At 37.4% G+C, this 144,179-nt stretch overlaps 1 protein-coding gene across 1 annotated transcript; it reads left to right on the top strand.

Annotated features, from left to right (window-relative positions):
* The first annotated feature begins 43,664 nt into the window (after positions 1-43,664).
* Positions 43,665-131,406, top strand: cntn3b (contactin 3b). Its single transcript, XM_053499234.1, has 23 exons — positions 43,665-43,949; positions 57,862-57,999; positions 62,298-62,433; positions 72,683-72,858; positions 87,127-87,222; positions 93,935-94,138; positions 94,574-94,676; positions 95,242-95,426; positions 96,973-97,109; positions 99,347-99,476; positions 100,359-100,509; positions 101,004-101,131; positions 103,439-103,614; positions 107,714-107,831; positions 110,748-110,906; positions 112,361-112,510; positions 118,899-118,969; positions 119,714-119,948; positions 120,542-120,651; positions 125,294-125,477; positions 125,652-125,764; positions 128,526-128,691; positions 129,185-131,406. Exons 2-23 carry the CDS (start codon positions 57,945-57,947, stop codon positions 129,277-129,279), a joined length of 3,078 nt encoding a protein of 1,025 aa, XP_053355209.1. The 5' UTR covers positions 43,665-43,949; positions 57,862-57,944; the 3' UTR covers positions 129,280-131,406.
* Positions 131,407-144,179: the final 12,773 nt, after the last annotated feature.

Below are 144,179 nucleotides of genomic sequence, written 5' to 3'. Positions count from 1 at the left end.
GGGATGCAAACGATTCCTCTTGGCCTGTCAGTTATATCTTATGGAGTACCCAGACATGACAAAGCGACAAAAAAACAGCTTTGTCATTCAACAGCTCACAGGTGCAGCCATGGAGTGGGTCGGCCGCTGTCTGGAGCGCAGGCGGAGATCTCACATACAACTACAGGAGGTTCATTGAGGCCCATCGCACTGTGATCAACCATCCCGATCAAGGCCGGTCTGGAGAACAACAGCTGCGGAGGTTGCGCCAAGGTAACAATACGGTCGCAGAATATGCCGTAAAGTTTCGAGTGTTGGCCGCTGAGAGTGGCTGGTGCGAGAAAAGCTTGAACAACTTGAACTCGTGTGCCGGGATGCCGGCATGACCCTCGATGAAAGTATCAACCTGGCTATTGAATTAGACCAGCATCTCTGTGGCCAGCGACATCGTTTACCAACAAGGATGATGACGAAACGGTGCCTGACTACAGCCACAGTGACAGCCTCAGGAAGCCTCCTCCAGACCACCGCGAAGGGGCCCTTCCAGAACCTATGGACGTGAGTACTTCCCACCTCTCAGCAACGGAGAGGAGACAGAGACAAGCATCAGGATTATGTCTGTACTATGGGGGGAACATGCACCGAGTAGACAGATTCTCTAAGGGATGTCGATTCATCCCATTTAGCTCTCTTCCGTCAGCCCTTCAGGTGGCAGAAACCAGTGTTTCACTCCTATGGCATCCCGGAAGATAGTATTTCCGATCGTAGTCCCCAATTTCTATGCCAGGGTCTGGAAGGCTTTCTTTTAGAAATTGGGGACCACTGTTAGCCTAACGTCGGGCTATCACCCCGAGTCGAATGGACAGGCAGAGCGGATGACTGAAAGAACTCAGGAGATTCTCAGAGCATACAGTAGCAGCCGACAACATGAATGGACAAACTGTTTAGTCTGGGCGGAATATGCACAGAACTCACTATACCACTCCGCTACCAGCCTAACGCCGTTTCAGTGTGTGCTTGGGCATTAGCCCCCACAATGTCCCTGGGATGCCGCTCCTACCGATGTACCCACGATGGATCAGTGGTTTAAGAGAGTGGAGAAAGTATGGGAGGACGCACACACAAAAATCTCCTAAAAAAAAATAATAATAAAATATGCAGATAGACGATGAAGGAAAAGTCCTTGGCGATCAGGTGTGGCTCTCAACACGGAACCTTCACCTTAACCTCCCCTGCAGAAAACTTTCCACCAGATACATTGGCCCCTTCCCTATTATCTCTCAAATAAACCCCCACTCACTTACGTATTAACCTTGTTTTTGCATGTCTCTCTTCTTAGGCCGGTGGTCCGGAGCCCATTAGACGAAGGAACAGCGGAACCTTCGCTTCCTGGGGCTATTGAATAGAGGGCGCCCCTGCGTTCAGAGTTAAAGAACTACTGGACTCCCGAAGGAGAGGAAGTTCCTGTCAATGTCAAGTGGATTGGGAAGGGTACGGTCCGGAGAAGCGGTGCTGGGTCCTGGCCCGAGATATCTTGAGTCAAATTCAAATTTTATTTGTCACATACACAGTACGATATGTAGTGAAATGCTTACACGACCGCCTGTGACCTTAATTATTTTTTTTTAAACAGAACAATTAAAAAAAGATATAAGAGAAAAATTTAAAAAGCAATAAATAAATAAATAAATAGTTTAACTATAAGAAGTTAGACCAAAACATAAAAATTTTCCAAAATATACAAGAAATATAAAAGTTTTCTGTATAAGACAAAATAAATTTAGATTTAAATGCAAATAAGAAGTAAAATGAATGAGAAATGTCCAGAAGTGTGCAAATGAGCATTGTGAGCAATATGTGTGCAAATGTTGCAATGTGTGTGCAAATGTGCAGTGTCCATGGTTGTCCAGTCTACAGTGTATTGGGGTGTGTGCACAGATGAGAAATGTCCATAAGTGACCATTTTTAAACAATGTTGCAAAAACATTAAAGAAACACGGAGATGATTACTCCTGTGTGATAACCTGGTTGAGAGACCGTATCGCCTGCGGGAAGAAGCTCCTCCTCAGTCTCTCTGTGTTTGCCTTCAGGGAGCGGAAGCGATTTCCTGATCGCAACAGAAAGAACAGTCCATTGCTGGGGTGGCTGAGGTCCTTCACGATCTTCCTAGCCTTGGTCCAGCACCGCTTGCTGTAGATAGAGTGCAGGTCAGGGAGCTCAGTGCGGATGGTGCGCTCAGCTGAGCGCACGACCCTCTGTAGAGCTCGTCTGTCCTGCATGGTGCTCTTCCCGGACCAGGTAAAGATGTTTCCCGTCAGGATGCTCTCTATGGTGCAGGAGTAAAACTTCCTGAGCACCTTGGATGGCAGTCTAAAGTCTCTCAAGCGCCTGAGGTGGTAGAGATGCTGCCGGGCCTGTGTCAAGGACCATGACAGGTCCTGCGTGATGTGAACACCGAGGTATTTAAAGCTGTCCACTCTCTCCACTGGGCTCTCATTGATGATGGGGGTCTGGTAGTTCCTCTCCGGCTTAGTGCTGAAGTCCACTATCAACTTCTTTGTTTTGCTGGCGTTCATGAGGAGATTGTTTCTCTGGCACCAGGTATCCAGATTTTCAATCTCCTCCAGGTAGGCTGTCTTGTCATCGTCAGAGATCAGGCCAACCACGACAGTGTCGTCAGCAAACTTATTGATGGTGGTGGAGCTGGTAGTGGCCACACAGTCATATGTGTACAAAGAGTACAGCAGGGGGCTCAGAACACAACCCTGGGGGGCTCCAGTGCTGAGAGTGAGGGAGGCTGAGACATGATCGCCCATCCTTACTGCCTGTGGTCTGCCAGTTAGGAAATTGGAGATTCACTGACACATAGATGAGCTAAGTTCCAGGTGCTCCAGCTTGGTGGTGAGGAAATTATGGTATTAAATGAAGAGCATTTTCACATAATTCCCGCTCCAAGTGTCCAGGTGAGTAAGTGATTTGTAAAGGAGATGGGGGATTGCATTGTCTGTGAAACGGTGGGGGCGGTATGCAAACTGTAGTGGGTCCAGTGTGTCGGGTAGTGAAGAAATGATGAAGTCTCAGTGAACACAGGTGCTAGCTGGTCTGCGCAGGCTCTGAGAATACGGCCTAAGATGCCGTCTGGTCCTGATGCTTTCCTGGTGTTCACTCTTTTGAAGGCTCTCCTCACGTCATGCTCGGAGATAATGAACGTGTTTCCGGTGCTGTCTGTGCCTTCCTGTCTGCAGCCGCTAGCGCTGCTAGCAATAGCATTGCCAGCATCTTTATCTGCAACCTCGAAGCGTGCATAGAAAGTGTCACGTTTGCATTTGTCATACCGGTTGTTGGTGCTTTATAATCCCTTATTGTCCTTAGTCCCTGCCGCAGGCTCCTAGAGTCACTATGTTGGAGCTGTGACTCTAGTTTCCTCCCGTAGCACTGCTCCGCCTCTTTCACCACCTTCGGGACATTATATGACGCATCCTTATACGGTTCCATGTCCCCCGGAACTTCCTGGCGGCATGGTCGGATTTACCAAACAAAGGGCAAGATTGTGCCTTGTAGCCATCCTTGACTGTTGTATAACAGTGGTCCAGTGTCCTTTTGCCCCTGGTGGGGCAGGTGATATGCTGATAAAAGTTCGGCGCTCAGCATTTCGATGTTGTCTTTGTTGTTGTGTAAGTGCCTCATGCAGCTCGCATAAGGCAGCATCCGTGTTTGCTTGCACCAGCTGCTGTTCACCATTAAACACACGCCGCCTCCCCTTGACTTCCCCGAATCCCGTGTCCTGTCCATGCGGTGAACCGAGAAGAATTCCACAGAGGACGGCTGGATTGCCTGGCGCCAATCCCCTCAGTCTGGCAGGTCCCTACTCCCGGAGAGAGAGTGCCCGCACCTGTGCGACCTCGGCCTCAGGAAATAAGATCTGGCTCTCAGGATTACTGAGTCACCACTTTGTCTCCCCTTAGTGCGTCTACGTGCTTTTGGCATATATAACCTCGGTCAGATGATGTAATTTGATTAGGTGCACCTGGAGGTTATAAATAAGCATGAACCGGAAACATCCTCAGGTCAATTTTGTCTAAAAGGACGTCCAGTCACGGCCGCAGTGCAGCATTGAAGCACAGCATCTCGTTCCCGCTTTTTTCAGGGAACAGGGTTACAGCAAAGTAAACCGAGACGTTTCCTTTCAAAAGCTACACTCGATGCTGGACCCCCTGGGTTGTGTAGTGTGCGCACAGTCCCCCAACGGTTCTCAGACATAATTCTGGGATGCTAGCATTGCATGGACATCCAACTATAAAATCTGACAAATGTGTCAGAGAGGACCAACCTGCCGCATCACACACCTGCTGCAAGGGGGCACCTCTTGCAGAGCATTTAATGAGGCAAGTCCCCTGGTCGAATGGGCCCTAATTACTAGAGGCGAAGTCTTCCATGCACCTCATAGGCTAGGGCAATAGCATCTCTCACCCAATCTGACAGCATTTGTCCAGTGGCGGCTGCCCTTCGGCTGCGGTCCCCACTATGTATAAAACCTGCTCTGATTTACGTCACTGGCTAGTGCGATGAATGTACTGTAAATCTGAAGGGCAAGAAGTGGAGATAGTGAGTGAAGGCTTTCCTGCTCCGGAGCTGTAAAAGCGGAGGACAAAGGCTTCGAAAACAACTGGGTGCATAGTCGAAAATGGAACCTTCGGAAGATGGTTGGGGTAAGGATGCAGAATAGCTTTGACCAGCCCAGGGGCAAAGACATGACAAGCCGAAATACCGGCTACGTACGTTCTGAGAATACTAGGGCATGAGCCCGAGATCAATTTTCTTGTAGGAACAGCACTGAAACAATTTGGCAGTGGACTGGGTCTACATCTTTTGCTGTGCACCAATTTTTAATACATTCAATTTGAGGGCATAAGTTCTTCTAGAGGACTGACTACTTCGGGGTGGGGTTTCCAAACCCTGTGTGTCACAGCTTGCCTGGACAGCAAGTCTGTTTCCATATTTATCTGCCCTGGAGTGTAAATCATCCTGAGGACCAAGAACTTGTCCTGTGCCCCAAAGCAGAATCTGGTGCGCTAGCTTTTCCCAGCAGCGCGAGCACCGTCTGCAAAGATGATTACTTACGAAACTACCATAGTGTTGTTCACCTGCACTAGGACTTGGTAGCCTCTAAAATGCTAGAGGAAGTGTTTCAGGGGCAGAAATAAAGTCATCATTTCGAGGCAGTTGATGTGCCACGCAAGAAGATGACCTTTTCAGGGGCCTCATGTATCAACGCGTTTTACGCTTTGCGTTTTACGCTCACGGTCGGATTTACAGTAAAATTAACGTGAGAAGTGTGCGTTCTTTTACGCCAACTTCATGTCTGGTGTACATGTATTTCTTGTGTGCGTTCTTGTGGCAAGGTGGCCTGGGACAACCCATGATTCATTCATCCTCACAAACAGCATGGTTGGGATGAGGCTCCAGGGTGGCAGGGTACGCGATGGATGGCTTGTTGGTGAGTGATGTATTTAAAGATATTATTCCAGCTAAGTTTTTTTTTTTATTTTGTTATTAAATCCAGAGGACAAACTTGCAAATAACACAGTTTTTCTCCGGTCTACCTCCGATAGGAGCACCTCCAATTCACATTCTGTGAAGTTTCTGTTCTTGCTTGTTTTTGCCATTGCTTTTTCGTTTGGTTTTGCCAAAGTGGAGTCATTAACATATTTTTATGGAGGAGGAGGCAGGGAGGGATTTTGTGCTCGTGCACTCAATTTCACGTTAATTCGGATGTACAAAGAGAATATGCGTGGGATTCCGCAGATTTTTTTATTGCGTACGCACATTTACAGCTTTGTCCGTACGCAATGTTTTGGTATGAATTCAACGCAAGTCTTTGTACATGAGGCCCCAGATCCCTTGGGCTGGATGGCAATCTAAGACCGCATCCCAGCCCATGAGGGAAGCGTCTGTCGTTAGCTGCTTGCGACGACAACACAGACCTAGAGTGGGACCCAGAGTCAAGGACGAGGGTCTGAACCACATAGAAAGAGTACAAAGCTCTCGGCGCGTAACACTTATTGCCTCTGGCAATTGGCCTTTGAATGAAATCCTCTGGCTTTTAGCCACAACTGAAGCAATTTCATGTGCACAAGGTCCAAGAGTATCACCGTGGAAACAGCTGCCATGAGACCCAACACTCTCTAAAAGTAGTAAAATTACTTTCTGGCCTAGCTTGATCTTCTTTAGGGTATTAAGAATAGATTTGACATGCACAGGAGACCGCTAAGCCCGCATTGCTGCCAAATCTCATATGACACCCATAATATGTCGTACTTGAGCAGGAAAGAAAACACTTTTTATGGCGTTAAATCTCAATCCTAAGAATTGAAGTGAGTGTAGCGTTTTAACATAATAATGACAATGAATGGCTGCCGGCATTCTTCATCATTAATATGTAGGGTTTACATAATAAAGACAACGAATGACGGTTGCATTGTCCACCAATAAATATAGACATTTTAATGTGGACACAATGCCAACGCATCCTTCATCATTAATAAGTAATGTTTAGCTCTGGGTCAGAGTTGTATCGAATCTTTAACGATTCGGGTTAATTTGATTAACTGAATCAAAATTTATAACGTACACTTTATCGACTACCCGTCCAGCGTTTAGCACAATTTAGTGTATCTTACCAGTTCTGGTTATCACATGGCCAATGGCTATAACACAAAATCTAGTATTTAGCAATTATGAGCAAGGTAACACAATCTGGGCAAATGTTTAGACTTTAAAATACATGACCAAGACAACAGTTCTTTATAAAGAAACGAGAATTTATTTGACCAATCTACGCTACATGAAACTACACTACTTGAACGCACGCATGCACGCACACACATACACACAAACAGTTTGGTAAGTGAAAATGAATGTTTAAGTTATTCTAGTACTGTTTACTAGATCAACGAAAGTCATAAGAGCAGAGTCTTGGGTTCAATTTTACGGTTTAGTTATAAAACGAGCACCAACTTCAGCAAGGTATGCAGCTTTGTTTGTTTACTTGCGTTATGTTTCATTCTCATCCGTTGGTTCGCCTCCAGCGAAGGGAATCACGGCGTTACTGATTGGTTGGTGCACTGTTGTAGACATGATGTCAGTCGGGAAAGCCCTTCGGTGAGGCGTTGGTTGCCTGGTTACCGATGGCTGCGCTCTGGAACTTCTCCTGAGGGTTTCTTCATTGCTGGGCTTTGGAGTTCTGACACGAAGTCCCGTTGAGAGTTCTTGTAGAGCGGATGACGCCAGCAGCGGCGGCCCAGCACCCGCAGGGGTGAAGCCCGAGCTGCTTGGAAGATGTTGTAGGTTGCAGTTGTGGTGATAACTTCTCTTCTTCTCTCTACACTGTGGACTTCCTGAGGGTTTTTGTCCCTTGGGGGTCAGTCCGTTCCACAGGTGATTCATCTAATCGGATGTGATTGCAGGGCTTAGCCATGCCTCACGTGGTTCCTCCTTCCGTGCATAAATTAGCCAGGTGTTTCAGCTGTCACCTGTGACCCATCCGGTTGGAGTTTTTAATACTTTATAAAAAGTAATTTTGCATGAGCTCTGTTCATGCTACCAATTACCCATGTTCACCAACATTCTTGAAATAAAGCCAGCTTGAGATTGACACCAAACATTACATATCTTACCCACTCATTCCTTCCTTCATCTAATAAAAAGGTTTGTAAAGGCTGATTACACCTTTAAAGTTATGCAGAATAATCAAACATATACACAGGAATAAAAGGATCTGAGTAAATATATGTAAATACGTTTTGCCCTACTGGCACACTTTAAAGATGTTTAAAATAGTGTCCATGCCATAAGCCTTTGTTCATGGAAAGGCATGTCTTCCGGAGGTCAAGAGAATGTCCAGGTGTGATGTCTTAAACCCCCCCCAGCTCGGGGTGAAGCTGTAAAACTGTATTCTTTGTTTACCGGATCGCCGATTTACACCTTCGGTTTCGGGGTCCACTTCAAAGCATCTGGCCTTGTGGAGTTTCTTAGTTTTACAGACGTCCCCCTTAAGATAGCAAACCAGATAAGGTTATCAGGATGGTGCCATGCATGCTGGTAGAGGGTGTTCAGGAATGTGATCCATTGACTGTTCTCTCTATGGGAGCCCTGTTATTCGCTACATGAGCTAGGATTACATCTCCATGTTGAAGCGCTAGCTGCTAAGGCTGAGCCAGAATCGGCCAGTCATCTGTGTTATTCAGTATACGGATGCCCTGGAATCATTTTATATATGTGCGGGGTGACATGGCTAGGCCAAATGGAAGGACCCGACACTGGTGGGCTTCACCCGAAAGCGAACCTCAGGAACTTCCTGTGTTGTGGCATTAAAAATATGCGTCCTTTAGGTCAATTGTCACAAACCAAAGCTCTGGTTAAATTTGAGAAACAATAATTTTGGCTGTCAACATTTTGATATTCAGCCCAGAAAATGTTAAATTGGACGCAACCCCCCGTATCCAAGAAATACTGACTATAATAGCCTGATTCTCTGTCTGGCAGGGGAACATGTGCTATGGCCCCCTTTTCCCAGCAAAGCATGTAACTCTGCAGTGCTTTGTGCCTAAAGAGACATACCTGGCAGTAGGTTTCTCACTGCCAGCTTCTCTAAAAGGTACCAATTTTGACTTTAGCTAGATTTTGGGGGGGGGGTATGGTGAGGCTGGGAGGCGTTAGATGTTCGGCATCCTGAAACATGGCAGGATAGAATCGAACACCCAACATTTCGCGGGAGACCGCTGCTCCCCGAAACACCAGTGGTGGCGGAGATTGAACCACGGCCTCCTGAGGGTGCCAGGGAAGAGTCTATATTCCTAATTTGAAAGTTTACATGCTCTTCCCCTGGGGGGGAGATGCCCCCATGGTCCTGGGCATGTAAGCCACAGGACTTCCCTTTTTTTTTAAGAAGAAGATGCTTCTCAGGTCTGACCTCCTTGGAGCGAACTGTGAGGGGCGGCGAGTCCCGCCCCAATCTACAAGGGGGTGCTCTGCTTAGCACACCTTTTGTGCTTCACGCCTGGCAAGAACCGTACCTGGTCAGGATTGGGTGGCCGACAGTCCCGACCCCTGAGCAGGGCGGGGGAGAAACCTCACAAAGGCCTGCTCGTAGAGCTTCACCTCCCAAAACCTAGTGGCAGCCTAGTGGCTTCCAAAAAAGGCCGGAAGGCAAGATCATAGCATCAAGGAGGAATCCTCGTCCTTGATGTCCATGAGGTTAGGCCATGGCTGTCTCTCTGTGGCGACCATAGCTGTCTCTCTGTGGCGACCATGGCATCCATAGAACAACTGTCTGCTTGGTGGCACGGAGAAATAAATCTGTGGTTCGGCGTAGCTTCACAAAGTACTGGTGCAATCCATGGAACTGTAATTGTTGTGATGTTTCACTGTATGAAATTGCACCTTCTGCTGCATTTACATCATCCTCTGATTTTCCTGGTCTGACAAAAAAACTCTATCAACTTTGCAGATGAACTCTCACCTTGCACAGCTTTTTTATGTTTCTCAGTGTCCATGTGGGCTTTCAGATTCCCAGCACCTTTATTGGAGACATATGTACCGGCTTTGCACACAGTGCACTTCGCCTCCCACTTGCCCCGACTGGGACGGTATGCGGGAAATTTTCTTTGCAGTTCATCGGTGAAGCTGCACCTACGCTTTGGCATTTTCCCTGCTATACTTCTCCCCTCTCTGCTCTGATCCCTGTCCGCACTGCTCCCTGTCTGTGTCCCTGTGTTTGTGCGTGCGGTGCAGACCTGCCCACAGGGCAGCCTCCCGGTAATTACGTCGCGCAAAAAAGTAGTACCCTGGTATTGTGTGCAAAACGCCAGTCAATTTACTTAGATGCGTAATGGTCTCTAGTATAAATTCTAGTATAGTAAATAAATGTGCCATATTCGCTCTATTACATGGCTGTGATCTATATAACGTATCATAGATTTTTTTTTTAACTGCTTATTTATGGGTAACTGGTCCATGGTTACTCCATGTGCCATCTGTGCTCTTTCAGCTATATATTTAGCATCAGTTGTTTGTCTCAGTTGATGTGACAGCAGCTTACTAGCCTTTTCACCATACTCAAATTCTTGCTGTTTATATCTCAGATATAATATTTCTTCTGCCTCTGTGATTAGGTTATCTAATTCAGACTATAATATTACTCTCTCATTGTATAGAGTAGTAGGTGGAGATCTAGAATGTTCTTGATCTATATCCTTTATCCTCTAAATAATTTGATTGGTCCGCTCCATTCTTTTTTTTTTCATACCCACAGTAGAAAAGGCCTCTTGGAAAGGCTGTCATTGTCATGTGGTTGGTTTTAAAGAAGTAATTTATCTAATTATATAGGAAATTAACAAGCGTCTTATCTGCCAGTAATCTGGAGTTAAATCTCCACATACCCTGAGGTGGCATACTAGGAATATTAGGAAAGCAGAGAGTCGTTAGTACAAGGCTATGGTCAGAAATAACTATACCTATATATTTACATGATCCATTGAATAGACCTGATGAACTGTAAACAAAAAAAAAAAGAAAAAAATTAAAGAAATACTGTCTCAATGTTGGATTTCCATGCATCAACCATACCGTAAATTTGCAGAAACTCATTGAAACATTTAGCTGATTTTCTAAGTGGTCCAGATGATGTTTTAGATATGTCTAATACTGGGTGAAGTTAAAATCTAAATTCACCTCCTAAAATAAGCTGTTGACTGTCCTGATCTGAAAGGCATGTAACAAAACCTTTAGAAAAAGTTACATTGTTTCTATTAGGTGCATATATGTATGGCAAGCAGTACCTGTTGGTTAAACACTTTCCCCTGGACAATAATAGCTGATAAAAAGGACCATTACAGTATATCATCTAGAGTTAGGGATAGGGCTATCCCAGCCTGATCTCTGTGTACTAATTTGAATATACCTTAATTTTTCCCACCTCTCCCAAACCTTGAATAAATAAAATGTATTAAGATAACTTATAAAGACCTTTAGGGATCATGAGTGTTTTCTATAAATAAACAATAGATGCTCTTTGTTTGGAGATGTGGGAGAAGACCTTACTTTACTTTATTGGGTGATAAAGGCCCCAGCAATTCCAACTTAAAATAGTGTTACCCCCTCTTTGTCATAAGTAATTAATTTTTGTATAAGTATAATATGCTCCCTGGTTATATACAGTAGAAGTGGAATTTATTTTTAAATAAAAAATCAACAGCAATAATACAACCATGACAACAACAACTTGAGCTTGCCTCTGAAAATGGCTACTAATATTCCCAGTTACCATATCACCTTTACTCACCCTAATTCACCTCAATGACTTACAGTAAACTCCAATCTAAACTGTTATAATAGAATATCAACATCGCGAAACTGTATTTTTATTATTTAGAAGAAAAATTCTTAATTATAAATAACAGAAAATAAATAGGAAAGAAAAAACATGTCACTCAAGTTTGACTGTCAGCCAACTTATCCCCAGCTGCGGGGTATCATAACCAATAAGCAGCAAACAAAATAAAGTCAGAGCATTATAGGTTTAAACAAAAACTGTCCATGTGTTAATTTACATTATGGCTTCAGAGTATCTTAAAGTCTTTGGATCTTCAAAGCCCTGCCTCACTCTATCTTTTGTGGTGATTCTCAACTCGACAGGATAGAGCAGACTGTAGCGCACACCCTCACAGCGTCTAAGCAGACCATGTACCTTATTGAAGGCTAAGCGCTGTTTCATGACCTTTTGGGTGTAGTCAAGCTGAAGATGAATTCTGTCTCCATCCAGTGTGACAATCTCGCTTTTCTGCATGGCTTTTTTGAGCAGTAATTCTCTCTACTGAAAGTAGTGAAACTTCACTATAATTGCTCCTGCTGGCTGATCGTCTCCTGGTTTTGTTCTCAGTGTTCTGTGAGCCTGATCTATTACAGGGGGCTTTTCTACTGTAACTGTAGCGAATCTTTAAGCATATGAATATGAAGTCAGGAATATGCTTTCCTTGCTCCCACATCTAATTTACGCAAAATCTGGCCTCTAAGTACTCGTTAAGTTTTACCAGCTCTTACCGTAGAGTACGCACGTCATCCGAATATCTGCTCTCTGCTTCTAACGTGAGCATCCAAGTTTCAAGTGGCGTTATTCTTGCGTGTGCCTTGTCCATCACAGTCCCTGACTCTTGTTCACATCACAGTCCCTTTCCTGAATTGTTCACATTGCAGCTTTATCTCAGCGGCCTGGGCCTTAGATTTTTTATCCATTTTTGAAAGGAACTCTGTTTTTCGAATTTGTATCTCATGAAAAATAAGCTCTTGATTATTTTCCATTCTCCTTTCTGCTCTCTGCCATCTTATCTGGTTTACTGTGTGTAATGAATATTTCTAGAAACTATCTTTAGAACAGTTTATACTCTTTTAGATGTACAAAATCATCTTTGGGCTGGTCGAGAATGCTTTTGTGTTTTAAAAAATATATAGTTCAGTATAGAGAAACGTCAGTTTACTGTCAGTATTTTAACTTGAGAAAATAAAAGTGAAGGGCAGACTGTCAAATACTTCAAATTTTCAAAAACGTTAGACAAACTTGCACTTCTTGCACACTATTCTTTGACATGTTTTCTTGTGGAAGATGACGTGTACAATTCATTACTTGAATGCAAACAAGCTCTATTGTTTCTGCACATGCAGGCAATTTTGTTTCAAGACATGTCACATAGCAGATTACTGGAAATCTAAATAATTTTGCATCTTTCTTTCACAAAGTTAATAATACTGGATGACCGTTGCTTCATAGACCATTAACAAACCAAGTAATTTTTTTGGAAACTTTCCCACAAATACATTCAATTGCATTCAAACAACTTAACATGGAAATTTTTTTTATTCATTAAATTTCCATGGTAAGTTGCTTGAGTGCAATTAAAAGATAACATAAGGACATGGACATACAGTACTTTTCCTAGCAAAGCAATTACTTTACATGAAATTTAATACACTTAATACGCTAAAAGAGGACTATCCCAAACAACAATTAAGCCCATGAAGTCATGTCTGACTTCCTATTCCTCATCTAGCATTTGTTAACATGCACAGAAATGGCTAACTAAAGATTATGTACCATACAATTTATTTGATGCTTATTTTTAGTTAAAATGTTTATGAGATAAACAAATTTATGCTTTGAATGTCTTCTACTTGAACAAGTTAGCAGCATTTATGCATTCCTTTAGGTTTCAGAAATTTTCAAGATTTTTTCATGTTTTCTTGTCTATAAGATCAGACACTAGTTTTCAAGCATAGAAAAAGATCCTTAAACATAAAACGGAAAAAATTTATGGAAGTTGCTAAATGGTGGATGCTTTGGAGTAGAATTAAATAAGAAGGACAAATACAAATCCCACAAAATGAAAACAAACCCAGGTGCTAAGAAATCCATTTTCTTCCCGATAATTTTAAATGAGTTAATGAAGTGAAAGAGAAAGAGCGGCAGTGAAGGAATAGCTAAAGAAAAAGACTATCATGACACCAATCAACCAAAAGCTTCTCTGCCTGAAACATTGCTTGATGCACAGTTGTGACAGGAGGTAAAACACCTGCTGGCAAAATGTACTGTTAAATTAATTATGAAGCAACAGGCATGCTGAATGTCCATGCTGAACATGGCTGTTGTGGTACAAACAGGCAGACACAACAAATATGCAACCTTTGTTTTTACAGTATGAAAACATTTGGGGCCATATTTATGAAAATTCTTGTACAAAATTTCCTCTAGTGATGGAATTCTAAGGAAATTCAAAGATTTCTCCTTAAAATCGAGGACTAGATCCTACTAAAGATGAAAGTTATTCATGCATCATCCTAACCATTAAAATTACTCCTATGGAGAAAATCTGTTAGAAGTAGGGAACAAACTTTAAGTAGCATGAGAGATCATTAAGCAGAGCAGAAAATGGAAGAAAGATGAAGACAAAGCTCTTACTTCCATATTTGTCACATGAATGGGACTGAGAACTTTACTCTTTGTCTCCTTTTCTCAGAAGAGGGAGGATCTGATAAATTGAAAAATAAAAAGAATAAATAAATTCTTTCAAATGATAAAAACAAAAAAGTGCAAGTGGTGTAAGCGCAGTTAAAAACAAGCTAAGAATACCATTTTGGGGAAAAGGTAAGCCTCTAATAATTCTGCCTCCGCATGTGGTGTACCTGTGTGTAAAGAGTGTGTGAGAGAGAGTGACAGAAAGCAGAAATTGTTTTTGTATGTTTATTAATGATGCCCACTCTGAAAACATTATCAGCCATGGGCCCAGCCATCCACAACCTACAATAATTTCTCAAAGATCATCCAAACCTGCCTGACGTGATGGTTTGTTCACCAGCTGACCCATACATCACTACCACTTTTTTCTTTTTTTGACAACCAATCACAGAAATATACAGTACTGTATGTCATACCTACTGTTGCAATGTTGTCAACTCCACCTATTCACTAAAATAAAAAGTATTTTCCTTCCTCACTGTTTGGTCCTAAATAACTCTTAAGCAAAGTATCCCGGCTAAAAGTTTTTAACCTGAGTGATGTGTTATCTAAGAGGATTCTTAGAAGCCTTTTGCGTATGACCTCTGATTTTTGGTCAAAATGGATGGCTTTGCAAGTGTTCTATAACTTGCTTTGTAGTTAATCTCAAATGTACTTTTTGGGATCAATAAAGTCAGTCCATCCATCCATCCACTACTAGCCAGGTTGGATTGGATGTCAAGGCAACCAGCAGGAACACCCAGAAGACTTATGCAACATGCATTGAAAATCACTGCCAGTGTGCAGCAATTAAGAACCAGCCTGAAAGGAATTCATAATTCATAATATCTCCTAATAACTTATAAGTCATACTTGTATGGTTTATACCACTTTGTTTATGAGTGAGAGCTTTGATAGAAACATTAGGGATTTAATCCCCCATAAAACCACCCACAGTGGTAGTGATGTAGTGTAGCCTGTAGCCCTGAAAGCATGATGGTTTTGACCGAACTGTTTCTTGAAGGAGGAAAGGGAAAAAGAGAAAAGCCTAAATACTGTATAAGTTTAAGATAATAGCATCACAGGAAAAAACAGTAACACTTCTATGTATTCAATTTGGGGTCCAGGGGTAGCTCAGTGGTTAACGCATTGGACTACGGTTCGGAAGATCCCAGGTTCAAACCCCACAACCACCAAGTTGCCACTGTTGGGCCCTTGAGCAAGGCCCTTAACCCTCAACTGCTTAGATGTGTAATGAGAAAAAAAATGTAAGTCGCTCTGGATAAGAGCGTCTGCCAAATGCCCAAATGTAATTTAATTTAATTTTATTTATAAAGCGCTTTTAACAATGGTCGTTATTTCAAAGCAGATTCACAAAATTAAAAGAAGTTTATAAAAATGTGTAGGAGAAAGGAAAAATGTGTATAGAGCATAGTGTATATGTGTAATGCATAGCATCTAATTGTCCCTGATGAGCAAGCCAAGAGCGACGGCAACAGTGTAGAGTTTTGTGATCTTAAGGAGCATGGCGGATTGTAACGTGTAAAAAGACTGGCGAGATACGTAGAAGCTGAACCATTTACTGCCTTGTACATAAGTAATGCTAGTTTGTAATCAATTCTAAACTTAACAGGTAGCAAATACAGTGATGATAGTATTGGAGTTAAATGATCAAATTTTTCTGATCTGGTAAGGACTGTGCGGCTGCACTAAGTGTAGCTTGTTTATTAAGGATGCAGGACAACCACCTAGCGATAGTCCAGTCTGGAGGTCATAATGCATGAACTTACTTTTCTGCATCAGATATGGATAAAATGTTTCTGAGCTTGGCAATATTTCTTAGGTAAAAAAAAAAGGCTGTTTTTGTAATATTGGAAAGATAATCTTCAAGGGACAAATTGCTGTCTAATATTACACCCATGTCTTCCACTCTCAAGCTGGTAGTAATAGTACATCCTTCTAAGTGCAAGTTGAAGTGTAAAAGCATTTAAGTACAGTTTTTTTGACCAATAAGTAATATTTCTGTCTTGTCTAAGTTTAGTAACAGAAAATTATTGATAATCCAATCTTATATATCTTGGACATACTCAGTCAATTTAAACAATTCAATATTTTATCTGGTTTTAATGAGATGTATAACTGAGTATAATTAGCATAGCAGTGAAAACTAATCCCATGTCTTCTAATGATGTTACCTAAGGAAAGCATGCATATGGAGAACAGCAGAGGTCCTAAAATTTACCCTTGTGGGACGCCATATTATACTGGCATTACACCGTACAGTTCTCTATCCACAGATCAGATCCACAAAATCGTGCAATTGCAGCGGTTCATTGCGATTAACTGAGAGTTTTGGTGCTGTGATTGTTTCCATTTTTCCGCATGAAAAATTAAAAATATTAATTTATTTGTTACATTTTTTTTGCCGGTCCTTGTGAAAGCCCACGGACCTTGTAAAACTTTGCAGAACATCGGTTAAAACCGTACCTCACCACAAGTCAAACCCCATAGGTGAGATAGAGGTATAAGGACCATATAATGCCAGTTGTATGCATGTTGTGCTGTGTGCAAATTGGCGCAAGAATTTAAGCAGGCCCAAAGAAAGGTAGTAGGAAGGTAAGCAAAATACATTAAAATAAACTGGAAAAAAAAAAGATGTGATCTTTCACAGCACTGACATTACATGTGAAACAGAACAATTTGAAACAGAACAATAACAAAAGGTCTGTGATGTGGCTCTAGTGAAACTCACTCTGAAACTTACTTTTGTGTGTGTTAAAACTCTCTCCCTTGCGCTTTTAAACTCATTTTTTTGTATTTGAACTCTTTCTCTTGCTTGCACTCAACACTACAAAGCTACGCTTGCCTGTTTTCAGAGTCTCTGGGTAGTAGCTGGAATCTACTAAAAGTATATTACAATAATAATGTCTGTCTTTGATCAGACAACAAGTTATTTTTTTGTGTATATGTTTGTGAGACAACCTGAAGTTTTGTTGAAGATGACAGTTGCCAGTCGAAAGATGACAGTTTTCCTTCTGGAATAATGTCCTATGGACAGATACAACCGCATAGAACATGAACTTCTATGATGATTCTAGAGGCTAATATGAGGCCATCTGTCCAGCAACTAAAGCTTGGTTAAAATTAAAAATCATGCAACAAGACAATGATTTGAATACACATACTAGTAAATCTAAATCAGAATGGCTGAAAAATAAAAGAGTCAAAATTTTGCAATGGCCTAGTCAAAGTCCAGACCTCCACCCAGAAGTGCTGTGGTGGGTCCATTAAGAATCCTGTGCTTATGAAAACTCAGAAAAACCCCAATAAACAGAAGAAATGGAATGGAGAATGTGCCAAACGTCCTCCACAATGATGTCACAATTATTAAAACAATTCATTCAAGTTATTGCAGCTAAGGTAGATCTACAACCAATTAAATAATGGGGTACTTTGTATTTACTTTTTTGGCTTCATTTTTGTCAGCTAAATAACAGCTTAGTGAAAAAAGTTGTCAATCTGTGTGTATATTTGCCTATTACAAAGACACACTATGACCAGATGATTTTTATTGTGTTTAAAATACTTAGAATTAAAATAGGGGGTAGTTTTAAACATGACTGTATTACATAACAGACCAGTTTGCTAAAAAAAAAAAAAAAACCTAATGTAGGCTTCTGGGTTTTGCATGAAAATAGAATAAGCAAGTATGACAAAGTAAATAACAAGAACTCTGGGCATATTATCCACAGACTCAGTAAAACTCTCTCTCTGCTTTACGGCTAAAACAGCACAAATCTGTATCTAACACTTCTGAATATTTTAATTGGCAAAGAGTTAAATTTTATTTTTCTTTAGTTAGGTTTCATTTTAACAGTATTTATTCATTTTTTTATTTTTAACTGGATAGTTGTTTTAATAATTATGTGTTTAAGTGCATGCTGGGTATAATCCTAAATAGCTCAGCATCCATTCCACAATCTCATCTACAGTATGTGATCTCATCTACAGTAAGGGTGCACACTGTCAGCAAAGCATTTAACAGCAATCTGTAAGCCATCCAGAAACAGAACGTCTCAGGTTACTTTGCTGTAACCCTGTTCCCTGAAAAGGCGGGAACGAGATGCTGCGTGAAAACGCTATGAGAACATCTTGTCATGTTGCCGGTTGTGAAGCATGTGTGTACCAAACACGCCAAATTTTTGGCTTTTATAACCTCGGTCAGGTGAAGTCATCTGATAGGACGCACCTGCAGGTTATAAATAGGAGTGAACCGGAAACATTCCTCAGATTGATTTGTCTGAAAGGACGTCCGGTCACGTAGGCAGTGCGGCATTGGGACGCAGCATCTCGTTTCCGCCTTTTCAGGGAACAGGGTTACAGCAAAGTAACCCGAGACGTTCCCTTTCAAAGGCTACACTCGATGCTGCGTGAAAACGCTATGGGAACGAGAGTGCCAACGCCGCCGCACTGCAAGTGTCTGGACTCCAAGGGTGTGTAGCGTGTGCGCACAAGGCTGAGAAGGTCTCAGAACTATGTCTGGGTAGCTGACTCGAGGACCCGTGGGCCCGGAGTAGCATGAACATCCAGACTAAAAATGTAATAAATGTGTGCGGAGAGGACAACCCTCCGTGTCACAAACTTGCTGCAGGGGAATACCTCTTGCTAGTGCAACAGATGAGGCGATCCCCCTGGTTAAATGAGCCCTGATTCCTAGAGGCGAAGTGAGCCCACGCGTCTCATAGGAGGGGGCAATAGCCCAGTGTAGTTGGGGAGACCCCCCGTTGCGGCCCCAGACCATGTAAAAGCTGTTTTGACTTACGCCACTAGCTGATGCGGTGGACGTAAATCTGAAGAGCACGTACTGGACACAGTAAGTGAAGTCTCTCCTGCTCCGAAGCTGTAAAGGCGGAGGACAGAAGGCTTCAAAACAATAGGATGCATGTTGGCAAATGTGTGCGGAGAGGACCAATCCTCTGTGTCACATACTTGCTGCAAGGGAATACCTCTTGCTAGTGCAATAGATGAGGCGATTCCCCTGGTTGAATGAGCCCTGATTCCTAGAGGCGAAGTGAGCCCACGCGCCTCATAGGAGAGGGCAATAGCATCTCTCACGCAGCTTGTGGCCCCGAAACATGTAAAAGCTGCTCTGACTTACGCCACTGGCTGATGCGGTGGACATAAATCTGAAGAGCACGTACTGGACACATTGAGCGAAGTCTCTCCTGCTCCGAAGCTGTAAAGGCGGAGAACAGAAGGCTTCAAAAACAATAGGGATCTCCGATCCTCTTAGAAAGGTAACACCATTTAGAAAAACCATTTTAAGGGTCAAACACCTGAGGCGCTGAATCTAGTGGTTTAACAAGGGGGCACAAGCCAGAGGACAAATTTTTCCTGCAGAAACTCCAGCACTGAAACAATTCAGCAGTGGATTGGGTCTACCTGCTTCGTCATGCACCAACTTTCAAATACATTCTGTTTGAGGGGAGGCAGCCCTAGCACTTAGAATAGTCTCAATTACACTGGCTGGAAGACCAGCTTGACTTAGTTGGTCCTGTTCAGGGACCGCCAAGGCAAGGCAAAGAGGTCCACCTCCGCTACATGAAATTTTCTCAGAATGTAATTCACTCTGAGGGACAGGAACCTGGTGCGCTAGCTATTTAGCGGCGCGAGCACAGTCCGCCCTGGCGATTAATATATAAGACTGCCATAGTGTTGTCAACCCGCACTAGGACATGGTAGTCTCAACTGCTGGAGAAAGTGCTTTAGGGCCTAAAATAGAGCCATGATTTTAAGGCAATTGATGTGCCGCGCAAAAAGATGGCCTCTCCAGCTCCCTTGGGCTGGACGGTCATCTAAGACCGCACCCCAGCCCATGAGGGAAGCGTCTGTCGTTAGCATCTGCGACAACAAGACGAACTTAGAGTGGGACCCAGAGTCAGAAACCGGGGTCTGAACCACATAGGAAGGGTACGAAGCACCTGGCACATAGCCCTTATTGGGGATTGGCCCTAGAGTAAAATCCCCTGGTTCTTAGCCACAACTGAAATGCTCTCATGTGCAGAAGGCCCAAAGGTGTCACCATGGATACAGCTGCCATGAGAGCTAAGATCTCTGAAAGTGATGGTCACTTTCTGGTCTAGCTTGATTTTCTTGACGGTGTTGAGAATGGATTGGACACGAGCAAAGACAGCTGTGCCCGCTTACGCTCAAATTCCATGCGACACCCAAAAATGTTGTCCTCTAAACAGGAAAGAGCATGCCTTCATGGCATTTGATCTCAATCCTAGGAAACAAAGATTAGCTAGAACGACATGCTGATGTCGAAGCGCTAGCTACTGAGACTGGGCCAGCCAGTCATGTAATTCAATACGGATGCTCTGGAGTCGTAAGAGCCAGAACTACATCCATGTATTTTGTGTATGTGCGGGTGAAAAAGCTAGACCAAATGGAAGGAGCCGATACTGGTAAGCTTCGCCCCCGAAAGCGAACCTCAGGAACTCCTGTGTTGTGGCAATATTTCTATCGATTCATTTTTAGATAGCGGTAAAGCCCGCAAAATCAAAAAAATTGGACGCAGCCCCCCGTTCCTCTTGCGCACTTTCCGGTTTCATGGAAGTGGAGACCACGCCATTGAAACGCGGAGGGTGATGTGAGAACTGAATCCTGTAGTTTCTCTGTACAGTGCTTAGTACCCAAGGAGATATACTTGGCAGTAGCTTCCACGCTGCCAGTTTCTCTGAAAGGGGCAAAGCTCAGCGGCTTGGTTAAACGGGGGGGATGTTAGATGTTCGGCATCCTGAAACACGGCAGGAAAAACCCGAAGAACTAACATTTTATTGGAGACTGGAGTTGCCCGAAACACCAGTGGTGGCGGAGCAAGAACACCAACCTCCTGGGGGTGCCAGGGAGAACACTTCATTCTTTAAAAGGAATTCTGCATGCCTCTCCGCATGGGGGGGCCACCCCCCACGGTCCTGGGCACATGAACCTCAGGGCTTCTTTGTGAAGACAATATGCCAGTCTGACCTCTTTTGAGGCGGATTGCGTGACGCACCCCAATCTTGCGAGGGGGTGCCCAGCTCAAAAACACTCTCCTTGTGTTTTTCACGCCTCACAACAGTCAGACCCGGTCGAGACTGGGTGGCGACCGAGTTAACGACATCGCCAAGTTGGGGCATCGAGGAGGAATACACGATCCTTCTCCTTAATGCCTCTGAGATTCAACCACAAGTGCCTTTCCGCGGAGACCATAGCAGCCATAAAACGGCCGATAGCATGAGCCGTCTGCTTTGTTGCACGAAGAGACAAGTCTGTGGCCCGGCGTAAGTCCAATACACCTACCTTGCAGAGCCCCGCCAGTACTCAAGTCTCTCAGCAGGACAGCCTGGTAGGCGTTTTCCTCCAGGGAAGATAAAAAGTCTACACAGCTTGAAAGGAAGTAATAGCTTTTCAGGAAGGATAATGTCTCAGAAGAGAGATAGCCTGGAAGCGTCTCTTCGATCTGGGTGTCATCATATAACTCCGCGTTTCTACCTCAACTATATTTAAATAAATTAAGTTGATGGCAGGAAAACACGGGATGAATACAGCTTACTCCATAAAAGGGTTAACTCATATGGAGATTGCTAAAAAAAAAGGGGAGAGAGCGTCGTTGAGGCTCTGCCCCCCGGCCACCCGACAGAACCTGCCGTCTATGTTTTTATTTATTTATTTTAATTAATTTATTTTTAAGTGCTTAGAGGCTATTACCATCTCTGCGGAAGCAAGAGAGGATGTTTATCCTTGGCCATTCACAAGAAGCGCAGTGCGCGCTTGCGAGCGGACAGAGGGATTTCCCGATCCGATGAGAATGCGAAGGAAAGGAGTTTTTAAATCCGTCTCTCACTGCTCTGCCAGATGCACGAGTTTAAGCTCCAGGAATGCGCAGCGGCTCGAGGCTTCTCAAGGAATGCGAGGCGTGCGCGTAGCACTTAATCAAAGCAGTATAGTGTAGAGATCGCCCTCCGATATGGATTATACACACGGAGGGACATCTCGTTTAAACTTTGCCCTTATCGGTGAGTTAAACACTTATTTTGCTGGTTAGATACAACACGCTCACAACTAGGTGAAGTCAAGAATCTGAGGAATGTTTCTGGTTCACTCCTATTTATAACCTGCAGGTGCGTCCTATCAGATGACGTCACCTGACCGAGGTTATAAAAGCCAAAAATTTGGCGTGTTTGATACACACATGCTTCACAACCGGCAACATGACAAGATGTTCCCATAGCGTTTTCATGCAGCATCTAGTGTAGCCTTTAAAAGGGAACACACATAAGCATCAAAGAAGTTTTTTTTTGCACATGAGACGGAATCCTCCCTTTCTCTCGCGCTCTCGCCTGATCAGGAAGTTTTAGTGTCCACTTCTCAAGCACGCTCCGGCGCTTCTTGTGAATGGGTAAAAAAAACTTCCTCTCTGGCTTTCGCGGAAAGGGAGATAGCCACCTCAGAGCGCTTCTCTAATGATGACCGAGCGTATGAGGAGTTACTGGAAGTAGTACTGTAACACGTGCAGTCGAATGATTACACCTAGACTAACCGCAGGAGCAAAAAAAAATAAATCCCCTAAGCGCTCAAAGTTAGCAACTGTCTTCTGCGCGTGTCGAATCTATCCTCAATACCCTAAAGGAAACCAGCCTAGGCCAGAAAGTGCTTCTCCTTTACTTTTTAGGTTTTAGGTTACGTTTTAGGTCTCATGGCAGCTGCATCCACAGTGATACCCTTGGGCCTTCTGCACATTAGATCGTTTCAGTTGTGGCTAAGCGCCAGGGGATTTCTTCCAAGGGCCAATCCCCAGAGGCAAATGAGGGTTTTGCGCCAGGGGCTTCATACCGTTTTCTTTGTGGTTCAGACTCACTCCCATTCCAGGTCCGTGTTGTCGTCACAAGCTGCTAACGACAGATGCTTCCCTCACGGGCTGGGGTGCAGTTTTAGACAGCCGTCCAGCCCCCAAGGGATTTGGGGAGGTCATCTTTTTGTGTGGCACATCGATTGCCTCGAAATGATGGCTCTATTTCTGGCCCCTTTAATACTCCCTTCAGCAGTTGAGAGGCTACCATGTCCTAGTGCGGGTGGCACTACGGTAGTATATATAAATAAATCGCCTGAGCAGACTGCACTTGTGCCGTTGGAAAAAGCTAGCGCACCAGGTTCTGCTTTGGGCACAGGACAAGTTCCTGTCCCTCAGGGTGATTTACATTTCGGGGCATATGAATATGGGAGCAGACTTGCTCTTCAGACAAGCTGTAATACATGTGGATTGAAAAGTCCACCCCAAAGTAGTCAGTCAAATCTGGACGAGATTCTATGTGGCAGAGGTAGACCTCTTTGCCTCGCACGAGAAGGCACAATGTCCCCTTTATTACTCTCTGACTCCTTCAGCTTCCCTAAGTCCGGATGCGATGGCTTACTCGTGGCCCAGATTACGTCTTTATGCATTACCTCCGATAGCTTTGCTCCCGGGAGTCCTGGCGAGGGTCCGTCAACAGGGTTTGTGCCTCTTATTGATAGCGTCCTGTGGCCGACCAGAGTGTGGTTCTCAGATCTAATATCTCTCCTCGACGGCTCACCGTGGGTAATTTCAGTGGGGAGCGATCTTCTGTCTCAGGCGCAGGGGACAATATTTCATCCCCAGCTCGAGCTCTGAAACCTTCACGTCTGACCCCTGAGGGGGACCAATTGAGAGATGCTGGTCTTTCAGCCAGCGGAATTGAAACTATTTTAAGTGCTAGGCATCCCTCCACTAGAAGAACTTATGCCCTCAAGTGGAGTGTATTTGAAAGTTAGTGCATGGCAAAACTTATAGACTTCAATTCAATTCAATTTTATTTGTATAGCGCTTTTAACGATTTACATAATCACAAAGCAGCTTTACACAATCAAAAGAATTAAGTTTGTATGAAATGTGAATGTGTATGAATCAAAATTATATGATTGTCCCTGATGAGCAAGCCTAGCACGACGGCGACAGTGGCAAGGAAAAAATCCCTGAGATGGTAATAGGAAGAAACCTTGAGAGTACCCAAACAGGGAACCCATCCTCATCTGGGTAAAAACAGATAGCAGGGATTGATGTGCATAATAATATGCGAGACTGGAAGTTCAGTATAAGAGGAGATGTGTAAGATTAAAGTCCAGTTTGTTCCTGGAGGCTTAGGTAGACTGTGAAAAATTCCAGTCCTGAACCATTGAGCGACTGAAGTCACAGGTCCTCAGAGAACAGCTGTCTGCATCAGTCGAGGACAGGACCACCTTCATGGAAAAGTGGAACCAACCCCAGTCACCACACGCATTCCAGACAGACCACACGGAAGCGGAACCAGAAGCAGGACTCCAGGATGAGTTAGAGAGGTCCAGTGGGCAGAGGGGGTCTGGATCACTGGCAGCTCAGGAGCGACATGTATAGCTCGACAGAGAGATAGGTAGAGGAAAAAGGAGAGAGGGAGAAAGAGAGAGAGAGGAGAGAGCAGAAAAGGAGAGAGCAAAGAGATGGAGAAATAACAGTTAGGTATGGTCACAGTCGAACAATGTAAAAAGTGAATGTATATTTAGTGCAGAGTGCAAGCAGAGACTCCGGCAGGACTAACTATGACAGCATAACTAAAAAGGGAGAGCTAGAAGGAAACACAAACATGAGGGCTTCCAGAGATGTAAGGCAACCAATCACCTCACCGTCAACAAACCTGAGTGATCAATGAGAGTGGGGAAGACAGCATCCAAACATACCAGTTCACCTAATACTCTACGTCCATGAGTCCCCCAGATCTGCTCCTTTACCTAAGGCTAATCTATTTATAAAAATGCTTGGCTAAATAAATAGGTTTTTAGCCTGGACTTAAACACTGAGACTGTGTCTGAGTCCCGAACACTATTTGGAAGACTATTCCATAACTTTGGGGCTTTGTAAGAAAAAGCTCTGCCCCCTGCTGTAGTTTTAATAATACGCGGTACTGACAAGCAGCCTGCATCCTTTGATCGAAGTAGGCGTGGCGGATTGTAAGACTAGCAGTTCACTCAGATACTGCGGCGCGAGACCATTTAATGCTTTATACGTCAAGAGTAGTATTTTAAAACCAATGCGAAATTTCACAGGAAGCCAATGCAATGTAGATAAGATAGGGGTGATGTGCTCATATCTTCTGGTTCGAGTGAGGACTCTCGCTGCTGCATTCTGGACTAATTGAAGCTTGTTTAAGCACCTAGTTGAACAACCAGACAGTAAGGCGTTACAATAATCCAACCTAGACGTGATAAAAGCATGAACTAGTTTTTCTGCATCGTTTAGTGACAATATATATTCTTATCTTGGCAATATTTCTGAGGTGAAAGAATGCTATCCTGGTAATATTATCTACATGTGCTTCAAATGAAAGGCTTGAATCTATAATCACACCGAGGTCTTTTACTGTTGCACTTGATGGAACAGAAAGGCCATTTAAAATCACAGTGATCAGAAAGCTTACTTCTAGCTGCTTGTGGTCCTATGACTAAAACTTCTGTCTTATCAGGATTAAGCAGAAGGAAATTAATTAACATCCAATCTCTTATGTCCTGCACACATTGCTCAACTTTAGTAAGCTGGTTTTTCTCATCTGGTTTTGCTGACCCAGTCCACTGCCGAATTGTTTCAGTGCTAGAGTTTCTGCAAAAAAAGTTGTCCTCTGGCTTATGCCCTAGTACTCTCAGAACATACGTAGCCACTATTTCGGCTTGTCATGTTCTGACTGATGGGGTTTCTGTGGGAAAGCACCCTTTAGTTTCCTATTTTATTTGTGGAGCTAAACGGTTGAGGCCGTCCAATAGAGCGACAGTCCCTTCTTGGGACTTTGGGGCGATTGTGCTTGAAGTTCTGATTGACACCCCTTTCGAACCACTAGAGTAGTTGCCTGTCAGGCTTATGACCCTTAAGATGTTTTTTTCTTATAGCCATTACTTCTTTAAAGAGAATTGGAGATCTGCAGGCTTTGTCAGTCTCTTCATCCTGCCTAGACTTTACCTCTGAGCTAGTCAATGCTATTCTGCATCCTCACCCGAACTATCTTCTGAAAGTTCCATTCCCTACCATGCACTTAGTTCTCGAAGCCTTCTGTCCTTACTGACTTCACTTACTGTGTCCAGTACGTGCTTTTTAGATTAACGTCCACCGCTCTAGCCAGTGGTGTAATTCAGAGCAGATTTTTTATACGCTATTGGGTCCGCAGCTGGGGGGCGGCCGCCACTAGACAAACGCTGTCACAACGATGCTATTGCCCTAGTCTACAAGATGCGTGGTCACACTTTGCCTTTAGGAATCAGGGCCCATTCGACCAGGGGGATTGCCTCATCAATTGCGCTGGCAAGATGTGTCCCTTTGCAGCAGTGTGTGATGCGGCAGGTTGGTCCTCTCCACACACATTTGTCAGATTCTATAGTTTGAATGTCCATGCTACTCCGGGCTTGTGGGTCCTCGAGTCAGCATCCCAAAGTTTTGTCTGAGACCTCTTTGGCTATTGTGCACATGCAACATAACCCTGGGAGTCCAGACACTTGCAGTGCGGCGGCGTTGGTATTCTTGTTCTCATAGCATTTTCACACAGCATCGAGTGTAGGTTTTGAAAGGAAACGTCTCGGGTTACTTTGCTGTAACTCTGTTCCCTGAAAAAGCGGGAACGAGATGCTGAGCCTCAATGCCGCACTGCTGGCATGACTGGACGTCCTTTTAGACCAAAAAAATTGACTCTTTGTTTCCAGTTCACTTCTATTTATAGATGACGTCACCTGACCGAGGTTATATAAGCCAAAATCTGGCGTGGTTGATACACACATGCTTCACAACTTGTTGAACAAAGAGATGTTCCCATAGCGTTTTCAGGGAACAGGGTGACAGCAAAGTAACCCGAGACATTTTCATGGCTTAGACAAACTATTTTTCCCCACTTAAGATAATAGTAACATTAAAACATTAAAATTAATGGGTATGAACAAAATGTGGGAAAAAATCATAGATAAGATTAAAAGTAAGAGAATTTTTTTTTAATATATTGTATCACTTCGAGTATAAGTGCCAGTGTAATTTCACCTAATCATTAAAAAAAAAAAAGTAGGCCAAACTTTGAGTTAAGTGTAGCGTTTTATTTTGGAAAACTCCATACAAATTGGGGTATAAAAGATTTAAATATATTTATTATCTCCAAGGACTTAAATGGATTAACAGGTTTGTTTTATTCACTAAACAAACATACAAAATTTGTCATGATAAGTTTTTGCTTTTATGGAATATTTCTCTTTGTCCCCCCCTCTAAGTTGTAGTCCATCTTTGACAAGGTCCACACCTGGTTTCATTGTTTACTTGCCTTTTTTCTAAATTTTAGTTCACCTCGACCAGTTGGTATGTTCTATCTGCTGCCATTCCAGTCATCTTAGACTGTTTTTAAATAACTTTTCTTTTACTTATGTTTTATTTGAGCGCTACAGCCATTTCTTAATTTGCCTGTGATACTGACTTTGCTTGTTGAACCTGTTCTCACCCTGCTTCTTGTTGGTACATCTGCAAACCTGCATGCCTGTTTGCCCCTGTGAAACTGCAGGCCTGCCAAGGTTGGACTCTGCCTCATCTCACCTGTATTATATGTTTATTGGTTATAGGAATTTTTTGGGAATTTGATTTCCTGGCCTCTAATGATTGTTTGCCTTTTTTCTGACTATTTTTGCCTTCTTCATTCTGTTTCTATCTGTCTATGCTCTTTGTAATCACCTTTTTATGTTCCTGCCATCTGTTATTCTTGTATTCAGCTCCAGTACCAGATCATCTGTGAACTGCTCCTACCCTCACTGTAAATTTATTCAGCCCTAGCACCTGATACTGAGAACTGCAACAGCCTTCCCACGGCCTTGCCAGTTTTCCCACCTTCATGTGCTTACACTTTCATCCTCATGCCTCTTACCCAGCACCTTTGGTCTACAAGAAGACAGAAGAAGCTGTCAAACTGAAAAAGAATCACACAACAGAAAAACAACCAGATAAAGAAGTAACTCAACCACTGGCTTTAAATTAATCGACTAAACAACCTAATACAAAAACTGTAAACAATTACAAAGTGACGGCGAAGCATGAAACCTAACAGAATTTGTGTCAACTTAAAACCACACCATTCTGTGAACCACAAATCCAAAAAGTTAAAGCAATGCAATGAACCCAGTAGGATACTCTGACAGAATCCCCTCTAAGGCACAGCTGTTGACAGTGCTCATCAGTGACCTATGGCAACCAACCAACTATCTTTGCTTGGTTTTTACAATGCAGAGGTTCTGATAATGGGCATTGGGCCACATGGAGCCATAGTCTGAGGGTTGAGAAATACCATTGCTGGGGAGCTACAATTGAGCTTAAAACATAGGCTGTGATGGAGGCTAGGACAAAGCTTAACAGGGGAGGTAGGACTGAACTTAGCATGAGAGCTAAAAAAGCAAGGAAGCTGAAACTGAGCTTCACATCAACACTGGAATGACACTTAAAAAGCCATTTTGTGGGCCTTTGGGGAAAGCTTGGCACCAGTATTGTAAAGTTTTCCTAAAGTTAGGTAGTAGGAGAGGCAAGTTGCTCGGTCTGTCCGCTGTGCTTCGGTAAGCTTTTCTGACGCCAGGAGAGACTCAAACACACACACACACGTTGTCTGTCAGAAAGGTCTCAGTTTATTAACAGCAAAAGATGGGGTTTATATATGTTTGATCAAACGCCTGTACCATAGACATATGTTACTACAAAGAAGATGAACCATTGTAAATGTCCTGGTGAGATCCTAAAGAATCAAAGGAGAGGAAGATAGAGAGGTGTCCGTCCAGAGACAGATCACAAGATGTTGGCTCGAGTTAGGGGGAGAGGGAGAAGGAGTCAGAGGGGTAGAGAGAGAGAGGGGGAGAGAGACATAAAGAGAGAATAGGAAGGTGAGCGTGGGAGCGTTCACACCTTAAAGAGCAGATGCAAGAGCAGACAGGAAGATAGCAGCAGGAAAGATTTAGCACGTTAATATCATATCTATGAGGAAGAAAGCAAGAGAGTAGAAATTACTCCTTTATATATGAAATAATTCTAACAAGTATGATATCCTCAAAACTAGATGGCAGTCCCACCATGATGTCTCTAAGGCTAGGTTGCATAGTAAGACCAAAATATACATACTAAAAACATACTGTAAATTATACCATGTACTTTTAGTTAAAATTTTAATATAAGGAAGTATACTTTGAGGTTTTTATGTGTAATAGTAGTAAGGTTTGAGTGTACACGTAGTTCACTATGCTGTGTAGAATGCTATTAGTGGACTTAAAGGTACTAGTTATGTACTTCTAACTGGCTTTTTAGATTATGAGAGTATACTCTAAGGTGAACTCATAGTAATTTTCTAGCTTAGTATACTTTAAATATATTTTCTACTTCAAATATATAAATTTCTTTAAGTAAATTTATCATACTTGTAGCTAACTGGTACAGTGTATTACTTTTGTTACTTTATACTGTATAGTTCAATTTAGGTATTTATGCAAAATGTACAGTTTCTTAAGTGTCCATTGGGAGCTGGCTCTAAACGTAAGTACTGAGACAAACACTAAATAAAAAGGTCACATCAAAACTGAAGGAAAATGTATGTGATCCCTGTAGGGTTTCTGGGTACAGGTCTAAATGACAAGGGTCATCACAAGTGCCTTGGGTCAACAGCACTGGCATAAGTTATCACCTCACATTTTCTCTGCAAAAGCTGTTTCCTTGGAGATCCAAAGACACTGGCAGAAGGAATGCAGTTAATTGGCAACTTTGGGTGTAATGAGGTTAGTCTGTCCTGAAAAGACCTCTCTCTTTTTAATTAGTATCAGTCGGCTAAACACGGCCTCTGAACAAGGTGCTCTGAAAGATGAATTCAGTCAACCATTCCACAATCTGACTGTGAGGACAAGCATTTTAATGTATATTAGTTTGTGTTGATTTCTGCCATCTGTGCATGCATTGTCCATATCAGTCAAGCCATGTAATCACTCACTCACTCACTCACTTACTCATCGTCTATACACACACAAAAACCGACTTACATGCTCATTTACACACTACAGTACGGGCAGTTTGGGAACACCAATCAGCCTAATCCTTGCACTTTGGGAGGAAACCAGAGTACATGGAACCTGGCGGTACAAATCAATATTTCTAACCACTAAGCCACCAGGTCGCCCCATGTGTTTAAATCATACACAGCAATAAATATTGCAAAGTAAATTTTTTTAAATTTCTGAAGCTTATTAGAAATCTTAGTTGTATGGTGATGTAAGATATGTATCTCTTGCATCTCTTTTTTACATTTTTTGTTGTTGTTGTTGTTGTTCAGTGTGGGCGACACGAATAAAGAAATATCACATAAGAGGGAGTGCTGATGTACCTAATATCAGCATGGCTGTGAGGCTTTCATAGGCATGAGGCCCCAGGTAGAGTGGCAAAGATATCTTAGCCATGCTGATATTAGATAGAATGTCACAACGTTGAGTATGATATGCATCAGTTCTACAAATAGCATTAACTATTAACAAATTATTATTTTTTGTTAATTTAACCAGTTGTTAATTTAACCATTTTTGCTCTGTTAGGTAATGTAATAAACAGTGCTGAAAGTAGTTTAAAATCTTTACTGGTACTATGTAGCCAAAATGTGAGAAGAATAAACCAAGAAAGTGGTACACAGTCTTGTAAATATCACAAGTTTCCCTTCATGTTTCCACTTATTCTACTTTAGAATACCATCAGCGATCTGTTCTGGGGTTTATTCTCAAATAACATAAAATGGAAAGCTAGTGCACTATTTAGGCTTTACACCACAGTATATAAAAGTAGCATATTTAAATGATTAACACATTTGTAACATTTCACAACACACTGGATCATAATTACACCCAGACACTTTAAGTATTACACACAAATCAAACTAGTTTTAAATAGCTGAAAGTGAGGTACAAAGTCATGCTCTAGCATTCTTATGGTCCGGATTTTGTCACATGTCAGCAGTGCACAATCTGTGCAACCCCGCCATGGTTTTGTGATTCATCACCTCCCACATTGCTCTCTTCCTCCACAGCTGAGTAGGATCAATCCCATAGTTTTGCACACCCTCTTATCATTTTTGTTTTCATATTTTTAACATTGATAAACACCAAGAAATCAGCAATAGTCAGCTGTTTGTGCATGAGTTGTGCATCCAGAGCAACTCCAGTCATGTTTTTCAACAGGAAGCTAGTCTGAGTATAATTGGCGGCATAATGTTGCATGCCTTTGTTCAAAAAATGACTATCTCAATACCACTTGAAGCCCTACAACAGAAGTTTGAAGTTTAAAGTACATGATGTTCTAAAATATATCTAACGTACAAAAGTATGTGACATAAATGTGGACGTTTAGTCCAGATTTATTAAAAAAAAAACTTTCAAAGGTGAAAAATATGGGTAAAAAATGTAACATCAATCTCTGCTGATTGCCCCATGGCGGCATCGCCTAGCAACCACATGTGAGGGTGACTGCAGACTGCCAGTTCAGGATTCTGCTCCGTAGCTGCCTGCAGATCTGCTTGTTCTGAACTGCACAGTGCATCTCACGGATCTGCCTCTTGGGGGGCCTCTTTGCTGTTACAAAGAATGCATTAGTATGAATTATTGAATCAATGCAACATGGCATGGTGCTGTTCATCCTGTGGCACTGCTAAGGGTTTTATTCGACTATGTTGCTTTGATAGCAGCCTTCAGCTTGTATTTATTGTTGAGTTGGGTGTTTATCATCTTCCTCTTGATAATACCCCATAGATTCTATGTGGGGTTCAGGGCAGGTAAGTTTCCTGCCTATTTAAGGATAGAAATATGGTCAGCAAACCAGTTAGTGGTCATTTCAGTATTTGAAAAACACAGTGGACCAACACCAACAAATGGCATGGTACCCCAAATCATCACAGACTGCAGAGAATTCACACTGGACTTGATTTTTGGATTTTGTTCCTCTCCAGGCTTCCTCCAGATTCTGGGACCTTTATTTTTAAATAAAATGAAAAATATTTTTTTCATTTGAAAAGAGGACTTTGCAATGCTGAACAATAGTCAAGTTCTTTTTCTCCTAGCCCAGATAAGACTAATGTTGCCTCTGGTTTTCGAGTGGCTTGATACTAGGAATACAACAGTTGGAACCCATTGCCCATTGATGCACTGACTCCAGCCTCACTACACTCTTTGTGAAACTCTCCCAAGTTGTTGCTTAAGCAACTTTTCCTACCACACTTTTTCCTTTCAGTTAAATTTCCATAAAGATACTTAAATGCAGTATCGTCTGTTGCTTACACTTCTTGTGGAGAGCGCTGTGAATCAGGTTCTGGACAACTGTCATGCTGGTAGTCTTCCCTGTACTGATCTAGGCCAAGAGCTATTTATACTAATTATATAGTATAATATTATAATTTTATAACTTATTACCTTATTTTCATGAGCTGTAAGACATTATGATTAAAATTTTAACAATGAAATATTTTACTTTACATGTAATGCATCTAGAATATTTGAGTTTCACATTTTAACTTAAACTCCCCACTGTACATGGCAGTAGGAGGAAATGTTTAATGTATTTTTTAAATGAAAGTTTTCCATCATTTAAACATTTTGGTAGAGTAGGAAAATATTTCTATTAACTGTAATTGGAGGTAGATATAGTTGACATTAATGAGTAAATAAAACTGGGTATCATTTTTATACAAGGGGTGTTCAAATCATACTGGGACTTATGATTGTGCAAAATAACAGAGCACAATTATTATGAAAAAACTACACAATAGTAAAAACTACTTTTATATCACTATATAATAGACTACTATGCTAATACACTTTTTCCCTTTTTTTTTTTTTTTTTTAACCAGTGCTTGGATAGCATCAGTACCATGCAGAATTTTCTTAGTACATCTGCTTCACATCTGAAACTCTGGCCTCCCAGGAACTCCTTTAATGGCCCAAAAAAAAAATGGAAAGGCGCAGTGGGCAGTATGAAGTCATACACTGTCCTGCACAAACACTTATTTGCTGATCAAAAAAGGCTGTTTTTCTTTCCACTTTTTCCACACTTTACACAAAATTCCACTTATTGAATGTTCTTGGAAAAGAGTGCAGTGTGCTCTAAGTCACCTCAGTTAGGATTATGTTTCACCACATATGATCTGCTTTAAAACATTTGCACCATTAAAAAAAAAAAATTAAACTGCAGATGAGGCACATCACCATACTGTGTTTAAATTCTTATGTAAATGTCAATCAGTTTTATGCCTTCATTCACAAAAAAAAAAAAAATCGATCACAAGTTTGACTTGAACACTCCTCATAGATCTGTATGATAATACTTAATAGTCCAAAAAGTATATACAGTGCATTCAGAAAGTATTCACAGTGGTTTACCTTTTCTACATTTTGTTATTTCACAGCCTTATCCCAAAATGGATTAAATCTATTTTTTTTTTCATCAGAATTTTACACACACCACCCCATAATGACAACATAAAAAAAAGTTTACTTAAGATTTTTGTAAATTTATTTAAAATAAAAAAAATTTAGAAAGTAAATGTATATAAGTATTCTCAGCTTTTGCCATGAAGCTCAAAATTGAGCATCCTGATCATCCTTGAGATGTTTCTTCAGCTTAATTGGAGTCCACCTGTGGTAAATTCAGTTGATTGGACAGGATTTACAAAGGCATAAACCTTTCTATATAAGGTCCCACAGTTGACAGTTCATGTCAGAGCACAAACCAAGCATGAAGTCAAAGAAATTGTCTGTAGACCTTCGAGACAGGATTGTCTTGAGGCACAAATCTGGGGAAGGCTAATTTCTGGATGCACTGTATGTGAATGGAAGATAAATAGAAGTACTTTATTAATCCAAAAGGGAAATTATAATAGTAACATTATACCAGCCTGGGAGCCTTTAGAGTAACACCTCATTACTTTTTTTTTAGTATTTTATTTAGCAGTACAAGGCCTGCACATTTGTTGCCTCATCAAAAGGAGCACTTCTTAAGCATTACCAACTAACGCATGGGCAAAAATATGTCTTCATACAGGACTGTGCTTGCACTTTTTAAGACTTATGGAGGCCTGCATACACATTTGTATAGATCCTACAGTTTGCCGGAAAAGTGTCTGATTCTAATACCAACTACTTTCACCACATTAACTATATAATGTCTCTAACAAATGTGTTGTTTTAAACTGTTTACAAATAAGTTTAATTTACTCCATTTTTATGGCATTGACCTTGTTTTATTTGCTTAAGTAAACCAGGTTAAGTTTCTTTTAAGTGCTTCTTTTAATAATTTGTATTTGTTATACATATTTATCTGAAGTAAAATAAAAAGTAAATACAGTTTACAGTTATAGTTAAAAAGTAAATTTAACATTCATTTTATTAACTGATTATATGCATACAGATAAATTCAATGTAAATATTTAGTAAATGTACCACAATTGTATGTTAAATAGTCTAGTTTTCAATTTCACCTACATTGCATTTCAGTTATATTTACTCGTTTTTTAGTCATTTTGAATTAGGGTTAACATTGTATTGACTTGTATTGTATCAGGATTTTGATTATATTTATTCAGTATTTTACGCAATTCATTAAGATTTATAACTTTAATATTTACTCAGTGTTTTAAGTGTAAAGGTGTTTTACCAAAAAAAGGAATAAATCACAATTTTACACTGGCACTGTTTGTGTTCGTAGTTTTTGTTAGTAGACTCAGTTTCCCAGAAGGCACCTCGGTCAGGTGATGCAGGTGCTCACTTGAACAAGGTAGCTCATTACTCCCGTTATAAATGGCTGGTTGTTCTGGGAAAATTGGGTCGAGCATTAATGTGAGTTCTGTTAAGTGGGGTTTGTTTTCTCTGATTATGTTCTGTTTCAGTTTGTTTAATTATAGTTGGCCTTTTGGTTTCTAGAGCCCTTTAAGTTTGCATTAGTATGTCTTTGTGTCTCTTAGCAGGATTAATCTCTAGGAGAATTAGTCTTGTGTGTTTATCCTCATGTGTGAGGAACCCTCTTTTGCATGTGAAGTTCTTAGTCTGTATAAATACTAATCAGTACACTTATAACCTGCTTAGATCTTTCTAGTCTTTGAGTCTGTCTAGTTTCTTTGTCTGTTTAGGTACTAACCTGTTTAGCCACTAACCTTTAGAGTTCTTAGTCTGTTTCATACCTAGTCTGCTGTGTACCTAGTCTGGTTATCCCTTGGGTCTCTGGCTACTAGCCTGTTTAGCAATTAGTCTGTTTAGCTACTAGCTAGCTTAGCAGCTAATGTGCATAACAGCTAGTAGGCCTAGCCAAGCCTGTCTTGTGTGTGTTTAGCCCCTTGCATGTATGGTCCCTAGTGTTTAGTCTGTTTAGTGTGTCTTGTCATGTCCGGTTTGTATCCCATGTCTGTATTGTATTAGATTGTGTAATCCCTAGTCTGTCTATGTTTAAGTGTTTTGAGTTTTGTTTTTAGCACGCTCTAGTGTAAAGCCCACTTTCTTTGTTCATGTTTGTTTGTTATTAAAAGACTCTTTGGTTACACATCATCCCCCTCTGGGCCTATGCCATGCCACACCTCATGCCCAACACCAACAGTTCGTGACATTTTAGAGTAAATATTATTTATTAAAACTCAACCAACAGATTATTGATACTAAACTGCATTCTTAAATGAGTACAAACAGAACTGAAATCTGGTTTATCCATTGTGCCAAATAGTACATGTAGAGTTAGAGGTGTTTGGAAATGACACAAAATTCACACCTACAGTACCCCAAACCTTTTTAAAATAATTTGTGGGGTTTTTTTTCAGCTGTTTATGATTTTTTTTTTTTTTTTGTATGCAAAAAAGCATGCACAAACTATTTTCACTTTTTATGCGATTCTTCTAGTTGCATTTCAAACATCTCATTTTGCTTTCAAAAAGTCTAGTATTTTAATGTTTGCCAGCTTTTGTGCATTTATGTGACCCAGAGCATTACAAACTATAAAAGGTTGAAACTCATTATCAGGGTGAGTGATTAGACACAATGCTGTGACATTTAATCAAATCTGCTCTTGTTTTTCAGTCAAGGGTATTTAATTAGCATTTGGGTGTGACTACTTCCAGTAACAGGAAATGACATTTATGGAATAACATTAATGGGTAAACAAAAGAAAGTTTGTGATAGAAAATAATTATATTGCTTACTTTGATGCAAAAACCTCTAAAAACTCCTACAATAATGCATTAAGAAGGTAAAAAATCTTATTACCATACTGGAAACAACTGTTTTCTTCAAACAAATGGTGTTTGGGTTTTATCTACAGTATTTTTTTTTTTCTCGTTTCAGTTGTGCCTGTTCAATTACTTCCAATGTATCCATATACCTGTACACCTATTCGTATATACTCATCACTTCAATAGGAACATGTGTACTCCTGCGCATTCATGAAATTGTCCAGTCAGCCAGGCCAATGTAGCACAATGTTCAGGTAATCTTTTCAACCAGCACTAGAATGTATAAAATGTGATACTGAAAACTTTGACCAAAACATGGGTGTTGGAAATTTTTTTAAATGTCTTAAACAGAATAATTGTAAGGGAGGAAAATCCAGTGAGTGGAGATCTAAAGAGGGACATCAAATAAGAATTGCCAGATTGGTATGCACTGATGGACAGCTTACACTGAATCAAATGACCCTTTTTTACAACTGTGGTAAGCAGAAAAGCATCTCAGAATGTAAACACAGGATGAGCTAACGTAATCATAAGTTTTATTCCGTTTAGTTACAGTAATATTAATGTTCTATTAATAATCAATAGGGATATTTAGCTTTAGGGACATCAATTCTAGGCAGTAAATGATTGCAAAAAGACTTATTTAAAATACTTAAGACATTACTAAAGTTATTTGTGTCTTTTGGAAAAAGGAGTATTTACACCATTACAGTCCTGATCACAGGTAATTATCATAATTTGACTACCAATAATTAACTTTGTCGGTTAAAAGAATGAGAAGACCTTTACTTGCTACATATACTGTACAGTACAACACATTAGTGATTACATCAGTTTTTTTTTTTCCACCTAAAAAAACAGGACATTAAAAATGCAAAACATACAGTATAAAGGAATTAAATGGTTCTTATGCATTCTATGAAAGTTTGATTAATGCATATTTGTTTTAGTCAAAATTTTAGATGAAAACTTTTAAATATACAGTATAAATGATATCCAGATCTCAACAGGAAGGAAAAGGAGTGAGGTGTCCTTGATACATTGTATTTTCTTAGCTTATTGAAAATGCAGATAAATAGAAATGCACCCCTTTACCCCACTTTGTTTTAAAGTTTTAAAACCACAGCAGGATAACCAGAAAACAAGAGGATTGAATTCTGTTTGATGCTATTTCTTCTTTCTACACTGCAATGCATGATTGGGCATTGTGTGAGGAAGCAGAGACATCCCCAGTGCCAGCTCCAGAAATATAATATAACTGCATACATGAGACCAATAAAAAGTGAATCTTTTTATGCTTGCAATGAACTTGTTTTTAGAAAAGGTGAACAGGTGACCAACAACATACAAAAATATGAAATAAATGTATTAAATTCATAAATTATTACTACACAAAACGTTATGCCCAGCATTGTGTACAGTAGGTTCCGCTTGTACCACCTGGGCTGCGCTGGCTCCTTGGGGCATGACTTCACAAGTGGGGGTGTACTGTGGTGCTGCACCTGGATGTTGACAGTGGATCCTTTTAGGTGTGTAGCTGAGTTGGTCTTCTGTGGAGCAGACTTGTTTGTACAGCGTATTCCTTGAGTGATTGGGATCTGGACACTTTTTGGCGAGTTCTACTGCATTGTTTTTCTTCTGTGGGATCAGGTGGGACAGGCTAGCCTTTGCTCTCCACTGGTATGAATGAGTTTTGGTGGTCCATGATCCTGTCACCAGTTAACTGGTATATAATTGATAATCACTGTTAATGTGTTATGGCTGTGTGGTGTTAATACTATGGTTGATTAGTGTATATAAAATAATATCTGACCTTTATTTGTACAGTATATAGGCATTTTAACTAGTCAGTAGTCTTTGGTTAAAAAAAAAAGCTTTTTCAAATGCTTGTTTCTTTCCCTGTTACTTTTTAACAGTACTTAAAGGATATGCTACAGTAAAGCTGACAACATACAAGTAGCAAGCAAACATTCACAACAAATTATATAGTCTCATTTCAGGTTGTTGAGTGAAAAGATTAAAATATTTTACATTGCCATAATTTTGACTCACCATTAATCATATTAACAGGTATGAACCAGGATTCAATTTGTACTTTTTAACTCTTATACTTATATTTAACATAATTTATACATAATGTACTGTTTGTCTGTGCTGGATGTAACTTTTTAAAAGTTGGAAGAGTTTCACACACAGGTCAAATTTCTTATATAATTAAGTTACAACAGCAGTGTCCCAGTTTTCCCAGTGCTACAGACCTATGTATGAGACAATCTCTAGACTAAAAGGCACCCTGAGGGGATAAGCATCTGTCCAGGATCTATTCTCTAAATACATTTATTTCAGTTAAATTATTGCAATTGCTGTTCAGTTTTTTATTGTTATGTTCTGTCCTAGTTTTTGACTATTATGGAAGCATATTATACCAGATATTGTGGGAGGTAGTAATCATTGTGCACATGAAATGTAACATGATAGCTTTAGGGAGCAGAATGGAGAGAGTGTTTATTCTACATTGCATCATAGTAGAAACCTGTAGAAATAATAAACAGTGGCCCATAAATTAGCTACAATAACGATACCCGAAAATGGAAGCAGCAGGCTACTTAATGCAAAAAAGAAATATTTATGCAGTGGTCACATTATAAGTGACCTTCCTTTTCCATTTCTGTTTAACTCACAGGCTGAGTCAGCTTTATGATGGCAAGTTATTGGATAGTTGCCATAAAAAAATTTTAATACTGTTTCTAATATTTTTGATAATCACAGGATTATTAAAGGAACACTTAAATTTTGAACTTTGTAGGTTTTTATATATATAAAAGTAAAAAAAAAATCATGTGATTATGTGATAGTTGTTATATTAGACAGTAGGTTGTGCTGTTTTGCAACTGGTGGATTTAAAACATACTGTACCAATGCCAACATAATTTTAACCAAGCAAAATCCCAGCAAAATCAAGAAATACAATAGATGCTTTATTATATTGAAATTAGTTTAATAAACAAACAAACAAATAACTAAAAATTAACAATTATTGTATGGATGATAGAGAAAATTAGGGAAGACCATATGTAGGATTGGTCTCATGATGATTTTTCATGAAGTTTCATAATAATAGTTTAGTAAATTATATGTGTATCTAATTTAATACAGAGAGCACTTCAGTCTTTCTTTCATCATCTGAGGTCAAATTAAGAATTAAAATAATCCATCTTTAGCAACATTTAAGGCTCACTGTTATCTTCTCATTCTCGTAAATCTCTGTTTCTTTCTCACACCAACATAATTGGGACAATAAATGCGGATTTATTTAGTCATTTCTGTTGACCAAGTTTCTAATTTAAAAATGTAAAACACTTTTTTTGTTTTGTTTTGGTTTTATGATTTTATTTGAGGTTGTATAAGTGTTCCAGAAAGAGGTGAGCCGCAGGGAGAACATTCATTCTCCACAAAAACAAACTAGAGGTGAGATTCATCCTTCAACTTTAAGGATTCGAATAATAATAATAATAATAATAATAATAATAACTAGAGAGTTCAATCTTTTAAAGAAAATGTGAGTAGTGCTTGCCGTGGCAAAACTCGGGCCTCTGGGCCTTTTATAATGACAGTCTACGGGATCAGTTGCTAAGGTGGTTGCTAGGGTGTGGCTTGACAGCTTCACAATGATCATGAGAGACTGATTGGTTGCCTGAGAAGGCAACTGTCAATACTTCCTGTTTCAAAGGGGAGTACCTTCACCGTTATACAGTACCGTATGTCAGTGGAGCAAATTTGGGCACCTCTTGCACACCAAGAGTCCAACTTACACCCTCTTGCGGGCTATGTTCCTTGTGAAGGCAATTTTCCCACCACCCTTGAAAAAGTCAAAGCAGCCCATTTCCGAATAAGCATCACAACTTGACACCTTTTTCATGGGTCTATGCTAAATGATACAGGACTAGTTACACATCAAAGTTTGTCTAAAAGAATTTTAAAAAAGAAGAACATGATACAAGTGATGCTTTTTTCTCAAGCACCAGTAATAATACATTAATTCATACATTAATTTAAAAAATGTCTGCCCAAACCCTTATAATAAAGTAAGAATTTAATTATCACATTAAAAACTCTTGTAGCAAGAGATAATATGAGCTTCAGCTTAACTTTGCAAGACAATAGAAAGCTAGGATGCAGGAAGGTAAATACTGAGTTAACAAACAGATACTACAAATTCCATCTTAGCCAACATTTGATTAACTTCATAAAAAGCTTAACTTGCATGTAAAACAGCCAGCCCATCCATCATGTTGTCATTCTTATGCATGATTGAACTCCACAAAAATCTATTTAAATCACACACGCACGCATGCACGCACACACAGCTTCCTATATACTAATACCTTGGCTAAAATCATATTCCAAGTTATGATTGATATAATGGTACTAATAAAACAAACATTGAAAAAGAAATAAACAAAAATTACTCATATAGATACTTAAGATACCTTTTTAAAGAAACTGTTTAATAAATGCAGTAGTCCCCAAATCAATTGTGACCTTGGTAGGATTGTTAGTGACATTTTGTGTGTATGACCACTAGTTCTTTTTATAAAATAAAGTATGTCCCTGCTCTGTTTTGACCATTAGTGCTTACTAATGCGCATATTTGTGTCACAGCTCATGACACATACATTTGTAACTGGTGTTGTGTATTTAATTAGATAAGTAATTTAAAACTTAAATAAGCTTATGTTACTTTACACAACAAAATTAAAAGCACATTTTAAATGAAATTTAAATAAGTATAACTAACTAGGTAGGTAGAATTTATAAAAGCTTTACTTTACGTTCTTCCTTGTGCAGCAGTAAAAATGCAATTAAATTGCACAAAATATATAAAACATGGGTACAACAAACACACACACACACACACACACACACACACACACACACACACACACACACACACACACACACCAGTAATGCAATAGTATTAGAATGTTGAAAGCTAGAGGGTTGAAATCAATGAGCATGAACGGACTTTCACAAGAGTGAACATGTACAGAGCCATTAGTGATAATAAAGAGAGATCACTGTATACTTGTTTTTTTTTTTTCTTTCTAAAAAACACATTTCCTCCCCTATGGATCAAACAATAGTGCAATAGAGGTAAATAGGTTTTCTTAGTCAGAAACGACTGCAGTCCAAAAATTAAACCTAAAACAGTGGAAAGGTGAAAACTGCATTTAAAGATTTATTCCCATTCCACTAAATCACCTAACTCTCTAAAATTGTGTACTAATCAACTATGGAGAAAAGAAAATCTAAAGAAGGTGATACAGTTGACACAGAATTGAAAAATTAAAAAAGGAATAAGGTTCTTATTTAAATTTAAAAATCATACATATTTTCATCTAAAGCTATCTTCATGCTATTGTCCATGGGACGATTATTGAATATTTACTTAGTTATTTCTGTTGACCTTGTCAACAAAAATCAGACTATAAAAAAATGTGAACCTGTCATCACTGGATAAGCATTTTTCTTTGTTTTGATTTCTTCATTCGGCAGTAACATTCTAGACAGAGGAAAGCCACAAAACACAGGGAGAAAGTTCAAGCTCCACACACACATGCACACACAGACCAGAGGTGAGCTTTGATCCGCTAATGCTGTAGGCCAGAAAAACCAGACACCATGGTACGTCTAGCCTAAATATTAAATAGAATAAATTGGTAAAATATAGTTGTTTTCTTAAAGATAAAAAGTTTTTTTTGCAAACAAACAAATAAACAAACAAACTGGTCAAGCCCAGTTTTTTCCCCGTATGTATCTGTTTTTACAGTATGTTTAAATTACATATATGCTGCCTCCATGTTTTGCTTTTTTTTCTGTAAAATCGATGCAACTTTTCCCACTTTGTTCTTCAGTAATTATTTGGTCAGAGGCTAAAAATAGAACACGGGTGACTGAGGAAACAAAAATGAATTCAGGAGAAGTACAGCCAAGGGTTGCCGCACGATCCTGAGCTCGGATTACTGTGCCTGTCTGGGTTTTCTCTGGGTTCTCCAATTACCTCTTACATTCCCAAAACACTTTAAACTGATCCTAGGTGAGAGAGTGTGTGGATGCATGGACATGCTGCTCTGAAATGCTCTGGCATTCCATTAACTGTATGTTTTCACCACACCGCTCTCTTTCCATCCCGACCCTGACCGGGACAAAGCGGTTACTGAGGATAAATAGATGAATAACTCACACAGTGAGTCAAATACAGAAATTATCTCAAAGGCAAGACCAGTTTTCTTGTTTTTTATATATAATAAAGGCATTTGGCAAAAGATGAATGTGAGATGATATAGCAGAATTTTTGATCTTCATCTTCCATCTGTTTGGTGGGGTTCAGCTGCTTGTTCAGGAGGTGAAATTTTCATTTGAGTTAAGGTCTGGTGATTGAAAGCTTCCACTTTTTTCCCCATGATGAGATGCTTTGTCACACTGATTAGCGACTAAATATCTTCATTGTATAGGCTTGCAAAAAAGGAAGAATTCCAGAACTTTCTGAGAAGAGTGCATGTATTAAGTGCAGCTTTCAGAGTTTTCTCTGTTGTTGTTCTTTTTTTTCTTAGGACATTGCAACTTAAAAGCCTCTACTGTACTGAATTTCTCGGATCCAGTAATGATCTGCTTGGGGATATGTTTTAGGTTAAGAATGATTCTCTGACCCGTGAGTCCAAAATGTGACTGAGGGAACAAAAATAGCACAAGCGAAAGAAACATTTAAAAGAGCATTAACCTGTCAACACCCATTACAATACGGCAAGACGATATTAAGCAATATATATTTTCCGTACTGCTTCCCGACAGTGTAATTCTCATGACACGCCCATTACCGGAGGTGCAGCTTTACCTAATGCAGCACTGGGAAAGAAACTCAGTTATAAAAGAAAGGCAGTCCTGCTCAGTTGCTTGGTTGCAGTTTGATAATGGTGTCGTATTGTTTTGTCTCATTTTATTATACATTTTTTAGTGCAAACGATAGCTTATTTTCTTTGTGCAGATTAGAATATTTTGGCACACTTTTTTTTCTCTTTCCTCCAGCGTCCACTTGATAGGTAGGTTATTTACTTCCATATTTTGTGGTGTTCTTTTGCACAGCAAGGACAGTACGAGTCTTCCCCCCACCTTCCATATACTGCTATTTTCTCTTCTTCATTTATCCTCTGCCTTCTCCGCTTCTCGTCATCTTGCACACTTTTGTAATCACACACACGCAGAGAGAGAGAGAGAGAGAGAGAGAGCAGCACGCAGTTCGTGGACTCATTGCGGAGGACAGAGCACGAGAGAGCAACATCTCCGTGACACGGATTTAATAGCGATTTCTAGCTTTACGAAGGTGTGTGAGTGTGTGCGTGTGTCCCTTGGTACGTGTGTGCTTCTGGAGATTTTTGATTTATTTTGTGTACAAAGCCTAATTTCGTGCTCCAGCTAAAAGGACGAGCTGAGAGGAATGATGTTGAAAAGCGCTCTCCAAGTGGGTTCCGTCCCATACTTGGAACGGAATACCAAGCAATAACGCAGTCTCTGAAATTGATGAAAAAAAGGAAGAAAACACCCCGCACGTTTAGCTGGTATGTATGAATCTTGGTTTACCTTTTCGTGGTTTACTATCGGGATACCCTAATGCATAGGCACTGTTTGGTCAGTCATGCACTGCACGTAGGCTGCTTTATCAGCTATTCCTTATTCTTTCATGGTATACTACTCAGGACCCCGATTACTATACTAATGCACACAATCCGTGCGGTAAACGAGGCGAAGTAGTGCCGAAACACTTTGCGTTTGTGGCATTTTGGACCCTGAAATACCCTGTCAAAGTTCCAGTGTCCACCTTTTTCATGTTCTTCAGCGTCCATAAGAAAAGTAGAGGTCCAGGTTTTCTCATTCACACAACATAATGGTCAGACTTGGACACACATGGACACTGTTGGCATTCACTTAACACTAGCTTTTACTGAAGTTCAGTCTCTAATAATAATAATAATAATAATAATTTGTAATTGAGATGGTAATTGAACACTAAACAGACCAATGACTGTTTAATATGTTCTGATTTCTGTATTCAATGTAACTAATAAATTAATTATTTAATATATAATATATATTACCATTATACCATTATAAATGAGAACCTTTAAATAATGTGTGATTGAGTAAAATAAAGAATGTTGTCACAGGAAAATGTTGGTGCTCCACATGGGTTCATTGTGGTCATCTACAGATGCGTCTCTGTATACACACGTGAGCATTTTCAGCTCATGGCACTTATTGTGGATACACCAAACCAATAGGATATGATTAAACTTGTCGCCTTTTAGTCTTTTGGATCATCTAAGGATCTGATTAATCAGTAGTACTATACATACCTGGGCCCTAATGATCCCTAGCAGCACTGCTGGGATCAGCAGAACTAAGCAAGGAGAAAAAGAGAACAGCCTCTGGGGATATAATGACAGAGGAGGTAAAGATGAAAGCATGGAAGGGAGTAGTGCATCAATACAAGAATAAGAGAAGGAAGGGACAAAAATAACTTTGAGTCAAATGTTTGAAAATATTTGTTGCTACTGATATTACATGTTTCGCTCACAGGACATTTTTCTCTAAACTTATATCATTTTTATTTTCATGACCAAACACATTTCATACAGTAATTAAAAGCTTATGTAACAAGTCAACTTGTCAATAATAATATTTCTTTTTTAGATATAAAACACAAAAAGTGTGTTTTTTGCAAATTTACTACTTTGTATTTGTACTTCCGGCAATCTACCAAAAATTAATGTAAAATAATAGTGATATCTATCTCCCCTACCCCTCCTTGTGTGATACGCATCATATTATATACAACACATTGACTGTGGTTGAGTTATACTTGCTGACTTGAGTGGTTTATGACCCTTCATGAAAACGACCCTTTTTGAAAACCAAGGCTCTGACCCTTGGTTTGTTTAATCTCCTTTAAATCTTCATGCAAAGAAATCAATATTGCTGTCACTCTTTTTATGTGTGTGAACTTAAATGACAGAGAGATAGAGGGATGAAGAGAAACTGAGAACATGAGGGAAATATAAGAAAAAAAACAGGGTCTCAAAAAGGGCAGCACATAGTAAGAGGGGTATATAGAATTTGAAGGAAGACAAAGAGGGACAGAGAGGATAAAAAATTGGAAGCCTTGTAAAAATGAACAAGGCATAGAAGTGACATAGGAAATAATAGAGAGATGAAGACATATAAAGCTAGGGTTAGATGGTGTTGGAATGCTGAGTTCTATACACATCTCATCTCCCATCATGCAATTTTCAGAAGGGACCAGTTTCCTCGTTTTCATGTTTATTTATAGGTGCATCTGGAATGCTTGGCTTATCTCATTTTGTAGCTAACAAGCACAGCCAAATTAGAGGTGAGAACATTGGGGAAGAGCAGTATGCAGAATTCTGTTTAAACATGCCAGAACAGTGCTGAACTCTCATCTTCTGAGACTGTTAAAGCCTTGGTATCTCATCTCCACTGCTATATGAGAATAAACATTAAGGCTCTATTTATATTCTTAATAAAATTTCATTATGTGATTTTGTGATTCATAGAACTAAATGTCAATTTTACATTTTCTCAGCGCAAATTTCATGTTATGCAAATTTTGTATAGATTAGCAAAACTTTATTTCTCCAGCTCATAGATTTTTCTCCCACAAATCAGTCTGCAGTTGTGTTTGTGGATAGGTATGTAAATATGTTATTTAGTATAAATGATATATTGGTATTGCTTTAATTAAAAAAATAGCAAACTTGTAATTTGATTGTGTTTTGTAGTAAACCACTGGGCACAAATTAGATCAAGGAAAAAATTGAGTTTGTTAAAGATCATAAGAAACTTTTCAGTGAAAAAACAATGCAGTTTACAATGCATTATCAGTCTTTTCCTCTACCAGGTTCAGTTTAACTTTGGTACTTAATTACAGCACTTTATTACAGTAAACAAGTATGTGTTGTATAACGTCAATTCGCGATCCCAATTGGAGCACAAGCGTAACAGACCGATGCAGAATTAGCAAATGCAAGCAACTGTATACCTCGCACAACACATGTATGTCACATTTCTTGTTCAGAAAGCATCCATGCATCTTTTGAGTGTTGTAGTGTTTTCACAGTTTAATTTTCCTTTGTAAATATAATTTTCTTTAATAGGGAAGGTAATCATGGCTCCCAAATGCTGTAAACCAAGCTCTAGTAGTACTGTAGATCAAAACTGTTAAATGAAGAATGTATAGTGTTTTCCAAAATTTTTTTACAAACTGTATTGTGATGTCAGCCACAGATATTCTTTAAGACCAGTAAGTTGCAATGTGGACCTCCATAGATCAGACTTTTTTGTTGTCCAGCTCACCCCACGGATAGACAATTAGAATGGGATCTGGAGAATTCAGCAACCAAGCCAACCATCCCTACATTCTATTTAGTGGGGCTGGGTACATTATCACTCTAAAAGGGTCAACTGCCATTCGGAAATGATATTGCCATGAAGAGGTGCACTTGGTCAGTTTTTACGTGGGTGGTACGTATTAATGTAAGATCCACATGAATGCTAGGACCCAATGTTTCCTAGCAGAACATTGCCAAGAGCATTACACTGCCTTAGCTGGCTTGAAGGTTTCAATAGCGCATTCGGCTGCCATCTTAGGGTAAATGCATCCTGCCATCCAAATGGTATAAAAAACATGGTTTAATCTATTAGACCACCTTCTTCTATTGCTCCATGGTCCAGTTATGAAGTTTATGTGCCCATTCTAAGAGCTTTTGATAGTGGACGGTGTTCAGCTTGGGCACGCTGACTGGCCTGCAACTATACAGCACCATTTGCAGCAAGCCGTGATGCACCCTCTCTTCTGTTACTTATTTATCATACAGTACTGTAGCTGGCATTAATGTTTTTTTTTAGCAATTGGTGCTAGAGTAGCTCTCTCCACATGAGACAGGTAGGCCTTATTTCCCTGCACCCATCAGGCACCTATGACCCTGTTGGTGATCACATGAAGACTGTTTACTTGCTGCTTTATATATACCAGCCTTAAACAGTATTTGAAAAGCTTGTGTTCATATACAGCAGGGGCCGAAAGTCTAAAATCACATTGAACATACGTTGTTGTTGTTTAATCAAAAGGTTTAAAAATTTTGCAAAAACATATTGCTATTCTACATAATAATAACTAATAACTAAGACCAAATTGGATAGAGCTAATGTTTAAAATTAATTGGTAAATTCAAAATAGATCAAGTTAAATCATCTCTCTCTCTCTCTCTCTCTCTCTCTCTCTGTCTCTCTCTCTCTCTCTTTTTCTCTGTAATTCCCTTGGTGATGGTTGGAGCTTAAGGGACAAGGCCTGTTTGATGGACTAGGGGAAATAGGGCAGAGTGATGATGGGCTTCTGGAACGGCTCACTGGCCGCTAAACTCCCCCCCCCCACCCCCCGTTAAGTGCACTTACTCCCCTGGCCCTGCCACTTATCCTCAGGAATCACCCTTACATTTTATCTGCACTAATAAGGGCCCTATGGAATTTTGATCACTCTCCACCCTGCTGTTCTCTTCCAGAGTCTTTGTTAGGTGCTTGTTATATATATATATATATATATATATATATATATATTAAGATTTCAGACTTACTTGTATATAAAGCACTTGTCATAAACTACTTATTTCAGGCTTTTTTGGGGCACTATAAAGAGATAGTTTTACAACAGAGTGTGTATTGATTGTCCATTTTATCTGAGGCTCTTGGCAAAGCCAGTGCAATCTGTTGCAGCTTTAGACTGTTATCTTAGCTAAGGGTGTAAATAAATAGTCATTTATAATTTCACCAGCTAGCTGACCATCTGAAAATCTATTAATGCCATTAAAATGAAACAAAACTAAATGTGTCCCTTCGCATTGACTGAAATATGGCATTCTCATTTTCATAATGACATATCTGATCATTTGCATTTGTGCATGCTTTTTCTCTTCAGTCCATGTGATGTAGACATTGTATTAATGAAAAAAGTTGAGTAGTACAATAAAATGTTTAGCTTACCGAGCCTGGCACATTCCTTTGCCAGAGGGCCGAAATTAGTAGTTTGTCCTGCATCCAAGAACATACCCATTAAAACTTAACATGAGACGAAGTAATATTTTTTTTTTCTGTTGCTTCTTTACATATTTATTTTCATGAAATGCCCATTACTGAAGGGTGAAGCTATATCTAATGCAGTACTGACAAAGAAATTCAGTTATAAAGAAAATCAGTGTTGGTAGTATTTCCATAGTATTGTGGGATAATTTTGTTTATTTTCTATGTTTGCACTGTACACCTTATCTGAAATTTTAAAATGCACATATTCTCCTGCTACAGATTTGTACAGATTAAACAATAAGCATTAAAATGTGATACAATAAAAATACCAAATATACACACCAATCAGCCATGAAATAAAAAATATGAAAATTAAAACCACTTGGGTTTTGGGTTGGCCTTGTGCCACTGGGGCAGCTCTGGCTACTTATCGTAAGACATGGCTCCACAGGGTCTCTGGGTGTGTGCTGTTGTGTCTTGCACCAGGACATTGGCAGCAGATCTTTTGGGTGCTGTGGGTTGTGGTGTGGGGCCTTTGTGGTTGGAACTTGTTTGTCTGAGACATCCCTTGGGTGCTTGATCAGTTGGGTGCTTGATCAGGGATCTGGAGAATCTGGAGGTTAGGTCAGCAGCCTTGGCCTCTTTGCCTGCCAGGCCCCATGAGTGGTGTGCTTTGACTTTTTATGTCACATTATGCCACATTAGCTTTTCTGTAGGACTGGATGGGTTTCTTTTTGGCCCTGCAGACATGACTAAGCCTTAGGCGTGTTTAAGCCTTTGGAGCATATGATTTATTTTATAATTAAAATAAAAGTGTACAGGCATTTAGCTGTGCAGTCAAAAATCAGCTAGCTGGACAAAGAGGGGTTTCTGGGAGGGGGGAAGCAATTTGCCAGTGGAATGGCAATTCCTTAGCATCTAAAATATTACAGACATCCACATTCTCATTTCAGTGCTTGAGTTACACCACCTGTGATAGATTGAAATTGACAGTAAAATAGGGCATTATGTACTTTTTTTTGTGATATATGCAGTACTGTATATATTTATGATTTTGTTTTCTTATTCCCACTTGATATACTTTCTGGGCTTGAGATGCCATGCTCAATGCACAGCATGATAGACTAGCAATTACTTAAACAATTCCAGTGCTGCCTTGCTGTATCACAAAACAACATGGCTGACAAGAACACAAAAATCCATTCTGAGCACATTAATTCCACTACACACTGTGTAATGGGCTTTTCTTGTACACTTCTAACTATTAAATACCAAGCAATTTATGTGCACTTTTTTTTTTTTTTGCAAATAAGTTCATGTGCCATATGAGAGCATTTACACAGACCAATCTGTCAAGTCATATGTTTCAGGATATAGCATTAAATTGAAGTTGTAAATGCACAGTATGGATTAGATTATTGTATAATTCAGCCTTGCCTGAGGCCTGGAGGGTTGAGTGAGAGTTGTAGATAGGCTCTGTCTGTGTCTGGCCAGTAATACTCGTCCATATGCATCTGCTCTATTAACTTGAAAATCAAATGACAAGCATATCAGTTCCGGCATCAGATGTTGACTGGGATTGAACATTTTTGTGTATAATAATGTTGCAATAATATAGTGTATGACATTTATATCACTAGTGCAGGCAATATATATACTACTTATTACCAGTTGCATTTCCTGCATTGGCAAATAATTATTATTATTTTTTTCATCAGATTAGTCACTGTTGGGCAACTGTGTGCCACAAGTCCCCTGATTTACTGTGGCAGGGTTCATTACATAGCACTATTACAGAGGTGAAGCCAGACCAGCTCATTATGTTTGGATGTCCAATCTTGAGCCTATCATTTCACTTCTCACAGTCCAATAATAGCATATTGTTTATATAAAGACATATGAAAGATTGGTTGTAATTACAGTGCATGACAGGGCACAGTTTGTGTCTTTTTTGTGACTCATAAACATTCAGAATGGGATTCTCTAGTTTGCTTTCCTGACAGGTCATTATCAACCCTATGCTTCTTTAAAATGACTCTAGCAATTAGGGCTAAAAAATTGTATCACCGTTGAAAAATATTACTTTTTATTTTATTTACTTTTTTAAACGCCACCTAAACTAAAATATATATATATATATATATATATATATATGTATATATATATATATATATATATATATATATATATATATAGATGGATAGATAGAGAGAGAGAGAGAGAGAGAGATAAAAGAGAAAATGGCTTGGATAAATAAGAGGATGAAATAGATGGGGAAAAAATTTACAAGAAATGTGTCATGGATAGCTGTTTTTCTAAAAAAAAGAAAGAAAAGAAGAATAAAAAAGTGTTTGATTGATTAGTATAAACAAGCCTGCCTTCAGTTTAAACTGTCAAAATGAGATAGCTTTACTAAAATTTGATGACCATATTCTACCTATGAACCTGTACAGATTCTATATCAAATACATACTATACAGTAGTTATGTGTATTCCACCATGCACGCCTTGTAGACAATTTCAAAATTTAGTTTATGTGCATTTTTTTATGTAATCCAATCCAAATTTACAAATGCATAAAGTGTGGTTTAACATCGAAGCAATAACAACAGAAAGTGTCCAGAGCAATGTGAGGAGTCATGTTAACTTGTTGTTCTGCATTTTTAGTCATGCTGCTTGTGTTGTATAATGGGATTTAAATTATTAGTGTCTCAGCAAAATTTTAAGTATGATTATTAAACAGACCTTCAGAGTGTGTTTGTGACCACAGTGAATATCCATATTAGAAAAAATATACAATAGAACCTTCGATTACGAGTAACACGGTTTATGAGTGTTCTGCAAGACTAGCAAAGATTTTTAATACATTTTGACTTGAAAAACAAGCATTGTCTTGGTTTACGCACCGAGTATCATGTTTTACACATGCGCTTCTTGTTTTGACCCGAGCGTCACGTGATCAGAACTGAGCCAATGAGCTCTTGCGCTGCGGAATCATCTTCCCTGCTGGGTCTTAGTGCTCATTTCTTACTGGTATAATCAACATCTGTGCACGCGTGTACTACTATAACACTGTGACCCCGTGTGTGTCAAATATATTTTATTTTGTGTTCAGAAGCGCGTGTGTACAGCGCGTGTACTGTTTCTTATAACACACGTGTGTGTGCGCGAGTAAAGCAAAAAAAAATTTCAATACAGAGGTTAAAAATCTATTTTCTTCCTCATCGCGATGTCTGTGTGTGTGTATATGTGTGTCTGCGTTCGCATGAGCTTAATTTGACACTGTCCCGGCTGTGTGTGTGTGTGAGTTAAGCCCCCTTCACAAACACACACAGAAATTAGGGCGAGAGACACACACTCTCATTTCTCTGTTTGTTTTACTTTACAGCAGTGATTTTGTTAGTTTGCGCTCACACAAGTGTCATTAGCGATGTTTATTGCTAATTTTCAGATAAAACAGTGTAGCGGGAGAGAGACGTTAATTTATGACCGCTGTTTACGGAAGTGTAGTCCAGTGCGGGAGATGCATTGTGGGTAATGCAGTCCGGTGTGTGTGAATGCGAATGCGAGATGTAAGCTAGGATATAAAGCCTGAGTTTTATTCTTCAGTATTTTTTTTTTTGTCAGATTTAAGTGCAGGATCCACCCGAAAGTTTTACTATAACCTGACAATGCAGAAAATTATAGAACAGGCATCGATCAGTTTATCCATCTCATCATTACATGAGCATGAATTAACAGGCTGTTACGCTGTCGCGAGCAACAATAAAATAAAGCGGAAAAGCTTTAAAAATTAAGAAGAGAACAACAGTCTTTCCGTTAGTGTGTTTGTGTGTGTGTGTGTTTAAACGAGAGGAGAAAGTTTTAATGTTTAAGATGAGAAGGGGGAGACAGGAGGGGCTGAAAGCAAGAGTCTTCACTTACTCTAGCCTCTAATTATTCAAATTTGGTTTACGAGTGTTTCGAAATACGAGCCCACTTCCGGAATGGATTATGCTCGTAATCCGAGGTTTCACTGTCTATATAATTGCCCAACATTTCAGATAAAGCTTCAGTTGTTAACAATAATACAAAACGCCCATATTTTCCACTGCTATTGTCTATTGCCAACATTAAAAGGCATTATTTGGGAATGACTGCACAGGAAATTTTGATCTATTACGGCCCCAAAAGGCTCGATTCCCAGCTCTGTGTGCATGGAGTTTGCATGTTCTCCCCGTGTTTGGTGGGATTTCTTCGGGTACTCCGGTTTCCTCCCACAGTCCAAAGACATGTAGATTAGGCGTTCCCAAATTGCCCGTAGTATGTGAATGAGTGTGTGTGTGTGTGTGTGCCCTGCGATGCATTGGCACCCTGTCCAGGGTGTACCCCGCCTCGTGCCCTAAGCCTCCTGGGATAGGCTCCAGGTCCTCACGACCCTGAATACGGGATAAAGCGGTATAGAAGATAAGTGAGTGAATGAGTAGGGCCCCCAACCCTTTTTTTGTGTGTGCTATGCAAACATGTGTGCAAGTTCTGCATCCTCAATATATGTCTGGCAAATATTAATCACTGAGCCAAGTTTATTGAATCTCAATTTGAAACCCCCCATACCACAGATGCCCTTTTGAAGCCCTTAGATATCTCTAGACCCATACAAACTCGCAATCCTTTATAGTAAATATGCTCAGCTATGTAACATGAATAATTTTCTTACAGAATCATATTATTGCACCAAGTGTGCATAATGAAACAAAAGTAGATGGACAAAAAACACAGCCAGATTTTGATAGTCAGAGTAATTAGACACAAGGTTTACTGTTAAAATATTTGTCTTACATTTCTCAATTCTAAGTGATTCTTAGAATGATTACTGAACTTGTTGATTAGATATATCTTTCTTCAGGATTACCCTGCTTATGATTTTTGTTTTATTCATTATGAGAATAAATTCAGTGGAAAAAAATGTCTTCAAACCTTAAGACACTAGCCAAATCCTCGCAGAGACAATTACATCAGGAGCTCACAAGGTCTGCAAAGTGTATGCCAACCTATCCACTGACAGCAGACCATGCCTGTTCTACATCTTTATTCATGAGGTTAGGAGGCATAGCTAGTTGAAGACAAGAAAGGCTTTTGTTTGAATCAGAGCCAAAGAACAGTCTTTAATAGCATGTTGTTATAACCCTATACGGTGACATTTTTTAAAAACATGATAGAACTATATATCTCATGTTAAGTACTGTAAATGTGTGTTTGCCTTAAGTCCTGGATGGAACGAAAGGATTTTAAGTTTTCTCCTGATTATAACAGCAAACAGGTGGTCATTATTGGCAAACATAATGCTTTCCCATTATTTTAATAAGCTTCTGCATTGTCACAACATTACTTTCTCTATAACAGTGGTTCTCAAACATTTTCAGTCATTCCCCACTTAAGGGGGTGGGCGAATTTTCAAGCCCCACTTGATGACAATGATAACGAAATTGGCCAAGTTTACTATTTATTGAAAATATCAATTTCTAAACCAATAAGATCAAGTAACACCAAGTTCAAAAAAGATAAAATGCAGGCCTACTTTGTCACTTATCTAGAGCTTTCTTTCAAAGAAGTCGAGTGGCTTATTAACATGACTGGGGTGTGTTGTCTCTAAGTGTCTTCCTACTTTGTTGGGTCTTGTGCTGTCTGCTGCCAGCGGTTTAAGACACAAAACACATACGGGTCTCTTCTCTGCCCTCACCATCCCCACCATAAATCCAAGAGCAACATACAGTAGGCTTCATCATGTTTTCCTTTCGGCTGGCTTTTTGGTTGATTAGGCTGATAGTGCTGAATCACCTTCTTTTTTGTGGTCCATGTAACAAATGTATCCATTGACGTTATTATGCTCACTACATACTGTACAGTACGCTACTGACCCGGTTTGTGTCCGCGGTAAAGTTAGTTTAATATTCGCATCTCCGAATTCAATAGCTGCGCAAATAAACCAGCAAATAAGATACCCACATACATTTCCTCTCTACATTGTCTTTAAGCTATATCCGCCTTAAATTATACATGTTTAAAAGCATAAACACCATTATTCTCTACGGCACAACGAATGATTTAGGGATCATCGCAAAATGCCGCACACCAACAAAAAGCGTAGAACGATATTGATCTTACCTTCTGTTCAGCGCCTGAAGGATCAAAAAGCAACTTTGTTGCCGCACTGGAAACTAGAAATGCCAGACTAGTACTGTCTGATAAAATATAATTTTTTACAAAAAATACAGAAACATCAGCATACACATTGGAATAAATGAAATTACATATATAATACAGAATGTTTCCTTATATATTGTTCCTCTGCAATTAACATGCCGACGTTAAACCGTTATTGTTGCACTGTGGTTCCACTTTTTCTCTGATGTTATTTTAATTTACTTGTATTAATGATCCATTTTTTTGCATGTGATTGTTTAGTTTCGAGTGTCCGATCTTTATTGTCAATAAAGAAAAGCATGAATTAGAATAGGTACCTTCCTATTATTTTCCACTAATTCCCTCACGTTCATTGCCCCCACCTGTCATGTCTGTATTCCCCACTAGTGGGGCGCGCCCCACACTTTGAGAACCACGGCTCTATAAGATGTTGTATTGATGATGGGAGGGTCAGACTGTTAAATAAATTCTTTTCCATCACATTCCAAAGATTCTCAATGAGATTAAGGTCTGGACTCTGTGGTGGCCAATTCATGTGTGAAAATGGTGTCTCATGCTCCCTGAACCACTCTATCGCAATTTGAGCCCAATGAATCTTGGCATCATCTTTAAATATGCCCACGCCATCAGGAAAGAAAAAAAAATCATTGATGGAAACACCAAGCCATTCTGTATATTTAGATAGTCAGCTGACCTTATTATTTAAGTGCATAAATTAGAGCAACAGAAACAACCCCATCATAACTCTGCTCCCACAGGCTTGTCTGGTAGGCACTGGTCATGATGGAAGCATCACTTAATCCGCCTATCTTCTTACGCTGAATGCACCCATCACTCTGGAACAGGGTAAATCCGGACTGATCAGAGTCCGACCACATTTCTTTTTTGAAGATGAATGTTCACCAGTATCCGTCCATGTTTTAATAATGCATTTTAGTTTTTAGGAGTTCTAGGAATGTAAGTTGTTTTCTTTTCTTGATTATAATTTGATCATTCTGAAACAGAGTAAAATCTTTGGATACGTCTTCTAACATGGTTTTTAAAAAAATGAGTTAAATACAGATGCTGACTTTTATTGGCAGTGTGTGTGTGTGTGTGTGTGTGAACGCGTGTGTGCATACATTCTTTGGCTGACTCTGTATATACTGTACATACTATATGCATACTCTTCTTCGGAACACAGTCTTAAAGGGAAAATGCATGCAACTAATCTGCAGCACTTTTGACTATCAGCTTTCTGGCACACAGTACACACAGTACATACAGTAGATACAGTGACATACAGTACTGTATGTTGCATAACAATGTATTAAAATTTCAGTTGAATTCTCTGTATCATGAATTCTCTGACACTCACACCAGTGTATTTCACCTAAGCTATCCACTACAACTGTGAAGCCTCATCTCTTCTCTTCAAACCCAAATGAACTCAAAAGATATTTGGTAGTGCAGCAATATGTGAAAAGAGGTAAAATAATGTATTCTTACATATTGTACTTATTTAAAAAATATAATTAGTAAATGATATCTAGGATAAAATAAATTGGTACAGAACATCTTATGCACATGCAAATTTGATACGTTGCTATTCAACATACAGTATGCTTGTGTCTGTGTGTATGGTACAGTAAGTGCTGCAGAAAAGTTGGACAGGTTTTTTTTTTAAAGAGTTTCTTATTAACGACATACAAGGTTAACATAATGCTTAACATAATTTCACATTAATGATCTTAATAAAAATATCCATAAATGAGATTTGTTTACGCTTTTATTTTTAATTTAGTGTAGCCAATCAATTATAAGTATAGCTTATGGTATATTTGTTAATATAGGTAATATAGATTTTATGATGATTGATATTGCTATGGTTTCTGATTTGCTACAGCGTTTTTGGTTTGTTGATTGGTGTTATAGGCCACGGTAATTGTAATGTTAAAGTTGCTGTTTACATCCTGCTATCATATAATATTTGGCAATCTAGGGCATTGTGGTCATAGGAATGTGTTTAATATTGAGAGCCTTTTCAGAGCATCTTTAGCAGCTGTCTTCCGTAAGGCATGATTTGTGATTCCAGCTCAATCTCAGGCTTGGCATGCTTCCAGTCTTTCAAAACGCCTAACATACTTCATCTGGCTTCCTGGAAGCTCCCTTAGAAAAAAATAGACAGGGTGAAAGGGGTACTATAATTAGCATATACTTATGTATATCTCTGAGAGCTGTATGGACGCTGGTAGTTCCTATTTATAGGTGAGGGAAAATAGTTTTTGGGGTCAATGAGTTATTATAGCATTGAGGTAAGCCTATTTTTATTTTTTTAATTTCCATCTTACCAATCAGTTTAAATTGAGGTGAACTTTAAAGCATATGTTTTGTTAGGGCGGCATATATACTTGCTTTTAACAATGTCTGTACACATGCATGATGGCTGTCTTGCGAATCCTGCATTCGACTGGTGCGTAGCTTGTGCATGTCCTTAGAAATTGACGAAATTCACGTATACTTATCCGAAAGCTGCAATATGCATGTAAAGGATAGGGGCAGTGTAGTCAGCTGGCAGATTGAAAATGGTGTAAAGATTTGAGGAACAATTAAATGACCATGTCCACAATTACCCCCACCAGTATAACGTAAGATGCAAACTAAGTTCTTCGAGTGTCGCCATTTTTTTTTTTTTTTTTACTTTATTAAAAAATTTCTAATTTAAATTGTCTGTTAGTGTGCCTCCTTTAAACAAAGTGTATGGACAAGCATATGAACAATTACACTCACAATTTTGCCGGTTGACTATACGAACGTATTGTTTAATAGGAAGTATGTTTCCACCTTCAATGCCAAAGTGTTGGTTCTAATGAATTTTAACCATAGGACCCTTATGAGTGGTTCACAATAATTGCCATCATTGCACTTATCACTTTATAAGTCCATAGATTTTAAGATACCTGTGAAATGTCTAAAATATGTATTGCCTCTATTGAGTGAAAAGAGAGGCTTGTGATATTTTAGCCCATCTTTTTATTAAAAGTCTTTTAACCACACTTACCTCTAGATTGAAGGTAATCATTTCAGCAAAAATGTAATCGTTCATGTGTCTGTAACCTAAAGTAAAAAAAAAAAAAAAACAGAAAGAAAGGAATCCTGTCACATTTGGCCCAAAATGTCTCATTTGTATTATTTCTGTAATTACTTTTCCCACAGATTATACGTCTTGATTTAAGAGGAAAAACTATTCCATTCACAAGCAATTGGATGAGAGTCATATTTGCCCCTGGCAACTGAAGATGACGTTACAATGGAAATGGCTAGTGCTGCTATCAATCACTGGCTGCCTTGCAGGTAAAATGTCTCATATGTCATTTTATTCCAAACTTCAATTTTTTCTTTTGTTTTACATTTTCATTTCAGATTCAGCATAAACATTGTATCACGTAAGTCTGTTTACTGTAATTTTAGTAGAAAACTGAAATATAATCAAAACTTGTGGACTTGGGTTGTGTTTGACTGAACTGAATTAAGATGTAATGGTGACATTACTCAATTTACCTCTACAGCAGAGTATTGTTTCAAAAAATATTCTCTTTAGGTATATGTAACAGGAGAATCCTCTCGAGATCATTCAAAAAGAAAATGGGGTGGCTGATACCAGTTCTCATGGTGTGCTGTGTTTGTATGGAATTTTACTAATTCATTTGAGAATTATTTGAAATTCATAATTTCCTTTAAAATTTCACCCTCAAAGCCATAGTCCCAAAAGACATGCATGCTTACCACCTTAGCTAGAACATATAACACTAATGCAAGGTGTGGAACATTCTGGACAATTCTTTGCGTTTAAATAACAAAGGATTTATTTTAAGTGTTGCCCTTCAGACAATTATTCAGAGTCATTTTGTATTCAGGCTTGCCTGTTTTACTAAGTCTCAAGTCCTATCAGTGGTTATGGGATTGTCAGAGATGATTATCTGGAACCTTTGGAAGGAGCTGTGTCCATATCTCCCCACAAAGCACTATCTCTGTACTACCCCCTGCACTCCCGGGAATTCCAGTGAATTTCATTCTCTCTCTCTCTCTCTGTTTCTTTCTCTCACACACACACTTCTTTTTATTTCAGATTGTTTTTAGCTGGGCTCAATCCTATAAAGTAAAGGTCAAGGATAATTTCAATTAAATTAAGCTTTATTGTAACCAAGTGCAAACCATTTCAAACAGTACCTGTTTACTTTAGCAGAAAAAAAAGAAAGTGTCAGGAATTTTTCAGCTAGGTAATACAGAAGTAGACTCACAGATAGGGTTTGATGATGAAAGAAAAGATCTCATAAGTACAATTTCATCAGTGCATATTATGCGTCTGAAGTCTACAGAAGACGATCTCTACAGCACAACTTAACACAAGCAACATTTATAGACTATACATTAGTGCATAGAAGTAGTCTAAATTAAAAGACTTTCAAATTATACTCTGGTTAAGATGACTGTTCATTTTAGAGCAATAACTTTAGCTGAGCAACAAGGTACTGTAATGGTTTGTCACCTCACAGCTCAGCAGCTCCAGGTTGAGTTAGAATTTTTGTCTAGTATTGCAAGCTCTTCACTTTGTCTGTGTGAAATCTTTCTGAATTCTGCAGTCTTGGCTATTCTAAATTCCCTCAAATTGAGAATGATTTGTGTGGATGGTCTGGGCTAGAGTTTCTTTTAGGATCCATTCCCATCTCTTATCCAGTGTTCCCCAGGATATGCTGTAGACCCAACAGAACTCTGGCCAAGATAAAGATAATGAATAATTTGAATTTATCTAAAATGCAATACCTTTTTGATGATCACTGTGCTTTTGAGGAGATGCACAAAAACAGGCAGGAACTCAAATTAACTATATAAAGGGATAACTTGGTTTACAGAACAGTTAATGTCCTAATGTAGCTCTGCATTTCTGACACTGGGAACTGCAGAACTGAGAAAAACATGTGAAGAATTAATCAGTGTGGATAAATAACTTTAGGGAAGGTCACTTGATTAATTTGCCAAGTAGTTAATGTGTAATAATCAATTACATGATCAATTAAATAGGCAAATAGTTTTATGCAGGTTTATTCATATTTTTTTTATTATTGGCTTTCACTTGCTTAAAAAACACTTCTTATTATCTGATTATATTATATACGTTGCCCTTATGATTTCATTGCATTGTGCAACGATTCTTCAAAGCCATTATTTGCTACATCTGATAATTGGGACTATGCACTCTAAAGCTTCTTTGCACAAAAAAGAAATAGGAACTCAGATGCTTTTATTGTTTTTATTTAAAGTGTGTTTTATTAATATATTACATACATATGTCTTTTGACTTTGTATTCATAAACGGGAACAAATAATTATTTATTGAATAAGCTTAATAAATGCAGAGTTTAAATTTGCAAATTTGATATAAAAAAGAAATTATTCATTGCAGCATTATAGTTTAAATTTTGGCTCACTTCTCATGGCAAATTCACTTCTCATTTGCAAAACCAGAAGCTTCAATAATTAATAATAATAATAATAATAATAATAATAATAATAATCATTATTATTATTATTATTATTATTATTATTGATTGGATTTCAATTAGAAGATTGAGTCATACAGTATATATTTTATTTATTTATTTATTTATTTTACTTTTATTTATTTGGCTGTTGTCAGGATGTATGCCAATCTTATCCAAAATTCAGTTTATTGGTCAGCTCAATAAAGTCTCCTCTAAAATGTCCTGCAATTACACGCAATTAATGATTCCTTGCATGCCATAATAAGTTCTCCAGAAAAGCTGCACCATATTATGATGTTCCCAGCATCGTGCTTAAATGTGGGTCAGGGGTTACTAGGATTCTCTGTGGAAATTTTCCATTTTCCATGTGATTGTCATACTGTCAACCATAAGATTGTTCCTTTAAGTAGTTACATCATTATTGCTACTTCTGTGTAATCTTCCCTACCAATGGCAATGTCTGTATAATTTACCTACTGATCAGTTTAATATTCCATTTAGTATTTGGTTATAAATACATATTCTTTTCATATTACAAGTACAAAGTGAAAAGCTATGTGTGTAAATGTAAAGTGTATATTTATACTACAGCATATATACACTGCCTGACTAAAAAAAAAAAGCTTTCATGAAAAAGATTTTATTTATCGCTTTTAGCTTTGATTATTGGTGGCTCATTCCTGTGTGAACATGATTGGAGTAAAGGGCCTCTAAATCAACTGTGCAGAACTGAGTGGAATGGAGTTCAGAGCTAACTTTTTATTAATAAATTTAAACTTCTTCAGTTCTTCTACACTGCCCAGCCAAAAGAAGTTGTCGGCAAAAAAAATTTAACTAAGCAAATAGTTTCGAAGTTAAGCCTTAGATTGGATTATTACTGCAGTGGTTATGGGTCATCTGCAACAAGTTATTTAACCCTAACTGATGCAGAGAGTAGCTTCTGAGTGTGGTTGCTTCTATTGGTCAGGTCTAGGTTCTGCAACACTATGTGCCCAAATTGATCTACCTGGATGAACTGAATGACTAGGTTTTTCCATTAATGTTTTTTTTTCTTCCCTGATGGCATGAGCATATTCTAAGATGACGATACCAGGATTCATTGCGAACGGGAGCACGAGACATCACTTTTACATTATACATGGAATGGCCGTCACTGAGTCCAGGCCTTAACCCCATTCAAAATCTTTGCGATGTCAGAAAAAGGCTCTGTCTTAAGTGGATAATAGAGAAATTGAAATAAAGCCCAATTACAGTACATGGAATTTTGTTTCAATGAATATATATATATATATATATATACAATAATTCAACAGCAACAGAGTTTCCAATGAAGTCTTGTAAAACTTTATTATACATAATAAATGTAACTTTCGCTCATTTTGCTGATGGTTTTAAAGAAAAATTACATACAATGCAGAAAACTAAGCTGAATGTTAAGGATCTTGCTCAAGGACAAGACCATGGCAGCTTGACAGAAGCTGGAACTCGAGCAGACAACCTTCTGCTCACTTAAAGTCATTGAACTACGACTAGTTCAAGTAACTTACATTGATTTAGTACAAGGCAATTTAGTGGTAGAAGCAGTTTAATCAGTGTAAGCTATTTAATCTCATTGGCTTACTTCTTAAAACTGAGTAACGGATAAGCACTGCCAAAATGCCAAGCCATTGTCTGTGAGCAAGACAATTAAATTATATTACTATACCTTACTCTACTTATATTTACAATTGTTGATGACCATTCGAAGGCCAGGTTTAATCACCTTTACAGCTCATTTGTGTAAATGGGATAGATATAAATCACTCTGAATAAGGATTCTGCCATAAATCTAAATGAGATGATATTTTTGGAATATAGTTCTTAAAATTTATTAATTCACTTATTATTGAAACCACAGTAAAACAGAGAAACCTCTTTATGACAACACATAAAATCATCTAACCTACAGTATAATATTCTATAGGATAAAATTCCTACACGCCAAGGTTAGCCAGTTGACTTTGATCAGCTGTGGTTGGATAAAATGCAGCATGGAGATTACAGAAAAACTCTTTAAATATTAAGCAGGAATTTTTTGTCTGTTTTTTTTCCCCCTTCTCTTCTCAACAGCTTATGCAGAAGATGCACTATTTCATGGGCCAAGATGGAGAACAGAGCCCAGTGACCTGATTCTCCCCATGCAGTCCCCAAAGCAAGAGGCTGTCCTAACATGCGAGGCCTTGGGCATCCCTCTTCCACAGTACAGGTAATAGCTCACTATAGCACACTGGCAACCATTTCACTGTGCACTGCTCCTGTGCTCCTGATGGGCTGTTGGGATTGGCAAATTGGCAGTGCTTCCCTCAGGAGAATTGAATGGAAGTCTAATAGTGCTGATTGCTATCAATTTTGGAGGGAAAGAGGCAGTTTGTTTGTCTCAACAGAAATACAGTAACCCACTGTAAAGACTAGTGCATCTTCTGACAGTATCTTATCTCATAACCTAATTTTTTTTTTTACTTTTATGTGCTGTATTAGATGTCAAAGTCATCAACAGCAACTCTGTACAGTAAATGGCTTAATCTCACAAACACAGACACACCCATGCAGCTAGAGACTTGCTATTTTCCTGGCTTGTGCAAACCTCAGCAGGAGCTTCAGATATTAGCAAGCAGAAAGCCTGATTTATTAGCCTTTCCCTGAGAGTAATACGCATTTACACTGCAGTTGGAGTGAGAAAAATGCTTTGAAAATAGAAAGACTGTAAATGACTAATTTATACTTAAGATTTCCAAGATACTGTCCCACCTAATCTCTGGAGGGATAGCTGCTCTGAAAATAGCAGCTGGGACTGGGTACATTGAGTTTCAGAGCTTGGGTCAGCATCATGCAAATCCTCAAGTTAGTGCTTGGGGGATGGTGATGGGAAAGGGGCAATAACCTTGCAAGTGACATTTTGTTAAATAGACATATTTGCCTTTATTCATTGGAGAACACAATGCTAGGGCAACAGCAGGGGGTATCATTATATTCGTTGTGTGAGATGAGGAGTGTTCGAGGAGCTAATCAATTACGCTCGCAGCACCACACGAAACAAAGGAAACAAGTGCAAAAGCTGTCTGCTGCTCTTCAAACAGGCGGAATGACTTAGATTATGCAGTTTAATTAGAAAGCTTTTGATTTATTCATGAACTTCTTGTAAACAAGGCGACAGAATAGGATGCAGTGGCTTCTGCCAATTCAGCAAAAGGAACAGACTTTTGCAGACTCAGGAACAAACCTGGCCATGTTGCACTGTAGGCTGCAATGTTGGCTATTCTGTGTAATAAAATTTTATGATTGTAGGAGATAGCAGACTCACTTGTGTAACATGCATGCTTTCCCCAAATGCAAGCATGCAGCTGTGACTTTATTTTATGCACACACCAGTACCAGTCTTGCCTGATACATACATACATATATTAAAGAAAGTTAGAATGTCAAGTTGGGCTTGGTTGTGTTGACGTAGATGAGGCATAAACACAGGGGTGATGACTGGTAGATGGTTTTTTAATAATAATTAACACAAAACATAAACAAACATACTTAACCAGAGCACAACAAAATACTATAATTCAACAAATGCCAGACCACCAAGCAGAACTTACTCAGGCTATTTATAACATAACTAATCAGCCACCTAGGTTCAGGTGAGTGCTCTCATCACCTGACCGAGGTGCATTATGGGAAATGAAGTTTACCTACAAAGAAACCACAACAAAAACACAAAAAGAGTCTTTGGGCGCAAGGGGTTAACCCTGACATAGTTTTTTTTCCCCCCAATTATATATCATTGTTATATTATTCACAAAAGTGAGATCAGTATTAAAAGATGGTTAAAAGCAAAAGGTGGTATCAAGGTGGTAATATATTTTCTCACAAGAAGTTGTGAATTGCATTTGATGCATAAGTCATCAATGCCATCCTTGCTTCTTTTATCATAATAATATGGTTCAACTATAATAACTATATACTGTGAAATATGTTTATTGAAAATTTGAGCTTTGCTTTATGAGTCAATTGCAATCAATACATGTTTAAACATGCAGCTTCTCTGCAGTGAGGACATAAAAAGATCTACTGTAATTGCTAAGGCCTAAAATATTCCAAGCAATGTCTCCTTTGCTGTTTGTCTGTCTGTCTGTCTGTTTGTTTGTTTTATTGCTGAACAAAATCTCTTTCTGTTGTGTAGATCTTCAGTGTTTCCCCTTCTAATAGTACAAGACGACTTCCGCCATGCCTACACGACAGACCATTTTTAAAAATCTAATCCTGTCCAGTGTACAGGGAAATAATTATTAGGGAGACTCTGTGAGGTGCCTGTCTCTGTGTCTCCTCCCTGCTTTAATCTGATTCGCTTCCGACAGCTCTATTAAGAAAAACTAACAAAAAGGTGTTGTGCATTTGTGCATTTGTATGCAATAAATGCATCTTATTAATTCTCTTTTTTTGTTTTACTTTACCTTTGCATAAATTTAACAACCAAAAGTCTTGTGTTGCATGAGAAATAACTAACCAAATATTTTAGTCTTGCTACCGTGCTTGAATTTCCTAGGTAAAACACTGATATTTCTGTTGTTTAAAAATGAATGCCCGATGAGCTGCACAGATTGTGGCTGCTCTGCCTTTGGCTGGTTAGCACTTGCCAGTTAGCTTGGGAACACAATTCTCTGTAGCACTTTGGTAACAAGATTTAAGGGGTGATTGTCAGAAGTGCTAAACAATTAACATGGCTTGCTAAGCTCACAACTGAAGTGGTTAGCATTAATTGAATTTGAGTGGCAGCAGGACTGTCTTGTGAAATTACAATAATTTATACTGAGAATAGGGGAAATTTTAATTTAACAGCAAGGTTATCATAAGATATCTGATAATTTCATGCAAGTCTTTTATTCCACAGTTATTAAAATTGTACAAGTTGTAAAAGACCATTTATTCAGTCAATTACATCTGTAAACCCCACTTTAAAGTCATTAATAGTGTAACTTATAACTTATTATTTAAACACTTGTTTAAAGTAATATTAACAAGAGTTTCCTTATCAAGATCATCAGAAAATGAGAAAATACAGTGACTGTAACTGATACAGACTTGTGTTTCTGCTGCTGCAGCAGGTGTTTGTAACACGTTGGCTTCTACTGAGTGTAGATAATCATCTGTCGGCATTTACACTGCATTCTTAACATCTGCCCCATCAGTAAGTGCTGCATTGCTGACCAAAACACAGGCAGTTCTGTAGTGGCAGTGTGCTTTTAGCAGTTCATCGACATATAAGCAAAAGATGTAGCTCTGTATGAGCCTTTGGGTTGGGCTGCTGTCACAGCAGTAAATTATGTTTTTAGAGTAAACATGTTTTTACAGTCAGTTACTGGACATGTTTATTTATTTGCTCAGCGCCTCTCATATATAATAGCATACAGACCTGTCAACTAAAATCCCAAAAATGTAATTTGCTTTCTTTATTTATTAATAGTTTATTTATTAATATTTAATTTATTAATATTTTCTTGTGGTACAGTGGTGTAGTGTTTGGCAGTATAGCCTCACACCTCCAGTTTCATGAGTTCGAATTACTCCTCGGGTCTGCGTGCATGGAGTATGCATGTCCTCCCCATACTCTGGTTTCCTCACATAGTCCAAACACATGTTTGGTGTTTCCAAACATCCCATGGAATATACTTGGAAAAATTTACAGTTTTGCCTTGTTTTTTTTTTTTTTTTTTATAAATTACATGCAAATTTATATTTTTTTGTAATTGTCATACATTTTCATAGTTCAAAACAGAAACAATGTGAAAAAATCATTATTTAGTAAAAAAAAAAATTACAGTAAAAAATTACTGTGCAGTCAGATGTCAATATACTATTATTTATTGGTTTTATTTTATTTAACACGATTTTGGTAGTGGGAGCATCATCAGAATTGCACAACCAGTTTAGGGGAACAACTATTTTTAAGTGTATATTACATGCACTAATAAATGGATGACATTTTTACAATGTTAGAAGAAAACATTTGTGTGACGATTTCTGCACTATGTAAACTATACAATTCAAGTAATTGTTTTTTAATTTGACATAAAAAAGCAAAAAATGGCACAATAGTGTCAACAGTTTCCCACTGCAAATATTAAGAGCTTATGGAACTCTTAGTCAAGATTCATTTCAGAGTGGAATGTAAAAGCTAAGGTAACGTGCCAAGATATAGATTACTTTGAAGGCAGCAAATATTTGAAGTACTATAAATGGTCTTTAAGGAAACAAGCTTACATCTGTACTGCCATCCCAGACTTGACAATGACACTCAATTTAGCAAATACCCAGATGCTCAAGTCTAACATCTGAATTCTTAGAAAGTCCTCTGCTATTAAGTGCTGGTGTTTTTACAAGCTCTGCTGTTCTGAATGCCAACCATCATCAATCTATGTTGAAACTGAACAGCATGCATCCAACAGGTGAAGTCATCATCAGTCTCACTAATGTGTAGCAGTATTGATGGAGCAGAGGGGAAGCTAATGTTGAGTCAAGGACATCTCTGATCCAACAGCAGCTAGCGGGGGAAAAAGCCCGGTCATTGAAGAAGATAATGTGACTTTTCCTTTTATAGTTATTTTGAAGCCTCATCCTCATCCAGTGAAGCTGGCATCAGCACAGAGAATAACATCATGACAGCTTTTTTTTTGTTGTTTGTTTGTTTCTCTACCTCGGATTTCTACAGAGCTGCAAACACAGTGTTGAGTCAAAGTTGAGCATTTTGGCATGACTCACAAAGACTCCAGAAACTCAATAAACCTGGAACTTAGAACTGGCTTTGAGACAGAATTGGGACTTATGAGGCTTTCATATAACACCTTTAGGCAAAATTGATTGCATATTTGTTCAGCATGTTGTAGACATAATTTGAAATGGATTTGATGTTGCCTCCAGCAGCTGTTCAGTGCCAACGTAACTGATTCTTAATTGATAGTGAGTTGAAAACTGTTCATTTGTTCCATTCATGAACAATGAATGGAAGTCTTGCCAGCAGATGGTGTTAGATTGAGATTCTAGGGCTGTAAGGTGAATCCTGTGCTTTATGCAGCTTTGAAGGTCAGCCAGAGTGCATTGTGACTAAGCCAGAAACTGCAGGAACTGTCCCTATCCTCGCAATGCCCCTGAGGCAAAGAGGTTTAAAACCGGAGCGCCTTCATCACTGGGCTGCATGGGGCAATAAGCTAATAAAAGCATGTAGATAACAGGAGATGACTAATGCATAAAAACTGCGAAACCTAAAAAAAAAGAATTTAAGCCATCTGTGTTTTATTTACCTCTTATGATTGCTTCTAAGCACAGACTTTGCTTATTAATTCATGTACAAGTCCAGCTGTATATTTAACCTTAGAACCAGAGAAATTGCATCTGGACCTTTTGTAACTAGGCAACTTGAAAGCTGTTTTTTGGCTAAGTAAATCATTAGAGAGTGGGCTGATCACTCAGTTGTTTAAAATTCAGCAATAACACATAAAGAGTGAGAGGTGTGCCTGTGCCAGTGCTCATTAGGCCTCCTGTGTTGTTTTGTTATTTGCTTTTCCCACATATGTTGCTGTCAGGTTTAAATACTTGGCTTTGCCTATTGCCACGAAACATTTTAGTTGAAAGATAACTTTCATACAGTGTGTCATTATTATATGTGTGTATTCATTTGTTTGGGTGTTTTTTTATTTACTTGTTTTTTTGACACAGAAAAATTGCAGTGAACAGAAAAGCTATGAATAGTCCAACAGAGATAATGATAATGATCAGCGATGGGCAGCACATATTTGAAATACAAACTGCTATTTTGTCAGTTTTATTGGATGACTGTACACAATTATGATGTCATATGTGCACTTTCATACAGATTTCATAAAAAAATTATGATATTAGGCACGTATTGTCATAAGCACATACTCATCTGATACAAAATTAGAAAACTTAATCTTACTTTAAGCCCCCATCATGTTCTTACTATGTCCTTCAAATACCTTATTTCTTTTTCATTTTTTTATAATTTTTTTTTTTTTTGGGTGAACCCAATCACAACTTATAAAACTTGGCAGAAATGTTGTAAGTGTGCAAAAAGCACCTGGTAAATGCTGTAAATGTGTATTGCGATATACTGTAATTGCACTCAGTAATAACTCAGTTTGATCTCATTGAACCTGGTGAGCATGTGATCATGTGTGTAATTGGACATTACTGACAACTTGATAGACAGGCTAGGAAGCATTATGAACTTATACATGCACATTTCCATTTTGACCTTGTTCCCACTGTGTTCTTGGATATTTTAAGGATGCAGTGGGAACTTTATAGTCTTCTTTGAAGTGTGATGGGTATAAGCAAGACTGAAGATTGAAGTTCAGCATTTCTAAAAAAAATTGAGAGATTGTAATGTTGGCTGACTCTAGAAAAAAACAATTATCTATTCCTTCTTTACTGGATATTAATTGTGCTTAAAAGATTTCAGCAGATCAGATCATTTTAGATTTTAGATGGTGTGGATGTTGCATGTGGTCTTTCAGCTTTCCGTGGTGTGATGTAGTCATATATATATATATATATATATATATATATATATATATATATATATATATAGCCTTAATATTTGCTATACTTCTCTAACGTGGATCAGCACGGTAGATCAGTACATGTGTTTCTTCTAAAAACTATTGTAATAATGTTTTCAAACATTTGGTGGTTAATGAAGATATTTCTTCAGTGTGTTATTATTGGTTGATATTTACATTGATGTTCACAATTTACACTGAGTTTCATAATTGTGTATAAAAACTATTTGCAAGAGGTTATATTAACCACCTCTCAGCACACATCTCATTACCATAGTTTAACCCAATGTCTTGCTGTGGCCCACTGGTGAATAAATTTGTCAGTGTTTCGAAAGTCACTGTTGCAAGTAATTACTTGTTTGCTAGTTTTGGACATACCAGGCACTCTCTTGCCAAATCTGCCTCATCAGTGCTTACAAAGCTCCACTGGTGATGGTAAATTGAATCATCGAATAATTGAATGGGTTGAAAAATAAATAAATAAACAGAAGCAATGATTGCCCATTGAATTTATACTGGTTGTCAAGTAAATAAATGTCAACTCATTTTATGACATAATTTTTAGGATAGCAAAAAAAAAAAAAAAAAATTCAACTGAGCTTTAGTCATACAGATTTACAAATGACATTTTCAGCCTCAGTGCTTTTTAAGGTTGCACTATTAGGACTGCAAGTAAATAAATTGTTGCTATAAAAATAATAATAAACTGTTTATTATAGTACACTTTAGGTATGTATCAGTTCTCAGATGCACTTGTGTGAATGAGTACACCTTAAAAAAATACTAATTGACTGAGAGTGCAGCACAGAAACTCTTTATAGCTTAATGATGATAAAATCCAAGCTTAATGATGGATGGAGCATGTGATGTCTAAAGTAGTGTCTGGAAGCCTCTTTGAGCTGTCATGCAATGCTGATCTGACTCTAAACTAGCTGAGTGGGATCTTATGTGGTTTCTTGCATACCTCTCCATTTCATGCAAAATTATATCAAAGTGTAAATGATCAAAGAGACTTAAAAAATCCCAATGCGATGCTGTGATTGTAGATCAGACTTCCTGTAGTCCAAAATATTGTCTTAATAACAGTAAAAGTTTCTACTGCATGCTGTTCTCTGAGCAAAAATGCCTTGATTGTGCCACAGGTCAGAGCAAAATGGCCAGACTGGTTAAAGCTGGTCGAAAGGCAAGAGTAACTAAAAAAACATCTTGCTACAATCAAGGCTTGCTGAAGAGCATCTCTGAATGCACAACATGATGAACATTAAAACAGATGGGCTACAGCAACGCAAGGCCACACTGGGTGCTACTCCTTTCAGCTGAAAACATGAAACTAAGGCTACAATCACATGGACTCACTAAAATTGGTGCCTTGATTCCTGCTACGACATTCAGACTGTAGGGTCAAAATTTGGCATTAAAAAATGCGAAGGCATGGATCCATCCTGCCTTGTACCAATGGTCCAGTCTGGGGGTGGTCTGCATTAAAGTGACATGTTATGGATCAAAATCTCCAAGGACTGTTTCCAGCACCTTGTTGAATGTACTGTATTCAAAAAGAGTTAAGGCAGTTTTGAAGGCAAAAGTGGTCTTACACAGGACTAACAAAGTGTGCCTAATGAATTAGCTAGTCAGTATAGCTGTATGTATATTATTAATCCTATATACTGAAAAGGAACAAAAGCAAATGTGTGTGTGTGTGCGCGCTAGGCTGCACACATGCATTATTAATGGTAAAGCTTTTTCGGCCTGCAGAGAGAACCCAGCCATCCTATCAACTCTATGCTTCCTGTCCTCGTCAATTACTTTTAGTGAGCCTTTACTGAACCCTCACCACTCACACCCATACAGAATTGCTGCACCTATTGTAAACAAGCTTTTTTTATTTATAATTTAACAGGCAAAATACAGTATATGAAAGTCTACTATTAACACTATGGTTAAGTGTTCTTAGGTCGAGGTCCGATGCTAAGCAAGTTATTACAAAACATTTTATAAATGTAGAATGTAATATGCATTTATTTCCCCCCACCACCACCCCCCACCCCCCCCCCCCCCCCCCCACACACACACATTATATCTGACCTACATAAGGACAATCATGCACTAAGTAGAAGACATAATTTACAAGGACAAAGCTAATTTGGTGTAACTTTGCCTCTATAAGAAGAAGAATATAAAAAGTCTCTCGCTATCATTTAATGCATACCGGGTAAAATAATGACTAAAGAAGTCAGATTAAGCAAACGCATGCACTGTGGAAAAAATGACATAATAAGATGAGAATCAGGATGAGAGACACAGACAGTATTGCTTTTGTAGTCTGTCAGAGCTGTCTGGGGACAGTCATGACTGCTTTGTATAATAAAGAAGCTTTGCCTTCCCTGCTCATTAGATTTCTATAGCGAAAGAACAATATTGATTTTTTCCTCTTTCATTTTTTTCTGCAATCAGCATGTCATACTTTCTCAGCAGCCCCATGCTAGAACTCAATCTTGTCATTTCTTGTTCTAAGGAAATGAGTTATTAATGCTCAGGATTCTTTTGAGTGAAGTACAACGTTGCAGTGGCACTGGATTTCTGTCCAGTATTTATAAAAAATTTAAATGGCCATGACCCATGCATCAAAATCAGTTAATGACTGACAAGTATTATTGTGCTTAGTGTAATTACTTAGTATCTTTAGAATAAGTTTTAAGGAATATGTAATGCAAGAATGGAAGGGCTTTGTTAGTCAGTAGAGATTTTTCGACAACACAGTGCTGCTATCTACAGAGGAAATACATTCACAGCTTCAATCAGGAATTCTGTTTTGTTATGCTCACAGCCTGATGCCTGTCAAAACCAATGTCAGTTTGTATCAAATTATTATTCTCTAGACACTGTATGATTTCCAGATTCTGGAGTTGGAAAATAATCACACCTACATATCCTACATTTCTCAAGGTGAAGTAGTACGCTTTGATCGGCTAACAACATAAGATTATTTACTCACCCTTTGGTGTATTCTGGTCTCAAATAATGTAGCAATGTTATGCTATTGCCGCCCAAAAAGCTCTCAAACAATAGCACAGAGTCACTACTGTTATCTAAAAGGAACATAGTTTGATCATAAGAACACTGTCATTGAAACATAAAGCATTTGATTCTATGTTTTATAGGGGGAAAAAACGGATTGATGTAATCAACAGTGAGATGTATAATGTAGCGTGTCCTGTTACAGAGAAAGGACAAAATGCTCATGTGTGGAAGAAAACCTTTAAAAAGAAGAGATTTCTTTCTTTAACTTTTACAAAGCACTGATACTGGAGACTTATTATTCTGCTAATATTAAATAGAATTATCCTTCCAGACAGATTTACCATATACAGTACAGCTTGTTTCAATTTGCTTCTGATTTATTGATTCTAATCATTTAGAATCTTTTTAAATTGCTACTTAAAACTTTTAAAAACAAATACTGTGTGCAGCGGGCTGCAGTGCACTGGGTGTTCTGGTGCCTTTTTATTGTGTTCAGCATTGAATGCTACAATGGGTTTTCTGTAGGAAGTGGGCATGGGTGAATCTTGGGTAACCATGATCCTGTCACCAGTTTACTAGTATACTGCTATGTGATGTTAATTTTATAGCTGATTGGTGTATGTTTTATTAAAATAACCAGTGGGATAAAGCTAGCTAGGATGCCCATTCACTGATTCATTACATACAGTGGTCATTGGTATGCATTTTATGTTTTTGTAATACCGAGTGTTACACTATGTACTTCCTTAAACCATTGCAAGTCTCTGGCAGCATAATGAAGGTGAACTGATCAGATCGATGTGTGTGATTAATGCTCACAAACGCATTTCTCCCGAGATGTGAGAGCTGATTGTGTTTGCATTTCCGCAGATGGTCTCTGAACGGGACACTCATTGATCTCGACGGTGACGAGAGGCGTCATGTGTCTGGAGGGAACCTGATTATCAACACATTGGATAGAGACCAAGATGGAGGCATTTACCAGTGTTCTGCCTCCAATGCCCGGGGAACCATTCTAAGTCATAGAGCCACCCTGCAGTTTGCATGTGAGTTCAATAGATCTAACTTTGCAATTCTAAACTCTAGATTAAACATCCTTTTGACCACAGGTTTTTGGTTAACAGAATTTGCTTTCTATTGTTATAGTGGATAATACATTAAAATTTAACTTATGTTCATCATAGGTTTGGAAATGAGTAGCATTTACAAATACTTAACACAAATAGCTCACAGTAAAAAATAGTCCTTAAAGTGTGTGGATAATCGGCCTTTATAGTATTTTTGTTAGTTTTATGTTCATTTACAGCATTTAGTAGATGCCTTTTACCAGAGCAACTGGCAAAAAAGAGCTTAGTCTACATCAAAACAATATCTCTATATACTATATAATGACATGAGGTCAGGGACTAAGAACACCATCAAGCTCTAGTAAAACCCTGTTGGAAGAAGATAGTACAGCGAGAAAGACAACAAACATGTAAATTGTTAAATCAAGTGGCAGGTGAAGAGGTAAGTCTCTAATCTCCACTTAGACACAGCCAGTGACTCAGCACTCAACAGAAAGACAGCCACAGAAAGTTTATTGTACCACCTAGGAGCCTGGACAGGGAAGTATTTTAAGGCATGTCTTCTTTTTATCTTGAGGGCTGGTGGGTCCACTTTCCCAAGTGGTAGTGATTCAAAGGACTTGTGCTTAAATGGTTTAATGTAGCTGAGCTCTGATTTGGATTTTTGCTTCGTGTGCAAGCATCTGTTTTTGATACAAGAAGATGGTGGAGGTGATGAGGTGAAGCAATGTGGTGTAGGAGTTTGGAAACACTTCATCTAATTAGTCTTACTGTAAGATACCGATGGACTAAACAAGTAACTGAGTGGCCTCTGTGGACTTAACAGGCCAGATGCTGATGTTGTAAAGTGGAAACTCAGGTTAATGATGTAAAAAGAAATAAGAAAAATTTGCCCCAAATTGTTAAAAGGCAAGAAGTATAGTTGTTTCAGAAGTTAAAAAGCTAAGGATGTGAAGTTATTGAGGTTCAACCATTTGTCTCAATACTTTAAGCTTACAGAAATGTCAGACAGAACCTTATAAGTCCATCTTGGTGATTTACAAAATGTATTGGCAAATTGCATTTGTCAGTATTGGTTGTGCTACATCAATAAAATTGAACTCATCTATTGTTGTTTAGTAACTTACTGGGAACACATAAACACATACAGTAGTTTTAAAGCACCTCTATGCACATTAGATAATATTTTGTCCACGTAGTGTAAAAAAATAAAAAAGTTAACTGGGCAATGTGTAGGTAAGTCAGTCAGCTTTCAAAAGAGCAACACATTTTTGAGGTAAGAAATGGCCTTAAGTCATTAAATGTTGTACAGATCCCTCTTACTCCAGAATAGACTAAACTAAACTACCTCCACAGGAGGTCTGGCTGATCCAATTACAATCCAATCACAACCCCTACTGTGTGCGTTTAAATTTACTTTAATGAGGTTAAATGGTATACAATCATGATTGGCTCATGAAAATGCATATAAATGCAAAGTGTAAATGAAGCATTTTACCCTACACTGTGTTTCTGAATATAGGCTTGTCTGCATTTATTTAAACAAGGAGCTTTTGTGGCAACCCTTTGCTTATCTGTCGAGGCTGTTCAGATTTGTAAGGCAGCAAATGAGATTTCCCAGCTGAACAAAGTGAAATCGAACTGGATGTCAGATGCAACCAGCTCACAGTAGCAGAGAAGTGTTTGATTGGATTCAGACTCCATTGCTGATTTCCATTAGTCATGGACTTTTCAGCTTCAAGCGAAACGTGAACACTATACTATATACTCGTTTGCACCAAGTATGGGTTTTCTTAAAATGTAGACATGGCAACCAAAATGTATTTGCATGCTATCTATCTATCTGTGGTATGTGTATATACAGTATACTGTGTGTATGTGTGTATATATATATATATATATATATATATATATATATATATAGCTAATATAATATTATATATAATATATATAGGGGTAGTTTTATTTACCATAGTATAGTGAAAAAAAGAGAAGGGAACTGAGGAGGGAGGGAGGAAAAGTAGGGTATGAAAAAAGTAAGGGTTGCACATGCAAGTCCATGCAGTGCCCAGCTGGCAGAGGGGCACTCGACTGGCAAGCGTGGGCAGTGAAGAAGTGCAGAGTGCACTGACATGAAGACAGCGGCTGCTGCCGGCCCTTCGACACAGCTGCAGTGATCACACCATTCTTTCTCGTCACTGGATCTCAGGGAAATACTTTGGCAGATGTGAATGATGCTGCATCGGCTCGTGCAGGTTTTTGACGTCAATCCATACAGCAGTCAAATGGCCACGTTTAATGCTTCCGTCTATGAAGTTCCTGGGGTGTGTGTGGCTTCACTCATTTTCCATGTCGCTATCTGTTTGTGCAAGTCGACCCACAATGTCTCATCTAACCGCCCTTGTACAAGAGCTCTAGTGTGTGGATCGGCGGTAGGCAGTCCGCCTGTCTTTGCTCAGACAGATGAGGTGAGAGTTTCTCATCTTGCCGCCTTTATGCTGTGGCCTCCAACAGGTGGGTTGGCGGTGCTTACATCGGCACACAGGTTCCAGATGATGAGCTCAAGCAGGTGACAGGGTGGCACTTTGTCCTTTTGCCTTTATCCGGCGAGCTGAAGCAGGATTTGGCAGGCGACAATCCTAAAAGGAGCTGAGACATGGTGCACGCAAAACTGTAGGGTGCTTAAGCTGGTGCATCAACAGCGTTGCCTGCGTAGCATGCTTAAGCTGGTGCTTCAACAACGTAGTGTTGCAGGTTTACCTTTTTTGCCATCCCCCGGGATACAGGGTATCACTCCACTCACATGCCACTCACGTGTGCAGAAGGGTACTCATTGGCGGCTTTAGAGCGGCAAAGTAGTTTTTCAGTCGATCACCTTTAAAGATTATGGAGCGTGTGACATCGCTCAGCCCACATGTTGCTCTTGCCCTTTAGCGCTGACCGCACAACAGGCTTCTGAGCTGTAGCACTTAAAGCTCAGGGCATTTTAGCTATTATTTGTTTAGCAATTTTTATAAATAAACATATAGTCTATAGGGCACAGGATTGTGTAGTATATAGTGTAATATCCTTTCTTTCAGCACAAAATATGCAATTTTTGTATGCAAATATGAACTGAATTTTAGTCCAGCTTTTTAAACATGACTAAGCAAAAAAATTTGAAATTCGGTCTCACATGCAAAGAAATAGCATAGATACACATAATCATGTGTTTTTATTGTTTTTTTCCGGTTGTTTCTATGACCAAAAAAAAAAAAAAATATGCTAATTTAGAGCGTTCTACATTTTTGCGACGTTGTTCCCATATTCTGGTAGTGGTACAGTTTACCCTTTCTAAAAGTAATTATAATATTTGTTCTACCTGACATATCTTCAAACCCAAATATGCAGTTTAAAGTCTAAAGCCTCCGTGTAGACACACATGAGCAAGGATTCTATATAAACATAACTTGGGTTTTTATAATCCAATGTTCACTCGCGCTCTTGTTACTCTGGGCTTTGGACCCCGCTCAAAGCTCCGCACGCTGCTTTTATAATGTCGCTGGACACGAGATTCATTCAATCCCCTTATTTTCTGCCAACAGTGCTGAATTTGGCGGTCATGCCCCCTCACACATTTGCAGATGGGGATGCCACCTCAGTGGGGAGCCTTCAGAGTGAGGATGGAGGAAAAAACATTAGAGTACATGCTCGTCACTAGTTCACGCTGTGTATACAGTGAAACCTTGGATCACAAGTAACACAGTTTACTGTGTGTTTCGCAAGACGAGCAAATATTTTTAATAAAATTGGACTTAGAACAAAAAAAAAAAAAGAACATATCTTAGTTTACGAGTACCAAGTATCATGTATCACGCATTATGCTTCTGCTTATGCATTCAAGCACGTGCTTCTTGTTTTAACGTTTTCTCTCTTCAAATCAGCCTGCCCTTTGTGTCTGTGTGCGCGTGCACGTCATTGGACACCGTTATTAGAGAGATTTCTTGTTTATTTTTCCGATAAAACAAGGTTTCCGTTGTGTGTGCGTACATGTGTAAAAAAAGTGGAGGAAGGGTAACTGTGTAAGATGAGAAGGGGGAGAGGGGAGCTTACTTTAGTTTCACACACACACATACTGTACACACATACACAGTGCCTTTGTATGAAAAAAGTGGAGGAAGGGTAACTGTGTAAGACGAGAAGGGGGAAAGGGGAGCTTACTTTGGCTTCACACACACACATACTGTACGCACATACACAGTGCCTGCGCGCACATACGGAAACACTTACCTTACCTTTTTTTAAAGGTAAAGTGCTGACTTACTTTACTAATGCATACTGGGATCCCCACAATATCTGTAGTTTATACAGTGGGGGAAAATAAGTATTTGATCCCCTTCAGGTTTTCTAAGTTTGCCCACTTCCAAAGAAATGAAGGGGTCTATAATTTTCTATCATAGGTTTATGGTAAAATCCAGAAAATAAGGACACGGGAAAATAAGTATTTGATTCCCAAGCAAAACATGACTTAGTACTTGATAGAGAAACCCTTGCTGGAAAGCACAGTGGGAAGACATTTTTTGTAGTTGTTTACCAGATTTGCACACATCTTGGGATTCATTTTGATCCACTATTCTTTACAGATTTTCTCTTAATGTTTAGGGTTTCTTGCCTGTTGCTTGGCAACTCGAAGTTACACACCTCTCCGTGAATTTTCTATTAAGGTCTATTAAGGTCTGAAGACTGGCTAGACTCCATGACCTTAATATGCTTATTTTTGAGCCACTCTTTAGTTGCCTTGGCAGTATAGTTGGGGTTATTTTCATGCTGGAAGACCCATCCACAACTCATCTTCAGGAGGTTCTCATCCAAAATTTTACAACACATGGCCTCATTCATTGGCCCCTCAGTGCAGCAAAATTTGTACCTTTAGCAGAGAAACAGCCCCAAAGCATAATGTTTCCACCTCCGTGCTTGACTGTAGGGACTGTGGTGTTCTTAGTGTCATAGTCAGCATTTTTCTTCCTCTGAAAACAGCAAGTCGAGTTGATGACAAAGAGCTCAATTTTGGTCTCATCTGACCACAGCAGTTTATCCCAATCTTTCTCTGTTCATTGGCAAACCTCAGACGGGTCTGTCATGTGTCTTCTTGGGGAGGGGAAGCCTTGCTGCACTAAGGGATTTCAATCCATGCAGGCGTATTGTGTTACCAATGGTTTGTTTGGTGACTGTGCCTTGAGATCATTCACAAGCTCCTCCTGTGTAGTCCTGGGCTGGTCCCTAATTTTTCTCATGAATATTCTTACTCCATAAGGGTGAAATCTTGCATATAGGTAAAAGTAACCATTAATAGTTACTTTGTATTTCTTACATTTGTAAATAATTGCTCCAGCAGTTGTCTCCTTTTAACCAAGCTTCTAGCTGATGGTTTTGTAGCCCATTCCAGCCTTCTGCAGGTCTAAAATCTTGTTCCTGACTTGCTTTGACAGCTCTTCGGTCTTGCCGATAGTGGTGAGGTTTGAATGAAAGTTAGAGATTTTGTGCCCAGGTGGCTTTTATACACATACCGCATTGTTGTTAGGAGCACCTTCTTGAATGAATATGTGTACCACAAGAGCACATAACCAGTCTGTGAGAGGCAGAATTATTGTTGGTTGGTAGGGGATCAAAAACTTATTTCCTTCATTAAAATGCAACTTCATTAAAGACGAGAGAGAGAGAGAGAGTGTGTGAACTTGCTCGGTGTAAAATTACGCGCGTGCACACACACAACACACACACAGCAGCGCAAGAGTAAGAAAAACACACACACACACACACACACACACACACACAAACACACACGCACACAGATGTTGATTATACCAGTAAGAGACGAGCACTAAGACCCAGCAGGGGAGACGATTACCCAGAGCGGAGCGCAAGAGAGAGGAAAATTGTTGGCTCAGTTGGGATCAAGTGACGCTAAGCGTTAAATCAATAAGCGCATGCGTGATACATGATACTCCGTGCTCGTAAACCAAGATAATGCTTGTTTTCCAAGTCAAAATGTATTAAAAATATTTGTTAGTCTTGCGAAACCGCGTTACTCGTAATCCCACTGTATGGCATGCTATTTTGGCAATTAATCATGAGGATATTTAATGGGAACCTGAACAAAACTTAAGACTATTAAATGAAAGTATGAATATATTTAATGAAAGTTGATGTCAGGGCCAGTCCCCTTTGTGTTTCCTAAATTATTTAATTATTTTTAATTTAAATTAATTTATGTGTAATGTTTGCCATATCTCTCATGTAGCTTCAGGAAGTTGTGTCTGAATTAGTGAGTCACCAAAGAATCTAGTGCCAGTGATCCTGAATAATGACGAAATAATTAACACACTTGTGAGTATGTGTGATTGTTCTAAAATAATGCAGCGCATAAAACAGACACTCTTCCCAATGGCACACTTAATCTATCTGCATGTGAATTTTAAGCAATGTGGCTTCAGTGTCATGGCACATCGCATTTTGGGTAGTTCTTGCCATGTTTTAGTAAATACATTTTTATAACCAATCAACATCAAGTAAAAGATTTCTTATATAAAAAAAAACAAGAGGAAATAAACAGGCTTGAGTTGTGCAAACATTAAGAAAATGGATTCTGTTAACGTATCATTGTAAAATGTTTTCAGCTCAGTCTTTATAGTTTTTTTTTTTTACTTTTGACTTCTAATTGTTTACTTAATCACTGCCTTTTAATCTCAATTTTTAGTACCGCGACATTACTTCTTTTACTCATTGTACTTGCCATGGCAAACTTTACACAAATTTTGCACAAAGACAGCAATATTAATCAATAATACATACCAATATTATTTTACCCAAATTATGAGAGAATGAATATGAGAACTAAAGTATTTTTAAATATACATTTATTAAGCTAATATATGGTATGAAACTAATTGATACCCATTAATGCAGCATGTCTTGCAAACATCTAATCACTGGCCAGCTAGATTACAGGTTTTAGGTGCATCGGTATTCCCTCTGAGAGCTTTTCTTCCAGTTCTTTTCTTCCACTGTCTTTGTCCTCTATTTAAACTGTGTGTTATACTGTAAGTTGCCCAAGGTATAATAATGACAAGTCTCATAATGCCTTTCGATCTCGATGTAACAGTCCCACATACATATATACTGTACTGTAAATACATTTTTAAACAGTGTAGATGCTATAACTTTATGCTTCATTAAAATGAACATTTCAAGTCAAGTCAAGTTGGCTTTTATTGCCTTTTTAACCATATACAGTACAGTTCAGTACACAGTGAAGCGAAACGGTGTTCCTCCACAACCAGGGTGCTACATACTGTATATGTAACATAAATTAACATCAATTAACTAGCTAACTATGACACCTAATTAGCTGACTATCTAAGACAAACCAAATTTAAACCATAAATTATCAAAAACTATTCTAAAGTACTATACAAAAGACATTACAATACAAAAGATAACACAAGACAAGATAAGGTGCACATGCAATTATGCAAACAGAAGCAGCAACATGACTATATACTGTAGTGTGATATACTGAGATAGTGGATTGAGGAAGTGCAAGTTAATGGCATGATATATAAAAACAGTAAAGATTTCTTGTAAGTAGCAGCTCAGATAAGAAAGAGTCCAAGTGCAAATAACAGCTGATAATATAAGTATTTGTGCAAAAAAAAAAAAAAAAAAAACAATTTTAAGTTTAGTGTTGAAAATATGCTGGATGGTTGTAGATCACTGTGTATGCGTGCCAGGGGTAGCTCAGTGGTTAAGGCAAGATCCCAGGTTCAAACCCTACAACCACCAAATTGCCACTGTTGGGCCCTTGAGATACATAAAAATGTAAGTCGCTCTGGATAAGAGCGTCTGCCAGCGTCCCGCAGGCCATAAGGTCTCTCAACAACCACAAAACAATACAGCACTAATATCATCTCTTTTACATCCAACAGTGGGCATTCATGGACACTATGGACACATTCATGCACAATATTTGCATTCATACATTCATGGACACTATGGACACATTCATGCACAATTTTTGCACTATATACTTATACATTCATTATGGACCACTGCACAAATCACTTTAATAATAAGACACTTTAAGAAGACAGTCACTTTATGCATATTTGCACACCTCAGCCATTTTTTACATTACTTATGGACAAATTTCTATTTTCTTCTTTCATATTTCTATATTGTATATTTTTGTTCTTATTTGTACAGTATATTTTATTCTTATTTTATCTTAGGTAGCACAGTATATTTTTACTTTTACTAGTTAATTTCATTTTCCTGCAATATTTCTTTTACTGCAATATGTCTTTATTTTTACTTGTACAGTATATTTTACCAGTTAACTTTATTTTCTACCGTATTACCTTTTATTTATATTTATTCTTATGTTTAAGTTTCTATTTTAAGGTCACTGGTAGTCGAAAAAGCATTTCACTGCATATTGTACTGTATATGACTGTGTACGTGACAAATAAATTTGAATTAGAATTTTAAATGTGAATGTAAATGTATGTGCGTGTTTGTTTATCAGTCCAGTCCCATTTTATAGAGATAAATGTTTATCTGAGGGAGAGAGTGTGTATGTGTGTGTTTCAGTCTAATCCTGTCTTGTTGAGTAGACGTACAGTATGGCATGTGGGTAGAAGCTATTACACTGTCTGGATGTCAGAGACCATTGCTTCGGTACTTTTTTCCAGATAGCAGGAGGGGGAAGAGTATATGAGAGGGGTGTGTCCAATCAGCCACAATCCTGGTGGCTTTGCGGATGCAGCGTGTGGTGTAGATGTCTGTGATAGGGGGAAGAGACCAATGGTCTTCTCTGCTGTCCTCACTATCTGCTGTAGGGTATTTCTTTCTCAGCCTTCTCAGAAAGAAAAGACGGTGTTGGGCTTTTTTGTGAGGAGAGCTGGTGTTGAGGGACCAGGTGAGATTCTTCTCCAGGCAGACACCAAGGAATTTGGTGCTGTTGATCACAGAGGAGCCGTTGATGTTCAGTGGAGAGTGGTCACTCTGTGTCCTCCTCTTTTGTCTCATCAACGGTTAAAGACAGGTTGCTGTATTTGTATTTACAGTCCGTTAGCCTCTGTACTTCCTCTCTGTACGCTGACTTGTCGTTCTTGCTGATTAGACCCACCATGATCGTGTCATCAGCAAACCATCAGCACTGACTGAGGCCTACTGGTCAGAAAGTTTAGGATCCAGTTACACAGGGAGGTGTTCAAGCCTAACACGCTCAGCTTCCCGATCAAGTGTTGGGGGATGATAATATTGCTGAGCTGAAATTTAAATGTCGCTCAGCAATATTATCAGCATTTAAATGTTGATGTCCTTCTTATCTAGGTTTAAGAGGGCCAGATGAAGTGTGGTGAAGATGGTGTCATCCATTAACCAATTAGGACGATACGCAAACTGCAGCGGGGAGGGCAAAAGGGTTTTGATGTGTCTTATGACAAACCAATCAAAGCACTTCATGATGGTAGTCATTAGAACAGGACACAGAAGACTTTTTTAGGATGGAGACGATGGTGGTAGTCATGAAGCGTTGCTCAAAGAGAGTCAAAGCTGTTCAGCGCAATTGGAAGGGAGCCGTCACTGTTACAGGCAGGTGATTATGTCTTGTAGTTGGTGATGGGTTTTATGCGCTGCCATATGCGCCGTGTGTCACTGCTGTCTTTGAAGTGGCTGTGGTCACCCTGGGCGTGTGCGCGCTTCGACTTTTCGATGGCCCAGGAAAGTTTGGCCCTTGCTGTTTTTAGGGCCACCTTGTTCCCCGCTTTAAAGGCGGAGTCTCGGGTCTTCAGAAGTGCGCGCTTGCCCGCAGTAATCCATGGTTTCTGGTTGGGGTGTGAGCTGATGTTTTTGTAGACCATGATGTCATCAGTGCACTTGTTGATGTAGCTCGTCACTGATTACGTGTACTTCTCCAAGGTGGTAAGGTCGCTGTAAGTTGCAGTCTCCCTAAACATGTTCCAGTCAGTTTTCTCAAAACAGTCCTGGAGAGCAGAGATGGCTCCTGCTGCCCAGGTTTTCACCTGCTTTAGAACCAGTTTTAAATGCCTGGCAAGTGGTCTGTATACTGGAATTAGCATAACAGAAATGTGGTCTGAGTAGTCGAGGTGAGGGCTAGGCTCTGCTCGATATGATGTTGTGTAAACAGCGCATCGGGAATGTTTGTGTAAAGAGGTCTCAAAACCACTCCCATCACTTTCCAGTAAGCTACTCTGTGCTCACAGTGGAATGGAATAAATTAAATACATTTTTTTTTTTTTTTAAATGTCGAGCATTTGGTCCTCAAAGTTGCTGGATCTGTCAATATAATTTTGCCAGAAGGCACAATTTAATTTACTATAACAATAATTTAATTTGGTAGATGATAATTTACCTTCAGATCAGTTCACATTGAACTATGTAAGCTATGCTTACAAAAAAAAAGACCATTTTACTGTAATATTAAAAAGAACTCTCCTGTAAATCAATATACTGTATCAGTCAACAGAATTGAACCATTAAGGCTACTTTGATACATTATAAAATTTGCATTTTAAATTAGTAGATGATCCAAACCCTACAGTATCTCAGTTTATAGTAATTTGCACTATACTCACAATAAAGAGAAATGTATCTCATTGAACAGTTTTATTTCATTTCATTTATTTAATTCATTGCAATTTTACATAATTTTTCAATATAGTTTGGTTAAAGTCATAATAACGCTTCTAGTTCTTGCCTTCTCAGTCACTGATCTTTGTTTATTGTAGCCCGTACCCTAACATTATAGTGTACTAATGTGCGTACCTGATGTTGACAGGAAGAATGTTTCTAGAAAAGGTTTAAAGGCTAAAGCTAAAAATACACTGGTCAGCTTTAATGAAATCAGTGATGATATTATTTTAGGTTAAAGTCCACATACATGTGCACCTGTCTTTCTATGTGACAGAACTCTTTGTAAACATATTATTACAAAGAAATAGTACAAGTCTGAGTATCTTACGCCTTGTTTGTGCTAGGTTGTACTTCTTTCATCATCAGCTAAACACTCCTTGTTTGGTAATCGGAGAGTGAATCACAGATGAGAAATCAAAAAAGTAGATCATTTTATACAAAGATTCACCTTAGCACTGTTATTTCAGCAATGAAAATATAAACAAATTATTTGGTAAATTTATATTGCTGCAGCTGTTTAATTATATTGAACAAGTAGCTTTTTAGTAGCATTTTTTTATTAGATTATTAGATTATAGATATGGCACATAACTGTTCATAACATCTCAACATTTGGATTTCACTTATGCTGCAGGTTAAACTTCAGCCAGATATGTACAGTAAGTACTGCCAAAGTTTCAATGAACAATTTCCAGTGGTCTATTTAAGACGCGCCCAGAGTTTTGACGTATGCGCAGTATGCTGTCAAAACGTTTGGTTTGTAATCTGGCACATAACTGTTCATAATTTTACTTCTACTGAACATTTCAATTTAATTAAATTTTAATTTTGCGTGATGCTGTGACAAATTCTGTCTGGACATACATACATACATACATACATACATACATACATACATACATACATACATACAGTACATACACACAAACAGACATCTAATGTATAAAACGTGAATATATCATAAAAAGATCTAGTTGTGACCAACGTACAGACAAAACCTTTTTTTCATTTTTATAGATACATGTTTAACGAATTCAATTCAATGAATCATCCACAAAAGCCTAAATAATCTGAATCATTTCCTTTGAGGAATGTTTAATCTTAACACAAATTGGATGCAGATTTTTTGCTGTACTCGCTCTGTCATTTTAAATGTTCACACGTTGTCATTGTTAAGGCATGCGCATTACAGTGGCATTACTCTTCTTGGCTGCCAGTTTACACTCATGTCAGTTTCCACTTCTGTCTACGAAGCACAGGGATACAATACTATAGTTGAAACATGAGTTTTCAACCCAGACAGTTAAAATCAGGAAAAAAGAGCACCAGAGGTCTTGTGGAATTATGCCCGAAGGGAACTTACATGATATTGTGCTAAATGTTTTAGCTTATAGTTACTATATGCACTACTAGTATGAAAATGGATACCAAGCACAGATCCTCGCTTCAATTATCATCTTATGCACACACACAAGATGGCGGCCTTTTTTTAGTGAGTCCAACTTTTGACTACAAAAAAAGGGAATTCGCGGTCACATGAATTAACTGTCATGAACCCACATATGAATCCACATTTTTATTATTTCTACAAATATTAACTTTGGTTCCAACATTCAATTTGCCATTCTCACCATGAAATAGTAATGCAGCTTCATAAGGTAGCTGTTTTAGTAATACTTCATGTGACCTTTGAGACTTGATGAGATAAGAGTCAGCCTTCTCAGGGCTCTTTCCTGTTTAATAGTCAGGTTTCTCTGCCCTCTCTCTGCACATCATGCTGCCTTGCTATTGATTAATTCTCTGACCAAAGAGAGCATCCCACTTTCCCCTTAGGCTCCCGCTATCCTCATGGGTAGTATAATGAATCTCACTTCTGGGGATTGGTTAAAAGGAGCTGCTTGACATTTATTTCCTTTATTGATCACTGGTTAGTTGAAGAGGGAGTGGCAACGTTAATAGGCCACTATTTCTGCCAGATTCAATTACCATCTGATAAGGTGAGTTTTTTCATAGGGATGTATTTCATTTTCAAATACATCATCAGTCATTTCAAGACAGCCGTTATCTATTGTATTAAGATTTTACCATAGCTCCTAAGCAGTTTTGTGCCTAGCAAACAGTTTTATTTCTTATGTGGCTAACAAGGTTGGGTAATTACATGAATCAAAATGCTGAATTTGCGGGTTTCAACTTCAATCTCGTAGATTTATATAAAAATAAATCCAAGACACAGAGAGCATCCCACAGACCCATCTTACAGCTCCTGGGCTAAATTGTTTGACCTTCATGTCTGGACTGATATAAATGTTCTTCATTACAGAGCACCTGGACTTGTACAGGCGCTATAGAGCTGCCTGGCTTATTCTCAAATCTATGAGCCAAGCCATACACATTCTAACCCAAGAGCTCATTAATCATCCTTAGGGTCTCAGTATCTTAGACTCTGAAGCTTTCATACTGTTATTGTAAGCTGACCAAGTTCTTTCTCTACCTCCTCCTCTGTTGCAGTATAGGACATCTCTTTCTTTTCAGCACGGTGTCTCATTAGGTGAAGCTCTATCCACCACCCCCACAGAATCCTGTTTTCTTCACCACCTCATCCCTTGTGCAGTTTGTCTTAACGGTCACACTGATAATTTTTTTTTGTGTGTGTGTGTTTGGCTTGCTGAGCTTGAAGCCCAGCTGTTTGTTTGAATCCTTACAAGCTTCTCAGTCTTGTAACACATATGAGGATTTTATCAGGCCAGGTGGGTAACAGCTGTCTGCAGTGTTATTTTTTTTTTCTCCTTGTGTTAATTTGATGCGCATGACTGGTGCAGAAACACATTGACGCTAGGGATGATGTTTTTAATTTTAAAGGGCTCGCTTGATAATAGCTCTGATGTGTCACTACCAATGGCAGCTGACCCTTGTGTTCTTTGCATTTGCTCACTCCAGCAGCACTCTGTTGTATTCCTTCCTGAGTCACATTCTTCCTGTGGAGCTAATCCCCCAGTGCCTGTGGTGTGTTGACAAACCTGCTCTATGCTGAAATGTATTTGACATCACAGAACAACAATCAGCTTTTGGATATGTATTTATCATATGAACATTTACTCATTCACCTGGCCCACACTGACCACTAATATCACAGGCTATAGAAATAATATATAAGAACATTATTTTTGTAGAAACACTTATTGTGCATTTAAATTACACCAAACACTTGTTGGAGCTGCTGTTAAATTTTTACCTTAAAGATTTTATTCAATATCACTGTGAATTGTGACTTACATAGGACAACATGCCTTCTTGCTATAACAGCTTGCTATTTTAGGAATGTGAGACACCAGCAAAGATAAGCATCATGAGCTATTGTATATCTGCAAAGATTAACAGATATCCTAAGATCAAATGTATATTAACATGTAGTTAAAGTTTATTCGAAAAATGGGACATATTGACTGTACTATACTGAAAAATCTCATTCAAAACACAAAACAGTACCATACTATATGTTTGATGTTATAATTAATGATATATGTAACATTATATCTTTGTATAATTTTATAGATCTAGAGAACTTCAAAACCCAGACAAGAAGTGCTGTTAATGTAAGAGAAGGCCAAGGTGTTGTTCTGTTATGTGGAACCCCACTGCATTCTGGAGGTAAGCCTGATTGTTCACATATTTACACTTTGCCTGTTGACTAATATTACAGAAAGCTAACTATATACCATAGATATTTGGACTGCTGCTTAATAATCCACTATTACAAGCAAACTGTCTCATTGTAAGCCCTATTTGAAAACTGGGGAAGTGAAAACATTAAGAAATGTTATGAATGATGTGGAAGTACCCAAATAAATGATAGAGATTTAAATCACAGCTTAAAATGAGACAAAAGCTAGTGAAAAACCGTTATTTTGCATCTTGAATTAACTGCACTTTATCATAGTTTAGGTCTGAGTCACAGCTGTTCTGTTCTACTTTACATGTTCAACATCTTCTTGGCCAGCTGATGGAACCTAAAAACTGGGACTGTTATTCAGACATCAGTAATTAGAGAGGAGTTTTAATAGCCTAAATGGAAATGACAGATCAGCGGTGTGAAACATTCATTTCAATTTGAGATTGCAGCAATTATGAGAACAGATGAGACTTCAGAAATTAGAAGACATGGGACTTGTTTCATCGGACAGCAATTAGGATTTGTAGAGATAATTAGTCTGTGATTAATCATGTGCTTAGTTGGAGGACAGGAAATCCAGGATGTACTACAATATACAGATATGGACTGGTAATGTTTTAATCATTTCAGAAGCTTACGGTGGTATAATCATGTCAATGAATGTGGTGCTTGACGTCAGTTAATTTGTAATCACTTTGCATTATATACTGATCAGCCATAACATTAAAACCTAATATTATTAAGGCTAAGATTGTGTCAGTTTCCTTTAATTTACCTGGGCAGCTCTTTCCCCTTAGGGCATGGCTTCATAAGATCTCTGCAGGTGACCTGTGATGTCTAGCATCAGGATATTGGCAGGGTACTCTTGGTTGTAAGATAATATTATAAGGCTAACATTACAAGGCAAAACATTATGGCCAATATTATGCCACCTGACCCCTTTCTGGCCCCTCGGGCTATGACTCCAGACCCCTGGATGTGCAAAGTTTAGAGATGTCATCTTGAACTCTTTGCCTGCCTATACAGTAGGCTAGTGGCAGGCTGTGATGCACTGGGTGTTGTGATTTCTTTCTATCATGGACAACATTGACTTTTTTAGCATCTATACTGTGTACACACAGATGCGCACATGCGCACACATGCGCGCGCACACACATATACACACACACACACACAAACACACACACACACACACACACACACACACACACACACACACACACACACACACACAAACCAGTCATAACATTATGACCACTGTTAGTTGAACTGGTGACAGAGTGATGGACACCCTAAGCTTATGGATGGCAAAAGGCCAGCTAATCCAATCTGATCCCACAGAAACTCCAATGCAGTACAAATCATCAAAGAAAGTCAGTGCTGGCCAAATGCTTGTACTCAGGACCTTTAATTCAATTCAATTCAATTTTATTTGTATAGCGCTTTTAGCAATTTTCATTGCCGCAAAGCAGCTTTACACAGTCAAAAAAATTATTTAAGTTTGTATGAAATGTGAATTTGTATGAATCAAAATGGTCAGTTTGTCCCTGGTGAGCAAGCCGAGGGCAACAGTGGCAAGGAAAAACTCCCTGAGACCTTTAGGGTATGGCTGTACAGGACCTCTAGGATTTGCTGTGGTGTCTGAGTTGTGGAGTGGTGGCCTCCCTGGATTGGGCTTGCTTGTCCTGCGCACTCCATGGATGCTTGATCGGTATGAGTTTTGGGGAAGAAGCGTTAACAACCTTGAAGTCTTTGCCTACTTAATCCCATGTGTGGCAGGCTAAAATGCATTGCTTTTACTAATACCTTTCTGTCATTTAAAGTACTGTGCAAAAGTTTTATACATTTGTGAGGAAATGCTGTAAAGTATAGTTTTAAAAATATATTTACAGTTTTTCTATGCATAAATGCTAAATTGAATCAATTTTTTGTGTAACCAGTCTTTGACTTCAAACCAGCATCAATTCTTGCACAAAGTCAGGTGTATGATTAACCAATTATAACAAGCAGGTGCCAATGAACATCAATTTCATATGGAGTGAAACTTGATCCAGCAGATGACAGACAAATCATGTTTACTTTTCTTCTACATTGGAAGATGTCCAACTGTAAAGCAAACAATGTTTGGAAACCAATACTGTAGAACCCAGGTATAGCCACCAACAGTCTTTATGGAAGAATTGCATCCAAAGCCCATACAATCAACATGCGAACAAGAGGAACTGTGGGGCAGAAAGATGTCAGCAAGTGCTAATGATCAGTCAAAATGTTACTATTTTCATAGCAGGTTCTATGTCAAAGGTCTGTTAATGGCTGTTAGTGGCTGTTGTTAATTGTCCTCAATTCTCAGGACTACATGCAGATACTTATCCATCATACAATACCACCAGGGAGATGTTTGATTGACCCCAAATGTATTTTGCAGCAGGACAACAACCTCAAACATACAATGAATATTATTAAAAGCTATCTTCAGTGTAAAGGACAACAAGTAGTCTTTCAAATGATGGTTTGATCTCCACAGAACCCTGATCTCAACATCATTGAGACTGTCTGGGATTAAATGATGTGACCTAAGGGTTCGAGGCAGCCAACATCAATAGATGTTCTGTGGTTAGTTCTCCAAGATGTTTGGAAGAATCTACCTGCTGAGTTCTTTCTGAAACTGTGTGCAAATGTACCAAAAAGAATTAAAGCTGTTTTGTAGACAAACGGTGGTCGCACTAAATACTGATTTAATTTGTTTTATATTACTTTCCTCTTTGTTAAATGATAAAAAAAATCACAACTACAGTATAAACGTTTCCTTTTTTTTAAAAAAAAATTAAAAAATTCTCACTTGACAGCATTCTTTCACATTGGCCTAATTTACAGCACATCAGAATAGAGATGTTATGAAGGGTTTACAGAGCATCAGTACAGTAAATGACACATCTTAACATCAACTGTTCTAAGAAAATTATTGAATATTTTTGAGGCCTTTAGCATTGTTTTACAATGTAGAAAATAAAGAAAATTGGGGGAGACCACTGAATTAGAAGGATTTGAAAACTTGAAACCCTGAACCCTCTGAATATTATCAATTTCCCTACAATTTTAATAACTATATTCATCTCTAGAGATTAATTAACTGCCTAAAATCACTTTTGTTATTTCTATACCATGCAATTCTCCTTTTCAATTGTTATACCATGCATATAAATTTCCATTTTTCAGGCTAAGAATGTAGCTAGTGGCAGTGTATCCTATTAAACATTCTCTATTGCATTTCATACATGACAAACCTATCGATTGCTTGCTTGGAGGAGGGAATGTGTTCTGCTGAGGAATATATTACATTCTGATTGGGTTGAAGCTCCAAATCAGAGAGTGTATTTCTATTTACCAGCAGAGTTAAGTATAATTGAAAAGAAAGAGATTTAAATCAAGCAAAAAATGAAGAATGATTCATTACGAGGAGTGTTAGTTAGCTTGGCAGAAAGCTATTTCAGCATGAATCTTTAGGAAGTCTACAATCCAGATGCTCTAAAAAATATTAGTGCATGTTTTTATTTATGTATTTATATGTATTTCTGTATGTTTATAAACCGTTATACATGGTGTGTTCTACATTATAGTCGTGTCAATACAACAAAAAAAAACTTAAATTCTCCTAGAGCACTTAAAGCATCTTTGCTCATTAATTAATGTACCCTAAATGGTATCAAGATTGTGACATTTTGAATTTTCTGACACATTGGATGTTTAGACCCAATTTTCTTCAAAACTATCCAGGCAGTACCACCTCTTGAGCCTACTAGTTCTGACCTCAAACTTACTATTGCCCTTAAGTAGTCAATTTGTAGCTCAACAAAGAAATAGGCTGCAGAGGTGGTCTCAGTGTGATTAGTTTCAGAGGGGTCTGTTTTTTTGGAGTATTCACATATGTGCAAAAATTTGTAATTAAATTCTGGCCTATTAAAATTACTGTGCATCTCAAAATTAGAATATTGTGAAAAACTTTTTATTTTAATTTAAAAAGTAAAAATTATATATTGTAAATTTATATAAGTAGATTAATTACAAGTGAATTTAAACATAAAACATAAAAGATTTGTGATATTTTGACTAATGTATAATAAGCTACAGTATGTTAAAGATTTACTTGTTGAATTTAAATTGTTAAAAAATGGACAATATTCTTTTTTTTTTTTAGATGCGCTGTATATATAGCAATTAAAAACAGAAAACTAATTTCCAACTTATTAAACATCATGTGTGGGCTTGTAATAGAATGGAACATAATTAGTGAGTACTTTATTTAAGTTTAAGTGATTAAAAAGTTACATTCTGGTGTTTTTCATGCTTTGGAATTTGAAAATTAAAAAAAATGTACAGTATGTTTTAAAAGTAAATGTAAGCTGCATAATAGAGCATTATTTGTGCACTGTATAGCATTTATACGTTGAAACAAGGAGACAAAACCAGTTTTGTGCCTGTGGATGGCATTTAAACGTCCATATAATTCTGTCTATATTTCTCACTGATTAACTGATTTCTTTTTAATCTTTCAGTGTCTGTGATATCCTTATTTTTGATATTTGGACTACTTTCATTCCAAATTACACTGTTAACCTATAAATGATAACCTTTGTGTTTATCGTGCTCCCACTAAAATATTCACACAGAATTTGATGACAAAAAAAAACAAAATTTTCAGTGGTACCTTATCATATGAATGCTCTGCCTAGCGGTTTTTGCAAGAAATTTGCCCCAGCATGCGATTTTAAGCATACAACGACCGAGCCGGTTTCACATCCTTCCGGCTGCGTGTGCATCCGGTTGTGCGTACTTTAGGTAGCCGATCTGGTAAGCGAAGTGAGTTCGCAGTTTCTTTTGTGTGTGGCCTTAAGAATTCACCTCCGGAACAGCTTAAATTCATATGCCGAGAAACCGCTGTATAAGTTATTTCAGTCAGTTGTATTTTTTATGCCATTCAAAACTGATATAAAACATGTAAAAAAAAAACTCATTTCATATTAATTATGAACGCACTTGTGCTCATCAGTTTTGATCACACATCTTTTTAATGTCTTCACACGAAACCAAATCATTTTTTGTTTGTTTTTACATTTTCAGCATGTTTTTTTTTTTTTTTTGCATAGTTAAAATAAAGTCCCTACTGGTTATTTCAAGCAAGTCTCTTCTTGCATACGTATGTATTTGTGTCATTCTATAATTTGAGTTACATTCCTTGCATGAACCTTTCCTAACAGTCTGTTAATAAACATATTTATTCTAAATATAAAATAAAACTGTTATGTTATAATATCACACAAACGTTATCTGCATGTTTCACCTATCTTGGAAATTATCATAATGTTGCAGAATTTACCATTCATTCCATGAACATTTTTGCAGTTGAGGATTTCTTGGTTTCAAAATAGACTTAACAACAACTATTTTTGTTTAATAGTCAAAATGCTTATATACTGTATATTATTACTGATTTTCTCAATTTAAATATTTTAATATATCACACCTCTTTTGTATGCTCATTCACTCGGTCAGTAATCAGATAAATCCTTTTCAGGCCACATTTCAGGGTTACTGACAGGTAAACTACACCTTGATGCATCTGCTACTCATGTCTGTCATCAAAAGAACTCAGTTTCCATCTTTTAAATTTGATTTTCATCTTTCCTCTTCTTGCTCTTCCTGTGGATGACACAGACACACATATACCATGACAGATCTCTCTATCCTTTCCACCTCTGCCTTTTTTTCAGAGGATGGAAGAAGGTGAGTCAGCCAGGCATGAACAAGGCCAAGCGAACCAAAGCCAGTGTCCTGAGAATGGCAGTGAGGCACTTTTAATCTAGTTTGTTTCGCTCCCTTTGTCCTGTCCCTTTTGAAGAGCTGGTCTGTTTACTGAGCCTTGCCTGCCCAAGGCAAAAGTAGAAGTGTGGGTACTGTGTGAGCATCTCCAGCTAAAGGATAACAATTGCCTTAAGGTGTCATTGGTTTAATATTCAGCTCACTTCTCTGCAATTATTATATACTGTCCAAGTTTTATAGTGATTTTAGAGTTATTTGATTTTGACGCTCAACTACAGTACTATAGACTTCAACGATATTTGAAGAGAGGTGGAAACTCTGTCTATAATAGCATGACCCCATCATCTAACCTGAACCCAGTCTTCCTGCTCTGACAAGAGATGTAATAAAATGACTAACCAGCTCCAAGAATCACCACAGAGCTGCTCAGAGAAATGTTGGGGGTAAAATGCACCTGTTTTCCAGTACGGCTTTAAATTTTGATTTATACACAAATTCTTCAGCCTTATAATGCAATATAGTATTACCATTGATCAGATATAATATTTAAAAATGAACATTAAAACCAACTAGCTTTTGTGTACCACTTGTGCCACTGGGGTGGCCTCTTGGAAGTTTGGTTCCCCCAATGTTCAGTTCACTTGTCAGTGGTGTCATGGCTGATCATTGTATATCAGAGTTTATTGATGTACTGTATATCATTGTTATAAGCTTTTAAAATCTGGTAAATCATGCAGCTAAAAAAAGCATTTTAAACACTCGATATGTATGACTATCTATAGTGAAAATATAAATGGAAAACTTTGTTATACGTACAAAACATTTTAGAACAAAGTAGGTTGAAGACCTTATGATTTTTATTCTTTTCCCCAGAACTTACGTTCGCCTGGGTCTTCAACGAGTACCCGAACTTTGTCCAGCAAGACAGCAGGCGCTTTGTGTCCCAGGAGACTGGAAACCTTTACATTGCAAAAGTTGAACCATCTGATGTGGGCAACTACACATGTGTCATTAACAACAGCATCACCAAGGATAAAGTGCTCAGTTCACCCACTCCTCTGGTGCTGAGAAATGATGGTAAGATCTGTCTACATACCAGACAATCCTTGATGGCTGGCTTTGAATGGGATACAATCTGAGATTTAAAGGAAGATGCCTTTTCAAGAAAGGTCGCTTTTTTAAAAGGTTGCTTGGGATGGTTTTTCTTCTAAATGTCAGGTCTTTGAAGACTGAACTGTTGCCTTTTAGGGAGGCTAACATGTAGTACTGACAATGACACACAGAGGCCACATTTCCATCTGAGATGGGTGCTAGTTTACTGAGTGAATTCTCTAAATCTTTCTTAGACATCTTGGCTGTTTTTTTTTTCCAAACACACACTATACTAGCACTTTCTTTGTTATTGTCCCCTTGTCGTGATTTTGCCTGTATACATGAATATAAAGAGCATATGCCGTAAATCATTGATGAACTACACAGCAGGTATGTATTTGTGTTGTTTGCCCATCACAGGTGCAATGGGAGAATACGAACCCAAAATAGAAGTTCATTTCCCAGACACTGTGCCTGCCGCGAAAGGATCGTCTGTGAAACTAGAGTGCTTTGCCCTGGGGAAGTGAGTTGTGTGTGCATGTGTGTTTTATCAAGCAGTAATGTTAATCGGGGGATCACATCCACGTCTCGATAACATGTACTTTTAAATCTTTTTGATACACTTTTGCAAGTCCTTTGAAATTCAAGATCATTCCTTTAGAGACTTTCTTAATGTGATTGGCTGTCTGCAATGAGGACTGATTATTTATTTATTCATTCATTTATTTATTTCATTTTATTTAGTAGCATGCATCTTATTTTAATGGCTGCTTTTCACAGAGTGCTAACACAAAAGATTTAGCTTTTAAATTTTGTGGAAAACAAGTCTGATGCATCCTCTGTGAGGAAAAGTGTTCATCATTTGGGGGGGGGGGAACAGCCCTTTTTTTTTTTTTTTTACAGACGAGGGGATTACAGCCTTTTAGAAAACAAATAGCAATATCAGTCACAACTGTTAAGCAGAAATGTTCAAAACATGGTCTCCAAAAGCAGCCCCAATCTAAACATGTGAACCATTTAAGACATACTGTACCACCAGGTTCCTGCTTGAACTCTGAAGTTTTTTTCTTTCTCTCTCTTTCTCACAGCCCAGTTCCAAAAATCAGTTGGAGAAGAACCAATGATGTACCATTTCCAAGTAAAGTCAAATTGAGTAACTCCAATGCTGTTCTGGAGATCCCCAGATTCCAGCAGGAGGACACGGGGACATACGAGTGTGTGGCAGAGAACAGTCGGGGAAAGAATGCAGCAAAAGGCCGCCTTTCTTTTCATGGTAAAGGAGCTTGTTGTAATTGTTGTATCTTGCATGAAAGTTTTTTTTGTAATGTTAATACATTTGCCATCTTCTGTGTGAAGAAAATCAGGTCTGCTTACTGTATGTTGTTTGAGAACTGTGGTGCTTCATTTAATCCAGATTGCACTTCTCCACTTTGATGAGATCTAAAGTAATTTGGTATTTTGGTCAAAGTTTTGTAAAGCCCTAAGACAAAAAAAAAAAGTGTTGGCAAAAAATAGTCTTTTGGCTTTTTGTATCTTCTTCCCTACTCGTGCATAAAGGCATGTTATGACAAGCTTCCGCTTTCATTACGATGCATAGATCTGAATGTGATGAGTGTTACCCTCACACTGTCATCTGTGTTATTACTTAGAGCAAGGTCATGTCATGACAAGTCTGTCAAATGACTCTTGTACTCATGAGGGGCTATGATGTTGCATGACACATATGATGAAGCAGTGGTGATGATGCTGTCATAAATTAGGACTTCAGTGACATGTCCTTCTCAATCTTTAGACTTAGCTTTAGCAACAAGAAAAAACTACAACCTACGGAAATACACAGTAAAAAGCCACGGCATCTTTTCCAATTCTGAATAACATCTAATTACATATATTAGTCTAATTGCATACCTTATACCGACTAATAACCAGTATCAATCTAATTACAAACCATACACCAACAAATAGTGCAGTTCTGACATATATTTTGTCTACTCCTTCAAAAGTTGCGCTGTGCTTATAACAGGAAATCATGAGGGAATTTTGGGTCTTATTGAAATACTTCAAAATAGGAGATTATTTTTGAAATGCAATTATACCCCAGCATTAATTGAACTCGCAGTCAGTACACAGGCCCCGCAGGGTGTCTGCCAGGCACTCGGATAATAAGGCTGTGGAACGAGGTCAGAGGATTTATTTGTGTGCTGAAAGGACAGAGCGTGCCTTTGGTCTGATAGAATTGTCATTCTGTCTGGAGAGAGGGGGCGTTTCATTTCAATAGCCCAATTCATAGCCATTATACTTCTATGAAATGAACAGTCATTGTTGGATTTTTTTATTTCGACTCCAATCCCACACTGCAGGATAATATCCATTCGGAGGTGAAAACTCCACCTAGAGAAAAGAGACCACCTAGGGGAAGTCCTTGTTTTCTTATGAAGAGACATTTATGCAGATAATGTTTTTCTTATATTAAAGCATGGGACTTATCTTTATAGTTTTGGGGATTTCATTGAAAATAGTGACAGGGAATAAAAGGCTTATAATTGGGAATGCATATTTGGAACTGAATTTATATGTTTCACGCATGGTTAAAACTTATAACTAATCTCCAGTGTAAGAAAATAAGGCATGGGAATTCAACTTGTGTATCCTCAAGTTAACAAGTTTTTGCACACAAAATGCAAAATAGTATTTTATGTGTGTTTTTTTCTTTTTTTCTTTTCTTTTTTTTTTTTAACCTTAACGGTGTTTACTGGCATAATTAGATTGACATTCTTGCAAAGAGTCATTAGTTTTTAACTGCTTTTTTCTCTTTATAGCAAAGCCTCATTGGCTGCAGATCATAACAGCCACAGCCTTGTCGATTGAGGAGAACTTATTTTGGGAGTGCAAAGCCAATGGGAAGCCCAAACCATCATACAACTGGCTGAAGAATGGAGAAACACTTATATCTGAGGTACAGTAAAACTTCTGGGAAAAATCAAAATGTGAGCCTAATTCTTAACCTTTTGAAGGTCAACAAAAATAGCTGGTTGAGAAGGTTCTATGGTAAAAAGAAATGACTGCTGTGAGAAAACAAGGACAAAATAGGATAAAAAAACTAAAAGAAACATAATGGGAAATAGCTACTAAGGGAATCTCCTCTTCGATGACCGTTCTGTTTATCTTGCCTGCTTTTTTAAAAACTTATGCATTTATCTTTATGGACTTCATTATTGCACACTTCACTTCGTTCATTTATTTATGGACCCAAAGCCTATCCCCGGAAAACTAGCCATAAAGAGCGAATATATCCTGGATGATGTATGTAAATCATGCACATACATTTACACACTCATTCAAACCTTGGAGCTATTTATAGTAGTGGAGCCACATAGTAATATGTTTTGGGAGGTCAGAAAAGAAACAGAAGAAGCCAGTGGAAACCCTTGCAGACATGGTTTGAGCCATGGTTCCCAATCCTGGTCCTGGAGGACCAACTGCCCAGCATATTTTAGTGTTCTCCTTGCTTTAAATCCCTATAGTACATCAATTCAGAGACAGCTGTTAATCAGATGATTAGTTAAAGCAGGTGTACTGGGAGCAAAAAAAAAAAACAATAAATTGTGCAGGGCAGGGGGTCCTCCTGTGTTGGAACCAAAAGACTAGACTCTGCAAAACTATGTTTAAATAGCAACTCATTAAATAGGGATTGAATGGATAATATTATCCACTGTCCTACAAACATTATTCTGTTTTGTTCATTTGCTTATGTGGTTAAACTGAAATGTGTACTGTATGATATATAAAAGAACCACTTTACCATATGTTTTTTCTATATTTTCACAACACACCACAAACAACACATCATTCATTAGTGGTGCATGATATATTAAATCTATTCAAACTTCAGTGGCCCTCATGCACTGTACAATGTTTCTTCTTCTTTTTGATTTTTTTATGTAGTTTTTTTGGTCCCGTCACATGAGATTTATCATGGCGTAAAGGAAGGAACAAAACAACAATACCCACAATGAATGTGGTCTGTATTTGGAGTCGAAATAACCTCTCTATTTATCCTCTCTCACTCTCTGCCTTTCTCTCTCTTTCATGCTTTTATTGTGCTGACCTCTGGTTTTAAGAATGCCTAATGGACTTAAAGCTCAGCCATGCCATTAGCCTCTCCTGTAGCTCGATACACTTTCGACCAACCCCTTTCACGTGTCTGACCGATCGCTCACAGTAAGATGAATTGCTTATAAGTGTGCCACAGCTATTGTCAACGGTGCTTTTCTGTCCTCCAAAGCTGAGGGTCAGCATTTTTGTCCCCAGGCCTCTAATCTATCTTAATTCCAACATGTCTCTATCCCCTTCTCATCTGTAGACTACAGCCCAAATATCTTTACAAAATTAGAGTGGAACTATAATTGGAGAGCATCTCTCTCTCTCTGTCTCTCCCTCTTATATTCTCTAGTGATGGGTAATACTGCTGCTTCTTTTGGAGTCAGCAGCAGTTACTCCCAAGACTAGCATCCAATATTAGTGTGAACATGTTTTGACAATAAATAGGAGAAATCTCGGTATACTTTTTGTATGAGGTACTGTACACTTCTTTTTTCATATTAAATTTCATTTAAGTTATGTTGTCAAAATAAACAAGTGAGAACAAATGTTTTACTGTGACTTGCTGAAAATAATTAAAGCTACATTTTTTTTCAATTTACAGTAATAGCCTCCGCAGCAACCTCATTTTTCCTTTCATCTGTTCTAACCACTCAGCATCCAGTATCCTAATATCCAGTCTGTCACCATGTGTACTTGTTTCTTCCTGGGTTCATGCCTTAAGTTAGATGTTTATTATGGTTGAATAGATAATGGGTCACTGTGTGGCTTAACAAAAAAAAAATCATCTGAAACTGATCAGGTACAGGTACTGGGCTGAAAATGAGTACCGAAACCTGCCAAAATCAGAGCCAAGCAAGTCCTTTAGGAAGTCTGAAACTATTCCTGAAGCCTACATTAAGAAAAAAATAACAGCTTTTTGCACAGTGATTTTCAAATATTAGCCCTAATTTGGTACTTTAGTAATGATTAACTCTATTCTTACAATTACTGTTCTTCAGTAACGGAAATGTTTAAAACGTACATGTACAATTTATTTATTTATTTATTTTTGTGTGTGTGTGTGTGTGTGTGTGTGTGTGTTTCCCACAGGGCCGGGTGCTCATAGAGAATGGCGCTCTTACCATCTCCTCACTGACTCTGTCTGATGGTGGCATGTATCAGTGTGTGGCAGAGAACAAGCATGGCGTCATTTATGCCAGTGCTGAATTAGTGGTATTAGGTACGTTTTACTCTGCTGAAGAAAATTAGCTTGAATCTCACTTTAAAATTTTTTAACTCTGTACTTTTTACAGTCTGTGCCATTAGCTAAATTACAATCCATATGAAGTACATGTGTCATTGGTTACCATTACCAATTATTATTATTATGATTATTGTTATAGGCTGATAAATCAAGCTCACTTGGTCATGCTAACGAAAACATGCAACACATGCAGTTGTGCAACATCCAGTATTTTAGTGATATCACTGTGATCAGCAATATTCTCATTATTGTTCAAGGTTATAATGTTTTTCTGAAAAAAATCTGAATAGTGCTTTTATCCAGACTAACCTTGTAACTGGGTAACATGCTGATGGTGAAACCAAGATAGAAATCAAAGTGTGGCTTTCTAAAGTTCTTGTTTCTGTGTTAAAAATCCCAATGTTTCACCTTAACGCAAATCATAGGATCATTCCACAAACTGACACTATAGTCATCAGTGATGCTATTCATAAGGGTGCTTTTTTCCAACATCACATTTTCCCTTATATTGATTTGGACTCTTTGACTAGCTTTGTGCTGTAGTCTTTTCTTTCTAGAGTTTGTGCGCATAGATCATGAAATATCGATCAGTGCTTTTTCCTATGCAACTGAATCCAACATAGCATGTTATGATGACTGATCCAAGACGGCTAGGTCATAGCTCAAGTACAAAAAGATGCGGAACAAGCTTCTCTAAGGCAATGGGTTTAATTTATTTTAAATATCTCAATTCCTAAAAGGCAGGAGCCTGTTTTTACTGCAGAGGCTGCAGGGAATTATGCTGCTGCGCTTCACTGTTTTTCTCCCAACGAGGCATTAAAAGTTTTCTGCTGTCCGAATTCTCTCTTTCCTGTGCAGCGTCACCACCCAGTTTTTCCAAGAGCTCCTTGAGGAGCGTGCTGAAAGTTCGTGCTGGCACAGAGGTGATTTTGGATTGCAGACCACAGGCTTCACCCAAAGCCATCAGCTTGTGGAAAAGAGGGAATGAGATGATCCAGAAAAATGAAAGGTAAATTACAAATGATAAAAGAAAGACCTACAAATGGCATCAGAAACACGTCACCCTATGATCTGTAGATTGTCAGTTCGAATCCCAAACATTCACAGCTGTGTGTGGCCAAAGGTCAAAGGAGCAAAACTATTCATGTTCTCTGGCTGGAAGAGACTACATATTAGCTCTCCCTGATATCTGATTTTGTGAGTTCCTGTGAGTTCCTATTCTTCTTTTTTTGCTTTCTCATGCTGTACAGTGCTGTAGTATCAGAAGCAGATCAAAAAGATGTGACTGGTTGACTTCACATGAAGTTAGAGAAAGTAATTTTTACCTTATTTTTATCCACACAAGTCTTTAACAAGGCCTTGTCTATCTATGTTACTTTTATACACATTTTCAACTAATAAAGAGAAGAAACAGGTTAGGAAGAATATGCAGAAAGCTAATTGGAGTAATGCGTATAAAGTATGAATGTGTATTCACTGGCCAACCATTGTCATCTTTTTCAGATTCTCTGTCTTCCCCAACGGAACACTAAAGATTGCCAATGTGACTAAGCAAGACGGGGGCATTTACACATGCATTGCCAGAAACCAGTTTGGCAGTGCAAGTACGGCAGGCCGCCTGCTGATCACGGGTGAGTCCCTCCCAAATGTCATGCTTTTCACACAAAGTTCCCAAGTATTTAAGTTTGTGATTTAAAGTATCAAAGTTTTTTTTTTTGGTGTTGACTTTGTTAATCTTCTGGTGACAGTTACTCATTATTCATTATTTATGCATGGGCCCTTACTTGCTTTTCAAGTGGCATGTTCAGAGGGAGGTAAGGCTGTCTGCTTTCCATTATAATCCACTTAATAAAAAGTCTCCTTGCTAGCAGTAAATGTATGAAAGCTCACGATAAGGGATGGCTTTATATTACTGATATTTCAGATAATGAAAAGAAACTGCTTCCATTCACATGTGCCTGCCTACAGACTATGTAATAATGCATATATACCTTATTACATTTTGGCAGAATTATCTACCTTTGTTAATCTACTTGTGTCACTGTCCTGTTTTTGTTTTGTTTTGCTTTGTTTTTCCAAAGAGCTTTACACCATTTTGTTCTAATAACATGTAGCCATTTGCTTAAAAAAGGAAGCATACAGTGACCCAAGATTTTATTTTTATTTATTCATTTATTTGCCTAATCACCTACCGCACAATGAGTTGAGATGTTTTTGAGAATAAATTGACCACGGAAAGTAATAAATAAGTACTAAATAGACTCACTTAGGTAGAGGTTTTAGTAACATACAGATACAGTTTTCTTAATAAAGTGACAGAATCCAGCAGTGAGGTAGACTGACATGCGGGTAGATGGACTGGCTACAAAAAAAAATGTCCTTTAGGTATGCATACGTGTAAGCCCTGTCAGAGTGTATGCTTACTTTGTGCCCAACATTCAATGGACAGACTTTGAATACACCAAAGACCTAACCAGAATGATGTACATCTATTTAGATATGCCTGTTTACATAGGCCTAATGTCCCTGAGAAGACGCACACTTGCAAATGCCATAAATGTAAATGTATATTTTATGACATAGTATTAGTAATAATATTACTGTGCTAAAACATTTTTTGGTGATTATGTACTGATTTTATACTGATGCAAGTTGTCTATTCGTAAGTGGTTTGTCTTTCTTGTTTGAATAAAAAAAAATATATATATATATTATATTATAATTATATATATATATATATAATAATATTATAATTATATATATATATATATATATATATATATATATATATATATATATATATATAATAATTATGACTAAAAGACTCCTAAAGGTATGAATTTTATTTTTGTTTAAACTTTTCATACAGTCACAGGACACTCATATTCGTAGAGAGGTTCATTTATGTTTTAATCCTTTACTGTTTCTTTCCTATATGCACCCCATAATAGTAATACAATTGCCCTGTTAATGTCATCTTGATTGGTGTGCTTATTAACCTCTTATCTGTTATTTAATTATTAAACTGCATGAGGGAATCAAGTATTTCGTTTTACATTTATTTAATGCCTGAAGTTGAATATGTGGTTAATTAGTGGTTTTCTTTTTAAACTAAATTGTCAAAACTGGGAGCCAACTGGCACCCATTATTTTGCATTTATTTTGGATAATACTCCAAAAGCTGGCCATCTTTAATTTACTGTAATTTAATTAGCATGACCTTCCACAGTCCAAGTCTTCCACAGTCCGCTGCATTCCAAACACTCGAAACACCCAATCAGTGCAATCCAGTCACCATAGAGTGAAAGAGAAAAATGTCTTAAAACTTTTTACAAGGCACTTTTTCGTGCAATAAAACAGAAATATGGTGTATGGGTTACCACTTTTTTTTGTTAAGTAGAGAGTGTGCAGGGTGTTGTAATTAGGGTAGTGAAGTAGGCAGGTTTACTCCATGAAAGCTCCCAGTTTCAATCCTGAGCTCAGGTTGGGTTTTTACATTTCCAAAGTCTTAAGGTCATTTGCCTTATTTATAGAACAACAGAAATGTTCACCCTGGAAAAGGTTATGCAATCAAATTTAAGGGACCACAATTGTAGTATTTATTAAAGGTTGGAGATCCTACACAGCAAAATTCCCAGTGTTGAATACACTGTTCATATAGGTCCAGTTGCACTATGATCTCTGAAATTCTTAAATCAAGACTGCGGATGTTTGTGAGCAATGCACCTTTTGAAGTGTTTCTAAAAGTCTAAAACTTTCTGAAAACAACACGTGTTTAATTTTGTATTTATTATTTACAAATTACTCTCTACATGGTCACTCTGATCCAGTGTATATACTTATATGTAAATAACTTTTAAATAGGATAGCATATAAGATAGCATGTTAGTGGGATGAGTTGCATGAAGCTGATCAGATGGCTGTGTTGTGCAATGCAGAGCCAAGCAGGATCACACAAGGACCCAGCAGCATGGAGATTATGGTGGGCGAGAGCATCGTGTTACCCTGCCAGGTAACTGTGGATCCAGCTCTGGACGTGAGCTTCTCCTGGGCCTTTAATGGCCAGCTTATCGACTTCGAGCACGACTCAGAGCACTTTGAGAGAGTTGGCGGAGTGAGTAAAAACCAACACTGTTTCCTGGCAGATAGTAGTATGTTATTCTGCCCAGTATCATGAGAACCAGTTTGGCCAAATGCATTGCTTTGTTTGAAATTCCTGAAATATCATATTATATAATGCACATAGAAATTAATTACCCTTAAACTTTTACGAAGCTAAATTTATTAGTGTCCAATCGTTTGAGCAAGTGGTAGCATGGGTGCAGGTTTTCTTTTTAATCAAGCAGGAGTCACAACTAGTGACTCCTACTAGTGACTCCTAGTTCTACTTTTTAATTAGTTATTTTACACTTTTAGTAGACTATGAGGTGTGTGTTCTACTTAGTTGGAATGTAAATCTGCATGCATTCCTGTTCTTTCTGGATAGGATTGGACAACTCTGATGTAATATTTTACTCAATTATGCTGCATGGGCAGTGAATAATAATTAATTTATGAGTCATTTCTATCATGTCTACTATAACCTATTTGCAATTATGTATTATTAGTATTAACTTTTAGGTTTTAGCTTGTACTTTACTTTCAGGTTTTACTTTACTTGTTCTGGGTCACTTAATTAATGACCTACATTGGCTATAAATTAACTAAAGTGATTGAGAACAGTCATTGCACTACAATTTTTAAAAAAGGAAAGGGGCCATATCAATGCTTATTTCCAACTTTCTCCTGCGCCTAACATCTAATTTTTGCCCCTCAAGGGAGCACATTCCTTATCATCAGTTCTTGCTGTAATTGAATTTGCATACCTATTTATGTAGCCTGAGCCCTGAAATAATTTTATAATGAGTTTGCTGGCATGAAACAAAGGCATGATGATTTGAAATCCTGCCTTCAACTGCTTGATAAGACACAAGCATTTTTATTTTATTTAAACTATTTTGTGCAAATTGATTAAAAAGGCAAAATAAAACAGCATTCAGTGGGATTGATTTTGTGATTTTATGTTTTATATATATTTCTTGTTCACACGATGAGATGTGAGCAGAGTAAGTCACATTAAGTAAGTGATTTACTCTGACATTGCTTGTAATGAGATGCAAGTTTATGACTAGGCCTTCCTCGGATTTTTAAGATTATCACTTCTCATCTCAGTTGCCTTGGCTACATACATTACCCAGTTAAATTGTGCCCACTCCCTGTCCGACCAACAATGCTAAAACGTTTAACCTGTCACTCCCTATTGCCAGCTGCCTGGCATCCTTTTGAGACAGAGGGATTTTTTTGGCAGGGACTGGAGTTCATCACAGAGGGGATACCCATTAACGGCAGCAGACATGCACATGCACACATGACAGGGTGACTTTCCAAAAGCAGAAGAAAATTTCTGCGAATTGTGTTGGTATCCCAAATTAGCTTTTTACTTTTTTTTTCAGGTATAGGTACAGATGCAGGTATATACAAGTTTTTTTTTTTTTTTTTCTTTTAGTAAATTTTTGCTTTAAATTTACTTAAATGATTTTTATTTATCTCTTCTCTTCTTTCTTTTTCTTTCTTTCTTTCTTTCTTTCTTTCTTTCTTTCTTTCTTTCTTTTGTTTTTCTTACATGATCAGACATAGAAACAATACTGCCTATGTTATAAAATGCAAACAAGCTGTATATGGTTGTTTTTACTCTCTTTTATATTTCATTTAATTGCTACTTTTGCGCATGGCTGACCTCGTCAGAATTGCTGTTTTGTAGCTGATGTAGTCACAGAGCACGAAACAGCCACAGCCAAGCATTCAATACGGTCAGATTAAATTATTCTGTACTAGTGCACAGCAGAGTCGATTTAGAATTTTCTGCATTGTGAAATCCAGAGCCCTGTTTCATATGTCATGCTGGTGTGACATCAATCTCTGATAAAAGATGGTTATAGATACCCATTTTGCATGAGCTATTTATTCCCTATGGTGTGCATGTTCATGTTTATTTGGAACAATGTGAGTCCTTGTTATGTTTGTCTTGCTGCCTCACCCCCCCCCCCCCACCCCCCTGCTTATATAATTATGGAATAATTAGTGTCTTGCCAATTAGCCAGAGCATGTTTGTTTTAGTCTCCTACGTCTCACAAAACTGGATAGGAAATATTACCTGAAGGCTGTAGTCACTGTGCAGTTTGTTCTGTCTCAGAAAAATGCCCACTATGTCCCATGCTAGTGATGGGTTGATACCCATTCCATAATCAACCGTCAGTTTGCGTAAAACAATTGATAATCAATAAATAATCGGTGTAACCACTTAACCACTTAGTACAATGATTCTCACACTCATTGAAAATCACAATTATTAGGATTACAGTATATGCCAACATCTGTTCCTCAGACATTTAAAAAGCAGTTGCCTGGCTCCACAGAAAAAAAAAAACATGCAACATTGCATGCTTTAGGAATTTTGAAGAATTAAGTTTTTCATAATCGATCGCTTGCAATGCACAGAAAATCAAGCCATTATTGACTGCAAATTACGACCGTCCCACCAATATTTCACACCTCTTTTGATTTACACCAATATAACTGTATAACATAGCCTATAATAATTTATAATGTGTAAAAAAGTGACAATAAAAAGGTCAGTTCAAGATATTAGCATTATAAACAATATTTTTAAAAAGACAATTTCTTTTCACACTCTGGGCATTTCCAAAGTAACATATAACACAGATAGAGACTACAATTATATTTATGTATTATATTCAGCTCTGTTACTCGCAGGACAGAACGTCAGGACAATGCTTATTTCTATCAAAGAAATAATTTATGCATAACACCACAATTGTGTTTGATTTTCTTTTTGAACATGCAAGTTTCCCTGTATGATGTACATTTTCACTAAAACCAATAGTATTTATAGGGTCTGCATTGATTGTGATGCATTTTTAAGTAGGTGAATGATACTGTATGCGTCTTTTCTGTCTCAGTGATACCACATGTTACTGCTATTAATAGACTGAGAGCCTCTAAAACAAGATGCTGAACAGTTGTAACAGGTGTGTTACAACACATGATTTTTTGCAGTTTTGCAAACAGAAGTTGCTTGCACAAACCAAAAGGTTTGCTAACAAATAACATAACATGAATAATGAAAAGAATATGTAAATGAAAAAAATATATGTCAGAAGTGTTTTAAATAAATGAATAAATTAATTAATACCCACATAATTTCTGTTTAGATAAAACAAGCATGTGTTACAATAGTGCCAGCTTGCCTCTAATAATCAGTCAACTCCAGACTACTCAGCCCAAAAACCTTTACTCCTGACCACCATTTAAGCACACATTTCCAGTCAAAGTCACCAAAATACCCTTACCTCTGTGCAATCACACGACTTCTCTTAATTTCCATTAATACCAGCTTTACCACTGGTTAAGTGGGTCTAAGGCTATGTTTTCTGCATGATGTGATGATGTTTTGACCTCTGCCTGCTCCACATTTATTGATTTAGTCTTATCTATTGTATTGCCCTTTGCCAGTTTTTAACATTCATCCTCTAGTTTTAATTAAATAAAAAAGTATAAAAAAAACACCATATATACTTGCCTGCATCTGTCCACTTCAGGCATGATTGATGTTGGGCCGATCATTCATGTCATTGGTAATATTACTTTTTATTTAAACACAAGAGGGAGGGTGGACATCACAGCAGACATAGCTACTTTCAATTCTAATATTACCTATTATTCTTTCTGTGCTGAAGTCAAAACCTGACTCACTGACACCCACAATGTTAACAAATTGTTAGCGGGTGCCAAAAAAAATGCTGCCTTATTTATTTTCTTTCTCATATTCACCTGTTTGTTTCTGACCATGTCTCTGTGAAATTGAAAAACTGCCACATGAAATTCCTTAGAAAAAAATTGGCCCTAATAATAAATACATATTTACCCATAATGCTCTGTGCTAGACAGTGGTTAAGAATGCACTCTACGAAACAATTTGAAGCAATTCCTTTGAAAAAATGCCTTTGATTTGTTGTCTAATACACAAGAAACCATGCCAAGACATCAGATGAACAGTGGTGTCTTTCTAAAGAGTGGGAGGGATTGATTTGTTTTCACTTTAACAATGGAATTTCATGATTTTCTTCTGTTATATTATGATTTATTGAACACAGAAGTTTGCTGGGGACCTCATGATTCGAAATATTCAGCTCAACCATGCTGGGAAGTATGTCTGTATTATTGATACAGATGTGGAGAGCTTGTCTGTGGATGCAGTCCTGATTGTGGAAGGTAATGAATCCAGCTGTTACAAGCACTTTCTTCGCTTCTTGAATCATTATTACAAAAGCTGTTTAAAATCTAATTTAGCATCTAAATGACGCTGTAAAGATTTAGACATTTAACTGTTAAAGATTACATGAAACATATGAAAGCTATAACTGGCAAACAATATAACTTAAAAGCATTATATGTAGTTGTTTATGAATAAAAAAAAGAAATTTAAACAGTGTTTATTTAGGAGCCAGAAGAAATATAATATACATTTAATTTAAACTCTACTGACATAGAATAGTTAAAAATTTTTGCCAACCCTTACAAAAAAAAATAATTTTAATCATCCATGGCAAACAAAAGTTACATTGCGGAATCATAGTGTGTGTGTGTGTGTGTGAGAGAGAGAGAGAGAGAAAGTGAGAGGGAGAGAAAGAGATCCAGTAAGCTCAATTTACTATGAATTTAATTAGAGATTTTTTTAGTTGAATTAATAAAAAAATAATGTAAATACTTTTTATTGAAAATGTGTTACTTATATGTTTTTTTTAAATATGTTCATCCTTAATTTGTTTTTTATTTTAATTTTTTCAGTTTGTTTCTACTTGAGCAACAAATAAGTCCAATAGATTACTTATAATTCATTTTGTTATAATATTTCCCCGCATGCATGTACCTCTAAATGTCACCATTTGTCATTATTATATCATAAGTCTGTAATAGTGTTAGGTTACAGAGAGGACTGCTTTATTTTACCTATCGAAAATGTTATTGTGTCAGGCAGCTATCATAGTACTTAAAAGGATAGTTCAGGGTTTTTTCTGTCTGTGTTAAATCAAAATTGCGGTGCATATAAATATATTTTAATAGGTCTTGGTTGTTATAATTTCTTTTACCAACCATGAGGTTTGTCACCCAGAAGTAGGTTATGTAGGCAGATTAATTTAGTGGAGTGTGAACCTTGAGGCTTCATAGAAGTCTTAGCTGAACTTTGTCATGCACAGAAATAGGCAAAATGTTAGTCACGTTAATTTAAGGTATATTTGTTATGAAAAATATTTATAAGGAGGTATGTGAAAAGTAAAGCACTATAACACCATAATGTCATTATATCTTTTGACATAAACTATCATTTACTTGTCAAGCTTTATTTAATGTGACATTTATGACATATTTTTAATTGTCATGAAACATCTTTAAAAATTATATATAGTGCCTGTTAATTACAAGGTAAATGGAAAATTTCACATACAATTCATTTTATTACTGAGATTATATATATAACACCTACTGTGCCCAAAACCACCAGTAGATAAATAACATTGTGATATAGAAGGACTCCTGTTATGACAGAATTTGAAATACATGAAACTATATGACATGCATGAAACACTTAGTGTTGTAGGGTTTGAGTAACCAACATATTGAAAACAGAATCATGCTTTATTTAGGATAGGGCCAAAGAAAACACAGTGCATTCAGAACGTTTCTCCACAGCAGCCATGTAGAGTAGACATAGTGTTGACTAGCTCTTGTTTGGCACCACCGGCCTGTAGTACGTATTCAAGGAGTTCTTTGCTTAATGCTGGCTGTGTATTTTTGGATAAAATGTTAACCATTAAACTCCTAGTGGAGTGAGAATAATAATGAGTTTTATTGAAGTAAAATTTTTCACACAGCCACTGCGGAGGGACTTTTTAAACAAACGTTCCAAATCTCATCCGAAGTGTATCATCATAGTATAATTATCATCATTGGCAAAATGTTCACTATGTAAATTTATTTATCAGGTTTTCTTTTTAACTTTCAGGTGATACGGATAAGCATCAAGTAATCATGCACACAACAATGTTTTTTTTTTCATATGACCTAGGCTTTATGTCAACATTACATTACAAAATGCTGCCAGATTGCTGTTTAAACAATACTTTAAATACAGCATGTTTGTATGAGTTTATGTCAGTTGTCATGGAATGCTTATGTAGGGGTCATGTAGCCATTACATTTGCATTTAGACATTTGGCAGACGCTCTTATCCAGAGCGACTTACATTTTACATCTCATTACACATCTGAGCAGTTGAGGGTTAAGGGCCTTGCTCAAGGGCTCAACAGTGGCAACTTGGTGGTTGTGGGGTTTGAACCTGGGATCTTCCGAACTGTAGTCCAATGCCTTAACCACTGAGCTACCTCTGGCCCTATACAGTATAAACATCATGCTAAGCTTCTTAAAGGATGAGATTTTATTAAGCAGTTGCTTTTTGAAACATTTTTTGCAGCAAATAATGTGTATAATTTAGCAAATAAACAAAATAAGAGAAAATGTATATTATTCTAAGTGCCAGGAATGTGTCTGGTGGATTGTAGGATTTTCAGAGGTGAGGTAAATTGTTACTGAACATGCTGACAATTTTTCTGACACTTTGAATCTGATATAATCAGCTGTTGAAAAAACTATACAGTATATTGTGTACATCTCCGATGCCATTTTACAGTACATCATATTGGTACACCTGCCCACTACGCATTGTACAGTAAATGTTTTCCCAGGAGTTCAAAAATAGAACTATTTTTCATAGATTATGTCCTTAATGGTCTCATTTACACATCTGCTGAGTGGTATGACCCGTCCCAGAATGACTAGGACATGACTAGAACTAGATATGGCATAAAATACAGCAGTCTAAGGTGGACATGGCCATTATCTGAAAATATACATAGAAAAAAAAACAAGCATTTCATACACAAGCCTCCCACACAGACCCAAATTTACATTCGCAGGAATGAAAATTCTTCCCTCATGCATTCTTCACCCCCAGTTGTTTGTATAGGCTCTAGGCAAGGATCAGCTTTGCTACCACATAACATTCGATTGATTGGAGCATTTATAGAAGGTGATCCAGCCTCCTCCTCACTCAGCTGTTGTGTTTGTCAGGTCCACCCGGTCCCCCTGACAGTGTGATGGTGGAAGAGATTACAGATAGCACAGCACAGCTCTCATGGAGCCAAGGCAGAGACAATGGCAGCCCCATCACTGGCTATGTCATCCAGGCCAGAACACCCTTCACCGTGGGCTGGCAGGCTGTGGACACAGGTACTATATATTCTCCCCATGAAAGACATAATAAGCTTTTGACAAGAAGGTAGGACCCATGTGCACTGGATGTCTTTTAATAACAGTACAATAATTAATAAATGATAAGCATTATGTCAGTTTTAAGCAATATTTAATAAAAAAATCATCTTTCATATCAAATCATATTAAATAATATCAAATAATAAAATTGAAACCTATTAAAATGCCATTTCAATAATAGGATACGCTGCATATACATTCACTACCCTGCATTTGTCCAATTGTGTGGCAGCCCAATGCATAAAATCATTTAGATACTTTGTTGTTGGTGCCAGATAGGCTGGTTCAAAACTGCTCTCATTTCCTGGGATTTTCACACACAATGCTCTTACCCAGATGAGTATAGTATCCCTTTCCAGTCTGATTCTGCTAATGGTTTCTATTTCATATTATCTCAGGGAAGTTGTAATGCTAGGCGGCACGATGGTGTAGTGGTTAGCACTGTCGCCAGGGTCCGGGTTCGATTCCTGACTCTGTGTTCATGGAGTTTGCATTCTCCCCGTGCTTGGTGGGTTTCCTCCCACAATCCAAAGACCTGCAAATTAGGCTAATTGGCATTCCCAAATTGCCCCGTAGTGTGTGCCCTGTGATAGATAGGCACCCTGTCCAGGGTGTACCCTGCCTCATGCCTTAAGTCTCCTGGGAAAGGCTCCAAGCCCAACTGCATACAGGATAAAGCGGTATAGGTGATGATGAGATAAGGTTGTAATGCTTTGTGACAATATCCATTGTTATACAAATAGAGTTTATTTAAGTTAAACTGAATTTTTCAATTAAAAAAATATTTGAAAAAATAAATACTGTGTTCTCCTGGTGGAAACTCTTTGTTGGTGATAGATGTCAAAGGAAACTACTACAGTGCTGAACTGTAGAGGTTGTACTACAGTATCTCAAATAGTCAACTTTTACAACCATGGTAAGCAATAACACACAAAATATGTAATTTTGGAACATAAACAGGAATATGAGGCTACAGTGGGCAGCGTTTCACTCGCATATACAGTAGGTTGTAAACTGGAGAAAATGTCACATAGTCCCTACATAATTGCATAAGTGTACAGGTGTCTATGTAGTTTTCACTGCCTAGGGTTGTTATAAAGACTTGGGGCTATTTAGATCATTCTTAAAATGCAAAAACATGTCTGTGTATTTAACCTATTGTGTATATTTCCAAAGTTATATAAAAAACAGACAAACAAATAAATCTAAATAAAAGAGAATCAAAAGTTTTTAAAAGTTTTTATTTTTAATCATTTTTAATTTAACCAGGCATACAGATTCTTCATCCATAATTACACTGCATATATTTTTTAAACCAGTAAGCAATGCAATAATGGCTTGGTAATAAGAAAAATGTAGTTGTGGGTAGTTATGTTATCATTATAAAGTGCTTTCTATATTTCTGTTCTCAGTTCCGGAGGTCATCAGTGGCAACACACTGACTGCTACGGTGGTAGATCTGAATGCCTGGGTAGAGTACGAGTTCAGGGTGTTGGCCAGCAACAGTGTGGGAATGGGAGAACCAAGCCCTCCTTCTATGAAAACCAGGACTGAAGATGCTAGTAAGTGTTGTGTACTGTACATGCATACATTTACCCATGTTCAGTACATGTCATAATGGAAAATCTGGTACCGTATCTACATATGAAAGGTGAGATTTCCACAAAGCAATGCGGCCAGCTAAATATGGTCATACATTTGCCCTTTGAAGCCAAATAAAAAAAATAAAAAAAAAACATAAATAAATTTAAGTGGAATGGTACTCATTAATTTGTGTAATTACAGTATATGTTCTAGGCCAAATACTGCTATAACATATATGGTATGCAAGCATCTGCTTTATACAGTAACTACAGTATACCACATTTACTTTATTTTAAAAGATATCTCAATATGCAAACACTAAACATTCTCTGTAGTCTGAGTCAGTGTATGCAAAAAATAAATTTTTCTTAGAGACAAATTCAGATTATTGTGTTGCCTTGTAATGATGCCTAGGGTTGATCTTTTCCAATATCATCTAGATCATGGCATTTAACAGCCTTGAAGCCACCAAAAGAAGGATAGAAAATAGGACTAAAAAAGTAAATAGTCTTTTTTTCTATCTGCTGTAATCAGTGTTGGGAGACGTTACTTTTTAAAGTAACTAATTACATAACAAAATTACTTTCTTTAAAAAGTAATTAGTTACATTACTGCATTACTTTCTGATAAAAGTAACTAGTTAAAGTACCTTTCCATTGCAGAAAAGGAAAACTCCTTTGTGATTCCACATGCATGTTGATTTAGTCAAGACCTTTATGATTATTCTACCATCATCACTCGGCGTAAGTTTGGCCCATAATCTGTTATACCCCTATCTCACCTACACCTAATCTGTTATACCCCTATCTCACCTATGCAGATTTGCGGGTTGGCCGTAAGTACAGTTCATCATGATTCACTGCAAGTTTTGGCGATGTGATTACGTTTCCATCTTTTAAGGCGAAAAATTTAACATGTAAAAATGTTTTGGCAGTCCCGGCGGAAACTTGCGTATCTTGCAGAACTAACGTGGTTGTGTCAAGAACTGGAAAGCTAATCACTGCATCAGTTAGAGTTAAAAGTAGTGTTGCCAGCTGAAACATATTAATCAGTAATAAACTAATTAAAGTTTCCTAAATATTTGCTTATGTAAATCCAATGTGCAACTTTTTTTTGGCCAGGCAGTGTATAGCATAAAAGTAAAGCTATAAAAATAAATAAACAAATAGTTAAATAGTTAAATAAATACAGTTCTTATTTCTTATAAAATAAGAACATGACAAACATTCCAATTAACAGCTAATAATAGTATAATATATTGCCAAGGTACTGTTGCATGAATAGTGCTCATTATAATTATTATAACAATAAACAATGTGGCTCCACATTACTTGACAGCTTATAAAGAAGCGCTTGATTCAGCACATCTGGTAGGATAAACTATATCCTTGTGGTTTATATCCTTTGTGAGTCTGCGGGTTTATTTAATAACCTTCTTTTTAAAAAATGAGTTCTGCATGTAAGTTTTTCTGTAACAATGTTTTGGGTTTCTACATAATTTAAGGACAATGAGCAGTTACCAATTTAATCCACAATTTTCCCATTTATGAAAATTTGCAAATCAGGTGAAAGTATTGTTTATGGTTGGTCAATATTGTAACCAGTGGGATAATGTTTATTCTGTATCATCATATTTGCCCTATGCAGTTTTCAGTATTTTTCTATGAATACTGAAGGTGAAGAGGATAACAACCATCAATGTAGTCCAGCATTTTTACTTTATTTAGATATATAGTGACAACACAGTGACTTACAGGTTAGCACTGTTGCCTTACACCTCCAGGGTACGTGTAAGGTTATTGCCTTTGGACTGTGTGCATGGAGTTTGCATGTTCTCCCCGTGCTGGGTGGATTTCCTGCTGGTACTCCAGTTTCCTCCCACAGACCAAGGACATGCAGATTAGGCCCCCATGACCCTGTATACAGGATAAAACAGTATATACGATGAGTGAGTGAAACATATAGTATATTGTACCATTGTTATTTTTCACTTACTCTTCATTAACTTGTAACCTTCTTACTTTTTCTTTACTTCTTGTTAACATACTATTTCATTAACACATTTTCTACTGTCTGTGGCATATCTTGAAGAGCTCAACATGTAGTAGCACTTTGCATTTTACATGGATATATATTTTTCACAAGCGAAAAAAATATATATATTATGCAACCGGTGAATTGTGTTGATTGGCCAGTGAGATGCTTTGTCATGCCATTATGGGCCACCACCAGTTTTGCTCGAGATATAGTATCTTAAAACCTTGAAACATTACCATTGCATGGCAATACCACTTGTGGTCATTGTATCATATTGATTTATTTAGGATGTGGGACATTGTCAAAGGCATATCGCTCCATATTCCATCTCTTGACAGAGGTCTTACTGTATTTCTCCTTCATGTTTATAACCACTGTGATATACAGTAGTTATTGTCTTTTCAACAAGCCTTTCCATCAATTGCCTTATCATTCTAGAGCTTCCATATACTCTTTTTGTCATTTCATCAAGTACTGCAAGCGTAAAAGAGTTGTCATGAAAGAGATTGCAACCTTGAAGCACTTGAGCTTGCTGAGCAAAACCAAGAATGACACTTGTGTCCCTGACCCAACCAGGTCTCAAGGAAAGAAGTGTGTGGTACATCCACTGGATTAGGGCAGATTTGCTGTCCACATTCTGCAGCATTTCTTTTTTTTTTTGGAATCACAGCTGTGGCAGACCTTGTCAATTGCTGAACACTTTATTTTTGGCCACCTACAGCTTTTATCTTGGATCTTCTGCCTTCAGTGCTGGACAACTTAAAGCTGACGTGTAAACATCATTTCCCAAGCTTTATGTCAACATACTTTACTAACCATTTGTTTAGGAGTTTTAATGCAACCATCCTTTTCTCACAGTGCAAACAGGACATAAACAGCACAGATTACATTCAGGCCCTTTATTATTTGGAAATGCAGTAATACATTATTCAGTGACATTTTACTGCCTTATAACTACAAACATTTTATGGTCACTACTGTAACCAGGGGGATTAAATAGGTTAAGAGGTTTTCAAGAGTTTAGAAAACATGTAGCTCAGGCAGAGGTGAAAAAAAAGAAAAAAATAATTTCTACTGCTGAAAGTAACTGAACAGATCTTAGAAATACTCATTAATATTTTTATATAGTGTGCAGTTAATTTATTTAGTTAATTGTGCCCACAACTCATTGTGTCCACAAGACACTAAAACGAGGTCATGAAATTTGTGTAAAATATAGGCAATTTTATTACACTTTAAATTTATTTCATTTTTAATTTAAATCTGGTGAACAGCTCATGTTAAGCAAAATTGTATTTCATTTAATACATATAAAATTCTGCCCCCCCTTTTTTTTCAAGTAAGACAATATGCCAACATGTACAATAATGCTTTCAGTGAGCTTTAAAATTCACCTAAAAAGCTTCCTTGAAACTAACCCAAAAATCATTTAACTAATCTGTTGTTGTAGTCTGACTGTAACATATCTGGGTTTGTATTCATGAAAATTCCTAGTGCAAAAAGTTGCTCTTTGTGATGAAATTCTAAGAAAATTCTTAGATTTGTGCATGTTTTCTAAGAAGTTTCCTAAAGCCTTTTTAACTCTTAACACTAGAAGTGCCGAGCAGTGGTCATTTGACCGCAATGGGGTAAAAAAATATATATATATACTTCACACTCAATCAAATTCCAGGACCCTCCTTCCATTCCTTTTTCTAGATCTGTGAGCCTAATCACCCTGTATGCTTACATTTTCACAATCGCACCAGTAAAAGCCAGTATAAAGAGCTCTTAAGGTAAAAATATTTTTGGTGTCTTAGATAACAGGCAAAGTAATTGCCTATGTTTGTTTTATACAACCTAGCCCCACTACTTAAGTGGACAGCAATCAGCAAAATTAGTTTTTGTCCAAATAAATTAAGGACAAAATTACCAATTTAATGATAATTAAACAAATAAATATGTGTGTGATCAGGATAAAATCAGCAATATAGGATTGTTGTTTTAAAGAAAAGCTTATAATATATTATAATTATTATATCATCACCATAAAGTGATGCACGCAGCATGCATTTTTCACACCCACATCCGACCCACCTGACCCACCATAATATAAGCAAATAAAGTACCAGCCCTGCCTGCCGACACACAAAGAAAACATGATGTACATTATTAGAACTAATTTAATGAATAGAACAATGAGTGAACTGACAAAAGACAGTGAGGTAGAACTTTACTCTTTGTTCCCTGCTCTCAGAACAGAAAGGATCTAATGAAAATACTGTAGCTAGTAAATCAAAAATAAAAAGAATAAACAATTGTTTCAAACTTATGATAAAAACATAAAAGAATTTTCAAGTCATCAGTGTAAGCGCTGTGTAAACAAAAGCTAGAATACCATTTAGTGGAGAAAGTGAGCCTTTAATAATAAATCTGCCTGTGTGTATGTGTGTACTGACAGAGAATGACAGAAAGAGGGAAAATAATTCTCTTTTTTTTTGTACGTTTAAATAATTAGGCCAACTCTGAATACAGTTTGTCAGTCATGGACCCACCTGCCCAGAACCCATAATATTTTCTCTAAAGAATCAACTGAATCTTTCTGACCATATATATATATATATATATATATATATATATATATATATACTAATACTTTGTACTGTAGGTTCCACCAAAACAGTGATGTGTTCTGACACTTTTCTATGCGAACCAGTATTAAGCTTTTTTAGCAATTTGTGTAGTGCTTCTATTTAATTGGCCTACACGGGCCAGCCTTCACTTCCCACACTCATCTGTGAGGCTTGGCTGCCAGCTTTCCTTCTTTGGACAACTTTTGGTAGGTCCTGACCACTGCAGGCTGGGAACATCTCACAAGAGCTGCAGTATTGTAGTTTCTATATCCAGTTCTCTAGCCATCACAATTTGATGCGTGTCCAAGTCACTTAAATCATTAAGCTTGCCCATTTTTTCTACTTCCAACACATCAACTTTAGGGAGAAAATGTTCACTTGCTGCTTAATACTGTATATTCTACCCACTCCCAGCTGCCATTGTAATGAGATATTATTACTATATATTTTATAGTGTGTGACTTTTTTCGAAAAAATAAATATTCTAATTGTTTAGTTTTGTGAAGTAAGCGAACAAAAGAAAAATCTACCCTGACTACCTACGTATTGACTACTGTATTTACACTAAGCATTCTTACAGCATTTTTTACAACTGTGTGTGTGTGTGTGTGTGTGTGTGTGTATAAACTAGTAGTCAGCCCTAATACAAATTACACATTCACCTAGCATATTTCACTTTCCACTTTACCAAAAAATATTATTATTTTTAATACTAATTGTATTTGAAAGTAAAGGTTTGGCAAGTGGTAGAAATATCAGTCCTGAGTGGCTTGTATTGTTTGAGCAGCTTTACATTTAGGCAGACGCTCTTATCCAGAGCAACTTACATTTTGATCTTATTACACATCTGAGCAGTTGAGGCTCAAGGGCCCAACAGTGGCAACTTGGTGGTTGTGGGGTTTGAACCTGGGATCTTCCATAGTCCAATGCCTTATGCACTGAGCTACCCCTGGCCCAGCTTTAAACTCCTTCTGTCCACTGCTTATAAAATGATGTCATATTAACTGCAGTTCTAAATTTTTTTTAAATCCCTCATGTTTTAGCGTTGTAATTTCAGTTCTATTTATGGAAATGCAAATATCAATATATTACTATTGATGAAAAAAAAAAAAAAAATAAATAAATATATATATATATATATATATATATATATATATATATATATATATATACACACACACACACACTCAGCAAAAAAAGAAACGTCCCTTTTTCAGAACTGTGTATTTCAACAATAATGTAAAAATCCAAAAACTTTACAGATCTTCATTGTAAAGGGTTTAAACAATGTTTTCCAGCATGTTCAATTAACCATAATCAATTAATTAACATGCACCTGTGAAATGGTCGTTAAGACCTTAACAGCTTACAGAAAGTAGGCATTTAAGGTCACAGTTCTAAAAACGCAGGACACTAAAGAGCCTTGTCTACCGACTGCGAAAAACACTCAAAGAAAGATGCCCAGGGTCCCTGCTCATCTGCGTGAACGTGTATAACGTATATATTATAAAGGAAATTTGTAAAAAAAAAAAAATATATATATATATATATATATATATATATATATATATCAAAAATAAAAATAAAATAAGCCAGGCACATTATGCTTAAAATTAGACATATTAGTTTAGCATAATTTCACTTTTACATATTTAGATATAAACAAAACATATAGTTTATATATGTTCCTGATTATTTATTTATTTATCCCCTGCAGTTCCTGATACAGCGCCCACTGATGTAGGAGGAGGGGGAGGCACCAAGTCAGAATTAGTAATAACATGGGAGGTAAGTCATTTATCAGATTTTACTGTCCCCCTCCCTTAGTGGCTAGTCTAGGGCTTCTTGGTTAATTGTGTGGAATTGAATGGAGCCGTTTTGTGAGCTCTGCTGCTCCCAAAACCCTCCTTTCTCTGGGCAGGTTTTTCAGCATCATTTCCTTCACTCCAAATGGGATTCAACTTAAGGGTCAGAAGGTTCCTTTGAAGTTTTCACCTCCCATAAATGGTTGTCAATGTGCTGAAATCCTGATACAGAGGAAAGGAGCTATGGGAGTGGAAAAGTCCTTTATTTCATTACCAAAAGGCATATGGGAAAGCAGCAATAGTCCTTTGCCTAAGGGCAGGTTCTAAAAAGTCCTGTAACTCAGGTCTAATTGAATGCATTTAACTGTAATGTGTAAAATATTTTAAAGCTCAATTAAATCATGTACAGTACAGTAGATGTAAAAAACTGGTAGTTCAGAAAGTTTCAGCATGGTAAGGCTATATACAAAAGCACAGTGGACAGTTATTTCTTATCTGTTAAAATATTCGTATAACTTACTACACTTTACTTGCTAAAACTACAAAACATCCACATATCTTATGTATCTTATCTTATGTAATATTATCTTATTATAAAGTCTTTTTTTCTGTATTTTTTTTATACCATAATGTTAAAATGGTCTTATTTTATTCTGAAGTGTGGGGCGGCTGGCGTGTTGTCCTCGATGTGTTTTAATATCACTACAGTCTTATGTTCCACCCCCAGCCAGTCCCAGAAGAGCTACAGAATGGAGAAGGCTTTGGTTATATCATTGCTTTCCGACCTAAGGGTACAGCCACCTGGACCCGGGCAGTGATATCCTCACCCATCGTGGCACGATATGTTTACCGCAACGACACACTTCCACCTTTCTCACCTTTTGATGTCAAAGTGGGTTCTTTTAATAACCGTGGGGAAGGACCCTTCAGCTCCATTGTTGCTGTGTTTTCAGCAGAGGAAGGTTAGCATAACCTAGAACATGAAATATGTATACATTGTCATTTATGTATAAAGATTTTCACTAACCAAGCTTATTTTAAATATTTAGTTGTAGTAACTGATGATAACTGAAAATGTGTGTATTCTTGAAGACATTTTACCATGCACATCTTTACAATTATATGACAAGCCTCGTCTCCTTAAATTACTACTTCTAGACACAGCACTGGTGCCTACGCTCCCAAACACCCTCCACTCTGTGCCTCACACAGAGGCATGACCTTGAATAGTAATGATGAACTAAGTTGATTTAGACAGCTCTTCCCCACACATACACTCCTGCAGCAAGGGCGTTAACCCGATATTAGTTATTACGGCAATAGATTACGGCAAATCCTGCCCGACATTTACGGGCCTGTCTGTGAGCTACAGTGTTAATTGAATTTGCCCAGCAGATTGTCTTCCTCCCTGCCAGTCACAGATCCCATTAAAATGAAGTGGGGGTTCTCTCAGGTGTGTCTAGGGGGTTTATTCTCAGGCGTTAATACAATTCTGCGTGTGAAGTTGCCGAATAAGAGAACAAAAACCTTTCTGGTGTTTCCGCTTTATTTGCAGTGCCGAGCATAACACCTGAGAAAGTTATGGCTAAAAGCCTCACCTCCTCTGACATCGAAGTCAGCTGGGACGCCGTACAGACAAGTCCTGAGAGAGTGCTCGGCTATGAGGTACAATGCTTTTAATATTACTCCTTAATAGTCCGTCTGGCTTTGCAGGTTTGGACCTTAATTTGTTTTTTTTAGGAATTATAATTAAACAATTAGCAAACTCTTCACTATTTTTAATTGTTTTACTTAATAAAATGTATCATTTTTTCACATATGAACATAGGATTGATTAATGTAAACTGCACCTAAAATATGACTGACCATATACAGTATTCTGTGTGTGTGTGTGTGTGTGTGTGTGTGTGTGTGTGTGCAAGCATGTGTCAAGCAATAGTTTTCTATTAAAGGTGATCTCCTGAGATGTGGCTTTCCCAGAATATTTGCTACATAGACTAGGATAAAGTCACTCCCCAATAAAGCCAGCCTTAAACCCAACCAGGAGACTGTATGAGCTTTAGGTCAATTTTGCCACCAACCAAAAACTATGCATCATAGAAGAATTCATTATTGTGAGCTGAGATTTGGACATAAATAATACATACTGTAATGTGATGGACTTTCCAGTTGCCAGTTTAGTGCTATTGCAACCAAAGACCACTGACAACAGTTCTAACAGTGTGTTTTTTTTTTTTTTTTCCACCAAACTCTCAGACTTTATGGTGCTAATCTTAAAGCCACTAATACAGTAAGATGCTGGCCCAGGATAATGTGAAACTCAAGGATTAAAAATACATTAATGACAATAGCAAAATATAAACGAAACATCTTACTACCTCAAACTTAGATTGTCTTTATGTGACCCTGTTTTCAACATGAATCTGGAATTGCTAATTAATGATGGAAGCAGAATGTAGAAAGGCCCTTTAAATGCAGATTTTTTTTGTTAAAGAATAATCATCATAAAATAGCTCCTTAGCTAGAATTTTATTGCCATCTAATACTGTGTGACAAGTATTAAAGTCCTAAAAGACTGCTGAAATCACAGTAGCCAGCTTTAGAATGGATAAATACATGAATTGCATTAATATAACATTAAAAGAGGAGAGGACAGGGCAGGGTTCCAGATGATGCCAAAGCGCCTAATGTTTTTATTTTGTGACTAGATTTTATACCGATAGTGGCACAGAAAAATCTAGAAGACATGCAGAGGTCTGTTACTCTCTCCTCTCATGCGTCAGCCTGCTCTGTACAATAGTTCAGGATCACGCATGATAGTACAACAGAGCTGCATTTAATAACAAGAGTGCTCGAGCACATATAACATTTTTATCAAAACTGTTGCAGCTTCATGAACATTTTGCAAGTGCTGATTCTTGAACACAGCCCTGCTGTATTCCTGTATGTGTATGTACTGTACTTGGATTAATCTGCTGATTAGCAGTTAGTGAAGTGAATGGCAAAACAATAGAAGAGATTACTCACTCAGTCACTCACTCACTTACTCACTCATCATCAAGATGTAAGAAGAGATTAATTTGGATTAATTGAACATTTAGTTTAATAGCATTTTATGATGAGTAATACATTTAGTAATACTTTTTTTTCTTTCCTCTACATCAAATGCCATCGATACAAAGACTGAGTCGAACACTGGAAGTAGTTGGGTAAATTAATTCCAGCCAGACTCATTATCAGATAATGCTAGTAAAGCACAGCTAACAGTAAAGCACAGCTCAGTTTCTCATACCAGTGAATGGTGCCAGTTTACATAAATTTACCTCATTATGTTATGGAAAGTGATCAATTTTGGCTCTTAATTATTTTGGTTTTGTGAGCTAAAGGCTTTTAAAGATCTCAATTTTTTCTGGAGCCCATCCATGGCTAAGGAGTGTAACATTTCTTGAGTGTCACACATTAGTTCTTAGTATTTATATCATGGCCTGCACTGTCCCATGTTTTCTGGAAGCACTATTTGTTGAAGTCCTACATCATTATAGACAGTTCAATGTTATCAGCATCCAGGAAATTTTAAATTAATCACATCTAATGCAATAATACAATGCTCTCAGGCATTAAACACACACACACACACACACACACCGAAATAATAAGCTCATCAAATGACCTACGACAATGTTCAGTCACTTGTGATTTGTCCGACAGCAAGGAGACATGTAATGAAGGAGATCCTTTGATCTCATCAAAGAAAACCTGAGGTGCTGCTACTGTTACTGAGTGGTCTTGATATACTGGATATACGTCATGCCTAACTTTCTTCTATTACAAGCATGGAGTAAAACCCATAAAAATAGTAATTGTCGGTTCTTTCTAAAATGCGTTATATCTCCATATATTATGTCAAAATAATTCTTTTTTTTCTGAACACTGAAATCATTTAAATGAAATTGTCAGATGTTCCAGTTGTGCTGTCTGCGATTATCTTGTTTTATACTGAGCCACTTTAACAAACTCAGCAGTGGATCCAGACATTCTGACTAAATGACATCTAAAACCTTGCTAGCTAAGTATAATTTTCCTTACACTTTGAATGTCAGATTTTATCTATGTTTATCTATGAGTAATAGCAAAAGCCCAACCAGTTCAGTTTGTAGAGAGCCAGATACTTTCTCTAGAGATTTCCCAAGAAGTATCTGCACTGTCCCATCATCAAAACAGAGTGCTTACATAAACTGGACATGTTGTAAAAAAATGTTAAATAATAGAAACACAAGAAACGTAGCCAGCAGACCATAACTGTGTAAATAAATCATTTCAAGTATTTCCCCAGTGATGATAGCATGAACAGTGATCAGCCAAGCGAAGTCAGGATGTTGAAGCTTGTTTAAATGCCGCAAGTGACTTTTTTGAGACATTAATGAGGATATTGCTGATAATCTCAGTAAGAAATCATTTTGTGTTATGATTGTTTGACAGTATTGTCTTTCCATATGCAAGTTAGATTAAAAATATAGTATTTGGCATCATGTTTGTTTTGTACAGATTGTTTAATATTAGTCAGATAATATTAAATCAGGTAAACATAATCACATCTGAGATCATTTTAGCTGTTAAAACATTGTATGGGTAAATATATTGGGTAAAAGAAAATATAAAACTTTGTTATCCTTTGTAAAATAAGGGATATCACTGTTATAAACAAAAAAATTCTAGAATTGCAGAAAATCGCTTAATCATTCATTTATTCTTTCATTTATTAATTTGTTGCATGAATGAATGTAGGGTTGCATGGGGCAAGATTTGTACCCCACCCTCGGAGGTGCAAGGCAGCAGTTCTAACCTCTGTGCCACCATGTCTTGCAGCTGGGAAACAGTATTCTAAACCACAGCTTAAATTAAGCACATACCTTTTATAGTTGGTTTATATGATTTATTTCATATTAGGAACTTAAAGTAATCATTTTTAGGTGTTTTGAGATGATTAGTGTTTTGGTGTGTCTCGGAGGAAAAACTCCTTATTTTAATTTTGCATATAACTTAATTGTTAAATGCTATAAGTTTATTAGATATGTAAAAATTAATTTACATAAGAGCCCAAAAGTTTGTTACCACTGGTAAAGAGGTAATTTTACATGAGGAAAATCTGACCTTTTGTACAAAGCATATTCAATATCACAAATTTGATTACATTCAAAAGAGGGACCTAAAATCTCCTAATATATCTTAATAATAAAATGTTTAAATATCCAGACATACATACTGTATAGGACAACTGTAAGTGCATCTATGTGTAATTTAATTGTACTTCAATAAGCAGAGTCCTTGGTAAGTTATAACAGCAGTGATGTCTAATAGTGTGTGACTGTCTCTTGATATCTTTCTTTGGAGTGATGATCCTTTATCTTTATTCTCTTTTCTTCTGATATCCTTTATTAGTTACAGTCCCGAACACCTAATGTACTGTTAAAGAACACTCAGATTTCTAATCTGTTGATCAGGCAAGCTTCCTGCCTTGCATGTAGAAAAAAAAAAAGATAATGAAATCCATTTTTATACAAGAATTGCGGTCACGTCACACATTGCTGTCATATAACGTTCCAAAAGATCCTCAGTGAATAAGGAAGGTAAGCTCATTTAGGAAGGAAGTCCTTTGGGCAAATCTTATTATAGTGTAATTATTCATTGCCTTAACTCTTCTGACATGTAAGATCTAAACACTGATAGACTATATGACCTGGGATTAATAATTGATTATTTCATTTCCTTGTAAAAAAAATTATTATTCAGCTGTGCACAGCTAAGTGTTAAATGAAATTTCATATCCTCCAGAAAATCAATGCAACACCCTTTCACCGGGAATCCACATTCCCTGCAGTTATTGATATACTGTAATGAGTTTGTCCAGCAGCATACTGTAGGAAGGATGTCAATGAGAATTCAATTGATTATTGATTCTGACTTAATGACTTAATATAATTAGAATGATGACACGTGAACTTAGTGACCAGTTATTGATCCACTGCAGTAAAACACAATAAGAAGCGAGCTCCTTAACATCCATTTGAACCAGTAACGATTATAGATCTCAATAGAATGGCATTTAGTAAATCAGATGGGATTGCAAGATCAATATCGTTATCGGCAGTGTCTTAATTAGAACGATTTTTTTAAACTTAGCAATGAAGGTTTTTTATTTCAACTGCATTACTGTAGGTTGAATTCCAAATGATTCATATCGCTTGACATTTGATTATATTGAATCTCATTTGTGCTTTTATTCATGGCTTTTCTCTGTTGTGTCCAGGTGGTGTACTGGGAAGATGACACAAAGCCGGAAACTGTAGGTAAAGTGAGAATCAGCAACTCCACTGCGGTCAATGTTAGTGGTCTTCAGGGCAACACACTATACTATCTAGCTGTGTGTGCCTTCAATACTGCGGGAAGCAGCCCTCAGTCTCACCCTGTTAATGCTACCACCAAGAAACCACGTGAGTATCCTACTAGGGTTACTTAGACATTGGTTCCAGAAGCTTACGAGAACTGCTGTCTCTGCAAGCCCGCATTAATAGTGACAGTAAGATTGTAGTGATGAAATAGCAGAGACTAAAGCAATCACATTGCTAATGTGCTTCTATGTTGCAATATTCCATTTATTTCTTCAGCTCCAGGGCAGCCACCGCAAAATGTGGAGTGGACTCTGATAGGCTCACAGCTTACATTGCAGTGGGACCCAGTCATAGCTTTGGATACTGAGTCTGAGGTCACTGGATATGTGGTAGGTGTCAGTACAGGAGATGCATTTTATAATCTATATTTATATAGAATTATCATTATACAATTACAGCTATTTTAACATTTAATAATTATTATAAAATTGTATTAGAAAACCTTAAACAATACATTACATATCCAGACACATTCAGTGACATTTTGCGAGTGAGGAGACCATGAACAGTCCTAAAATATTTTTACTTCGTAGCCAAAATACCTGCAAAAGAATCTAAACCCCATTGTTTTTCAGACTGCAAAATGCAATTTCTGCAGACACAGTTTTTATTTTTTTATTTTATTTTTTTTTACTTAACATAAGGCATATTCACCACTGGCTTTGTGACATCTACATGCCTGGGGCTAATTTATTAAATGACTCTGTTGAAAAGCAAACCATTCACAATCTTGAAAGTCTTGTTTGCGATGTCTGTAGCTAGACGTGGGTGGAATTTTTCCCCTCAAAAGAAGATGACACTTCTTTTTGTGTAAGGAAACTTGAAGATGTGAAAATTAAAGGGTGTCATCTTATCAAATACAAGTTGGTAGCATTACCTGCAAGTTCTTTTTGACAGTATTTGCAAACATGTCACAGACTCAGAATTTCTCAAAAGACAGCCACACTTCAGATGCCATATTTACGGTGTGACACAGTTGCTGTGTGTGTGTGTGTGTGTGTGTGTGTGAGCGTGTGTGTGTGTGTGTGTGTTTGTGCGCACGTGTGTGTATGTGTCCTCACTAAAATAGACTTTTAGCTTTGGGTACTGCAAAAAAACTGCACTTTTAATTTAAATAGATGCTTATGGTAAATTTAGACGTACTGTAGGCATTGTGTTAATTAGCTATAATTAGCAGTGATCTTTGCCAATTCATCCATCAGTCAATAATAAATATGTGCATAACATCAGTCTGGTTAATGCTTGCCATTGTAATGTGTACCATAGTATGTAGGCCCAAAAACAATTATATACAATTCAGCATGAAAATGATATGCCTGTCTTTTGACAATCACATGATAGCATCAACAATAGTTATTTATTAAAAAAAACAAAAAAACATTACTAATGACTAATTTTTCATTCTGTTTTAGTTGGATTTATATACATTTTCTTGTCTGGTACAGAAAGCTGGCAGATAGACTACCTCTGTCTCAACATTCATTCAGTATTCATGTTAATTCTATAAACTATAGTTGATAACTAATGATGCAGCTTAGTGACATTGGAAAACCGTGCATCATTCAGATATTTCTCTCTATGAAGGAACTGCTACTGTATTCTAACCTTCATTACCATTTTTGTCCCCCTTTGGCTTTTCACTTGCAAATTCACATTCATCTGCAAATTAACTACAAATTACTGCGAAGTGGTGCAACAGTAACATGCTTTATCATTATAGAAATTATAACTTTGAATCTTGCTATAGATCAGAGTCCAAGGATGTGTAATTGTGACGTTGCATGAACAGTTTGAAATCCCGAAAATGCCACAGCCACCCATGGACAAGAGTAAAAATTGCTGTGCTCTTTGCGAGGGAGAGAAGGCATACTGTCTGTTGCCTATCAATCAGAGTGACACTAGCCATTCATGGGTGTCTGTGAGCTCATGCGTACAGACGCGGGCAGAATGCGCTTTCCTTTGTGATTGTTATGTCACCCAGGAACGCTGAGTACCAGTTCAAAGTAGCTTGGTGGCTTTAACGGCTTTAACGGAGCCAGGAAGACCTAACTAGATGGAAATTGGCTATTATTAGATTAGGGAGGAAAATGCAGGCAGGGAAAAATGACATATGTTTACTTTGTGGAAATAGCAACGAGTTGACATTTAAGAAGTAGATCAGTATTTAGCATTTAACCTGGGTATAGAACATGAGAGACAACATTGTTCGGCATGACCATAGCCACTGCTTTTGCTCTGAAGAAAGCGCTGGCTTTACTTGAAAGCACCTCTACCTCTAGGTATGCCAGTAGTTTAGTCAAATTCAACTTTAAGGCCATTTAGAGCTGACCTCATAAAGCCAGTGCAATAATCTACTGTTCGTCATGTGCCGGCCAGCTCTTAGGTACAGTATCACTGATAGTTTGACACCTATTCTTAACCATTTTTGTCTTGACATACAGTACATTTTCACAGACTTCCACAGCATTTCATTTCATTTAACATCTTTGGGCTGATTATCAAACTAACAACATGGCTTGTTCAAAAAAAGTCTCTGAAGAAAAAAAAGATTTTTTTTTTATAGTTTGAAGATGACTGGACAGAAAAGTATTCATTAATTAAATCAAATTCAAAACAGACTATTTTTCGAGTTCATGGTCATGGTCCTAAACCTAGGTGATAGCAAGAAACATCAATACTGTATGAAGGCAAACAAAAGCACTTCAAATTGTCTTAATTAAATTATTAATTATTGATGTTTAAACATTAAAATGCATATCCAGCCCACTTCCGGCAAGGAATTTTATATGGCATATCTGTGAGGTAATTGGTAAAATGATAGACTGTGTGTGTGTGTGTGTGTGTGTGTGTGTGTGTGTGTGTGAATGTCAGATGACAATTCCAAACGTTTTAACATTTCTGTCATTATTTACAGTTTCACTGACACTGCCAAATGTTGTTTCTTATACGAATCCTTAATTCATCAGTGTCCAGTCTGCTTTCTTAGTGTCTCTTCAGGCTGCATAATTTAATAATAATAATTCTTTGTTGTTGTTTGCATTCGAGATTTGTGATTTCAGTTCAGTAAGTGCTGTTTGTCACTTCTTACAGGTAATGTACAGGCGCCACCGCAATAATGACATGTACACAGTGACCACCAACAAAACCACAGTGGAGCTGACGCTCTCTCCCAATGATAACTATGTCATTCAGATTAAGAGCCTGAGCGAGGGTGGCCTTGGGGAAGGAAGTGAACCCATTCATATTCACCAACTTAGTAAGTCCTGTTTTCCTTTTTCCCCTTTCTGACTTTATAGGCTTCTAAATGCAATTCAATCATCCAAGAAGCATAGAAATTATAAGCCACTTTCCTCTCTATTCATGGATAATAGACTTTTTCCCTCTTTTTTGTAACACCCTGGAGCTTCCGACCTTTTTAGAAATTCACGTTCCGACCACCATCCATCTTTGTCAGCCCCTTATTGTTCATTGTTGACAGCCTTGCTAGGCAGCATGTGAAACAGCAAAGTGGTTTCTTCTCCCTTTGATCAAATTATTTTTTTTCTTTAGCTCCTGCTTCATTGTCTTTTCATCACTAAGTACTTTGCCAATGAAAGCTTTTAATAATGTAGAGTTAGAGAGCATTCTTTTTCCAGGTGCATCCACTCTCTCTCTCTTTCATTTTAAATTATTTGCCATAGTTCTTTAATTGCTGTGATTTATTGGGTTATATTACCTAAACAATGAATTATTTTATTTATTTGTTTTAGGTATGGGAGCCCAAGGCTCTGGAATTGAAAGACCAGACACCCACACGCTCTCTCGTCTCCTCATAACTGCACTAGTGGCCCTTAATGCCTCTTGAAGGTTTTTTTTTTTTTTTTCTCGTGAGCAGCATCCCAACCTGACACCAATCTCTCTCTCTCTCTCTCTCTCTCTCTCTCTCTTACACACACACAGACACAAAGTTCATGCTCTTAACCCATCCCTTGTTATTACCACCCATCTCTGTCTGGCTTAATAGGATTGCCCCGTATATGTGTGTCACTGACACTGCAGGATATTGGAATGTCAAACAAATAATGAAAGGATTTGTCAAGATGGAAACATGTCAGAATAACACAGAAAAGTGATCACCACTGGTGGAATGATGACTTAGTTGTTATGCATGATCATACAGGAGATGACTGATTTGAGTTTGATGGCACAGATGTACATTCTTCTCTCTCTCTCTCTCTCTCTCTCTCTCTCTCTCTCTCTCCCTGCTTCTTTTATGTTAACCTCCTCCACATTTTGGTTCTTAAAAGCAATCAATGCCTTAAGGCCATTTACATACCAAAGTGAACAACAAAATAGATCAGAGAGAGTTGTTTCAGCCTCTAATCTAGTACACATAGTTTTCAGGCATCAGGGTCATCTGTGGTTATTTTCTGCTATGAATAATTCGATTGTTCTATGTTTAATGTCATTTCTTCCCTTTGTGAGACTTTTTATTACTTTTGAAAATGTAAATGTATTTGGCCATGTTTGGAGATTTTATTCAAGGCAGAAATTACTTTTATTGTTTTTCCTTATTTTATGCACACACACTCACACACAGGCACACGCACACAAACAAGCAAATGTGGTCACGTAGTCTTTATTTAAAATCACTCAGTAGGCTCTTCTTTTTAGCTCTGCTGTATATATAAATTAATCTGTAACAAGAACCGCAGTTGTAACTGAGTGATCTGCTCAATAGAAGGTGTGCAGAAATACTGATGATAGAAGTCACCTTAAACCTTCAATCTGATTTGTGTTCTCTTTTTGTGTTATCGTTTGTGTAAAGAAGCCATGGTTCTTTGCAAATGGAAAGCTAGATTATAAAACAGTCTTATCGTCTTTAATTTTTTTACATTTATTTATTTTTAATCCAAAATCTGCCACATTCCCATTACTCCATTGTGGACTGTTATTAGTTCACTAAGAGGTCTGTCAGTTCCTGAGCAAGAGAAATGGCTCTTCTGGCCCTTTGATGGGATAAAGCATTTTGTTCTTTTTCCTCAAGCTTGTTAAATAATGGATGGCTCATGCATTAGACATTCTGCAGAGTTAAGGCCAGAATATGCGATATACTTGTTAAGTGGCAGTGTAGACTTCATAAGCAATTTCCTCTCCAGCTTTATATATGCTACCAGTCCTGCTATATTCACTGTTATCCAACCTGGGATTCAAAAGTAGGTTAATGAAATTGGTAACCTATTGGTTCAGTTCTGTATAAGAGCATTGAATAAACCTAGTGCCTTGATGAATGCCAACCTATTGGATTTCCTGCAAGAAAGGACACATCTGCAAATTCTTTTTTAGTTCTATATTATGTAATTCAGCTTAAAGCAAGGTATGGAACTACATGAATGGGCTTGAATGGGATTCATGTTAAACATCTTATAGCTATAAAGGCATTTTTAACAGATTTCATGGAGACTAAAAGCCGTATGATGGCAGAGACAATACTAAAAACAAGATTTGCCACATATTGTGTGAAATTGCTCAAAAGATTATTCTGATTCCATAATCATAGTACTCTGCAGGTAATGCAGTCAAATGCATTCAAAAGCCTACAAAGATATTTATATTGTGCCAAAATATAAACCGCAGAAATGAATAGGTTTAATTGGGTTTAATTTAAATTACAGATCTAATCATAGTTCTTGTCGAAAGGAATCTTGTTAGCGAAAGTGTTTGCTAATATTAAGTGGTTCACTGATAATTGCATAAGCATTTACTGTTTAGGTGCATATTGAGCTCAGCATAGTCATGTAGCAGGTACATTGAATATGGACAAATTTATCTGATAGTTTATATTTGTATCATTTTCATATGTTTTACCGTTGTTAAAAGGGGTTCGTTTAATGATTTATACATTTTTTTTTTTATTTTCACATTTTATGTATTATTATTAGTAGTAGTATTTATAGTGTTATTATTATTTCTGTGTGTGTGTGTGTGTGTGTGTGTGTGTCTGTCTGTCTGTCTGTGTGTGTGTTTTGTTTATTTTTGTTTTGCAGTGTAGCTTTGCTACTCATAAATCCATGGTCCCTGGGTTAAACCTGAGCTCCAGCTAGTGTCTTTGTTGAGTTTTTAATATTGTGTTCATGTTTGCCTGGTTACTGTTTTAGGTTTCAAACATCCACAAGTAGTGAATAAGTGTGCAATAATAAGTTGTTAATGAGGACCATGGTATGTTGTTTTGCAGGACACACTTCATGCTCATACAGTATGTCTTAAACCCCTTAAACTCAATTTCTTTTTAGAAATATACATAGAAATAACTGAATATGACAAAATAATATGCTGGTTAATCATAGTTCTGGCAAGACGATATTTAAAGCATTCTTCTAGTGTTAACTCTAGCATAGTGGGCGTTTGCCAATATTAAATTTACTGTATTTATATCGATCTGTTTTTATTACAAAAAAGAAGAATTTAATCATTATCATATGTAGGACAAAGCTTTATCTTAATCATACATCATAACTTTATTATAGCATAGACCACTTTCTGTGTAACATTTATTCACTGAAATATTTCAATAATTGTGTGGTTGAGAAGTGGAATATGGAAGTAGAGACAATCACTGATGTCCTTGATAAAAAATATTATCTTATTGAATATGTGGTAATCAGGACACGTCTAGACAGTAGCTGGTCTTGAAAATGGACCCATCAGTTGTATTCATTTGGCTTGCGAGACATGTTGGTTATTTTGACCTGGCGACCTTTTTAATTACAAAGGTGATAGATCAGCTGACCATCTGTAAGAGCAGTGCCTTGGCCAGACGGTTTTGTGCCTGCTTCACTGCACTCGTGTATGCTCTTTTTTAAAGTCCTGAGTAAGCACAACAAAGTGAACCAAGGTGATGAGGAACCATGGCTTTTATTTTACCCCTAGAGCAGGCATGGCACGGCCCACAGTGTTCCGTAAGAAACAACTCTAATCTGGAGACTCTATCTGCTCCCTTTCATGAAGGGCTAGGCCTCCGTGATTAGGCTACACTTGGCCACTCAATGAGATATTGATTTTTCTGCTCTGCTACCGAGGCTGTCACACTGCAGACTGTTTGATTGACTGATGCCAGCTTTCCTGCCTCCCCATTACACAGAGGTTTTGCAATGTCCTTGCATTCCTCCTACTTTACTAAAGCTTAAATAGGTAAATTCAAAAAACAGTCAGCCCTTAAAAATAAACAGCAGAATATTTTTTTTCTTTTATTTAATTTTGTATTTATTTTTTTAATTCCTTCCTTCCACACCTTTATTTCCAACAAGAAATAATGTTACAGTAATTTTATTAATGACAACAAAAAAAAACTTTTTTATAATACAGTATGTGCTGATGAATTGAAGGCATTTCTTTTTTTTTTTTTCTTGGTGTAATTACTATTTAGAATTTTGTGTAAATGATAATACTTTGAATACAGTATTTGCATCTAGACAGACACATCAATTCACAAAGAAACGTTGTTGTGTTTTTTTTCTTGTTTTTTTTTTCTTTTCTTTTTTCAAATTAATTTTAGGACTGTGTAGTCTGTTCTAAAATAGTGTACATTTATATGGAATTAAAATTTATAATTTTATGGCCCTAAGTGAATTTACAAATTTGTTTGTTATATTTAAAGTTAAAGAAACTTTCTGATCAATATTCTTTAAACACTTGCTATATTTATGAAAAATCATGGCCAGATTTTCTTTCCCCAAAAAATGTACATAGTACCAGTATATTTTTAAATCTGGTCAATAAGGATAATCTAGTTTTTTTTTTTTTTTTTTTTTTTTACAACTGTTGGCCATGAAATTTAATACTGATGTATTGATTCATAATCTCTGTGAGATGTTTTGGCTATATTATTAATATTTTCACATTGAAAAGTAACTGTTTTGCCTTGTATACCTAAACTGTGCATGTGAGAAAATTGTTTGGTGCATATGTATTGAATTTTATAAACCTGTAACTTAATAAAAATGTTAAAAGACAAATGTGCATGAGTCATATCTTAGTATGTCTTGGATTTAAAAAAAATAAAAAAAAGTATAAGACTGTGCACACAAGTGTGCGGCATGTTTTAGATTCTGACTCAGTGAAAATTGCTGCTAGACCACAATCTGACCCTTTCAGTAAGTGTGAATCTATAGTCTGCTCAGCACGTCAAGAGAAGACATACTGTACAGAAATAGCTAATTGCTTCGTAGTCCTAATCTAATGCAGTCCAATAAGGCTTTCAGAAGCCGAACACAAAGGATTCACACATGAAGGAACTGGCAGACTTATTATTCTAAGAGATCTAAGAAGATTATGGTTTGCCATGACTGCGTGTAGAACAAACTATTTATTTTTGCAACAAAGTCAAAGAGTATTAAGCCACTTTTAATACTCCTTGTCAAGAGATATTAGGGTGATAATAGGCATGGTGATAATTTAATTACCAGCACACACTTAGTGGGGCAGGGGGAGGTGGGGGGAGCTAATAACATTTTTTGTTTGTTCGTTTTTGTTGTTCCCTGGTCATTTATTTATTTCACTATGCCTGTGTGTAATGTTTTTTATGGTTACTTGATTATGCAATTCTAAAATAATGTCATTAAAGTCTAATGATTATCATTTATTATACTGGTCATTTAATAGGACAGATGATCATACAACAAGCCTACAAAAAAGTAATTCCATGAAAATTAATAAAGGTAATATCTTGGTAAAGAAAGCTGTTATTGTTTAATGAAAAAGAAGGAAAGAAAAACAAAGAGTTGTTTTCCATGAGACAGAAATATAAGATGTAGATCAAAGTCCAATATACATTCACTAGCCACATTTTTAGGTACCTTGCTAGTAGTGAGTTGAATTCCTTTCACTTTAGAACTGACTAATTTCTTCATAGGATAGATTTAACAAAGTGGTGAAAGCATTCCATATTGGTCTATATTGACCTGATAGCATCTTGCAGTTGTTGGAGATTTGTCAGCTGCACATCCATAATGTGACTCTCGTTTCACCAGAACACAAAGATACTTCACTGGATCAAGATCTGGATTAAAACTGTGGAGGCAGTTTGATTACAGTGAACTCATTGTCATGTTCAAGAAACCAGTTTGAGATAATTTTAGCTTTGTGACATGGCATGTTATCTTGTGGTCACAAAGGAATAAACATGGTCAGTAACAATATTCTGGTAGACTGTGGCATTTAAACGATGCTCAGTTAGTGCAAAAGGCACAAAGTGTCCAAAGGATTCCCCACACCATGACACCACCACCAACACCCTAAAACATTAATACAAGGCAGGATAAATCCAAGGTTTTCAGTAGAAAATTCCTGTAGATTAGCAGTTTCAGACAAGTCTTTCTGGCACCAAAACATGTTTAATTAAAAGTAACTTAAATCACCTTTTTCCCCATTCTGATGCTCTGTTTAAACTTTAGCAGATCATTTTGACTAGGTCTACCTGCCTAAATGAAGTGAAGTGACTAATGAATGTTATCAAATTATGATAATTAATGAAGTGAAGTGACCAATGAGTGACCCATCAAATAAAATTTTCAATTATCTTTAGGAACCAACTTTTTTTTTATACAGCAATAGGAATATAATTTATATATAACAGTATTCAGTACACTGACAGTAGTTGACTGCTGTGTGTTTCTGTATTTGTAACACACATTCAAATACAGTGAAGCGTCGGATTGCGAATAACGCAGTTTGCAAGTGTTTCACAAGATTTTTTTTTTAAATTTGACTTGGAAAACGAACAAGTCTTGGTTTACAAGTACTGAGTATCATGTAGTAAGCATGCGCTTCTTGTTTTGTTGCAGAGCATTACACTGAGCCAAGGGTTCTCTCTCTCTTGCGCTGGAATTGTGGGTAACCGTCTTCCCTGCTGGGTTTTAGTGCGTGTCTCTTACTGGTTAATTTAGTGTCCGTGCACACGTGTACTGTTTATTATAACACTGTGACCACGTGTGTATGCTTAAAACATATTTTATTTTGTGTCTGTATGCGTGTGTGTATAGGTTGTGTGTAAAGCAAAAGCAAGTCTCATTAGAAAGGTTAAAAATCCATTTTTTTTTTCTCTCTGCATTAGCCTCCTCTTTGTGGCGCACACATCATTGGACACCATACCTCTCCCCCCCAACACACACACACATACAAACCCCTCCTACTTTCGCCTTCTCAGACACACACAGACACACACACACTCTTTCTCTCTGCTCTACACAGAAACACTGCTCTGTCGCGATTCTTTTCAAAGGAAAAGTGCATGTTAATTTGTTTTATTTTTACTTTACAGCAGTGGTTCCGTTAGTGTGTCGATCAGTCGAGTGTCATTAGAGATATTTCTTGTTTTGTTTTGTTTTTTATAAAAAACGTGTTTCAGTTGTGTTCCGTAGAGTTGTTTTCTTATGCTTCCTGGTTAAGAACAATTAAAAAAAAAAAAAAAAAAAAAAAATTTTTTACTTACAAGGGACAAAGGATTTAAAAAACTGAAAATACAGGTTTAATAGTAGGCACACATAAGCGAAGAACTTAGCTATCCATTACTCATCTGTGTCTGACAACAACTCTGTATGTGTGCATGTTTGGGATGCACAGGAATAACAGCAAAGGAATAACAAAATTAAAATAGCAGTTAATAAAACCAAATTTGGTAGCCATTTACTGAATAACTACATTTCTTTTCTAAAATAAAATAAAATAAAATAAAGTAAAATAAAGTAAAATAAAATAGGGTACCTTTTTGACCAGACTTTTATGTTTGAAGGTTGTAACATGACCACAACAGCGGAATAAAGTGGCTTTAAAACCTCCAACCGAGAACCAACGTATTCAAAAGGTCACATCACCCTGTTGAGAAGCTAAACCTACAACATCAACAGAATATTTCACTTTTGACCAAAAATCTAATAAAAAAAAATATATATTTTTAAAACATCTGAGCATAAATTAAAAAAAAAGGTGTTTTTTCTCATTTATTGATTTATTGAGTTAGTAATATTTGCTTGTTATTAGTAAATTACTATCTAAAATGATTATTATAGGATTATTGGGACAGTTATACTACTTTCATGTTTAAAATCTTCCCAAATGTTGCTCTTTTTTTCTGTAAGCAGAATTTTTTGTTGTCCCTATGCTTTGTAAATCATTGGTGCATTTTACACATTTCATTTCTGTATCCTTAAAGACTTTATCCTTGTTAGCATTCAGGGTGGGAAGAGACCTGAGCAAGTGTATACAAACAACTTTTTTTACAAGAGGATGGGATTGTATGAAGAGAAAGTACATTTTGTTTTCTGCCATCTTATGGTAACTTGTTTATTACTTGTTTTTCTAGGTCTTTATTTTTTATATTTTCTTATACTGGCCTCGCTTGTTTGTGGTGTAATGCATTTGCCTCTGTTGACCTTGTTCTGACCTCTGTCTTGTTTTTACATTTCTATGCTCTGCTTCTGTTGCTACTCCCAAATGGTGGGTTTGTAAGTAGTGAAGACTACAAAGAACCCCTGTGATTCTTACTGATCCACTACGCTTCTAATCTCCTAATGGCAGTGATATCTGATCAGTGTTAGGGCGTGGGCCTGGGTCATGCATCCTGGTAAGCTGAATAGCGAGTAATTAGAAGTGAATCTGAGTGCTTTCCTAATTAAGTATAAATGCCAAACATGTCAAGAGGAGGCATCAGCTCCATCTGAGTGCTGGTTGGAAATATTATTAGTAAACAACACAAAGGAAGAATTTTTTTTATCGCTGAAACAAAAATTCAGTTGTATTCTGTAGACCTAATGATCAAACTGTAGCTCTGTATGAAAAAAAAAAAAAAAAAAAAAAAAAACATACAAAAACTCATTAAGCTGAATCCAAAATGCAGGATCCAAATTTAACATTGATATTTTGTGAGGGTTACTGTTGAGTGATTTAATGTTGTAGAAATGTTTAACCAGTATAGTTCCCTTCAAATAAAAATCTTCACATATGCTTACATATACATACAATGTAAAGCTTGCCAAGTTTGCATCCTATGACACAATAATGGTTTCTATAAAGTTACTGCATGAATCTAATTTTATCTAATTAAGCCTGAACTTAACTAGCTATCTTAATACAGTATAATGTAACAACCACATTGAGCACCACTGCTGTTTGGTCCAACACAGTATTTTATTTATGTTCCTAAAGAATAACCTAAAATTGTATTTAAAAAGGTATTTATAATTACTTCTAATCTATCTTCCAATTTTCCTCCTTTAAATTAGCCTTTTCTTGCTTTTATAATAAAAATCCCACTCTTCTGATTCATCTATTCTTGTGATAAGTGTTCCTGAGGAAAAAGATGCTAAGATCATTTTCTGGCTTGGGGGGTTAGCCGCCCAGCAGCTGCCATTTCATATTTTTTGTGTTTAAAGTAGATAGTCTTTTTAAAGCAGATAGTCATCTTGCCTGAAACAAATGGAAAAATACTTAAGCTCAAGTGTGAATCCTAAAGCTGTAAAAGTTATAATAATGCGCTAAATTGTAAGAGTTCATTTAGTCCCACTTTGACTTCCAACTTTGACAACCATCATATGTATGAATGGCACACCAGTCGAACCTGGTCAAAATGTTTCCCTAACTTGTGTGGGGATTGGATGGTCCTCTGTGGCGACCCCTTGATGGTAACAGCAGAAGGAAAGTTCCTAATAACTCCTCAAACATGAGTGGGTTTAAAGTGGCTATGTTTTGCATTGTGACTGGCTTGGAAAAAGCACTATGGTTAAAGGGACAATCCAGGGTGGTTTATTCAAAACCACAGGCACTGAAATAAGTGAAACAGAAAGAAAAGCAAGCATGTTAGAACGTAGGATCTGAGTTGTATTTCGACTGGAAAATTAACAGACAAATTTAGAGACCCATAAGACATATTAACTTGCTTTAAAAAGAGCATAATTAGAAAGCATTAAACTCGCTTTAGTAACTTTGTTAACATCCCTATTGCAGCCCTAATTTAGTGTTAATTTAACAGTAGTTAGCTAGCTAAACTATGTAATATTAGCTTTTGGAGGACTACTGGGAGATGTGAAGCTTCCATACCAGATTGGAGTTTTATAACTGAAATAAAATGGTAGTACTACTCAAACTTGCACTTGAGCCTATTTAATAATGTATATTTAAGGGTTTCTAGGTGCCAACCAAGTGCCCATCTAGTTCAAGTTCAGTGCCTGTGCAAAGTTCGTGGGCATAATCTATGCCCTACATCTAAGCTACCCAACTAGAATTCAATACACATTTGAGTTGTTCAAAAACTCTTATGCAAAAACTGAAAATAAAAATATATCAACAGTTCTGTTACAGTAAGTACACACTAGATACCATTGGCCATTTCTGAAAGGATCTTAGGACTGTGACCAGGGAATGCTGAAGAGAAAGCTTTTTGTGATGGATTTATCAGAAGTTAATACTTTGTCTTTCTTCTATCTTTATTCTAATATGTACTTGATACTTTTATGTAGTGTGAAGCATTACAATGGGGTAGCCCAGAACACAAATATAGGGACAGCAGTGTGAGAAGTAAACTGCACAAAAAGCAAAAAGTGTAAGAAAGGGATAAGGTAACTCACTCAATGAGGAGGGTGGTGAAGTGGGGGAGTAGGTGGGGAGTAAGTGAGCTTGGGCCTTGGTAATAATAAGGGGCAGTCGACAATGGTCGATGGACCTAACTGACTGGGGCTTGAGCTTCAGCAAGGGCCCCTTTTCTGCAGTTTGCCCTGTCCCGGGGAATCACCATAACGCTAGAGAGAGAGAAAGAGCAAATGCAAGAGTTACACACCCAGAACGTACTACTCAATGCACTTAAGTTGGCAGTCCGTTTATAGGGCACTGATGACACTAGGATGGTGGATAAAAATCAGCCAGCCTCGGAGCTAAGGTACTCCACCTCTCACGTGTGTGCAGCGGAGCTGGCCGAGGTGCTGAATGCATGTTGTGGTCTCCTCTCCTAGGTTGAGCGAGGAGCTGGCAGATGGTAAGAGGTGCTGGCTGTAGGCCTGCTGTCACAGTAGGGATGTGTGTTACATTTGAAAATAAGAACTGTGTTGGTTTATTTTAATAAACATTTAATATCAGGTGCATATAAAGACATGGTAATTTCTGCAATGATGTACTGTATATAAGATGATAACCACAATAGTAAAACCACAATAGTCAATTTCTATGAACATAATATGTTTACATTTTACTTTGAAAAAATCTCATTATAATAAGTTAGTTTGCTTTTAAAGGAGAATCAAATTGGTTTAATATGATATAGCTCTGTTTGTTTTTTTAAATAATTACATTGGTTCAGTGTAACGTAGCTTGATTTTAAGTTTACACAAATTCATATTATTTTAATGTGATTGTGATAGATTTATTATAATCTATAATAATTTATTTGCATTACATCCAACAAACAGGATGTGAAGTTACTGTATTAATTGGATTTTTTTTCTTGTTAAATGCACGCTATATAAAATACATTGATTCATTTAGAGTTTGTATACAATAACTGCTTATACCCACCTGAGGTGAAAAAGTTTATGTTTAAAGTTTAGATATTTTTTATATGATATATGTATGAAAATTTTTGCAAGTAGTTACAGTAAATTAGGAAAATTATGTTTTGTTGAATTAGCATAATCACTATTTAGATACACATCATTAAATTTATGGTTGGCAAGGGTAACCTTGAAAAGTATCTCATATAAGAAAATAAACAGTGATTCTTGTTTGTCAGACAGACATAAACTACTTCTCTTGGCATAAACTACTTCTCTATTTTATACAGGGTGGCCACAAAGACCTCATTCATAGTCATTTTCCTTATTTCAAATGTGATGATGATGATGATTAATAATAATAATAATAATAATAATAATAATAATAATAATATTAAGAGAAGAAGAAGATGATGAAGAAGCATTTATTGTGTGCATGCTTGCAACAAACCTTTAATAATGAAGCATTCATTATAGTTTACATTAGACCCAAACATTAACTCAAGCATAGAAGTCAGCAAGAAGTCATCATCAAAATCATTGGAAAATAAAAAATGGAAAAATGGTGTGCAAATGGAAAATAAAATTTATTCCAAAATAATAATTTAAAGAATTATCAACTCATTAACAGGTACTTAATGTCATCATTCTCATGGGGTCTGGACTAAAAGAACTAGAAGAAATCTTTTATTTTCTAAATGAATAAAGCACTCGGGAGTGATGTCAGACCCAATGTAAAACCAACCCAGGAGACCTTTTGTTTAACAATGTCTACAGTTTTATTTTTACAATGTCAAACACATTTTGTGCATGAGAATGTATAATATACCAAGTCAAAAATACAGTTTTATCAGTTTGCCACTGACAGAAGAAACAAGATTTGTGGTTATCAGCCACCCAGCAAGGAGACACGGCTAATCCTGGTCACAGATGAGGCCCTGTTCCTGATTGCTTGTGTAGTCACTATTTTATATCAGCTAGCATAATCATAATACAATAATTCAACACAATAAATATTCAATATACATGATGTATTATGTTTTTTTCATTTAGAGTTCATGCAGTTAAATTCAGCCATCAATAGTGCAAGCTACCTGCCAAGACCCACATTTAAAGCCAGTCACTAAAGCACTTTTAGCAAGAAAACACATCTCTGTGTTGTGTTCACAGCTAATGCTCCCAACACTAGGCTAAAGCCCTAATTCCTCCCTAACCTCTGGTCAAGGGCATTATTTTGTGTGGAACAAGGGAATGTACAGCTTAGTGCACTACAGTCGTATAAATAAAATATCTGCTTGTAGCAGGTCTTAGTATTAGTAACAACATGCTGTACATCTTTACACCATGCCATTATTTATTTAAAAAAAAAAAAAAAAAAAACACCTTTGTATACTAAGTATACTAAGTATCCTTATGATTTAATAGCTCCGGTATAACATTATCTCTTGCCTCATTGTGTAGGAATTTTGGCTGATTCTTCTTTACAAATAATAAAAAGTTTATTAAGGTTTTGGGGGATTTGGATATGCATAGATCTTTGTGACTATGCAACAGTGTTATATACAGCTATTAAAACTAAATTTAGCACCAAGTTGTGTTCAGACTGCCTTAAAATAACCAGTATATATTTTAATTTTAATCTATAATTATACCTCCTACTGATAATGCTATCCACTAAGCCACCATGTTGCCTATACTGTATATCAGCCTTTAAATTCCCTTAGTGGTAATCACTTTTTGGAAGCTTATCTAAAGACAAGTTCTTAGACAAGCCCTATAATAGCTGTAGCTATTATGTTGTATATACAGGCAGAGTTAGTATGCCTTTTTTATTTTATATTTTTCATTTATCTTGTTCTACCATCCTCAATCTGACAAACTAGCTTCAAGTTCCAGCCATGGCAGAATGACAGTATGGGCTCTTAGGCAAAGAAGTAAATAAACAGATTGTAAATGGAGACAAAATGACTAACTGCAAATATGTTGTACAATTCTAAAGATGTTGCTGATTACGTTCCAGAAACCTGTTAAAACTGACAGGAAAAAGTATTTCTCAGTTATTTTAGGCTATTATGGATCTAAATTCCAGTCTGTCAGAGCCTTGAGGTGTCCTCTAAAACATGCAAAGTCTCTTTGTCTTTGGCACTTTTTATAAGTAAAATATTAGACTATATTTATACCTTTTGCTTATGATCATTAAACTGACCGAGAGTGCTGTGCAGATTTTAATCAGTTCCAATCTTTTTTTCTTTCTTGTTTAAAAGATGATATTCCCCACATGAAGCCCACTATATCTCCACAGGGTGTTATCCTTTTTTATCTCCCAAAAGAGATAATAAAAGGCCTGGGGTCTTGTTCATGACAAACACCTGTGAAATGTCTGGCCTTGTTCCTATTTCTTTTTAAAATGGTGAAATCCTTACTTAAAAAAAAAGAAGAAGAAAAACCTAATCCAAGAATTCTCACCAATTTTCAGATGTCAAGTTCCCTTTACTTTCTAAAGTCTTGGCAAAAGTAGTTGTCTCTCAACTGTGATCACATATATGTAGAGCCATGAGTTTTTTAAAAACTTTCTAGTCTGGTGTTAAAGCTTTTCATAGCATTGACTCAGCTTTGTGCAAGGCGAATAATGACCTGATACTAAAAAGACCTGGGTGGCTATTAAATCTGATATTATACTCTATATTCAAAAAATAAAATTTAAAGCTTATTTAAGCCCACTAATATTTAGTTCAATTGTACTGGCAATGTCTTTAAGGTACTGTTCCAATATTTTAGACTGCTTGTAAAATATTTTGATGCTTTGTTTAATTTCAGCCTCAGATTTGAGCAGCTAATCAACTGTCATGGACGACACAAGAAGATTGAACTCACTAAGAGCAATTTCTTCTTTCAAGTCATTTCTTTCTTGTCAAGACTTTGAAAACATTATTTATAATTTTATTTCATGTCATGTGAATTACTGTAATTTGCTTTGGGGGTGGGGGGCGGGTTCTTTTATTTTATTTTATTTTATTTATTTTATTTTATTTTTGCTATTATTGAAGCTTTTGAAACTCCCTCACATTGGAACAGGCAGCTAAAAGATAAGTCTCCGGCACCAAGTACAAAGACCGGAGTTTTGGCAGCTTTGCTCTGGCTTTATTAAAGGATCCAGTTTAAGGTTTTTACTGTTTATTTTTAAAGCTTTTAACAGTGTAGCTCACCTCTCTAAATCTTAGAGTTACTATGCCATTACTCTCTTACTGTGCTGTTATGCTTGTACTGTAGGTCTCTAAGGTCTTCAGATGAGTCTTTGCAGTGGCTGTGCCAAGGTTATAAAACTGCTTCCCATCAGGTTTGCTGCCTCAGTCACAGGATTGAAAGCAAATGTAAAATTAAACTTTTGTAAAGTAGCATTTTTATCTGTGGCTATTTTATACAGTACATTTGGTACTGTAGGTCATTTAACTCTTCTTGTTTTTACATATATAAATAAGACTCAATGACTGAGGGACAGACTCACATACTATTTTGGCAACTTAACCATCACTTTGAATGAGAAATAATAAAACTATATCCAAGCTTAAGATCTTATATGAATAAACAGTCTTTGCATTATTGATTTGTTTTTATTTCTCATAAAACCAGAATAAGGGACATTTGATGATGATGTTACTAAAGAGTTGACATTCAATTCTCACTTTTGGTACAGGCTTATAAATGTAAATATATATTTGTTTGTGATAAACATTTAACATACATACATCATAATGTTTAACTTAGACATGAGCCCATTGACATTGATAGAGTGAAAAAAAAAAATCTCCTTACAATGGCAAACATGCCAACACATATAAACAGTTTTTTTTAATATATATTTTAATATCTGGCTTATATTGCAAAGAGAGATAAGGTTCAGAATTAAAGCTAAAACATTTTCCATGAGTTTGGAACATTAGCTTCAATGTGGAATGCAATTTCACAGTGGAAGGTCAGAGATGACCCGTTGCATGTCACATTCATTTTACAAAAGCATCAGGAGGCCACAGTGGCACTACAATATTGTAATGCTTGGGAAATAACAAGGCTTTCGGTCTTCATCTTAAACCAGTTCCTGCCTGTACCACAAAAGAAAAAAAAAATTGCTGCACTTAAACAAGGGCACATGCCAAAGGCTTTGTATTTCCTGTCCTTAGCAATGACATGCTAATCCGTAACTCAATAAAATAGTCCAAGGACTTTTTTGGAG

Source organism: Clarias gariepinus, chromosome 6 (assembly GCF_024256425.1).
Source record: "Clarias gariepinus isolate MV-2021 ecotype Netherlands chromosome 6, CGAR_prim_01v2, whole genome shotgun sequence".
NCBI classification, from domain to species: domain Eukaryota; kingdom Metazoa; phylum Chordata; class Actinopteri; order Siluriformes; family Clariidae; genus Clarias; species Clarias gariepinus.
The sequence above is the reverse complement of the archived record's forward strand: the minus strand, read 5'-3'. Positions and strand labels throughout refer to the sequence as shown.

Coding starts and splice junctions, on each gene's coding strand:
- cntn3b (XM_053499234.1), top strand. CDS start 57,945: ATGACGTTACAATGGAAATGGCTAGTGCTGCTATCAATCACTGGCTGC. Junction 99,477..100,358: donor TGCTGAATTAGTGGTATTAG/GTACGTTTTACT, acceptor TTTCCTGTGCAG/CGTCACCACCCAGTTTTTCC. Junction 120,652..125,293: donor AGAGAGTGCTCGGCTATGAG/GTACAATGCTTT, acceptor TGTTGTGTCCAG/GTGGTGTACTGGGAAGATGA.